This window comes from Micromys minutus, assembly GCF_963924665.1.
Source record: "Micromys minutus genome assembly, chromosome: 32".
Taxonomy (NCBI): domain Eukaryota; kingdom Metazoa; phylum Chordata; class Mammalia; order Rodentia; family Muridae; genus Micromys; species Micromys minutus.
Genome location: NC_137967.1, coordinates 15,636,055 through 15,744,547, shown reverse-complemented (window position 1 = coordinate 15,744,547; position 108,493 = coordinate 15,636,055). Strand labels below are relative to the sequence as shown.

At 49.7% G+C, this 108,493-nt stretch overlaps 3 protein-coding genes across 3 annotated transcripts; 2 read left to right on the top strand and 1 right to left on the bottom strand.

The window, feature by feature from the left end:
- Window positions 1-16,137: 16,137 nt before the first annotated feature.
- LOC308413610 (galectin-7) lies at window positions 16,138-17,826 on the top strand (the record flags this gene model as incomplete). The annotated part of the gene is made up of 4 exons (XM_080908671.1): window positions 16,138-16,143; window positions 16,500-16,588; window positions 17,166-17,367; window positions 17,713-17,826. The coding sequence occupies 4 exons, from the start codon at window positions 16,138-16,140 to the stop codon at window positions 17,824-17,826; spliced, it is 411 nt and encodes a 136-aa protein (XP_080764797.1).
- A 12,638-nt stretch (window positions 17,827-30,464) lies between these two features.
- On the top strand, window positions 30,465-41,424 carry CAPN12 (calpain 12; the record flags this gene model as incomplete). Its single annotated transcript, XM_080909103.1, has 20 exons — window positions 30,465-30,701; window positions 31,220-31,289; window positions 31,419-31,537; window positions 31,771-31,904; window positions 34,183-34,351; window positions 34,812-34,886; window positions 34,973-35,058; window positions 35,138-35,212; window positions 36,138-36,301; window positions 36,391-36,635; window positions 37,216-37,424; window positions 37,661-37,703; window positions 37,822-37,881; window positions 38,417-38,474; window positions 38,806-38,873; window positions 38,969-39,031; window positions 39,596-39,674; window positions 41,068-41,184; window positions 41,263-41,321; window positions 41,398-41,424. The coding sequence occupies 20 exons, from the start codon at window positions 30,465-30,467 to the stop codon at window positions 41,422-41,424; spliced, it is 2,157 nt and encodes a 718-aa protein (XP_080765229.1).
- Window positions 41,425-41,702: 278 nt separating this feature from the next.
- Window positions 41,703-106,479, bottom strand: ACTN4 (actinin alpha 4). Its single transcript, XM_080908293.1, has 21 exons — window positions 106,223-106,479; window positions 66,449-66,563; window positions 66,196-66,315; window positions 63,636-63,722; window positions 62,723-62,810; window positions 61,305-61,383; window positions 60,309-60,390; window positions 59,568-59,653; window positions 55,539-55,631; window positions 53,846-54,076; window positions 53,079-53,226; window positions 50,112-50,262; window positions 46,920-47,028; window positions 46,637-46,777; window positions 46,373-46,555; window positions 46,158-46,292; window positions 45,264-45,443; window positions 44,502-44,648; window positions 43,848-43,928; window positions 42,921-43,079; window positions 41,703-42,838 (listed from the first exon to the last, which is right to left on the bottom strand). Exons 1-21 carry the CDS (start codon window positions 106,382-106,384, stop codon window positions 42,680-42,682), a joined length of 2,736 nt encoding a protein of 911 aa, XP_080764419.1. The 5' UTR covers window positions 106,385-106,479; the 3' UTR covers window positions 41,703-42,679.
- Window positions 106,480-108,493: the final 2,014 nt, after the last annotated feature.

The window sequence follows — 108,493 nt, the reverse complement described above, 5'->3', positions numbered from 1 at the left end:
AAATAAGGGACAATAAACAAAAGCCTGGGTGTGGCAGTACATCCTTTTAATCCCCACTGTGAAGGTAGAAGTTCAGAAGTGGGCTGGAGAGATGGCTCAGCAGTTAAGAGCACTGACTGCTCTTGCAGAGGTCCTGAGTTCAAATCCCAGCAACCACATGGTGGCTCACAACCATCTGTAATGAGATCAGATGCCCTCTTCTGGTGTGTCTGAAGACAGCAGCAGTGTGCTCACATAAAATAAATAAAGAAATCTTCAAAAACCAACCAAACAAGAAGTTCAGAAGTTCATGATCATCCTTAGTTAGTTACATAGCATGTTAGGGGCTAGCCTTTGCTACATGAGACCCTGTTACAGAAATGGACAGGGGACAGAGGGGGGAAATGGAGGGAGGAAGAGAGAGAAGAAAAGCGTCGAATTGCCTCATTTGGCAATTTGTCTGTCTCAAAAACCAACCAACCAAATTAATGAAACAAACCACACAGTTTGAGATGGACTTTGAGACAGACTAACACTGTGGCTCAGTCTTTGGAAGACTGAAACAGAAGGAGTGAGCCTTTGAGGCTAGCCTGCTCTACACAGTGTATATAATGAGAGGCTGTCTTCAAAAAAAATCCCAGCACATAGGAGGCTAAACCAGTAGGATTACAGCCACATTGAGGCTATCCTGAGCTATCAGAGTAAATCCTATCTCAGAGAGAGGAAGAAAGGAAGGACAGGAAACGGAAAAGAAATTGTCCAAGGTTACAGAGCCTGTAAACCTCAGAATGAGGAATGTGGTCCAGTGTCCCTCCATTCCCTGTCTACCCACTCACCCAACTGTGATGCTTAGCCTTTATAACTTTATTTTTTGAGACAGACTCTGACTTTGTAGCCCCATCTTGTGGTGGCTTTAGTTATCAACCTGACACATCTAGAGTCACCTGCAAATAGAGTCTCAACAAGGGTTTGTCTAAATCGGGTTAGCTTGTGGATGGGTCTGAGGGATTACTTTGATTATCTTAACTGAGACAGCCCCCTGTAGGCAGCACCATTCCTTAGGCAGGGATTCTGGACTGCCTATGTGTACGGGGATGGAGCAGAAGTAAGCGTTCGCCTTCTCTCTGCTCTTGGCTGTGGATGTGACCAGCTGCCTCAAGATTCGGTTCCTGTCTCCGCTGTCCCACGCCTGAAGCTGTGAGCTGAAAAACCTTTCCTCCTGAGTTGTTTTGGTCAAGGTATTTTATCACCGTATCAGAAATAAAATTAAGACACCACCTGACCTTCCATCATCCACTCTGTTCGTGAGGCCAGCCATAAGTGTCTGTCCATCTGTCTACCTATCTATCTGTCCGTCCATCCGTCCTCTCAGACACCCATCTACAACAACCCATCCTCCAGTGTTAGCCCTACTCACTTCTCTGCCCATCCACGTACCCACCTACTCATCTCAAACTTTCTGAGCATCCACGCATCCATTCCCGACCTGTCCAGATAGCTCCATCTTCCATCTTTACTCTTCCGGTCCTACGTTTGCCTCCTAGCTGTCATCCTTCCCATCACCAAAACACCATAACTAAACTACACACACACACACACATACACATACACACTCGCAAAGAAAAGTGCCTATCCTAACATCTATCCGTGTAACTCTCCTTACAGCCAACTTTCATCCACCCTCTGCTCCTTCTTCCTCACTTCCTGTCTTCCTCCCTCCCTCCTCCTTCTTACTTGAGATGGGATCTTCTATGTAGTCCAGGCTAACTTAAAATTTGCTAGGTAGCCAAGGCTTACTTAGAGGTTTCAACAGTCCTGATTTTCAAGTGCTAGAATTACAGGCACACACAATACCTGGTGTGTATGTATGTTTGTGTGTATGTGTATGAATGTGTATGTGTGTGTGTATGTGTATGAGTGCGTATGTGTATGAGTGTGTATGTGTATGAGTGTGTATGTGTGTGTATGAGTGTGTATGAGTATATGTGTGTGTATGTGTATGTATGTGTATGTATGAGTGTGTATGTGTATGAGTGTGTGTACATGTGTGTACATGAATGTATATATATATATCAATGTGTGTATGTGTGGGTGTACATGTGTATGCATGTATATGTGAGTGTATATGTATGTAGATGAATGTGTATGTGTGTACATGTGTGCGTATGAGTGTGTATAGTCAGACTTTAAGCTACTTTGTGGGTTCTTCTTTCTTCCACTCTTCTCTCCTCTTTCCATCCTTTCAACCTTTTAACCCTAGACAGGACAGAAAAGGGATAGAGAGAAAGGGGGCAACGTTACCATTAGACCACTTGCTGGTGAGAGACATCACATTCCTTAGGGCAAATAGATCTTTGCCGACAGGATGTTATTTCTTCTTCTCGTCTCTTTGCACACGATGACTTGACAAACCGCAATAAACCACAACTAGCCACCAATAGGCCAACCAGCCACCTCTGTTGAGGCCCTAGTGTTTAAACATCCTCTGAAAAGTCCCCAGAATTCCAAACATCTCACACTCGCAGAAACTATCGGCAGTTGGCAAAACCAAGTTCTGGCTAGAGCATGAGATTGTAGTCAGCTGCGGCGAAGCAGCCCTGTATCCTACACCTGGGATTAAAACGAAAACATGAGGCTGGAGAGATGGCTCAGTGGTTAAGAGCATTAGATGCTCTTCCAGAGGTCCCGAGTTCATAATCCCAGCAACCACATGGTGGCTCACAACCATCTGTAACAGAATCCGATACCCTCTTCTGGTGCGTCTTAAGAGAGCAACAGTGTACTCACATATATGAAATAAAATAAATAAGTCTTTCAAAAAAATGAAAACATATTCCCATAGTATTTCTGTGGTTTTTTTTTTTAAGAAACCAAAATTCTCACTATAAGTGTGCGTATATGTATATGAGTGTGTATGTGAATTCATGTGTGCTCATATGTCTGTGTGCATGTTTGTATATGTGTGTATGAGTGTGCGTGTCTGTGTACATGTGTGTATGTGGATGAGTCTGTGTATGTGTGTATATGTGTTTTGTATATGAGTATGTGTGTGTGTGTGTGTTTGACATGGGTTTTTTCATGAAGCTTTGCTAACCTGAAACCCTTTAAAAATTAGAACAATTTACTTATGTATATGTCTATGTCTTTGTGTATATATATTTACATATGCACATGTGTGCCCTTGAAGGTCTAAAGAGGGAGTTGGATCCCTGGGAGCTGGAGTTAAAGGAATCCTAAGGTTGGTGGGTGAAAATTCCAGTACTGGGGTAAACTAAGTCCCTATGAGTTGTTGGCCAAGGAGGCTGTTTTAGTCACCGCTCTGTTATTGTGAAGAAACATCATGATCAAGGCAACTATTACGAGAGAAAACATTTAATTGGAAGCTTGCTTCCCGTTTTAGAGGTGTAATCCATTACCATCAGGACAGGAAGCTCGGGAGTATGTGAGGTGAGGAATATTAGCCGGGAGCTACAAACTGAAACTTCAAAGCCTACTCTGAGTTACACACTTCCTCCAACAAAGCCACATCTCCTTTTATTTTATTTTATTTTATTTATTTCATGTATGTGGGTACACTGTCGCTATCTTTAGACACACCAGAAGAAAGCATCAGATCCCGTTACAGACTGTTGGGAGCCTCCATTACTTCTAAACATCTCTGCTTTATACTGACAGATTACTGTTGCTGTCAGTTGTGGAGACCCAAACTGACCCAAGACTTTCTCAGAGGCCCTGATAAAAGAACAAAAGCAAATTTAGTTCTGTGTCCTTGTCTAGGGGTGGACTTGGCTAGGCCTGTCTAGTGCTGGCGCTAGGACCTTGAAAGAGCCAAGGTTGTTACTTCTGGGGATACAACTCTTCCCCTTGGGCTGTGCGCATTAGTCCTAAGGCAGTTGTGTTTGAGATATCCTGTGCTATCTTTGCCAACACTGTCTGATTTAGCTCCCTGATGACCTTGGCCATTTTCACCTAGCATAAAAACTTACGGGACTCACAAGGCCCCTCTTGAAGGGTGATGGAGTTTCCCTTAAGCAATCTGTGATCCAATAAATAACCCCTCACCCATATTCCTTCTCGAAGTTACCCCAATGAACGCATCCGTTTATTACGTTGGAGTTTTGTGGAATTGCTTCTTTGGTTGGTTGTCAATGCACCTTCCGGGGCTAATAGAAATTTGGTTACAATTCTTCAGGAAAAGTTACGTAATACGAGGGTCCTTCCAGAGTCCGGTGTGAGCCTGCAGTTTTGGCGTGATGGCATGGTATTCCAGGGAATCTCCAGTTTCAAGATGACCTGAGACAATACCAGAAAACCCACTATCTCTAGGGCACCCACACTCTCACACGGCTCGAAGTCTCAATGTCAGGAAACTCTAGGTGTCAAGGGTGTGATTCAAGAGCTCCAACAGGTTTCCAGCCTCCCGGAGGCTTGAACGCGGAGTTCTGAGGTTTAACTGGAAGTTGCCGGGAGCCTCGAATTCCCAGAGCAACTTGAGAACCCATCATGAAGTCAGAGGAATATCAGCTAGTACATCAAGATTCAGTTAGAACTAGGGAACCCAAGATGTCAATGATCAATCCCAGGGCCCCTGTGTCTGGATACGAAAGTGAGGATCTGATGACTCCGGAGACAGTGGACTCTTTCTCCTGGATCTGGAATGGTACCTGCCAGGGTGAACACCTTAAGTCCCATTCCATTGCTCATAGCTTCAGACACGGTCTACAAGATTTGGGTGGGTCAGGGCATGAAAAACAGGGAGACAAATAGGGACGCGTGGATCAGCCCTAGCTAGGAACTCCAGGGTCAGGACGACATAAAGAGGAGAGATTAAGGGAGGAAGAGACACATGGGACAGAGACAAAAGTTACCAGACAGGGAAGCTGGCAGGGAGAAGTCCATCAGACCATCGAATGAAACCTGAGATAGGCAATCAGCAGCTCTTCAAAACCCGCGCTCTATTTTGATGGAAGGCTTCAGCCAAGCTCAGCATCCTCATCTGGCCCTACCCGGATGCAGAGCGCCCAGTTCATCCCCAGAGCACAGACAGATAACAACAGGGTGACAGGGAGCTGCTGAAGGGATTTGGAGAAACGCAGGTGGGACCAAGCTTGGTGACTCATCCCACACCTTCCAACCATCACCCACACCTGGCACAGAGCCTGGCACTGAGGGGAAGCTGTCAGGGCTGGGCAGGTCTCCTCTTGCTCTACCCCCACACTCTAGGGTGTGGCTGCCCTGCCCTCTCTTAGGCTTGTAGAATAGGATCAGTCTTTAATATCAAGACTGGGGAGATTTGCCCTTCCCTCTCCCCATCCCCAGGACATAAGGCCTCCTGCCTCACACAGGCCTCTGTTAGGTTTCCTGGAGACTAGCCAACTCCAGACAGTCTCAGGAAGCCACAACCTCCACCTCCTCTCCCCAGAGGGCCTTCAGCCCAGGAGCCCAGGGATTTGCTTTGCTCAGCCAAGATCAGCCTCTGCCATTTGTCCCAGCCATGAGAGCTAGAACCGGGACTCCCAAGAACTGCATTATGTCTGCTTGTCCAGTGCTGGGTTAGTCACAGGGGTCTGGCATACGAGAAGTGCCCAGTGACAGAAGGTGAAATAAAGATGCCACTTAACAATGGCCCTTCTCGGGCCTCTGGGTGTCCAGATGTGTTAGAATCTCTGAAGCCACCGGAACAGAGAACAGTCTCCACAAAAGACAGGGAACTGAGCTGGTGGGAGCAATTTGCATAAAGATCATGCAGTAGGGCCACTAACAGGGCCACTGAGTAGGTGTCTGTCCCTAAGGTCTCCGGAGGGCTCCATCCTCTAGCTCCAACTCAGAGTCCAGGCACGCATGTCCTGTGCGACAAGCTTGATCACTTAACTCTCTAGCCCCCCTCTGAATTCCCTTCTTCCTACCCAATTTGCAGATGGGGTGAGATGAGAAACAGGCTGGAGCATTCTGGACTGTAATCACTGCCCGGTTCCAAAATGAGAGGAAACGGAAACACTGCCCATGAATCTTTGGGTCCAATACTCTTAGAAAAGACTCTTAGAAGTTGGAGAGTTGGGTACTGTATTAAAAGAAGTGGCTGTAAGGCAGACAAAGGAAGAAGGAGCTGCAACCACACCTAGCAGCCCAAAGTCCACCAGGGCCCTGCTCTTGCCCTGCCCATCAGGTTACAGAGTCCAGGGGTGAGGTGCATGCTGGGAGTGAAGAACAGAGATGGAGACTCTAAACGTAGAACCAACTCCCATCGTCCTCCCCTGTCCCAGTCTTCCCAAGGTTATAACCATATGCTCTCAAGTACCTTCACATGGATGCCCAGATACAGGACCTCAGGTGATGGAGGCATTGTGGGCTTCCTGACAGTTTCATGCTAGACTCTCTTAGAGGGCTGCAGAAATAACTCAACAGTAAAGTACTTGCCTAGCTCGGGTAGGCTCTGGGCTCCATCTTCGGTGTCATGAGAAAAGAAAAGGGAGAATGTTTAAATGTGGTGGAGGTACGTGAATGTAATTACAGAGTCTGGGAGGTGGAGGCAGGAGGATATGGAGTTCAAGGCCAGAATGTGAGTTCAAGATCACTTGAGATCCTTTCTAAAATATCTCATCCCCTACCCCTAAATTCCCAGGGAGACAGAGAAAGAGGGAGATTTTATTTTTCATTTTGTGTTTGACAGGTTCTCATGATGTAGCCCTGGATGGCCTGGAACTTGCTATGTAGAGTGGGCTAGCCTAGAACTTAGACATTCTCTTGCCTCTGCCCTGAAAGGGTGCTTTTTCCCTATGTGTCTCCTGAGTTTGCTAACTTTGTTTATGACTACTCTGAGACCATTTTAATTAATTAATTAAGACTATTTAAAATTAATCTCCAACTTTAGACAACTTTTTTTTTGCCTTATTTTTCCCCTTGCCACTTAAAGGGCAACATGAATTTTGATTTTGCAATTTATTTGAGAAAGGATCTTACTATGTAGCCCAGGCTGGCCTCCAGTTCGTGGCAATCCTCCTTCCCCAGTTTTCCATGTGCTGACATTATAAGCATTTGCTACTAGACCTCCATAATACTTTTCCGGTGGTGGGGGTGAGTGCATGTTCATACACACAAGTACTGTCTCCTTGCAACTTTTTAGTTCTGAGGGGTACAATTGTCAGTTTGGTGAAATCTGTTACATGAATCTAGCTGCAAGGGAGTCCACAAGCAAGTTCCCCATGAACCTCCTAGGGGACCCTGCCTCAACTTTTCTGTCCTGGCTTGGGAAGTCATACTGTATCCATGTGATCCAATTTTTTTTACTTATCATTGAACTAGTGAAGTTGGCTTGAATTGAAATCTCTGTTATGGTAATATAAGTATCAGTCAAGGGGAAACAAAGATGTCTCAGTAAAGTGATTGTTGAGTGAACATAAGACTTGAGTTCAATACCCAATACCCATCCAAAAGACTCAAGGTTTGGTGGCATGTGTTTTTAATCCCAGAACTTGGGAGGAAGAGGAAGGTGAATCTTTATGAGTTTGAAGAAAGCTTAGTCTTCATGCTGGTGAGTTCCAGGCCAGGCTGGGCTACATAGTGAGATTCTGTCTTAAACAACAAGTGAAAAAATGTTTTAAAAGCTAGGCATGTGATAGCATATGCTTGTAATCCCAGCCCTGGGGGGAACAGGGACAGGAGGACGAAGGGGGCTTGATGTCCAGCCAACCTAGCTTAACTTGTTGTCTTAGTTAGGGTTTTACTGCTGTGAACAGTCACCAAACCAAGGCAACTCTTATAAAGGACAACGTATAATTGGGGCTGGCTTACAGGTTCAGAAGTTCAGTCCATTATCATCAGGGCAGAAGCATGGCAGCATCCAGACAGGCATAATGTAGGAAGAGCTGAGAGTTCTACATCTTGTTCCAAAGGCAAGCAGAAGACTGGTTTCCAGGCAGCTAAGACGAAGGTCTTAAAGCCCACGCCCACACCCAGAGTGACACACTTTCTCCAACAAGGCCACGCTTACTCTAACAAAGTCACACCTCCTAATAGTGCCTCTCCCTGATCCAAGACGATTCAAACCACCACACCTGTGTACCATCTCAAACAATCAATGTTCTTGAGTAAGTACACTCAGGGTCTCTGGCCTCCCCATACTAGTTTGAAGCAGTTTGCACATCTGTGCACATACACAGTAAACTAAATTAAACTAAGGTAAACAAAACTAAATATAAAAGTGGGAATGGAATTTATAACTGCTCCATCCATCTTTCCTTATAATTACAGCATGATCTGGCTGTTCTGTATGGGACTTTCTATATTTTTTTCTGGTTGGTTTGTGAGTTTGTCTTTTGAGATAGTTTCCTGTAGCCTGGGCTGTCCTCAAACTTGTTCTGTAGCCGTATATACATATATGTGTTCATATACATGTATACACATACATAAGGTAGAAACTTCTAGTTTCTTTGGAAAGTTATGTCAAATGATGTTTTGCTGGGGCACACAGGTGAAAAGACATCCTGCTAAAGCAAACACGTGAAAAAGAGTTTGGATATAGCAAACACACAAAAGGATGCTTGAGAAAGGAGTATAAATATGACCCCACAGACAATGGGTAATGAGACTGAGCACTGGTTTGGTTGGCTCCACCTTGCCATCCTTTGCTAAAGACACACATGTATTGGTTCACCTTACATAGCGTTGTTGAGCTCAACTTGTGATACTTTGAGAGAAACTTCCACAAGAACTGCTTGTGAGGTCCCCGTGGCAGCTCGCCTTAGGCTGGTTGGCGAGCCTGGTGGTTTCTTCAGGATTGAACTATGGCTGCCTGGTGTGCGCTCGCTGACTGATTGAACTGTAGCTGCTGGTTCGTGCCTGGTGTCTGCCTGCCTAGAGGACTGGTCTGCAGCTGTTGAATGGTATTTGGTGTTTGCTACAGGACTGAACTGCTGCCCAAGAAGGTTGAGCTCACCCCCAGAGAACAGGTCCTTTATATACATGTTTATATGTAGGTGTCACAGAAGAGAGTCGGAATGGTGGTAAGAGTCAGAATACTGGGAAGTCCGCTGTGCAAACACTCTCCTAGGATGGCTGCAGACACAAGACTAGAACAATATCACTATCAGTAGATCTGCTGGTGTGAAAGGGGAAATTTGCTGAGGTCCCACCTCTAGACAAAGAACTATAGTCAAGGAATAAATGCAAGGAGGAGGATTAGCCTCTCCAAGACATGAACCCCATTATTGCCTGTCCAATCAGAGTGGTTGGTCCTGAAACTATGAAACACACGAGCCACAGAAATGGACTCAGCAGGTTGGATTTACAGATGTGTGCACACATACGCAGATGCATGGAACAATGATAATTTACATGTAGTTTACATGTAACAGTAGTTTACATGTAACAGGTATGTGCCATAGCCCAGGTATGGCAGTCGAAGGTCAACCTGTGGGAATTCGTTCTTTCTTTTTACATTGTGGTTCCAGGGAATCAAACCCAGGAGTGCAAGCTTGGTAGCAAGCATCCCTCCTCTACCTGCTGACCCATTTCCCCTGTCTTAACTTCTTGTGCTGTTTTCTGAGGCAGGATTTTACTAGGTAGCTTGGCTGTCCTAGAACTCACTATGTAGAACAGACTGCCCTTAGGTTTTTTTTTTTTTTTTTTTTAACTATTTTCAACTTTTTAAAAATTTAGCCAGGCATGGTGGTGCACTCCTTAATCTCAATACTTGATGAATGGAGGCAGGTGGATCTCTGTGAGCTAAAGGCCAGCCTGGTAAGACCCCGTCTCAAAAGAAAAGTGTGTATATATATATGTGTGTGTGTGTGTGTGTGTGTGTGTGTGTGTGCATGCATGGGTGTGTGCATGTGTGTGTGTATGTGTTGCACATGTGCATGCATGTGTGTGCACATGAGTGTATGTGTGTGTGTTGTCATGACTTGTGTGGAGGTCAGAGAACAACTTTGTGAAGCCGATTCTCTCCTTGCAACTCTCTCGGGGTCCAGGATTGAACACAGGTTGCTGAGCTTCTGTGCCATGGCTACTAAGTTATCTGCGGCCTCTTTAGGGAAAATTTTTGGTTTTTACCCAGAGTTTGCACTGAATTTTTCTGTCTCTCATCATTCTTTATTTTTGTCTTTGAGACAGTTCAGGCTGGCCTTGAACTCACAGTTCTCTGGCCTCAGTCTCCCAAGTGTTTCATTACAGAAGTGTGCCACCACACCCAGATTCCTTCCACTCTCACATAGCCAAAGATACCCATGCATAGAATCTAATACATGAAGCTGGAGAGATGGCTCAGTGGTTAGAGCACTGACTGCTCTTCCAGAAGTCCTGAGTTCAATTCCCAGCAACCACATGGTGGCTCACAACCATCTGTAATGGATCTGATGCCCTCTTCTGGTGTGTCTGAAGACAGCTACAGTGTACTTATATATAACAAACAAATCTTTAAAAAAACAAAACAAAAAGAATCTAATGCATGAAGCTGAGGATGTGATTTAGCTGACAGCCTGGGTTTGATGCCAGCATAGAACAAAATAGATAAAGTGGTGTGTGTCTGCAATGTCAGCACTTGAAAGGTAGGAGGGTCAGGGGTTTGATACCAGCCTCAGCTATGTAGGAAATTCCAGGCTAGTCAGGGCTACATAAGACTGTCTCAAATTTATTTTTGAATAAGTGGTTTTATAACAAAAAGTTTTATGCACCTGTTGGAAAACAGGAGATGTTTTGCCTTTCACCTCCCCACTGTTCTTTCCACAAAGAACAAAGACTTTTAATTGGACCTTTTAAGTCTAACGTACAATGTGGTGATTACAGAAACAATGTACTTCCTGTTTCTTTCAGAGTTCACCTACTGAAGCTTCTCTGTGGGATGGGGAGATAGCTTTCTCTTTCACTGTCCCTTGTCCCTAACTGGAGGACCTGATCACTTTGTTTATGTAGAAATTCGTTGATTGGTTGTTTTGTTTTCAAGGATTTATGTTTAGTCCCCCACCCCACCCCCGTGTGTGTGTGTGTGTGTGTGTGTGTGTGTGTGTGTGTGTGTGTGTGTGTCTGTGTTGTGTGTGTGTCTGTGTGTGGTTGTGTAGGAGCCTGAGAGCATAGCACTAGATCCCCTGGAACCAGAGTTGTAGGTGGTTGTGAGTCACCCAACAAGGATGCAAGGAACAAAACTTGGGTCCTCAGAAATAGTAAAATGCGTGCTTAGCCATTGTGTCTCTAGGCTAAAAAAGCCCCCTTTCTCCTCCCTAAAGGGACTAAGACAATGTGTGTGTGTGTGTGTGTGTGTGTGTGTGTAAGAGCCAACGGATCAGGGAATTTGCAGTGAGGTTGCATTCTCCTAGTAATATCAGAAGCTACAGGCAGAAAATCTCACCAACATGGCTGCCCAATCATGAGCTGAACAAAGAGAACTCCAATAAGCATGCCAAAGTGGACGGATAAAGGCCCATGAGCCCTCAACCCTACACAAAGAACAGCAAGCATTGGAAGAAAACTGACTGTGGGGGTGATGTTCTTCCTCTGGGGACCCTTATCCGAGATAGCTCTTCAGTGCCAAATGGTCATCCTTGAAAATATCCATATAAGTAACATTGTATAAACTGAATAGGTTATACTTAAGATACACATGTATATTAAAAATTATATATATACACATTGTGGATATACGTGTAATTATACATAAATGCACATGTATACATTGCATATGTGTATATATACATGTGATAATAATTAGCAGGGGGGGAAAAGAGGGCATGGATTTGAAAGAGATCAGGGAGTAGTATATGGCAGGGTTTGGAGGGAGGAAAGAGAAGGGGGAATATTGTAATTATAATCTCTAAACAAACAAACAACACTGGGCAAGTCACCTGTTGAGTCCTGCGTGTTAGTCACTCCATGTGGGGGTGGGTCTGTCTGGAACTAGCGGGAGCTAACTCGTGCCATCTTCTTCAGGGCTGAAGGTACAGTCACTGAGGAGGCTGGGAGAGGCTGCTGAGTTGTAAAATGCTTGTCACCCAAGCATGACCAGCCACATAAAAAGCTGGGCATGGTGGAGCATGCTCACAACGCAGGCACTGGGGATCTGGAGACAGATGGATCTCCAGGCATAGCTGACTGGATGAGCTGACCAGACGTCAACTCCAGGCTAACGAGAGATGCCGTCTCCAAGACCCAGGTGGGTTGCCGAGCGTGGTGGTACACGTCTTTGATCCCAGCCCTCAGTAGACACAGGTAGGCAGGTATCTGTGAGTTCTGAGCCAGCCTGTCTACACAGTGAGACTGGGTAGGGAAATGGGGCATGAGAGACAGGACGTCGGAGGAGAGAGTGACCCAGAGCATTTTATTATCAGGCCTTGAAATTTACAAGACCTGCTTTATGACCTAGAAATGCTTACTGCACAATTAAAACATGGAAAAATATATCCCTTGTAAAAAATCATACTGTCCGCTTAAAATAATTAGCAGGTTTTAATTTAAAAAGTTCATAGATGGAGCTGAACACTACAAGGAAAGGCTTGCCCTCATCAGAGATTGGAGTGGAGTGTTCAACTTACTATAGTCCTCATTAGAATCATTTCATACAAGCGCAGTGACTCTAACCTGTAATCCCAGCAGTGGGGAGGCTGAGAAAAGAGGTTTGCTAGTTCCTGGCTAGCCTGAGCTATAGTGGAGATCTCATCTAAAAAAAAAAAAAAAAAAAAAAAAAAATCAAGAAAGAGAGGGCTGAAGAGATGAATCAGTGGTTAAGAATACTTGAGGATACTTAATACTGCTCTTAACCTGAAAGGACTCACTCTGGTTCTGTTCCCAGGATCCACCAGTGACCGGCAACTGTCAATAACTTCAGTTCCAGAATACCTGATGCCCTCTTCTGACTTTTTCAGGTACTGCACTCACGTGGTGCACATACATATATACAGGCAAAACCACCCATATACATAAAATAAAAAGCAACAAAAATCGATGTCACAGGGCTTGCAAGCCTGTTTAATTCCAGCTTCGGGGATCTGGCGCCCTCTTTTGGTCTCCCCAAGCATTGCACTCACGTGCATATACCTCTCCACAGACGTGCATCTAAACCAAAATCAAATCAAAATCTTTGAAGTTCAGATTTTCACCAAATCATCAATGTCATTATCACTTCATTCTTTTCTTACCTTTGTTTCTGTTTTCATTGTTTTGTTTTGCTTTGCTTTGTTTCAAGACACAATTTCTCTGTTTCACCCAGGTCGAGCTAGAACTTACTGTGTAGTTCAGGCTGGTCTCAAACTCAAAGATGCACCTGTCTCTGCCTCCCTAGAGCTGGACTTAAAGGTATAATTCGCCATGCCTGGCTTCACTTCATTATTTCACAGTGTACAAAAAAATAAAATAAAATAAAAATTATAATAGTAATGGGATCCTTCTGGTATGTCTGAAGACAACAACAGTGTACACAAAATAAATTAAAAAAAAAATTAACAGACTGACATTGACGAATGGAGTCTTGGGTTTTAAGTTCCCATAGCCTAGCTGAGGATTTGGATGCTGGTGTGCCTGTCTAGCATGGACAAAGCTCTGGGCTGATCATTACCCCAACCAATATGATAACACAGCCTAGCACTTGGGAGGTAGGGGCAGTAGGACCAAGAATTCAAGGTCATCCTTGGCTACTTAGGAAGTTCAAGGCTAGCCTGAGCTACATGAAACTTTTGTCTCAAAACCAAAACAAAACAACTCCCCCTTTTACCTCCCCCAAAACCTCAATGACCTATTTGTTAGACTCTTTCTTAATCCATCGGACTTTTCCACAAAAATGAGTCTCAGGAAATAAATGCATTTACTAATGAGTTAGAAATGAAAAATAAATACATTCAAGGGAATATTATTCAGAGCCTACAGGGAAGGTAACTGAGACAGTCAAACACAACGAGACAACACATCTCAGTCCCCAGAAAGAAGGTAGCTACAGGAACTGATGCAGGAGCGAATGCACCGATTTTATCAATTACCTAAGACAAGTCCAGACCTGTGAAGAGCTCTTCGTGAACTTCCATCCAACTCTGATGAAGAAATGAGAGGCCAGCCCGTGGGAACGAGCAACCACAAAGAGGACGAGGTATAGACAAGTGTCAGACGGTGATTTATACAGAGCACGAAGCCAAAATGATGGAAGCCACAATTATCAGCCTAACTGTGATGATTGGGTGGTGATGTAACATGAAACTTGATGTCCCCTTGTTTTGTCCTCCCGTGGGTCCTTGTCCCGTGGAAACACAAGTCAGAGCCTTCAAATCCCACTCTGATTGGGTCCTCTCGAACCCAAGGTTTCTTGTTTGTACAGAGTTTTAGTGTGTGTGTGTGTGTGTGTGTGTGTGTGTGTGTATGCCCCATGTGTATGTGAACATGAAGAGGTCACAAAAGGGCATCAGATTCTCTGGACCTGGAGTTACAGGAGGTTGTAAGGTCCCTGATGTGGGTGCTGGGAACTGAACTAGGGTCCTCTTTAAGAGCAGCAGTGTTCTTTTGTTTTTATGATGTCGTTGTGTTTCATTTTTGTGTGTTATTTATTTTTATTTTTATTTATTTATTTATTTATTTTTAAGGCAGGGTTTCTCCGTGGAGCCCTGCCTAGCCTGGAACTCACTTTCCAGACCAGGAAACTCAGAGAACTGACTGCCTCTGTCTCCTGAGTGATGTGATTAAAAGCATGCCCTACCGATACCAAAAGAAGAGGAGGAGGAGGGAGAGGAGGAGGAGAAGAAGAAAAAGAAGGAGAAGGAAGAGAAGGAGAAGGAGAAGAAAGAGAAGAATACCAGTTCCTGTTGTTTGAGACAGTCTCCTGCAGTCCATGATGACTTCAAACGACCTTAAGCTGACTCTCCCCCCTTCACCTCCAAGCACCGGTTTCCAGGTGGAGTAATCTCATCCATCTCAAGCCTGTCTCCTCCCGTGCTCCTCCCTCTCTGGCATCTTCTGCGCTCCCTCTGGACCTCCACGTGGGAGTCCTTGATGTGTGTTCTAGGATCAGGAGGTGAATCTGCAGTACTGGGACAGAGGAACCGGAGAGGTAGCATGCGCCTCATCTCCTCGGCAACTTTCCACTCCCAGCATGCATCTGGCCTCGGGCTCTGCCACCTGCTGGGTGGGGCCGGAGTAGGGCGGTGAGGATAGGGATGGGAAAGATCTCCCAGGAAGGCTGCTGGGCTGTTAGGAGTGGTAACTGCTTAGCATTCCCACCCTCCCTTTGCCTGCTTTCCAGAAACTTCATTTTTCATTCTTTATGAGTCACCCCTCCACACACACACACACACTTTTCTCTAGAGACTAAAACTCAGGCTACTGGAAGTTTTCCCATTTATCTGGGTGGTGACTGGGGTCCCCCACCAATCCATATTTCATCTTCCCCTAGTTGGGGGGAAGATGGGCTCAGTTCAAGGAGGAGCTGCTAGAGACGTGAGGAAGAAAAGCAGGACAGATGTGCTCCTGGAAAGGGTACAGGGTGGGCGGGGGTGGGGGAAGGCACTTACAGACTACCTGGCCTAAGCCACACCCTACATCTCCTGGTGAGGTTCTGACACATCTGGACACCCGGAGGCTTCAGTCTGGTCACTGTTAGGGTACCTTCTTTATTTGACCCTCCATTACTGGCCACTTTAAATGTGCCGGACACACTCTGGTAACCTGGGGGTGGGGTGGGGGGGGATGCTCAGCATAGGACAAGAAAGGATAATAGGTTTCCTGGGGAACCCCAATGGATAGCCCTGAGTTATTATGCCTGTCTTCAATGGCAGAGGCAGAGCTGCCCTGGACACAGTAGTAGCCTTAGTGCTTAGAAGAGGCCCCTTCTGGGAAGAGTTGGTCCTGGTTGCAGCAGGTCTCCAAAGAAGACCTGTCTCTGGCAGGGTGGGAGAGCATAGGAGGGGAGGTGGGCTGGTGGGGGAAGCACAGGGCAAACATCCCCAGTCTTGGTATTAAAGGTTGCCCCTATCCATAAACCTAGGGAAGGGGAGAGGGAGCAGTACCACCAGCTGGTGTGGGGGGCAGGGCAGGAGGAGACTCGCCCAGCCTTGACAGCTTTGCCCTAGGGCAGGGGTCTGTGCCAGGTGTGGGCGTTGGATGGAAAGGGAGGAGCTGAACCATCACCTTGCTTTACTTAAGGTTCCCTCCCTCAGCTACTGGCCACATTGTTGCTGTATCGCTGCATCAGCCATGTCTGTAAGTGTTCTTGAGGGTGGGGGCTGACTGGGGGGATCTGGGTCTCAGGGAAGGGCCAAGTTGGGAAGCTGGGACTGGCTGACCCCTTTCCCCAAACAAAAAACCGGTATCAGGGGTTTTACCCCTGATAGCAGCTGCCTGCTATCTGTCTCTGGGTTTCACCAGCACACCCCCGATGGGCCATCCCCCTGCTGGCTTTTCTTTCTTCTAACTGCATTGTGAGACCCACATCTGTGGGTCTGTCTCTGCCTCTCCCTGAATCTGTATCCTTCTTGGTTTCTGTGGAGTTCCTGGCTGGGGCTGACCCATCTGTTTGTCTCCCTACTTCTCATCCTCACCCCACCCAAATCTTACAGGCCACCCAGCACAAGACCTCACTGCCTCGGGGTGTCTGCGAGGGTACTGTCGTGAGAATCCGAGGTGTGGTCCCTGAACAGGCTGGAAGGTGATATTCCAGGTTCCAGGGGAAAGGGTGGGTGGGGTTTCTCCTGGTTCAGTTGAGTTCTGTTTCTTAGAGCCCACATAGGATGTCCCTGGGACCTTGTTTGCCAAGTGGGGTCTTGGATTCTCTATTGCTAGATTAATTTGGATATATTTACTGATGTTCCCCAAGACTTGTGGGTGGGTGCCCAGGTCTCCCTAAAAATCTGGGGTTCCAGAACAACAGTAAGAGTCCTTAGTTAGTCCTAGGATCTCCCGGTCTAGTTTTCCAGGACACTGGAAGAGCTGTCTTGGATCTTGAAGCTACCCCAGATGCCCAGAGTACCTGCTCATTAAGTCCGTGGTCGACTAAAATTGAGACCATGGGCTTTGTGGGAGTATTGATAACCTGGAATGGTGGGGTCCCTATAATCAAGTGCAGCGGGCCGTTACACCAGAACCCTAGGACAGCTCCGGGCTCTGGAAATGAGGGGGTCCTGGCTATAAACACAAGGGAGTCTCTCTGGGTGTGGGTGTGCCGGCGGAACCACATAAACCTGCGCCCGGTGGTTGCTGATCTCCGAGGCCTACTGTCTCCGAAGGTTCCATGTAAACTTGCTATGCAGTGAGGAGCAAGGGGCAGACGCGGCCCTGCACTTTAACCCGAGGCTGGACACATCGGAGGTTGTCTTCAACACCAAAGAACAAGGCAAATGGGGCCGTGAGGAGCGGGGCTCCGGCATTCCCTTCAAGCGTGGGGAGCCCTTTGAAGTGCTCCTCATCTCCACAAAGGAAGGTTACAAGGTGGGTCTTTGAAGGAGAACAGGCCAGACTCAGGTCTAGAGCCAAATACTGGAGACTGGGCTGTCGAGAATGGCAGGAAAGTCCTTGTGGGTACTCGAACCCGGGACCAGACCTGACCAGGCCTCCGTAGACCCTCTCTCCAGGTCCGCTTCTAAGAGCGACAAAACAGTGATCAAAAGCCAAGTGCCCAGGGGTTGGGTGTCCTAGCGGTACATCAGAGGAATACATTGTGTCCTATTACAATAGACAAACGACCCTGTTCTCCTTCTGAGGACAGAGAGGGAGGCTCGGGTGTAGTTAGCATTTTCCAGGGCTGCAGACGGACCATGGGCTCTCATCCTGCAGGCTGTGGTTGGGGATGATGAGTATCTCCATTTCAAGCACCGGATATCGCCCGAAAGCGTGCGCTTGGTGGAGGTGGGCGGAGACGTGCAACTGCATTCAGTGAAGATCTTCTGAGCAAGGGCCCAAGGGCTTGGCGGGGGTGGGGGTGGAGGGATGTAGCAGGATCCTCAAGGAGGATTGTGGATGGCGAATAAACTGTAGCTGTAGTTCCTGACTGTGTCTGTGTCCTTTATGTGTGACTGAAGAAGCTGAGGCCCAGGGAAAAACATAGTAACCCAATCTCAAAGGGAGCCTGTGTCTGAGACGCCGTTCAACCTGCACAGCAAGGACTTGCTGAGCAGCGGTGCAGCCGGGTTTTCCTTTGAGGAGCAGTCAGGTTTGGGGTGACGGTGGGGATAAAAAGTCAGGCAGTGTGACCCAGGTCGGTTAACTTATGGCCATTTCCCCAAGCCTCCCAAGTACGGGCAGAAATTACAGGGAGCACTACCACATCAGTTTTTAAATAATCTGTCTGTCTATCTGTCTGTCTGTCTGTCTCTGGTACCTGCACATGAATGAAAAGGGTGGCGTTACAAGGAGTTGCGAGGTGCCGGACATGGGCACTGGGAATTGAACTCAGGTCTAACACAAAGAACATCATGTGCCTTTGCACAGCAAGCCGATGTGTTCCGGCGGCCTGCTAGCGTTTGGAGGTACCTTTATATGACACGATGTCCTCTTTAGAAAGGTCACCAAAATGCCTCCTTTTGAAAAAGGGGGAAATGCTGAGCTTGGTGGCTCACGCCTGTTATCTCAGCACCCGGGAACAATTGCCCGTAGTTCGAGGCCAGCCTGAGACACACACAGAACGTGAGTCTGTCTCAATAAACAGATGAATTAGTTAATTAAAAACACAGGGGGAGTTCCGTTTTATCTATCTCATCTGAACCTCCCAAACTCACGACTTCCCGGGGCCCCTGGAGGTTCCCAGACAAGCAGGGATGGGCATCCTGCTGGGTGGACCCAGCTGGGAGCCTCTCCCAGTTTGGGAACAGGTCGCCACTCGCACATCCCCAGGGCAGACGCAGTGTCTACAGTCGACGATCCTCTGAGCTGGGCGGGGCGCTGCGGGCTGGCTTTGGGTCCCCACCGCCGCCATGCACCCCTTGGACACAGGTCCTGCGGTCCTAACCTGAAGATCCCGATCCCCACCTCCCCCGGACCTGACATAAAGAAGTGATTTTGACTGCGGGCACAGCCTGTAAGTTGTTTTTTCAGGCTCTGCCAGACACAGCGCCCCGGAGCCAACACCGCTCCTCGCTGGAGACCAGGAAGCACTTCCTGTTGCCTCCACTTTAGGCAGCAGGTTGGAGCGCCAAGTTGTCCCTCTTTCCAGAACATTCTTACAGAGACACGCCCAAGAGGGACAAGCCACAGGTCTGGGCCCAGGTCTAGAGCACAAACCACAGTTCCCCCTGGCGGGCACCGTCTGCCTTGCCACCTAGATCATCGTGGGCGCAAGGAACTCCCCAGAATCTTTGTGGCTTCAGTAGGACCCTGGAGACCGGGTCCCAGGATCCTGCTCTTCCTCCACCAAAGATTTTCTTCCGCTGGAGACCCCTCATCTTGCCCGCACCCTAAATACCCAGAGGCTGCGCTAGGAACGGGCGCCCCCCAGTGGTAGAAGAGAATTCTAGAAACACCGAAGCTGTGTTCCGAGTTACCTCTTTTTCTTTTTGAAGTAAATTAATCTTGTTGTTATTGTGAATGGTGTGTTTGTGTGTGCATGAGTGCGTTTGCACAGGTATGAAGGCCTAATGTTGATCTCAAGAATCTTCTTCTATCCTGGTGTAGCGGCGCACACTTTTAATCCCAGCACTCAGGCGGCAGAGGCAGGTGCATCTCTAAGTTCGAAGCCAGCCTGGTCTGCAAAGTGAGTTCCAGGACAGCTGGTGCTATCTTGGGGGAAAAAATCTACCTCTATCACTTTTCAGTTTATTAATGACTAAATCTCAGAAAAATCTCCCAGATCCTTGTTCTTTCCTGAGAGGGAGGCTAGGCAGCTTACTCTGGGATCCTGTATTCACTGGCCTTTTATAGCAGCCCTGCCAAATGCACCAAACCTTTATGAAGGTTCTGGAAATCATTTCTTTTATCATCTTCATCACACAGACACTTTCAACCCTAAGCCATCCTCCATGTCCCTTAATGAGTGAATTATTCTTTATATATTGTTTTGGAGACAGGATTCACTGTAGCCTCTGGATGGCCCAGAACATACATACATACATACATACATACTTACATACATACATACATACATACATACATACTTACATACATACATTTATACATACGTGTGTGTGTGTGTGTGTGTGTGTGTGAACTCAGATCTCTGAGTTCAAGGCCAGTCTGGTCTACATATCAAGTTTCAGGATAGCCAGGGCTACCCAGATAAACCCTGCCTCAAAAATCAGAAACAGGGGCTGGAGAGATGGCTCAGTGGTTAAGAGCACCAACTACTCTTCCAAAGGTCCTGAGTTCAATTCCCAGCAACCACATGGTGGCTCACGACCATCTGTAATGGGATCCGATGCCCTCTTCTGGTGTGTCTGAAGATAGGAACAGACAGTATACTCATATACATAAAATAAGTAAATAAATCTTTAAACCAAACCAGAAACAAATCAAAGTAAACAAATAAATAAGTAATCAAATCCAGCAAAAATACGATGTCCTTTTGAGAAATATTCAAAATAAAATGTTAACTAAGAAGTGGTGTTGGCACAGTGGTGAACGGGGTCTGCCACCTTGCGTAGCCGATAGGTGGTTAGACCACTGGTGTTTCTAAGCACTGTTAGGGGTTAGAGAGATGGCTCAGCGGTTGAAAGTACATATTGCTCTTGCTGAAGACCCAAGTTCATTTTTCGGTACCCATGTTGGTGAGCTCAAAACTCCAGCCCCAGGGATCCATCTCCTTTTCCTGGCCTCCGACAGCGCATGAATATATGTGCAAACACCCACAGGCATGCATGTGTCTAAAAATAAAAATGGGCAGGGCCTGGTGGCCCATGCTGTTAACCCCAGCAGTTGGGAGGCAGAGGTAGGTGGACCCTTGTGAGCTCTAGGATTTGTAATGAGATGCTATTAAAAAGAAAAAAGGAAGTAGAAAACAAAAGAGAGAAACATATCAGCACACATGCTGTGCTCCAAGTTTTTGTATAAGGAATTTTCCCTCAAAGATGCTGTATTCACATTAGATGAGACGTATTCACATTAGCTAATTTTCCATCCCTGGTTAAGTGGCAGTGTGGTCCTGAGCTTCTCCTAACTGCACATTAGTCAGAGTTCCTACTGTGTATTAGTCCCTGGTTACGAGTGTTCTTAGAAGAAAACAAACATTGTTTAAAATCCTTCTTAAGTTATCTATTGTGGGTGGGTATTTTGCCTGCACCTATGTCTGGGCACCACAGCCAGCCCATGCCTCAGAGACCAGAGAGATCAGCAGATTCCCTGGAACAGGAGTTATAGTCAGTTCAGCTTCTAGTTACTATGTAGATGCTGGGAATCAAACCTGTGTCCTCTGGAAGAGCATTCAGTGCTCTTAACCTCTGAACCACCTCTTAACTCCCTCCCCCACCACAACAACCTCTGTTCAAAAACAAAGATGGTTTCATGTAGCCCAGGCTGGCTTCAAACACACCACGTAGTTGAAGATGATCTTGAACTTCTGATCCTCTTTCCTCTACCACCTAAGTCCTGAGTTTATAATCACCTGGGTTTATCGATGTGGACCGCCACGTCCAGTTTTAGTCCAGAGGAAGATGGAACCTAGAGTTTCTGTATGACAGGCAAGCTCTCTGCCCACTGAGCCACACTCCCCAGTCCTACGGTTATCCCTTTCAGGTTTTGGATTTGTTATTGTTGTTTTCCAAGGGACAGGATTTCTATATGTGGGTCTTGCTATTTTGGAACTTGTTATGTACACCAGGCTGGTCTCGAACTCACAGAGCTCCTCCTGCCTCTTCCTCCTGAGGATTAAAGGTGTGCTCCACCACCACCTGGCCCCTTTCAGGTTTAAAAAAAAAAACAAAAACAAAAACAAAACAGGTTTATTATTTTTATTCTACACTTGTGAGTGCTCTACCTGCATGTATGTGTGTGAATCAGGCTGGACTCAAACTCATCACGGTCTTCTCCAATCCTCCTGCCTCAGCTTTTCGAGCATTGGGATTGTGGGTATACATAATAGCTAGTGGAAAGATGTAGACAATGTATATTTTATCTTGCTTCCTCATTTTGTTTGAGGATAGATAGACCAGCTACCTATTGCTGCATAACAAGCTACCCCGAAAACTTGGTCGCACTGGTCACCTTGATATCCCTCCCAGGTCAGGAATTTGGGAGTGACTCTGTGGTGACTCAGGACTGCTCATGCCAGTGGATCTTACAATCACATAAAAGAGAGAGTGGTACACCGCGGACGGGGGCCCAGTTTGCCCCACTTCCTGTGGCTCACAGGCTAAGAATGAGTTTTCCAAGCTTAAATAGCTAGAGAGAGAGAGAGAAAAAAAATCAAAGACGACTTCTATTATGTGATACTGAAAATTATATGACTTCAAACTTTGGTGTGCACAAATAAAGTTTTATTGGCACGGAGCCACGCTCATTCTGTTGCGTTATCTAGTGGCTGGTATCTTGTTTCACCGGCGTTGCAACATTGTGGCATCGCCCACAGCGCTTTAAACGCTTGCCTCACCCATAATGCCTTGCGCTAGTGCACTCCAGCCGATCCCGGTACAGAGAAGGTGCGCAGTCCTTCCAAAGATGCTGTGGGGTCTTCCTCCAAGAAGATGCTCAGACACGGTCTTAACAGGAAGCTCAAGTGTTAAACCACTGGTATCTTTTCGTAGGAGGTACAAGAAGTGGCCGCATCCTCGGAGAGGCTTCCCAGAGCAAAAGCTGTGATGTCGTGTGTAGCCTCGCCTTAGGCATGCTGCCCGCTTTTCATCACCCTTACCAACCTTGGTCTGATGTGGGAGACGAGCACTGCCAGTTCCGCAGCTTGGGAGGTCACCATGGACCTGGTGCCACAGATAACCTCTGAGGTTTTACTGTTTGTTTGGTTTTTTTTTTTGTTGTTGTTGTTGTTTTGTTTTTTGAGAAGGGCTTTTTTCTGGGTAGCCCAAGGTGTCCTCAAATTCAGTCTTGGCACAATTTCCTACGTGTGTGTCTAAAGGCACATGCTGCCACAACCTACTTAATAGTTGTTTACAACCTGCGTGTTGGCATAGGACTTCAGCCCCAGTACTGGGGGGCGGGGGCAGACATATGCCTGTGCATTTAAGGCCAGTCTGATCTCCGAAGCCATTTCAAGGCCAACCAGGGCTATACAGAGAGACCCTGTATGCACCACCTTCATGGATCTGATTTTACTCCAGCAGCCTGGTCCTCGGGTCTTTTCATTTTACATCATCACCTACACAGATCCCAACAGTACGCGTTATTTCAAATAGAAAGAAGAAATTTCCATTTTAATTTAGTGTGTGTACGTGTCTGCCAAAATGTGCTCGTGGAAGTCAGAGGCAGTTTGTAGGAGTTGGCTCTCTCCATCTCTTAGGGATCAAACTCAAGTCAGCAAGCTTGGCAGCAAGCACCTGACCCCGTTTATAGTTTCTGAGACGTGATTGGCTGGCGGGGGAGGGGGGGCAGAGATCTGCCTGTCTACATGGCTTCTCTCCCGGTGCCGGGGCCAAGGGCACGTGTAGCTTGCACTCAGCTTGTAGGGGTGATCTTGGGATCTGAGCTCAGGCCCTCAGAAAGCGCTTTACCCAATGAGATCTCATCCACTTAGTTTGGCAAGCATCATCAGAAGAGACTGAACAGCAGGTCACAAAGTAAGGGAAGTGGCAGGTTAAAGGTTGTGGGAATCAGACAGGTTTTAGCCCCTAAAGTCCTCTCCCATTAATCTGGGCTGTCCCGAGTCACAGTGAGCTTTCTCAGTCAACGGGCTGATGGTCTGGTTTGTTCCTATCCCTGTGTAGTATGTGGTCTTGGTGTGTAAGCATCACCAGTGGTCTTGGCTGACTTCATTCTGGGAATAATTAGCTCTATCCTCATAGGCCCTTTAGCGTATGGTTCCCCCAGGTTTTCCCTGTTTCCCCAAAGCCAGAATCTTTTAAAAGACAATTTGTAGTTTTAAAACCCCAATTTTTGAAATGGAAACTCCATAGTTGTTTCTGGCAACTAAGACGTCCAGCCACAAGGGCATGCATAGGTTGTAAACTCTGTTCCTGTCTCAAAAATCGGTTCCCATGTAATAATATCTTTAGTGCACCTGATCTAAGTGTTGTCTCTGAGGGTTCTTGCCTCCCTCTGCTAACCTAGGCCTAGTCCTGGAAGCTTTGAGCCTCCGTAAAGTCTTATCTAGGCCTGGAAGGTTTTCAGCCTCCAAGACTTGCTGCTAAACAAGCTCGTCCTTTCTAGCTTCTTCTGAACTCTTACTGGCTGGTTCAGCTCAGCTGTTCTGCCTCTCCAAGCTGACTGACTCAATCTGGCTTCTCTCAGTTTCTCTTGGATTGCTCTGCTGGACCTCAAACCAACTCTGGCAATCTGTTCTAGTCTTCTGGTTCTGTCTCATTCTATCTTCACCTGGGTCTAGCTTGTTCTCTCTTTGCAACCTGTCTCAGCAACTGATGAACCACTTCTCACTGCTCCTGTTTTGATAAGAAATGGAAAGGTCAGGCATGGTTGTACACACCTGTGATCTGAGCACTTGGGAGGATCTAGAACTTAAGGGGGACCTTGGTTACAATGAGACTATGAGGCTTGTTTGCAAGTTCATAGCCAGATTGTGCTCCATAAGTCTCTTCAGAAAGAAAAGAAAGGAAAGATGAGGAGGAGGAGGGTTGGGGAGGTAGAAGGGTGGAAGGAGGAAGAGAAGGAGGAGGAAGAAAAGGAGAGAAAAAAGAGGGAAGGAATAAAAAAGGAGAGAAAGATGTTTTCTTAAAATGCTTGGGAGGGGCTGGAGAAGTGGCTTAGTGGTTAAGAGTACTGACTACTCTTCCAGAGGTCCTGAGTTCAAATCCCAGCACCCACATGGTGGCTCACAGCCATCTGTGATGGGTTCTGGTGCCTTCTTCTGGTGTGTCTGAAGACAGCTACAGTGTGCTTACATATATACAATAAATAAATCTTTAAAAAAACAAACAACAACAAATCAACAACACAACACTTGGGAGGCCAAGGCTGGGTGGCTCACAAGTTCAAGGCTAGCCTGGGCTACAAAACAAGACTATGGTCCAAACAATAAACAGAACAGAGCCAGGGGGTGACTCAGCGGCTAAGAGTGCTTAGCTGTGCAAGTTTGGAGAGGCAGGAAGGGTATCCAGGAGTGCGGATCTCCCAATCCTCCACACAAGCAAGAAATGAAAGATGCTTTCTACCAATTCAAATGTCACACTTCAGGGGTCTGGGAGCTGGTGTCCCACACAACAGTGCTTAAAACTTAAAGCTTCCAGAGTTAAGAGTTTCTAGCACCCACATAAAAAGCCAGACTTCCCCGGGTCTGCTGGTCCATCACGGTGCTGCAGAGGCTGAGGCAGGTAGATCTCCGTGAGTCTGAGGCCGGCCTGCTCTACTTGGTGAGTTCCAAGCCAGGGCTTTATAGTGAGACGCTTTAGAAAGAAAGAGAGAGAGAGAACAGAACTCAACTTAGATATGTCTGCCTGTAGCCCAGGAATGGTGGCGGGAGACAGCGGGGTAATGAGATCTCTGTGGCCAGCCGACCTAACAAAAACAGCTGGATCTCAGGTTCACTGACAGACCAAGTCAGGAAAGTGGAGAACAACAAAGAAAGACACCCCATGTCTCACTCTGGCTTCCACATATGTGAGCATGCACATGTGCACGTGTGTGTGCACGCACACATGCACACACATTCATGTGCATACACACACACACGCACTTGAACACACACTCACACACATGCACACACACACACATACACACTACGACGTAAAGGAGGCTGCCCTGGCTTCTTGGCACACTGATATTTGCCTCCAGTCTGCCACTCTAAAGATGCCATGCCTAAACCATGAAGATGTTCCCTTCTCGTTAATCATCCTTGAGATCTACAGAAGCCAGGTCCTGCACTGGCCTTGAGGAAGCATCAGAAGTCTCATGTCTCTCCCCTAGTCCTCAAGCCCCTGCATTCCACACAGTTTGTCCGGGCTGTTTAGTGGCAGAGAAGCATTTGTAACCAGAATGTCAAGGTCAGTCATGATGTTTTGGCCAAACATGGGGAGGAAAAAAAGAAGCCTTGGCTCAGCGAGATCATGCCTCCCATGTCGCAAGATGGGACTTTGAGAACAATATAACAATAATCCTTCTGTCTCCATAGGGTTTGACCTTAAATACCCTGGTTCCTTACCACCATCATTGTCTTATGGTCTTCTCCTCCTCCTTTTCTTTTTATGGCTTTTGGAGACAGAGTTTCTCTGTAGAGCCTTGGCTGTCTTTGAACTCACTCTGTAGACCAGGCTGGCCTCGAACACAGAGATCAGAGATCTGCCTTTGCCTCTCAAGTGCTGGGATTAAAGGCATGTGCTACCACTGCCCAGCAGAATCTTCTTTTCTAAGTTCTTTCCTTCTTTTGTTTTTGTTTACTTTCTGTTTTTTGACAAGGTTTTACTCTGTAGCCCAGGCTGGCTGGAACTCATGGGGCCTCTCTACCTCAGCCCCCTCACCGTGCCAACCGATCTGGGTAGAACCAGATCTGGCTCTCGAGTGGCCTGATGGGGCTTTAGTTGCCATCCTCTGCTTTGTGAATATGTGTAGTCACTCTCAGTCCATTGCAAGTTGTTTCCCGGCGCTAGAGTGCTTGGCTAGGGCGCACTGAATCCTGGGTAGATCTCTTTGTAAAGCCAGTGTGGTGCTGCGCACGCTCAGGAGGTGGAGAGAGCGGAATCAGAAGTTCAAAGTCATCTTGACTGTCTAGTGAGGCTAGCCTGATCTACCTGAGAAGAGCTTAGTCTCAAAAAAGAAAAGAAAAGAAAAAGAATCCATCCGAGGCTGGAGTTCAGTGGGCAACAGCATTCGTTGCTCTTCCAGAGGAACAAGTTCAGGGGATCGAACCCAGGGAGGGCTGCAGGCTGTGTTCTAGGAGCAACATCCCAGCCCTGTCAGCAGTGTGGACTTAGAGAGAGGGGGAGGAGCGGAACTTGGCGTTGTTGGGTTTGCTGATTGTCAGCCTAGCTCCAGGATCAGTGAGAGACCCTGTCTCAGGGGAAAAAAGCATTGTGTGACTGAGAACATCCTATATGCTCTCTCTCTCTCTCTCTCTCTCTCTCTCTCTCTCTCTCACACACACACACACACACACACATACACACACAAACTTTTTTTCCCCAACAAGGTCTCACTATATAGCTCTGGCTGAGATTAAAGGTGTATCTCACACAACCAATATTTTTTAAAATAGTATGTTTTATTAAAATTTTATGTGTATAAGTGTTCTGCAAGTGCTAAAAGAGGCCAGGAGACATCACCAGATCCCACAGATGAGCTCACAGACAGCCGCGAGCTTCCGTGTAGGTGCTAGGAACCGAATCTGGGACCCCATGGAAGGGCAACAAGTGCTTTTAACCATGGAGCCAAGTCCCCAGCCCTTCACACTAGCAATTGTTAAAAAGCTAAAAGGGCAGTTATGAAAGGGCTTCCACTAGCCAGCTGCCGGAGACACCAGCCTTACTGGGTGGGCATGATGGTGCTTCGAAATGGCTTTCTATTTGTGTATTCATTGGCTTATTAATTAGCATAGTGAATTATAAAAACGAGTTTGGATTGGTGAGTCGGTGTGCAGTGTGGGCTAGAATATCTCAGATACTTCTGCCCTTGTTTGAACAGATGACAGGGATCGAGTGTACGTACTCTGGGGACTAGATGTGTGCTGTAATGACCCTGCCTTCAGGGACTAATCTGGGGCTCTCACTTCTCGGGCTGTCGGAACATGGCCAAGTTGACCTCAAATGAACCTTGCATGAAAGGTGTGCTCATAGCACAAAGCTCTGACCTCATCAACCTACAGGACAGGTTGTGTGGCTGCTTGTGTGATCCGGGGCCTCCATCTCCATCTCAGTCCTCCTCGCCTGCATCCCAGCTTCATTTCCAAACGCATGCGGCCAGCTCCATGTGTAACCAGGAATGACCTTGCTGACCCTCCTGCTGTCACCTCCTGGGTGCACCACCAGGCCCAGGGCTTCCTCCACACCGGGGCGGGAACACTAGCAACTGAGCAATGTTTCCAGCCACCAAGCAGTGGCTTAATGCCGCGAACTAAGCCTAATTAGTCATAAGCAAGCAACAGCTCTATCTTGTGGGCTTTGGCAGCTGCCAAGAGCAGGAGTTGGCCAACGTGGATTCACTACTGGGTAATTTGTTCCGAGAAAAGTCCTCATCACAGCTGGATGTGGTGGTTGGTGCACATCTTTAATCCTAGCACACAGGAGGCAGACGCAGATGGATCTCCATGACTTGGAGGAATCGTGTCTCCCCAACCCTTGACTGCGCTAGTATGCTACCCTCATTCTCTGAAGCCATGTTCCTGTTTCCGGCTTGTGTTAAGCAACTCAGCAGCAGCAAGGAAAGAGAGAGGCTAGTCAAGATTGGAAAGATCAACATTGGGGACCTTGTTGGGCGTGGCCAGAGGCTACTGCACTGAGATTGGTGGGTCTGCGAATGAGGGGCGGGGCCAGCTCTTAGGAGAGCCAAGTAGCTAGAGAATAAGACACAGGCTCTAACATCAGACAGGCTCCTGGGTTCGGAAGGGACATTCCAGATGGCAGGGCTGAGACTTGAACCAGATATTTGTCATGTAGGCTTTGTGTGATCCTGGCAACTCCACAGGAAGAAAAATCTGTGGGGCTTTTCTTTGTTTTGTTGCTGGGTCTCTTGTAGTTTAGGCTTCCTGGTATTTGCTATGAGCTAAGACTAACCTAGAACTTCTGGTCCTCCTGCGTCAGACAACCCCTGTTGTTGGCCATGGTGCTTGGGAGGGATGGAGTTGAATGGAAGATGGTGAAGGTTTGAGTTGTCAACGGCTCAGCAATATTAAGGTGACTAGGCTCCTCTAGGGCCAGAGACACTGAAAAGCAAGTCTGCCTTGTCAAGGATCCTCCTCTGCCTGCTTTACAGAGCCTGCTCAGCTTGGAAAGGGGCCCTAGCATCCTGGGCACAGGTGAGCCCACATTCACAGCACAGAGAAAAACCTATTTTTCTGTAGACAGCCTTGCCTGGGTGACCTAGCAGTGGTCTACCTTCCTGAGAGCTAACAGAGAGAGCCTGAGGAAAGCAGGGGTTGTGTTAGAGAGAGAGAGAGAGAGAGCAAGAGAGAGCGAGAGAGAGCGAGAAAGAGAGAGAGAGAGACAGAGAGAGAGAGAGACAGAGAGAGAGAAAGAGAGAGAGAGAGAGAGAGAGAGAGAGAGAAAGGAAAGGAAGGAAGAAAGGAAGAAAGAAAAAAAGAAAGAAAGAAAGGGCAAACTAAGGACATGTTTGGTAGAGCCATGTACGGTGAGGTGGGAGGGGTACCTTGATGGGCTAAAGTATCCCTTTCCCTGAGGTACCAGCCATACAATGGGTATAGTGTAGAATAGTTTATTTAGGGCATGGGGAGGGGAGTTGGGGAGGGAGTAGAGACAGAGAGAAAGAAGAGGAGAGGCCAGCCAGGAACATGTGGAGAGAGAGGGGAGGGGAAAGGGGACAAAGGGGTCAGAGAGAAGGACAGAGAGTAAGAGTGTGAGGGACAGAGAGGAGGGAGCAAACAGCCCTTTTATAGTTGCCAGGCAACTGTGGGGCGGAGCCTAGAAGGAATGCTAGCTAACACAGGGTGCTAAGGTGAGAGGCCACATGTAGAGACATAGAGAAGCTGGATGTAGTGGTGCGCGCTGTGATTTCAAGCAAGTAGATCTCTGTAAATTCAAGGCCAGCCTGGTCCATATAGTGAAACCCTGTCTCAAATGAAACAAAGCCAAAGAAAAACTAAGTCACCCCTTAGACACTGGTGCACACCTTTAATCCCAACACTCAGGAGTCAGCGGGACGGACCCCTGAGTTAGAGGCCAGCCTGGTCTATGGAGTTCCAGGACAGCCTGGGCTACATGGAGAAACCTTGTCCGTCTCCAAAAGCCAAAACCAAACGAACAAAAGGACAAACCTCCGCCACCAACAAAACAACAATGACGCCAGCAGGTCTACCACCTGAGGTCCTGAGGCAAGAGAACATGGGGGCCCAAGGCTAACCTGGGGAACTCCGTGAGACGCCTCTCAGAATAAGAAGTTTACGGGGGGGCTTGGATACAGAGAATGCTTGCCTACCTCAGCACTGTCTCCCTGAAAGCAGCTAAGGACACAGTGGGGCTGGGTTGGGCAGAGATGTGCCAACTCGGAACTCGTATGCAGGAATACACCCCCACATTGACCTCCTTCCTGGAACTCCCAGAGGGATGGCTGGTCCTTCTAGGCCTGCCTACCTTTAAGTGTGCTGCCGGGTCATTAAGCTGCTAAACTGGCCACAACTGAAGGCTCTACGCCCCGGGGAGGAAACCACTGAAGAGGCGTCCCTGCTCCCTGGCACCCCAAACCATCAATTAACATTAACAAGAGAATGCTCCTCCATGCCTAAAGACCCCCAACGGGGGACAGATGGAGCAGAAGCCCCGCCTCATGACTCAGGAGGTTAAAGGGCTTCGGTCCATCTGTGCACCCAGAGTGTCCGGATGGCGAGTGGTAACAGGAAGGTCACCATCCAGCTGGTAGACGACGGGGCCGGGGCTGGAGCTGGGGGCCCACAGCTCTTTAAAGGCCAGAATTACGAAGCCATCCGAGCAGCTTGCCTGGATTCTGGGATCCTGTTTCGTGATCCTTGCTTCCCTGCTGGCCCTGATGCCCTTGGCTATGACAAGCTGGGACCTGATTCGGAGAAGGCCAAAGGGGTGGAATGGAAGAGGCCTCATGTAAAGTGGGACTGGGCTGGGACCTGGGTCTGAGGGAGGAAGGGTGCGGCCTGGATTCTTGATTCCTGGGTCTGAGGGAGGAGGGCCAGGGCATGGACTTATGGGTCTGAGGGAGGAGAGCCAGGGCATGGACTTATGGGTCTGAGGGAGGAGGGCCAGGGCCTGGACTCCTGGGTCTGAGGGAGGAGGGCCAGGGCCTGGGTCTGAGGGAGGAGGGCCAGGGCCTGGGTCTGAGGGAGGAGGGCCAGACTCTTGAGTCTGTGGAATCAGGGCCAGGACATGAACCCTCGGGTGTAATAGAGTCAGGCTGGGTCTAGAGCCCTGGTTCTGAGGAAGGGGAATGGGGGATATGAGCAGGTTCAGCCATGGGGCTCAGGGGGATCCGGGAAGGTGAAGTCCCACCCACAGACCTTCCCAAGTTGGAGGCCCTTATTACCTGAGACACGAGAGTCAGGGACCTGGGCCTCTGCTGCTCCGGCCGTCCCTTACCTGGCTTCACTGGAACCCGAATCTTCCAGGAGTTTTGTGATGAGCCCCAGTTCATCTGTGAAGACATGAGCAGAACAGATGTGTGCCAGGGAAGCTTGGGTGAGCCCCCTTGTGACCCTCTGGAGCCTCCAGACCCAGGACTTGAACAGCTCCCGTCCCCATCTTATAGCTTCCACTGGTCTCTGGTGCCTTCGTACCTACTCCGAGACTCTCTCCTCCTCTTCCCAGGAAACTGCTGGCTCCTGGCAGCTGCTGCTTCCCTCACGCTGTACCCCAGGCTCCTGTACCGGGTAGTCCCCCCTGGACAAGGCTTCCAAGATGGCTACGCAGGGGTCTTCCATTTTCAGGTAGAACTCAGTTCCTGGCTCCATGCCTCAGTTCCCCCCCCTCCCGCCCCGTGGCACCATGGCGACCTAGGCGTCCCTGTCTTCATTCTCTCCCTACCCCAGCTCAGGGGTACTGGAATTCCAGAGCTTGGGAAGGGGAAGGTGGAAGCGGGTTGGAGGTAGGATTCAGGCAGGGTCTGGAAGCTGAGCCCGCTCCTGCCCTGGTTTTTTTTATTTATTTATTTTTTCACCAGCTCTGGCAGTTTGGCCGCTGGGTGGATGTGGTGGTAGATGACAAGCTGCCTGTTCGTGACGGGAAGCTGATGTTCGTGCGCTCGGAACAAAGGAACGAGTTCTGGGCCCCTCTGCTGGAAAAGGCCTACGCCAAGTAAGAACTCCATTCCCTCTCAGAACCCCTCCCCCTCCCAGCTGCAGCTCCAAGAACGTGCCCAAGCCATGGAGGTCCTCCAGACACCCAACCTAGGACGAGAAGTCAAGTCATAGCTGCCTGGACCCTAGGCACTCTCCTAGAAGAACCTTCATTTTTTGGTATTTTATTGAGAAAGGGTCTAATACAGCATAGCTTGCCCAGGAATTAGCTATGTAGCCAAGGGAGACCTGGAACTGAGGGTCTTACCTCCACCTCAGAAGTGCTGGTTTACGGAGTCCTGGGGATCGAACCCAGCGTTTCGTGTATGCTAAGCCCTCTATCAACCGAGCCACATCCCCAACCTTTATTCACTCACGTATTGATTCATTATTTGACCAGGTTAGCCTCGAACTCATAATCCTCCTTTGGTGGGCTCTTGTGTACATAGAATACAGGCATGTTCCCCAACCCCTGACTAAAGTTAGGAAGGGAGTGTGTGTGCTGGAGATGGAACTCATGATCCTGCGCACGCTGAATCATACCCCAGCCCCTCACTGGGGGATTCTAGGCAGGGGCTGTACCACTGAGCCACGCCCCCAGCCCCTCCCCTGGGGGGATGCTAGGCAGGGGCTGTACCACTGAGCCACGCCCCCAGCCCCTCCCCTGGGGGATGCTAGGCAGGGGCTGTACCACTGAGCCATGCCCCCAGCCTCTCACTGGGGGATTCTAGGCAGGGGCTGTACCACTGAGCCACGCCCCCAGCCCCTCCCCTGGGGGATTCTAGGCAGGGGCTGTACCACTGAGCCACGCCCCCAGCCCCTCCCCTGGGGGATGCTAGGCAGGGGCTGTACCACTGAGCCATGCCCCCAGCCTCTCACTGGGGGATTCTAGGCAGGGGCTCTACCACTGAGCCACACCCCCAGCCCCTCACTGGAGGATTCTAGGCAGGGGCTGTACCACTGAGCCACGCCCCCAGCCCCTCCCCTGGGGGATTCTAGGCAGGGGCTGTACCACTGAGCCACGCCCCCAGCCCCTCACTGAGGGATTCTAGGCAGGAGCTCTACCACTGAGCCACGCCCCCAGCCCCTCACTGGGGGATTCTAGGCAGGATTCTAGGCTCTACCACTGAGGCCTAAGATTCTTCCAATATTATTTGTTTGTTTGTTTTTGGTTCTCCGAGACACGGTTTCTCTGTGTAGCCCCAGCTGTCCTGGAACTTGCTCTGTAGACCAAGCTGGCCTCAGACTCATAATCTGCTTGCCTCTGCCTCCTGAGTGCTGGGATTAAAGGCAAGAGCACCACTAACCAACAGAATCTTCAAATCTTAAAGGCCTTCCTCTTCTGACACTTTCCACAAACATCCCTAGAACCCCATTGATACTCATATTTCCCAAGGATCCCGAAATCCCACCCATGTATCAGGCCCTGGATCTGCCAAACCTTATTCCTCCAGGGCCTTTAACCTCACGCAGCCTCTCATGGTTCTTTGAGACATCAGCAGCCAATCCTTTCTCATCCCAGGCGCTGGAAGGCCAGACAAGTCCCCATAGGCTCCCGGAGGAGGGACGGCTGAGAATTCTGGCACACCTCCTTCCTTGACTTCCAGACTGCATAGTTTCATGGACCCTGAAGATCACAGGCCTAGCATGTCCCCCACCTCATCTCTGAATATTTCAGGGATTGAGCCAGGCATGGTAGCCTACACCTATAGTCACAGTGGTATCGAGTACACTGAGGCAGGGGGATTGCAAGTTTGAGGGCAGATTGAGATGCATAGGGTTACCATGTCCCCCCCCAAAAAAAACAAAACAAGGCAAAAGCACCCAGTTAGCTGAGCGTGGCAGAGAACATCTTTGTTTCTAGCCCTCTGAGAGCGGAGGCAGGTGGATCTTTGAGGCAAATGGGGTCTACAGAGTGGTTTCTTGGTTGGTCAAAGCTTGGTCTCAAAGCTTTGAGACCCTGTCTCCAAGACAAGAGGGAGGGCTGGGGACCGGGGGCAGGAATCTGTAGAGATGGCGCAGTGTTATGAGCACTTGTTGCTCTTCCAAGAGACCCCCGGTTTTATTCCTAGTCACAACTATGTGTAACTTCAGTACCGGGGATCTGAGGCCTCACGGGCACTGCACATATGACATGTGGCACGCACAGACATACATGCAGGCAAAACACGCACATGTACACATTAGAGATACATACACACCGTTGGGGATAGGTCCTGGGGACCCCTGCCCTGATAGAGCTCCCAGGCCTGAGATGTTCCTATGTCCCTCAGACCTACCTCTACCTGTTCCAACAGGCTCCATGGCTCCTACGAGGTTATGCGAGGAGGCCACATGAACGAGGCTTTTGTGGACTTTACAGGAGGCGTGGGCGAGGTCCTCTACTTGAGACCAAACACTCCAGGTGTCTTTGCTGCCCTGCGCCATGCATTGGCAAAGGAGTCCCTTGTGGGGGCCACTGCCCTGGTGAGAACTGAGCTCCCATGCGGACCTCCACTAGACCAGCATAGTCGGGGAGGAGGTTGGGGGAGCCTACCAGCCAGTGTCTTTCTTACCTTCTGCTGTTGCCCCCCAGATCCTCAATGGTAGATTCTAGATCAATGCTCTACACGTAAGCTACATCCCTCCATCTCCTCCATTTTTACATTTCGTTTCGAGGCAGGGTCTAAGTTACCCACATTGGCCTTGAACTTGTGATCTTTCCGAATCAGCCTTCCGTGTAGCTGGGATCCCAGGCCTGTGATGTGGAATGCGGGCTTCCTTGCCCACCTCCTTTCTGTTACTGTTCACCCCGGCGCCCTCTGAGTCCCTTGGCATTTTATGCTGCTTGGAGAGCTCCTACGTCAGAAGCATGTGGCTGGGTTAGGATGCTAGGGAGAGATGCTTCTATCTCGCACCCAACGCTCACAATCTTGGCCTCCCCCAGAGTGATCGCGGCGAGATCCGCACAGAGGAAGGGCTGGTGAAGGGACATGCTTATTCCGTCACCGGCACGCACAAGGTGAGTCCTTCCATAGGTAGACGAGGCTAGCCCTACCTTCTGTAATGATGCCGCCACACCACCCTCACTGATGATATTGTGTTCAGATGTCTCTGGGCTTCACCAAGGTGCGGCTGCTGCGGTTGAGAAACCCCTGGGGCCGCGTGGAGTGGTCCGGGCCCTGGAGTGACAGGTGGGATGGGCTTAGGGTGGGTGGGGGCAAGACCAGGGGCGTGGCCTCACGTGTCTTCCTCTCGCGTTGGTCTCCTCAGCTGCCCACGCTGGGACATGCTCCCCTCTGAGTGGCGAGATGCCCTGCTTGTGAAAAAGGAGGATGGCGAATTCTGGTGCGTTCTTAGGGACTCACTCTACCTGTGGGAGGTCCGCTGGGACAGGAGCCTCAGAACACAGGGCCAGAAAGGGCACAGAGAACCTTATGGGATGGGTGGGTCATTTGTAGAGCAGTGGTCGCTATTGGGGAAATCTAATATATATATATATATATATATATATATATATATATATATATATATATATATATATTTTTTTTTTTTTTTTTTTTTTTTTTTGCAAAGTCAGGGCAGAAGCAGTAAGATCAGGACTATAAAGGACATTGTTTTCAGAGGGAGAACTCTGAGATTAGGTTAGCCTAAAACTCACTAATGTAGACCAGGCTGGTCCCGGACTCATGACAATCTCTTGACCTCAGCCTCCCCAAGGCTGGAATTGCAGGCCTAAAGGAATTCGGAGTCAGTGATTTTGGGAGGTTCGATGGGAAGAGAGCCATATCTAGGGTGATTTGGGGAGGCTTGGTGACATCTGGGGCTTTAAATATATGTAATTTAAAACTACTTTCCTAGTTTTATATTGTTCTATTGAGCCTGTGCATGAGGCACACCACGGTGGTGAGAGGAGTCGGTTCCCTCCTTCCACTGTGGGATGCTAAGGTTGTCAGGCTTGTTCAGTGATAGCTTTCATCCCGCTCGGCCATCTTCCCGTCGGCCATCTTCCCGGCCCTATCTGAGGGTTTTCTAAAGTTAATTGGAAGATACTGAGAGGTGTTTGTGAGTCTTTCCAGAGGTAGGGAATCTGTGAGGACTCGGAGACCTTGGCAAGGCCTGAAGGTTTCGGGGTTTCCGGAGATGGGACATTATTCGACAGTATTTACGGAACTGGGGGGGGGGCTCTGTGGTGGCGAAGGGGGCACTTCTGCGGTCGCTCAAGCTGGACTCTGGGGTTGGCTGGGCACTTTTCATGGTTGGTGCTTTCTAGGATGGAGCTTCAAGACTTCCTCACGCACTTCAACACGGTCCAGATCTGTTCACTGAGCCCTGAGGTGCTGGGCCCCAGCCCTGCTGGCGGCGGCTGGCACATCCACATCTTCCAGGGCCGCTGGGTGCGAGGCTTCAACTCCGGTGGGAGTCAGCCCAGTGCTGGTGAGGCCCCGGGACCCCCCCCCCCTGAGAAGCACACTTGGGGGAGGCTTGTGGCAGGGTGGGAACTCCACCACCTTCTTTTCCGTCAGAAAACTTCTGGACCAACCCCCAGTTCCGGCTGACGCTGCTGGAGCCTGATGAGGAAGAGGATGATGACGAAGAGGGACCCTGGGGAGGCTGGGGAGCAGCAGGGGCACGGGGCCCAGCGAGAGGAGGCCGAGTCCCCAAGTGTACGGTTCTATTGTCTCTCATCCAGCGCAACCGCCGGTGTCTGAGGGCCAAGGGCCTCACTTACCTCACTGTGGGCTTCCACGTGTTCCAGGTGGGGGCCAAGGTCAAGCTGAGGGTCTGGCAGGGCCGAGGGTCACGAGGGCACTGTTAAGGGCAGGAGTGTACTGGAGGTTCAAAGAGGAGTGTCGCTTACAGAGAGAGTGGAGAGAGGGATTCGGGTACAGGGAGAGAAAAAGGTTGAGGGTCAGCGGGCAGGAGGGGACCAAAGGGGCAGAGAAGGGATGAGGGCGCAGGGGGAAAGGAAAGGGTTGGGGAAGGGGCCATAGAGGACCTAGGTCAGAGATGAGGACGTATTAAGGGTCCAGAAAGAAGGAGCGGTGTGAGAGGTGTGGAGGGGCAGGAAGGAAATCTGCGAGCTCCCCAACCTTTATTCCCTTGGCGTTTTCTTCCTGCAGATTCCGGAGGAGGTGGGTATCAGATGCGGTCCCAGGCCCACCCGAGGGTTTGGTGGACCTGTGCAGGAAGCCCGGGAACACGGGAGGGCCTGGCAGACAGTCTGGGGTGTGTGTGGGGGGGGGGAGATGTCGGGGGTAGGGGGAATGTCGTGGGGGGGGGTGGGGCGGTGTCAAAGGGTGTTGGGTGGGGAGCTCGGGTGGGTGGTGGTCATAGCGCCCCGCCCGCAGCTGCTGGGCCTCTGGGACTCCCCGCGCAGCCGCGCGCTCTTACCGGGACTGCTGCGCGCCGACCGCTCGGTTTTCTGCGCTCGCCGCGACGTGAGCCGCCGCTGCCGCCTGCCGCCTGGCCACTACCTGATAGTCCCCAGCGCCTCGCGCGTGGGCGATGAAGCCGACTTCACGCTGCGCATCTTCTCGGAGCGCAGCCACACCGCAGTGTGAGCCGGTTCCCCCATCCCCAAGCCTTACTAGGGGCACCCCGACCCCCGCCCAGGAACCTCAATCTAGAATCACAGGTCCCCGCCACTGGCACCAAGCCCTGCCCAGGGATCACAAATTCCCCACCCCTGCATTCCCAGCCCCGCCCTACCCAGGTTCAAACCCACTCCCCTTTGACTGTATCCACTTTCTCTGCTGAGACCCTGTCCGAACGCCTCCCTTCTGTAATTTGTAGGGAGATCGATGACGTGATCAGCGCAGACTTGGACGCCCTCCAGGTGAGGACTCTTGTGGGCGGGGACAGGACTTTGTGGGCGGGGACAGGACTCTTGTGGGCGGGGACAGGGCTGAGCAGAGGTGGGCCTTGGGAAGGAACTGAACTCCTCCACCCCACAGGCTCCCTACAAGCCCCTGGAGCTGGAGCTGGCTCAGCTATTTTTGGAGCTGGCTGGAGAGGTGAGAAGAGTCTGGAACTGGGGGTGCCCGGCCAAATGATACTGAGCTCCCTCTCTCCTTAGGTGTCTTAAACCCAAACGAAAACCCAACCCAACCCAAACCAAACACTGTAGATCAAGATATCCAAGAACAACTATGTATCCTTTAGTTCAGGTTACCCTTCTTCACCCAATGATGGGGTTACAAACCTAAGCCACTTTGCTGGGGTTTGGGGTGTCTTTGCCTTATTCCCACAAGGCTTTCCTCTGTGTGTTCTGGGAATGCTCAAATTGCCTTTGCTGGGTCTTCACCTCCTTTCTCTGAGGTTCACATCCCCTGCCAGACTCAAACATCTTCCCCAAGTGCCTTCCTCTGTCATCTGCCCACAGCGGACTCCCGCAGTGTGGCACCCATCACTGTCCTGGCCACTCTGGGGGACACACCTGCCTCCTCTAGCTGAGGCCTAAAAAGCCAGATCCTCAGCACTGTCCCAGAGTTAGATTGCTGACTGGATGTTTTGAGCTGGTGGCCTCACACATGGTTCTTTCCTGATTAGGAGGAGGAGCTCGATGCCTTTCAGCTGCAGACCTTAATAAGCATTGCACTGGAACCTGGTGAGTTTGGCTGGAGGTTGAGGTGGGTGGTCCCTACTGGAGCACCACACCTATAGAGAGCCTCTATGTGTGATGAAGCTAGAGGTCCAGGCACAAGAACCAGGGCTTCCTACGTGGTTATTCGTGGTTATTCGAGGGCCGTGATCACTGGCAGCCCCGCCCCACTTCCTCTAAGAGGTGGGGGCAGAGACATAGAACCCCAGCTCGGTTGGTTTTTCAGGCATGAACTCTCAGCACTTGTTTCTACAAAATGCCCACAGCAGGGAGTTAGTCTGCAAAGCTCTTGAAATGTTGGCCTCCATGCAAGAGGCGCTGGGTTTCTTTTTTGCAGCTAGGAACACCAGGACCCCTGGAGAGATTGGGCTTAGGACCTGCGAACAGCTTGTGCAGTGCTTCGGGGTATGTGACATAGTGTATGGGGAGGAGGGAGAGATGCTGGGGTTTTCCCTTGCCTTTTAAGGGACACCGATTGTAACTGGGTGTCCTCACTGCAGCGTGGGCAAAGATTGGCCCTACACCACTTCCAGGAACTCTGGGGACATCTCCTGCAATGGCAGGTATGTGAGAGTTGAGATCTGGGGCCATCTTGTCATGGCATGTAGGTGAGGGTTGAGAGCCTCCTCCAAGACACAGGTACCCTGTGGGCCACCAAGGGGGCACTGCCAACTTGGGAGTGAGGTGGATAAAAAGTCCCCCAAACCCCATGGAGGTCCTCTGATCTAGAGCTGCCTCTATTTCCTGGTGGAATTCCAGCTCCTAGCTCAGCTTCTTCCTTGCCAGGTGACCGGCCACAGGCCTGTCACCTTCACTTCCAGGAGCTCTGCTTAGCTACTAATGGGTACTCCTTCAAGAGAGGAGGAGCTGAAGGGGCCCGGAACTAGTCATAGTGATAACTCCTGCTACGGAGTCCTCTAGCCTTTATGGGTAGGTGGATTTGAACTTGTTCCCAGCAGCCGGGGAGCTTGTCACAGATAACCAGGTGGCGCCCACCCAGGAGCCAGGGCTGCTTCAGCTCGAGCCCAGCCTGTCGGGCCTCAGAGGCCGCCAGCTACTTCAGGGTGCTAGAACATCACTCTGGGGCTGGCCATGTGATACTGACTCCCATCTGCCTCCATCCTTAGGCCACATTTGACAAGTTTGATGAAGATGCCTCCGGGACAATGAACTCCTGTGAACTGAGGCTGGCTCTGACTGCAGCAGGTGTGGCTGGGGACCTGGGATGGCTGTAGGGACAGCACCCAGTCCTCAAACTCTTGTCTGCATCCCTCGGTTGTGGCTGTCCCCAGTGGGCTGTCCACAGGCTCAGTGCCAATTTCCTTCCATGGAGGCTCTGACTGCTCTTACCTGTGACATGGCTAATGTGTAGTGTGGCAAGGAGCCCATGGAATGCCACTGGACAGCCACAGAACACCCTAGACACCTGAGGCTACTGTGTTACATACAGCAGGGGAAGAAAACCCCACCCTAAACCATGGGGAAATGTATGCTAGGGTGGGATTATCGAGATCCCAAGACAAGTCATGTAAGACTTGATCCCAAGGCATCAGAAGAGTAGAAGGTGGGGGCCAGGGTGCTGACCTAAAGCAATGGGACGGCAGGAACTCACTGGGCTATCCATCCATTCATCCCGGAGTGCGTGGCACATGCCAAGGGTTGTTTTGAATAGGAGTCTGATAACATCTGCTTGGGGCTTCTCAACAATTCTAACAGGTTGACAGGGATTTTGGGTCCTTTTACTGCATCTAGCCAGGTTTCCCTGCGGCCCTGGGCCAGCACATTCCAATACTCAAGGGCACATAAACATCAGGACACCAACCTGCCTCAGGCCACCTAGCTCGGTGTGTTAGCATTTGTCGAATGAGTACACAAAGGTACAATATAAACTTGTGCAGTTTATCTTTGAGACTGTATGGGGCATAATGGAAGCTGGGAGGGACAAGTCCTTAGGCCTTGGGGTAGACTTTAGGTGTGGCCTCAGAAGTCTCAGTACCCAGGCAGGGAGATGGTTCTTCGACCTCTGAAGGAGCAACCAACCACAAAGCTGTACCTGTTGGCATCCTGAGAGGCAGCCTAAGCAACCGAAAGAGCTGCTGCCTAGAGTCTACCAGTGAGGCTGTGGGTAGTGCAGTGGAGAGAGCATTTGCTTAGCCTGTGCGAGAACCAGGGGATGCACAATCCCCCAGATCAGCTGGAGTGCTCCTCTAGCATGCTGGAGGCCGAGTTCTACATCAAGCACCACATAAACCACAGGCTAAACTCCCACCCAGGAGGGGGCAGGAGACTCAGGAGCTGGTGACCAGCTTCTTTCAAACACAGCCAAAACAGCGCACAGGGATGTGGCTTAGGTAGGGCACTTGCAACTCAAGTGTGAGGGCCAGAGTTCGTATCCCCAGCACCCACGTGAAGGCAAGTGACCTCCGGAGGAAGCTACCTAGATAGACTGGTCTGAGTTCTGGATCTCAGACTGTTTCAATATATAAAGGATTGAGGAAGATGCTTCCATATGTATATATGTCCTCACAAGTTAACATACATTAATATGAAGAACAGCATGACACATGGAATACTGTAAACACAGTAAACCTCCTCATAGGCTTCCACCTGAACAACCAGCTGACCCAGTCCCTCACTAGCCGCTACCGGGACAGCCGGCTCCGTGTGGACTTCGAGCGCTTTGTGTGCTGTGCAGCCCGGCTCACCTGCATCTTCCGTGAGTGCTGCTACCCCTGGCTGGGGTGTGGCGGGGCGCACATCTGGGCTGGTGCTCACCCTGACCTCTTATACACAGGCCACTGCTGCCAACACCTGGATGGCGGTGAGGGGGTCGTTTGCTTGACCCACAAACAGGTGAGCTGGCAGGAGGGACAGCGCAGCCCTTGCACCATCCCAAGGCCCCCGCCTCAAGGCTATCTTTTCTTTTCAGTGGTCAGAGGTGGCGACCTTCTCATAGGTTTGAAGGGGAGGAAGGCCACCCTGGAAGCTGAACACGGAGTGAGCAAGTGCCTGCTTGGGTCTGGGCCATATGGGTGATGGCTATGCTGTCTGTCTTATGGTTATGCAGCCCTTGTGGGCCTCACAAGGGCTGTGATGAGCTGGGACAACTGAAGCCTGTGCGTGTCAGTCCCTGCTTAGAGAAGCCCACAAGCCACACATGGGCACTGGGCCGGCGGGCACTGCAAGCTCCTTGGGGCATGAACAGAGGGACCCAGAGAGAAGACGACAGCAGAGTCTTTCTTAAAAATATTACATGTTTTATTCTCCCATCCCCAGAGGGTGGTTTATCCAGAAACCAAGAAAATAAAAATCAATCAGAATAAACTCAAGGGGGTGGGTGGAGAGAAACCCATTAATGACCAGGCAGGCAGGCCAGCAGCCCACCTCCACCTCAGGAGGTCCCTAGAGACCCCCGCCACCGCCACAGGGGGAAAATCAGGATGGGGCTGGGGAGGGCATCGAATCAGCTATGTCTTCATTATGAGAGAGAAAGAGAGGTGGCAGAGATATGCAGCTAGATGGATATATATTTATATAATAAATCCGTAAGTTAATAAAGTAAATAGTAATTCTCTGGAAGCTTTAAATTTTTATAGGTTTTTTTTTTTTTTAAGTTTTTCTTTCTTTCTTTTTTTTTTTTATTTAAATGATTTTTTTTGTTTGTTTGTTTGTTTCTGCTCCATTCTTTGTGTTTTGTTGGTTTTGGTCCTTAGAAAAATCTGAGACTCAGAGCCCAGGTGAAACAAGGCCAGGTGGGCTGGGGCAGATTGCTCCAGCAGCCACTCCTGAGGCAGAGAGGGGTTATGGCAGGTCGTCTGCTCCTGGTGATCTCACAGGGGCAGGGAGGTGGGAGGAGCCACTAAAATCTGGTCCAGGGGAGCTGGGTGCCCTGTGCTGGACTTCTTAGGGCAGGCGGTTCCTGAACAAGGCACGTGGGGCTTTGGCCTAGATGTGAGAGGCTTTGAAGGGGCTGGCCTCGGGAGCAGAGGGGGCTGGGGTTTAGAAATGTGTCTCTGAGGTACAGAGGGGGCCCACGGGTCTGTTGTCCCCTCCATATAGGCTAAGAACCCACAACACAGCATATATTCACCAAGCCTCCCTCCCCTACAAGACTGAGAAAGAGAGGCCTACCTAGTCCCTCCCTGCCTGGCCCCCTAGAAGGACCACAAAGAGCTCTTTGCATAGATACTGAGTCAGGGTGGCTGAGGGCCTCACAGGTCACTCTCCCCATAGAGGGCTGTGGAGAAGGACTTGTAGTCCAGGGCACCAGGAGCGGCATCAGGCCCCTGGTAGGGCGCCATACGGGCGATGCAGTACTCAGCCTGGTCGGGGGGCAGCTCTCTCCGCAGTTCCTCAGCAGTGATGAAGTTCTAGAGGCAGAAGACAGGACTCTGAGCCACCCTATCCTGCCCACTTGACCTGGCCCCCACTGCGTCTGTGGGTCTGGCTTACCTTGTCCCCGGCCAGGACCTTGAAGGAGGCGATGACCTGATCAGCTGTGTCTGTGTCTGTGGTCTCCCTCGACATGAAGTCAATGAAGGCTTGGAAGGTCACGAGGCCGCTATGGTTGGGGTCAACCACACTCATGATCCGGTTGAACTCAGCATCACCCTGCGGGGAGGGGGAAGGGCAAGGTCACAGTACTCAGTGCAGCTGCTTACAGATTCAGTTTGGAAGAATTCAAAGACAGAAAGTCTGCCAAATAGTGCCAGGCCTTGAGTTTGTACCCCCTCCCCCAAGTCTGGTCGGGTAGCAGGGGGTTGGGTTCAGTCCCAGCTCCGGCTTAAAGTATCTCTGGAGAGTGGGGGAAGAAAATGAGAAACAGGAAGACAAAGGAGAGAGTTGGAAGACTGTTTCCTGAGTACTCATAGGAAGAGGGCTGTTTTTTGTTTTTTTTTTTGGGGGGGGGGTGTCCACTGAAGGACCCCAGCCCCTCTGGTGCAGCAGAGCAGAGGAGGAGGCAAGCAAGGCTTTGCTGCACTGGAGGGCGGAGGAGGAGGCAGTGAGGGGGCTGGGGAAGGAGGAGGAGCAGAGGCAGGGGAGGCAGAGGCAGCATACCAGGCTGTATCCTGTGGAGATAAGCAGAGCCCTGAAGTCATCTGAGTCCATGCTGCCTGTCTGCTTCTGCTCCCAGGACGCAGGCATAGCAGAGGCCAGGCCCAGAGTAGGCCCCATGTGCACAGCAGACAGACAGGACAATGGAGAAGCAAGGAGACAGAAGGCCCAAAGACCAGGTAAGGGGGAAAGTGTCCAGAGACAAGAGGGAGGAGGCAAGAGAGCCAGGAGACAGCACAGGATGGCAGGGTGGGTGGTGAGAGAGGAGAAAAGAGAAAGAGAAGAGCAGTTAATGTCAGTCTGCTGGGCCCATGGTGTGCGTACCTGCCGGTCATTCTCCACGTCGTAGCCCAGGCTGATGAGGCAGGCCTTGAATTCCTCAGGCCCCAGTGCCCCGCCATGGTCCTGCCGGGGGGCCATCGAAGGCAGGCATACAGGGGTGATGCAGAGACCAGGCCACAGAAGTGGGAGAGGGACCAGGCCACATGCAGTGGGCAGGGGAGGAGGACACATGGAGGGGAAAACACACAGTTAGAGGTGATGTAGACAAGTTGGTGGCTAGGGATTGGTGGGGCACAGAGGTCTCCATGGCCTCTGTGGGGGTCGAGTGGGCTACAGGATAGAGGAAACTCTCCCTGCCTTCAGTGTTTACAGGGGCGTGTAAGAGGCTGCACATTGGTACTCACAGAAGCTGAGTGGCTGTGGTATTGGGTCAAAGGGCATCTGGAGACAAACTCAACACTCAGAATTCCTCTCAAGAAGCTACCAGTCTAGATCCAAATTTTTAAATCTCTGCACATGGGGACCAGAGTCCTTGAACCTCTCTGCCCGTCTGGCTTGTGTGTACTCTGGGGTCTTGCCCATCTTGTGGACAGTGGCTGATGTAATGGATGGATGGGTGCGATGGAGAGGGAAGGATGGGACGTAAAGATGGGGAGAGGAAAAGCCACGCTACGGCGGTAAGGGGGGTGGGGTTACCTTGTCAAAGTGGTTGAAGGATGCCCGGAACTCCTGCATCTGCTCCTGGCTGATACCCTTGGCATCTCGGGTGAGGATCTGGTTTTCCACCTCATTGATGGTGCGGGCAATGGTGGTGAGCAGCTGCTCCCAGCCCACACGGATATGCTGAGGGAGGAAGAGGGTGGCTGTCCTCAACAAATAAGGTCTGGGGGAGAGGGGGCTCCACATCTCATCAACAGGGGACAAAGGACCTTTGCCAATTATATCACTTACTCTACCTACAGATGTGGCAGATGAGCAAGGGCCAAGAGGCCTGGGACATAGCGCAACTCGTTACACTTATGCTGGCCACTGCTCAATAGCTCACCCTCTGAAGGGGTAGAACCCCATGGGGTTTGTGGCACCATGGGCTGGCACAGAGGAATGTAGATGGGACCTTCCTTACTCTGGTGGGCTGCCCCAACATGTGGCCTGGACTTGTTGCTCGGGTAAGGCTCAAAGTGCTGGGTCCACGGGTGGGGTGTGTCAGGTAATTCTAGAATGAAGCCTATGGAACCACTGATTTTCAAATGTCTATGTACATAGTCTGTAAAGACAGGGTTTCCCTCTGTATGTAGCCCAGGGTGGCCTAGTAAACTCCTCCCATTCCTCCTGCCCCTGACCCCGACTGAACTCTGGGATTTGGGCCATTTAATACTGTGTCCATTTTTGGTAATTTCCACATGGTTTCAGAAAGGTATGCAGTGTGTGGCAGCCATCTCTCCCTAGCAGTGTACGCACCTCCATTGTGTAGTTGGTGTGCTTGTTGTCGAAGATGAGGGCCTCCTGGATGAGCTGGTGTTGCTGCTCCAGCAGGTCCAGGCTGGGTTTGTAGTCCACGATGCTGCGCTCGTATTGCTTCAGGTGACTCAGCTGGTCTTCCAGAGTCCCGTTCATCTCGATGGAGATGCGCCCAATCTCCTGCACAGAGGAACGACCCCAGGAGTGACACCAGCCCAGGCCACTGTGTCATCTGGAAGGTCTGCTGGTCCCACCCCACTCTTTGGTGTTGGGGGGCTGTTTTACACATCTAACCTCCCCAGCTACTCTCTTGATCAGGCCCTGCACTGTGACAGAGAAAGGGAACTCAGGGAGGGCAGGCCCAGTGACTTGGGAAGCTGCCTTTGAGTGCACACACCTTCACCCTATGACAAACTCTCTTGCTACTTAGAAACAAGAAAAATAAAGAAAAGGAGGGCAAGGCCTCTGGGTGTTGGCAGAACCCCCATGTCTATGGCTCCCCACTCTTGGCACACTGAGCATGCGGGCCTGGTAGGATCGCTACTGGCTGCCTTACAGACTACCCCACACCCGTCAGGAGTGTCCCGAGGTTCTGTGCTACTCACTGCTACAATACAGCCCTCACAGGGGTGGTAAAAGCACAGGAGTGGAAGGTAAGTCAGTGCTGGGCTAAGATTAGATAGTCAAGGCCCGAGCCAGCTCCAGCCAACAAAGACTGCTTTCCATCACCATTTCCATCTGTGTGGTGGACCAGTAGAGATCAGATCTACCAAGGCTATGGAATCTGCTGCCAAGGCCACAGGGGTCATGCCCCCCCATCCCACCCCCCCCCCCGACCTGAGAAGCCACATGACAACTAGCCTGGGTTCATCGTTTGGGGTGGAGCAACCTTACCTCCATCTTGGTCTGGATCCAGGGCCCCACCATATTGGCTTGGCTAGCAAACTGTCGGCGAAGGTGCTCATTGGATTGCTGCTTGCTCTGCTCCTCCAGGAGTGCATGGTCCCGCTTTGGCACAAGCTGCTGCACCTGTAGGACGTGCAACAGCGGAGGTCAGGTGACAGCTCCCCCACCTGGACAGTCTACCTTTGCGTGTCAGCCTGGCCCACCTTCTCCCACTTGGAGTTGATGATCTGGGGGGTAACGGTGGTGTAGGGGTTGCTGCCCGACAACTTGATGTGATTGCTCTCAGCGATCCTTTGGGCTTCCTTGTGGATGGCCAGGATGGCCTCGCGTTCCCTGTCGGCATCTGGCAGGGTGGACTTGAACTGGTCATGGGCTGAGATCAGGCCCTAGAGGAAGAACAGGAGTGAAGAATGCTGTCTTTCTGGGGGTGGGGAGGGGTTGTCCCCTAGAGGGTGTGGTGGGCGAACCTCGATCTCCTCAATGGTGTGGACGATGAACATGTCCTGCAGGTCCTCCATGGCGCTCTCCATCCAGTTGTTGAAGGGCGCGGCCCGCTTGGCATACTCCAAGTGCAGCTGGTCGATAGTCTCTAGCTGTTTCTCTGTTTTCTGTAGGATGCACAAAGGCATTAGGGCAGGGAAGGCAGGTTAGCTGGTGAGCAGATACCTGAGAGACTCTAAAGACACCGTCCTAGAAGCCCCCAACATTCCTAAAGGGCATCAGACTCCCCGGGGACACACTCTTCCTCACCTCCAAGGCTTCCCTTCGACTGTGGGTCAGAGAGCCCAGGTTATCCCACTGGTCGCAGATCTTCTGGCACCGTGTGTTGACGTTGTGGGAGTCATAGTAGTCCAGCTCGCTGTGGAGCAGACAGAGATGAGACCCAGCAGGTGGGTGGGGTATGCACAGACCCCTGGCACCTCAGGCCCCGGTACAAGTGACAGACTGGAGCAGGTGGGTGGGAGGAGCTGAGTTTCCTTTGACTTTCAGCTGTGCCACCCTGTGTTCCCGCCTATGCACTCACGGAGGGTGGGATCAATGTCAGTGTCTGCCTCAGTGACCCCACCTTCTCTTCCCACTTAGACAGTCTCACTGAAAAGCCCTGGCTGGCCTGGAGCTCAAGAATTCCTCCTTCCCTTACACTTTGAGTACTGGGATTGAGGGTGTGCACCAACATACCCACCTCAAACTTACTTCATTATGATTAGTGTGTACATGCACACACGTCAGAATGTGTTTGTGGAGACAAGAGGACAACTTTCAGGATTTGGCCTTGCCTCCCTCCCACTGTGTTATGGTTTCTGGCTTCATACTTGAGGGCTAGCTGGCCTAAGAGCTCTTGGGAAGTTAGAGGTAACGGGGTTACAGGGGACCCAGCTTTCTGTGGGCCCAGGAGAATGAACTCACGTATGTTGTCAGGCTTATGTGCCACCCACCCTCTCCACCTTACTTCGATAAGGTCTCACGGACCCTGGAGCTCATGGGATCCTCCTGTCCCTACCTCACCTAGGCTGAGATTACAGGCATGTGCCACCATGCAGACTTTACATGTGCTCTAGGGATACAGATGCACCCTCATGTTTGTAAAACAAATACTTCACCTACTGAGCCATCTGACCACGCGTGCTCATGGAGGACAGAAGAGGACCCACTGGAACTGGAGTCCCGGGTCCTGAGACCTGAAATCTAGTCCGTGGAACAGTGCAACCTCTTGAGCACTGAACAAGTCTCCAGGACTCTTTTCTAAAATTCTTCTACATATATTTACTTATTTATTTCATGTGTGTGGCTGTAAGGAAGTCTGACAAAAATCTGGGGAGAGGGCTCTTTTCTACCTTGTGGGTCTCAGGATCCAATTTGGGTCTCCAGGCTTGGAAGGAAATGCCTGGACTCACTGACCCATTTTCCTGGCTCCAGGCTACTATGTTGATTTTAACAATATCTAACAGAGACAACATGCAGTGGCTCAAAACTGTAATTCCAGTGCTAAGGATGCTAAAACAGGAGTGAGTTTAAAGCCAGTGAGCTTTAAACTGGTCTTTATGAACTAGAGAGACCCTGGCTCAAAACAAACAAAGAGCCAAATACATCACTAATGGCAAACATTGCCTTTTTACAGTCTTGGTTACTGTAGCCTAAAAGTATTGGAGTATTAGGGTTGTTGTCTTGAAAGGTTCTATTTACAGATGCTCTGTCTGTGGTGAAAAATTGGGAATTTTGGTTTCTTAAAAAACACAAAAATGTGCTTTCAGGCTGGAGAGCTGGCACAGAGGTTAGGAACTCTTCTAGAGGTCCTGAGGTAAATTCATGGCTACCAAATGGTGGCTCATGACCATTTACAATGAGATGCAGTGCCCTCTTCTGGTTGTGCAGGTGGAACATTGAATACTGAAATGAATGACTCAATGAATGAACAAATGAATGAGCAAGCTTTCATTTTAATCCCAGGTTATAGGGATGTGGGGCTGCTTCAGATTGTCCACAGCAGCTGACTGATTTGCCTCGTGTTCTAGCAGAGGTGTGGCTTGGCCAGCTGTAGATTGTATGATATTTACACTTTCAGGAACTTTTGTTAATAGCAGTGCTCAAAAAAGAAATGAGGATTCTCCTCCTCCTCTCTTTCTCCTATATCCTTTCTCTTCTATCTAGTTATGGGGGAGAAATAAGAGCCCACAAAGTAGCAAAGACCAGCTACAATGCTTATTACGAAATCACTCTCAAGCTGAATGTGATGTCCCATGTCTCTAACCAGTACTTGGGAGGCAGAGGATCTGAGTCTGAGGTCAGCCAGATCCATACAGAGAAGCCCTCTCTGGGGAGTCTAGCTGTACTATTACTATTTTATTGATGTTGTTGATCTCCTGGTGTGGCTCATGTATAAGTTAAGCTTTATGACAGGCACAGGAAGTGATGCAGCAGACTTGGGGGTGAGGAACTAGCATGCATGCATTCTGTTTGTCTGTCCGAAGCATGCGCACTTGCTGGGCTGACGAAGATGGACAGTCTTGCCAGTCATTAAGCATGAACTCAAGTTCTGTGATACTGCTGTATACCTGGCAACAGGATGCTACCCAGGTAGCCCCCTTTCCTTCCTCTAGGGCCATGTCTAGAATGTTCTTTCTGGGGCTGCCTGACCTTGCCAAGGGAATAGGCCTCATGTGGCTGGGACCTAGTATCTAAAGAGCAGGCTAGCCCAGTCCTCTGAGTCTGTTTCATGGGTATCTCACCTAATACTCATGAAAGCGTCATTTGCATTGCTTTCCTTGGTTTGGACAAGGAGGTCTCTGGAGGGTAACCCCGTGGTACCAAACAAAGTCACTGTGAAAGCCTCTGGTATGCAAATGTGTCAACTGTGGCCAACAGAAATGGGAAATGGGAAGAAGCTAGTCCTGCTCCTGTGGTTCCACTGGCATGGGTGGGAAAGCCTTGCAGAACTGCTCAAGTTTAGGGTGAATAGTGGGCGGGGGTGTCTGCGGAAAGTGCAGCTCCAGCCAAGGATCTTATTTTGGGAGCTCCTTCAGGGCCTGTGGATTTTCTACGATGTAATGGGCCGGACCTCCCACTCCCTGGCTCCTCCTCGATGCCGGCCACTGCAGTGGCAGAATAAGGGCCCCATTCACTGGCTCTTGAGGTGCAGTGTACTAACTGTGTGCCCAAATTTATGTGACTGGGCAGGGGAAGAGAGGGACACTGGCCTCCTGGCAGCCCTTCCAGTGACTGTATTCTGAGGAGGGACAAGGGCAGCCAGAACAACAGGCTCACTATACTGCATTCCCCACACTGAGGGGGAGCTACACAGGGTGGCAGTCAGGATAAGTCTGAGGTCATCCCTGTGCTGGAGAACCAAGGTCCCCTATGCTCCCTGGTGCTGAGGCAGCAGGGACTGAGAGCTGGGGACAGAAGTCCAAGCTTGCAGGTGAGATGTCATAGGTGTGCACATACTTGAGCTCCTGGGCAATGGCAGCGATCTGCTCCACTCGGTCCTGGTGTGCGGCCAGGTCACTCTCAAAGGCCTCATGTTTTCGGATCAGAGCTTTGATGTCTGATAGCGTGGCTGTCTCATAATCCCGATGCTTCAGCATGGCCTCCTTCCCTACGGGTATGGCAGAGAAGCACCTTAGCAACAGCCACAGAGCTGTCTGAGGGGGAGAGGCGCAGCAGACACGGATCATATCTGTTACCCCAGAGGATGGAGCCTAGAAGCTCTTGGAACCTTCCTCCTTGCCCCCTGGGGAATCTCTAAGCCCATTTATGTTCTGTACAGTTCTCTGCAGACTTAGGGATACTTGGTGCTCATGGGTGTGAGACAGATCACAGGTTAACTCTGGTGCTCTAAATAGTATCTCTTACTGGTAGGGGAACAGGACAGAACAGTTGATACCAAGGCTGAAAAGTTGGACACCCATTTGTGAAGGATGGTGACTGGGAGAAACCTTGGGCTTTCAGCCAGGCCCAGCAGGATCAGGAAAGGGACGAGCCTGGAGTCTGGGCCCAGGAGCTGTGCCTGTGCCAGCTCTTTAGAGCCAGTTCTCCTGGGTGGTGGTCCTAACCCAGTCTTGTTCCCCACCCACTTTCTCAGCACTGGGTGGGGCCGTGCAAACCCTTTGAAGGAAAGGAGAAACTGTTATTAGTCCTGGAGCCGGGCTAATTACATGCCCAGAGCAAAAGCCCCAGCAGCCGGCTAGTAAGTCAAGGGATGACAGGGTACGGAGGGAAATGCTCCACTTTTGTCCTCAAGGAGCCCTGCTTCCATTGGCCTCTGGGCTCACCCTCAGATCAGCTCTAGAGCACCTGGCAAACGGATGGCACCCCATTGACCAACCTCTCATCTGTAAACCAGTGCCAGCAACAGCACCTATGTGGCCTTGCCCACTCTGAATTTTAGCAAGAGGATGGTTAAGAATGGAAACAGTTGGTGCCACCCCCGCAAGCCACTCCCAGCCTCATCTGCCTAGCAACTGCCAGCCACCCCCAGGCCAGGCAGGGCTGGCAGCAGGAGGCAAGAGGTGGACTTGGAAAACAGACTCCACAGGCCTGCCACCCCTGCCCCAGGCTGGAGGGCTTAACCACAAGGCAAGCTTGCAATTCCCTTCTCCAAACTGCTTTCTCCCAAGGGTGGGAACCAGAAATTGCAGCTGAGTAAGTTAGCCTCAGCTGTTTCAGCAGGGAACTGGCAAGTGTGTTTACACGGGTCCCCTGGATGTATGTGGGGCTTGGTAGTGTTTGGGTTTATTCCCAGGAATTCAAGTCCCTCTGGAAATCACAGGGACCCACCACTTCTGAGTCCCTGTGCTCTGGGGGTTTCACAGCCATTTACAATACAGGAAGGGGCTCAGGAGGGCCACATTCCCAGATCCCCCCAGTGCAAGCCTACCCCAGGCATTTGCACAGAAGGAGCTGTAGGGGTTCCCACACCCACAGCCCATGAAACCAGCTGCCAGAACTCTGGCAGCCCTAGGTTGGGTATTCCAGCTCATTTTGTGAGAACCACAGAATCATCTAGAAAATGAGCTGGCAAGACGCAGCAGAAAACACCTTAGCTCTGTTTGGGGCACAGGAATTACGGCATTTCTTACACACTTAGGGGCCCTCACAAGAGACGTGCAAGCCTATATGTTGTTCTTATATGAGTTCTCTCAGGGCAGGACTTACCCACTTGAAAAACTACCACACACAGGGCCAAGTACAGCCAAGTGTCTCAGATCTATAGCCGTGTGTAGTATTTTGTTTGGATTTTCAAGACAGTAGTACCTCACGCTGTACTGTAGTCTAGACTACTCTGGAACCTTCTATAGAGCCCAGGCTGATCTTGACTTTACAGCAATCCTCCTGTTTCAGTTTCCCAAGTACAGAGATTACAGACATGAATTGCCACATCTGACTAGAGATGTGTTGCAAATGAATGAGTGAGTAAATAAACCAAATAAGGCCCCCATTCCACATGGCATCACAACCAACACACCCTCCTTGAAGGGGCACCAGTTCTGAGGCAGGGGGTAGTGTCTGCACCCAGCCTAACCTGGTCAACTCACCACCTGTCTTCTGTATTCTCTCCTTGGCCTGCTCTGGACAACAGCAGGGCTGGGCTAATGTGAGAAGAGGAGCACTGTGGTGCAGTTTGTAAGCTATGCAGCTGCCAATGTCTACAGAGGGGGTGGGGGCTCAGCATCTGGCTACAGCTGGGACTATATGCCCACATAATTAAGGAAGCTCCCTGTGGAACCATGGAGTAGCAGCGGTGGCAAATTGGGCGGAAAGGGAGATGGTGCTATAGAAGGAGGTGTCTTTTGGAGGGCAAGCGATTTATGTCTCAGTAGTGACTGAGCCCAAGGCCTCCACTGAGAGACAGCTTGTCTGAGGGTGTGTCACATCATGACTTTTGCTCTCCATGGGTATTTTCTGAGGACTTTTGGTTTCCCGGGAATCTGGAATCTCATTGATGGAGTGAGTGGGTCTCAACCAAGGGCCAAGGACGTGATGGAATGCTACACCCTGAGTCACAGAGGGGCAGCTGCAGGGCTGCTGGTAAGCAGGATTTGGGCCAGGGCGGTGACTGGAGCACCATCCACAGACACGCCAGGAGCCAGAAGGTGGCTGAAGAGACACTAATGCAACCTGGCCAATGTGCCATGAAGCCCACAGTCACAGGCTGTACATTAGGGTGAACCTGGGATTGGAAGGGGCATAGCAAGTGTGAAGGCACAGGAAAAAGCCTTGCTGTGCTGTTCCTGAATAATCCAGGAGGGGGCTCTAGCCATCCTAGGCCAGAGCACAGAGGTGAAAGGGAGACCTGGCCAACAGTGCATTCTTGCCTTGCCTTCCTGACAGCTCCAAAGCTGCATCTCTGCGTCCAGGAGAGGGACCGTGTGTGGTCACGCACCAGAGAGCAAGGGGGGATGGGAAGCGTACCATCAGTCCAGGCCTCATGGATGGAAGCCTTCTGCCGGAACTTCTCTGCCAGGTGGTCAAGTCGCTCCAGCCTACGGATTTCATTCAACAGCCATTCTTCATAGCCCTTCTCAGCCTGCTCCAGGTGTTGCCACCCATTGTTGATGTCCTGTGGGGTGGAGAACACGGGTCTCACAGGATGCTGGTGGAGGCCTGCCTGAGCGATCCTGCACCTCTGTCTACATGGACCAGCATGGATAGTGCCCCCCCCCCCACTGTGTGTGTGTGTGTGTGTGTGTATGTACGCACACCCATGGGGGCCAGGAAATGGTTCTGAGATCCCCCAGGGACAGGAGTTACAGGTGGTTGGTTGTGAGTGGCCTGACATGGACGCTGGGGACTAAACTCAGGACCTTTGCATTGATTTTTTTGGTCTAACAATGAATCTCAGTGCGAGTGGGCAGGTAGGCCAACGAACGGATGGATGGATGGATGCTGCTGAGTAGACCTTGAAAGGTGTCTTGGTATCCCTCCCCTTATAGGGGGTCTTGGACACTTGCTAGCCTGGAGTCCTGGCAAATTCAAATGGCCACACAAACTGTGGTATAGCTGGGGTAGTAGTGCAGAGAATTCTGGTTTTAAGACCTCGGGGGAAATAGTCAGGAAACGAGAAGCACACCCATCACCATCGCCCCAAAGGCCGATTTACCACGATGCCAGCCGAGCTTTATGCCCTACTGTGGTTTGGCAGGTGATGCCCCTGGGCCCCAAGGTGGTGGTAAACTCACCGAGACCATCCTGCCCTCGGAGGGCATGAAGGCAGGCCGGTTGCTGAGCCGCAGCTTGGTCTGCAGGGTATTGAAGTTGATCTCCAGCTGACACTTCTCCTGCACCTTGGGGGGCTTGTGCACACGCCTATAGTCTCGGAAATCTTCCAGCTTCTGCTGCATCTCCTGGATGGTCTTCTGGGGCACGCGATCTTCCAGCCAGGGGATGGTGCGCCGGATCCACTCCAGAAGCTGTGGGCCCATAGGAAGCCATGGTAGCTACTGTGGAGGGCTCAGAGTGCGTCGGGATCACCCCCTACACCTCCTACCCCCAGCTTATAGGGAAGCAGAATGTGGAGTTACAAAGCCCTGACTTCAGGGCTGCCTTGCTCCAAAGCCTACATTCTCCATGATTTCTGTGGGTCCCAGCAGAAGGTCTATGAATACGTGCCACTCCTGGAAGCACTGTGCTGCCCCCACTTTCTGCTCATCCCTCTGCTCAGTCTTCCTTCCCAGAAGACCCCTTTTCCATACCCTCAGGGGACTTGTGACTGGACTCACAGACCATAGCTGTCTTGAGACTTGCTCAGGCTGTTTGCTGAATGGATCTGACACAATGGTAAGGACCAACAACATGTCTGCCTCACTCAGATGGCCAGTGCACACAAAAAGCCTGGTGTCTCAAAAGTGGAAAACCAGGAGAAAAGATCGCCCTACTCTGATCTTTAACAAGGCAGGCAAATACAACAACAGGCCAACAGCCTAGGCATTCCAAACTATTCCAAACAGTGAAGGCACAGAGACGGCTTCTTAACAGCAAAGACAAAGCCAGGGACAGAGGTGGCAGGCTGAGTGTGCACTGTGACTCCCACCGTGTCTCAGGGTTGGAAATGGCAGGTACAGCCTCAAGTGTCACCTTTTGCACTCTCGGCCCCACAGAAGCCAGGGCCTGTGCACGTAAGGCAAGAGCTCCAGCAACCAAGGCTCAGCCCTAGCCTCATTGGCATACAATGCATAAAATCCTCAACAGATCGCCACTTTGGGTTGGCAGCAGAACATTTCTCAAGTTTCCCCAGTCCATGTACTCATGTGGCTCAGGTGGTGGGGCTGAAGAGGGCTCAGAAGGGGGAGCCTACCGAACATTCAGGAGGCACCACGCTTCACGTCTACACCTGAAACCAGTAACCTTGAAGTCCTCAGGCCTAGGAGTCGTGGTTCTAAGAACACAGGAAGCTGAAGCTGAATGTCTTGGTACCTAAGTTCTGGACCCGGGAGCTGGCTGGCATGGTGATCACCAAGCCAAATGCTCTGCACCTCATACTTTCTAGGTCTTACTGTACGCTACCTCTACTTTCACAGTAAATAGCATTTGTTATTCTAGTACTCAGGAAGTGGAGGCAGGAGGATCAGAAGTTTAAGGCTATCCTGGGCTACGTGAGACTCCATCTATACTGCTGACTGACTCCTGTGTGTGTTGCCTCTTTCCCAAAACAAAACAAACAAGCAAAACCAAAGCCCTCTATTTTTGTACTTGATGTGTGTGGGTATTGTGCTTGCACGTGTGCTCACGTGCCACTTTGTGTGCCTGGTGGCCCCAGATGTCAGAAATCGAACTCAGGTTCCTCAAGTCCTCTCAACAGCTGAGCCACCTTTGCCTCTCCCTGCCTGCACGTCACTCTGACGGGGCACGGAGCACTCGGGAGCACACACTCACGTCACTGGCCAGGCGTTCATAATCTTCCATCAGGTGCTCATTTTCCTGGTTCACAGCCAGCACCTTGCAGATCCGGTTGGCAGCAGTCTCAGCCTGGAGTGGAGAAGCACAGTCAGGGCTGCCAGAGGCTGGGGACCCTCCCTCTAACAAGCAGGTCCCTCCCCAAGAAAGCAGAACTTCCCTAAGAGGGAAAGGAGAGGAAGCGCATCTCCAGTAAATGGCCTTGAGCAGCCACATGCTCAAGATCTTTGTTGAGAAGGGTGGCAAGACCCGATGAGCCCCTGCTACAAACCAGGCTTTAGTTCCCAGTGGTTGGTGCATGTCCCGCCCATTCTGGCTCCTACTCGAAGGCGAGGCTGACCATAAAAGCTCATATGTGCACAAGTCACAACAGAAGGGCAAAGGGAGCACGGGGAGGTAGATATACAGAGCTGGCCGCTATAGGCTAGGAGCCTGGGTGAGGGACAAATGCCACACAGGAGCAGAGAGGCAGGTACCTTTCGGGCAGCACAAAATAAAAAATCCAAGAAGAGTTGAGAACGGCCACAGAACAGGAACAGAAATAGTGAGGAGGGTCTACAGGGTGAGGAGGAGGAAAGCAGAGGCTCAGGAATCAGCTCCAGGTCCAGTGTGCTTTCCCATCCATACGTGGCACAGGACAGAGGAGGAGCTCACAAAGTAGCCCTATACACAACACAGTGTGCTGCCGGAAGCACGAAGAGTTGTTCCAGAGGTGAGACAAAGGCAAGGACCAGAGGCGCTGCTGGGGCCAGCTTCTGCCCCAACTGAGCATGCTGTTGGTACCTCAAGCTCTAACCTACTCTGCTGCTGGGGAGCTACTAGCCAGAGCAGCCCTATTACTGGGGCACGGGGCATTCTAGGTGCTCAGAACTGGTAAATTTAAATGCAGACAAGAAGAACGAATTCTTGGGTAACTAGACACAGGGAAGGTAGGGAAGATGGTACTTTCGTGCCAGGCCTGAATTTACCAGAAAACACTTTGAGGAAACGGAACTAACCTCTGGAAATGATAGCACCACTTAAGGCACCACTGGGCGTCCCAAGGGGTCCATATGAGAAAGGTGAATGTAGTGCCCTGTCTTCCTCACTACACCGACGAGGCTATTTTAGAAGACATGCTGAGAACAAGCATTCTGAGCCCAGATGCCCCTAACTTGCAACTGCTCTGCCCTGGAATTTCTTGCTAGTGACTGATCCCTTTACCAGACCTAAGTCAGCTCCAGGCACAGGACATTTTAGGTAGGAAAAAAAAAAAAAAAAGGAATCACAGCATGAGGCTAGAGAGGCCCAGTCCTGCTGTTAACTGGGGCTCATCACTACCTAGTCCCACTTAACAGGGGCATGACTTCCCTCTCTCTGCCTTCCAGCAAAAGGATGCTGAAAGCTTTCCATTTGGGGAGGGGCGGGGAAAGAACTGGGCACCCCTGCTGTGCCACAGACTGTCTTAAAAACCTGCCTAGAGCAACAGTGTTCTCATCTTGTAAATGGGGGAGTTGATGTGAAGTAACCTGTCCAAGATCATGCTGCCATGAGGGGACAAAGGAGGGCCAGGCCAGACTGCCCACGATGGGGTCCTCACTGGATCTAAGGTTCTAGGAAGGAAGTATACAGAAGACAGCAGGTGCGGTGTCTCTGAGCCTCAGTTTCCTTTTTTTCCCCAGATGGGTCTAACAGCCTCCATTTCCTGGTGTGTACAGGAGTTCTGTTGGGACCTAGGCAGGTAAAGGCCTTGGAGAGAGCCCAGGGAGTTTAATGCTCCCAAAACAAGCACCATGTGTCTCCTGGGCTGCAAACACAATGCTGTTGACCAAGCCACTTTACAAGACTAGGAGGGCACAGAAGACCTCTATGTAGAAGTGTGAGTCTCTGACAGGAGCCACGGGTGGTACGAGGTCAGCAGGGTTCAGGGAGACTCACACCAGAATAGACATGTTTACCTGACCCACCCAGGAGCCTCCGGAGCATCTGGGCAGAGGACAGTTTTCTGAAAGGAGGCTCACAGGTAGGTGGCCCTGAAGTAGAGTTCCTGACAGGTAAGGGGTCATAGACCAGCTATATCATCTACAGTGATCTGGGCTTCTATTCCTTGTGTGCGGTCAGAGCTGCCAGGCCCACCATAGGCGACTATGCAAGAAGGTCCGTGAGGCTTCGTTTTGGGAAACACTGCCCAAACAGGAGGCACTGGGATCCTATGATCACGATGCCCCTGGGCTGTTCACCGAGGCCTCCCCACAGGGAGGTGTGGACCTGTAAGGCTGACTTGAAGGTGACTGGAAGGGCAAATCTGACTCCACAATAGTGAGGTGTCTTGCAGTGATAAAGTGTTTTCATTTGAATCAGGTGTGGACCATCAGGCTGCCTAGGCCTGTCCTCAGCAGCTGACCGATTTGCCTTGTGCAGAGGCGTGGGTCTGCCAGCTGTGATTGTATGAAGTTTGGGAATCTGTGAATATTCCACGGGGTATATAAATGCCAAGGGCCCTGAGAGGCAGGGTTTGATTTGTTAGTAGTTGTGCTCAAAGAAAGAAAAAAAAAAGGAAAGAAATTAGGTTCAGGGACCTCTATCTCTCCCCATTCTATCTTTTCTCTCTTATCTAGTAATAGGGGGTGAAACTGGGGAAAAGGGTGGGGAAAAGAACTCACAAAGTAGCAAAAGACTGGCTACAGGGTCCTCCCACCCTGGCTCACCTTCTGGGCCCCCGAGAAGGCGTGGTAGAAGCAGGACACGTAAGTCATGATGGCCTTCTCATCTGGCCTCAGAGTGCCTACAATATCTGCGCAGAGAGAGAGAGAGAAAGAGAGAGACAGGAGAGAGTGAAAGATGCAGGAGGGAGGTGGCCGGCCAGCCCGAGGCTCATGCGGGAAGAATAGCGCTTGCTCTGGACTGGAAACCAGCGGAGCTCAGACCTGGGGGTCATGCCCTGCCAAGGTGCACAGAAGAGCCACCAGGCGTTGAGGAAGGAGCCTCATTTTCAAACAGGCCATTGACACTAACTACACTATATGAAAGGAGCTGCATTTGGGGCCAAAAAAATTGTAAGTGACTGTGAAACTCTAAATAGATCGTGTCACCTGAACTACCGGCCATTTCTGCGTGGCCCCTAAAGATGTTGGGCTCCATCGTGCACATCTGTAATCCTTGCGCGCTGGAGGCCATGGCAGGCGGAGCTACAGAACCAGATTCTGTGTCAAAGAGCCAAACACTGGCAACCCCAGCACCCAGAAGGAGAGACAGGAAGATCAAAGCCAGCCTGGTCTGTACACAGCAAAGCTCCAGGAGTCCAGGATAGCCAGGACTACATCGAGACTGCCCCAACCCCACCCCCGAAAAATAAAACTAAAAAGCCCCAAGTGGTAGCTCATGGAGTACCAGGATCTTAGAGGGTTGAGTTTTATGTACAAGGCATTGTCTCAAAAAAAAAAAAAAAAAAAAAAAAAAAAAAAAAGCCACGTAAAGGGTGTCCCAAATAAATTTTAAAGAAGAAAAGCCCTAAGGACAATGACCCACAGCTAGCTGCTTTTTGCACCTGTCCTTCCCTTGCCTGTCTCTTAAGTCATTGCTCCTGCAACCCGAGCTTTCGGGGCTTGCCTGTGTAGCTTTCACCTGGCAGCCCCAGTTTCGAGTGAAGCCCCTTTCCAAGGGATGGCCTCAGCTACCAGGGGACCCAGGTGCCTCTATCTACCACACCACCCTGTCCCCTGGCCTCCGCTGATTCCTCACATCACACAGCCTGAAGTATATACTGTCTCACCTACTAGGAAACAAACTTCCTTGCAGCAGGAACTTGCCTGTGTTCTCACTGCCTGAACAGAGCCTGGTGTACAGTAGGCACCCAATAGACTGAGCAAGGACTAGATGGGCGGCAATGCCCAGGACTAAGGGAGCTGGCTTCCAGTCCAAGAGAGGCCACTGCCGTCTGCAAGAGAAATGAAGTGAGCGTGGGAGGCGAAAGGCAGCGGCAGCATTGGGCAGTGGCGGCGAGAAGGGCTGCCTGGCCCTGCCTGGTACCTTCTGCGCTCCTGAAAAGGCATGGTAGAAGCTGGACACATATGTCATTATGGCCTTCTCGTCGGGCCGGGCTGTGTTCACGATGTCTGTAAGTGAACAACAAGGGTTAAATGGCCCACGCAGAGGTGAGATCACTTGCTAGGACCCACAGGCCCAAAGCCACAGCTAAGCCAGGGGAAAGACCCTCTAAGCTGATTCAACAACATCAGTTGTTCAGTTGGATGGGCTCATCCTAACCTCCCACCACGGTCTCAGGAAAGGCCAACGCTGTGGGAACTGAGCTGGAGTGAAGCCACTTCCTTTCTCTGAGAATGGCCTCAAGGGGCTATAGGACAGTGAACTCCAAAGGCCGCCAGAGGCCAGAGACATGGGTCCTGCTGGGGGGTGGTGCTGGCTGGGAAATGGAGCAAAGCCGGAAAAGGAAAAAACAACATTCCACTTTAGCAGGCTCCAGACTCCAGACCCCAGGCCTTCGGCTGATCAGGGAAGAGGCCAGGGTTGTTCACAGGAAGCCAGGAGCTGGCCTCTTCAGCCTCCTTGCTCCCTCTGTGGTACCAGAAAATTGACCCTTTAAGCACTGGCCACCCCAGGTTCACCCCGCCTTTCACCCTGGCTCAGCCAGCTAGCTCCCCATGGTTTTCTTGAGACTTTGACGAGTTGTGGAGCCCAGCCGAAGCTAGGTCCAGAGATAAGGGCCAAGGAAACATGGTATTGGCTGAACATGGGGAGGTAGGTACTCACCCTCAGCATCCAACATCTTGGGGATATCAAGGTATTTCTCAGCCACTTCAAATGCATTGTTGAGGTTGGTGACTGGATCATCCTGGGGAGGTAGAGGAAATAAACACAGAATTCCATCAGGAAGAGGGTTCAGGCGATTGTGAAAGAAAGGTAAAAGGTTGGCCTGAGATGGGGGAGTCTTGAGGAGCAGGGCTGGAAAGTATTTTAGGAATTCTTATCCCTGTGTACTGCTATACCAGGAGAAAGGTCTACCACACAGCACAATTCCAGCCGAAGCTGGACTACTCTCTCTAGAGAAATATAGGCACACTTCTCACAGGTCTCGGCTGAACCCTGTGTGCTAAACCTTTGAGGGTGTGGTCCAGGACTGAGAGACTATGTTTTCCTCCCCAGACCATCTAAGTTCCTACACTGGTTCCTACTGCGGCAGAAGCAGCTAGAGCTTGCTTAACAGACCTGACCTACCTCATTCCCTCACCAGTTTTAATTTCCTGCTTCCTTGGCACCCAGACTCTGGAGTTCTCCCCATCTCCAGGGGTCCTTCCCCTACCAGAGCAGCTTAGGAGTACCATCATTCTCCAGCTGCCTGGCCTCAACTCTGCAACCCATCGGCCTAGTATAGCACAGGCGGCTGGTTGCTTTGGACATAGTTCCCTGCCTTTCCCAAGAGGCCAGACTGTCAGCTTTGTGTAAGCAAATAAGAGCAAAACTCTGCACAGGAAATGGTGGCCGATGGGAAGGTTCAAAATTTCCTCTTTCCTCCTCTGGACAGAAGAATGCTTCTAGAATCCAGAAGGTCAAGAAAGGTCAATGGTCAAGTAAGACAGACTGTGAAACAGCCCAGCCAGTTGCTATGCTCAAGGAGGACAGGACAGTGCCCAAGGGTGTCCAGGTGAGACTTAGCCTCCAAGTCAGTGACCAGGTGAAAGCTAACTTGGGTTCAGCTGTGACGGTCAGTAATGGGAAGCTTTGGGGATGGAGACCAGAGTTACCTACCTTCCTCAGTTTGTCATACTCAATCAGCTCAGGTCTGTGCCGGTGGATGAGCGCATTGAAGGCCAGCCCATCCTTCCAGCTGTAAGAGAAGGCAGAGGTTAGGAAGTGGGTCCCTATAGTGACTTTTTTTTTTTTTTTTTTTTTTTTGATAACTCTGGAATTTTGGTTTCTTTAAAAAAAACAGAAATATTTTAAGAACGTGTTTTTGTTTTAATCCCATGAGTGGAATGGAGCTGCTTCAGACTGTCCACAGGAGCTGTGGTTTGCCTCATCCTCTAGCAGAAGCATTTTTGTTATCTGCAGATTGTATGATGTTTGAAATTTTGGAAAGTTTTCAGAGGGTATATAAGTGCTAGGGCCCCAAGAGGTGATATAGGTGTTTTTGTTGGTCTTTTAGGGTGGTTGGTTGCAGCTTTTCCGTAGGTGTGGTCAAAGAAACAAAAGGGAAAATTAGGCTCAGAGATAGATCCTCCTCAGCCTTATTTCTCTATCTAGTGTTAGGGAGAAGAAATTGGGAAATAAAGGATGGGAAGAAGAACTCATAAGGTAGCAGAGATCACCTACAGATCTTTGCTGTTTTGGGACACACACCCCCATAGTCCCTGGGGGCCTATGGCAATGCTATATATACAGTGTGGGATAGGCACTGCAGGGGACACGATACTGCACAACCTCAGAACCAAACACTTCGAATAAAGTGTTGATTTAGGGGCTGGAGAGATCACTTAGCAGTCAAGAGCACTGGCTGCTCTTCTAGAGATCCTGAGTTCAGTTCCCAGCAACTACATGGTGGCTCACAACCATCTGTCATGGATCTGATGCCCTCCTCTGGTGAGATCAATTGCAGGCAGCAGGCAAAGGAAATCCACTGAACAGAGCCACCTAGGCAAACCATGTGCTGTTAAGAACAGAACACAATCAGCATGAAGTGACACATCAGGGCTCTGTGAATCCTGTTCCATCCAGACATCACATGGTAAAGTCTTGTGTTGAACAAGTCTAAGTTCAGGGGGCATCCCAGGCAGACAGTAGCCTCCTGCTGCCCGGACTCACATGGCCCAGACCTCTCTCTCTCTTTACAGCAACATCTATCCTTGGCCTCCCTCATCCAGGGACCGTAGACCCTTGGCTGGGCTGAGTTTTGCTCTTACATTAATAGCAATCTCTGCGCTGGCCTCTCTTGGAATGTAAAAAGGAAGAGGAAGCCTGACTGTGGCTTGAGATGTGCTAGAAAGCCTACAGCTGTTTAAAGTAGCTTTGGTCTCGTCTCGGAACAGACAGGGACTTACCGATGGGCATACAGGTACTGACTTCCTGAGGTTTGCTATACATCATAGACCAGGATGAAAACATGGCAAAGAAAGCCAGGTATGAGGAAGCACTGGACCCCAGACCCAGCAGTGCTGCTGGGTGCCTACCTGATATGGAAGTTCTGCACGTTGACGTTTTTATATGGTGCTGTCTTCCTCTGGCACCAGAGGAGAAGTCCTTCCTTGGCAGAGGTCTCTGCAAAGCACACGACAGGAGAGCTCAGAATTAAACCTCAGAACATGGCCCAAGCTGAACAGGACTTTCAGTCTCAGGCCCTGGGGACAAACAAACTCCAGGGGAAGGACATCATAGCAATGGCAGCTCTGGCAGTCAGTCCCATTCTGGACGACCTTTGCCCACCCACGCACTCCAAGAAGCCTTGTCATTGGGATTGCTACCAGAAAATGGCAAGGAGGAAACCTGAACCTACTCCTCCATCCCTGTCTAGCCTGTCACTAGCCTCCTAGGCCACAAGGTGAGTAGCCCTGAGACTAGCCTTGGGCTGTTTCCAAACACCATCTTCTCGTCTGGGTAACTTGGCTGTCCCCACATTGGAAGTCCTATGGAGACAGGAGAACATCTATCTTGGTCACGACGGTGACCCAACACCCAGTAGCCCTTCCAGATACTGGCCTCGTGGTTTTTCTCATTCTGTGGTACACGCACACAGTGGCTAGGTGGAAAGGGCTTAAGCAGGCCACAACACACACCCCCAACGGGTATGTGGGGCTGAAAGAGAAAAGGCCAGGCCCAACTCCATCCTGAGTTTGCTCTGAAACTCAGGTCACCAGGATGTACAATGTTGCCAGTTGTTCTGGTCTACTTCAAGGGGAGAACAAGAGGCTGGTTTATGCAGCAGAGACCACAGAGCACTGTTGCTCTGGGGTAATCTGAGGCCAGCAAGGGCTGTGGGAAAGATGGGCTCCAAGCAAGCATGGAGGAAATGGAGACAAACCCAGAGCTCAACCTTATTTCATCCCATCCCAGGAGAGTGAAGAGATGCTGTCTGCCATGTCTTACCTTCCACAGAGATGTCTTGGATGGCGAATCTGAGGATGATGGTCCAGATCATTCCCAGGGTCATCTTTGCGTTGCCATCCACAATCTCTGCACACAGGGCAAAGGACAGGAGACAGAAGGCTGCTAGTGAGAGCCAAGCTCTTTTCCTCACCCCAAGGAGAGCCTACCTTTCTAGGAGGAGGCACTGAGCACACTCCGGTCTAGGCAGTACTATTTTAGAAGCTGCTAGCACTCTCTAAGCCTCCACACATGCTTCCTAGCCACAGAAGCCTTTTCTCCACTGACCAGCTCAGAAATGATCCAGCTCACAGAACTGCTGCTTCTGGACCTGTGGTCCTCACCTCAAACTCATCATCCACTACCACTGTGGTAATACCCATCCTTCTGTGAGCAGTCTGCACTCAGGATTAAGAAGGGCTTTGTCAGTCCCCTGGCTATCTGATCACCTGCTAAGGACTAGCCACTTCCCTTCCAATCACCTGCCACCCACCACCCACACAACTAGACAATGCTGCCTCCTAGTGACTCTGCAGTGTAGTGTGATTTATCATGTGCACCTGGCCCTTTAAAGGAGCCCCCAGCTTCTAACTTAGCTGGGCTGGGCGTGATGGCCCATACCTTTAATACCACCACTGGGGAGGCAGAGGCAGGTGGATCTCTGTGACTTTAAGGCCAGCCTGGTCTACAAAGTGAGTCTAGGAAAGCCAGGGCTATACAGAGAAGCCCTGTCTCTAAGAACAAAATAAGCTTAGCTGTTAGAACCTTTAGTGTTGGCTGTCTCTTGGACAGGATAGGTTATAAAAAAGCCAACTGCGGCAGAAAAAAAGGAATGGGGCCAGCAGAGTGAGAAGACAGTTGGTGGACAACGTGTTAGGAGACTAAGCAGAACAGACAGGCCAGACCAGTCGTTACAGTTTGGAGCTGCTAGGACTGGGGAAACTGGGAGAAGGGACTGTTTTTTAAGCACACTGTTGGGATCTGAGGGAGGTATGGTTGGGACAAATGTTTGAAACTGGGAAGAGGGCTGGCAGAGAGTTAAGAGTCTTAGTTAGTGTTCTAGCCATTTTACACTGCAGCCTGCCTCGAGACACAGAAGGTATCCCTACCTAAAAAGCTCCTTTGCAATAAACTGTATCAGGCAAGTTCTCTACCACTTGAGACCTAGGGAGGCAAAGGAATGGAATGTCTGCCCCATCTTCCCAGCTACACATTCGTTCTCAAGCAGGGCTACCAGCCTGCTACAACATGGTGCCAAGTTAGCTCTCCCACCAGAAAAGCTAAGCTAAGCTTCAAGGCTAGGCCTCCTCAGTCAAGGAACATGACCGGTCTCACAGCTGCCACAGGTATCGGCTGGCCAATGTTCCGGAAGGAAGAAGACTCTCATGAGACATCCACCAGCTGCCTCTGTGACTTGCAGCTGTGCTTCAAATCACCATCCCTCTCATAACCCTGGGGAAGAAGCCATGTTCCTCAACTGCCAAACCATGAGGGGCTGGGCAGGCAGGGCCAGCATTCTTAGTGAAGTTGCCCTTTACCCTTGTCTAGGCATGTGACAGTCATAGTTTGGGACAGGACCACTTAGAGCATGCAGAGAAAACACTGGCAGACTGAGCTGTCCTCCAAATGAAGTGGAGACTGGAACATAAGCTTGGTCCCTCCTCTTACCCCTCTGTATCTACAAACAAGCCTCTGAGCAAAACAAACGCAGCTGTGAGAGCACAGGGCTGGAGCAGAGCCCGGGGAAAGATCCATCCATGCAAGGACACAAAATCTCTGGGCCTGACTGAATTTTTTGGGTTTTGGTTTTTAAACAAACACCAGCTACCTCTACTGTGGCATGCAAGGCTTGGCACCCCTCCACAGAGGTCCGGCTGGGGCAGGGCCTTGGAACTCAGAGGCGCACATTCTGGCCGATCATCCTGCCAAATTCTCAGTCCTGTCATCAACGCAAATTAGTTTTCTTTGTTTTTCTAAAGGCTGGGACAACATGGATGTCAGGGCAAGAAACTCTGCTTTGACTAATGAGCAGAGAGGCTGTTGGCAGCCTCTGGGCTCCATGAGCCTCTTCTCATCCAAAGGCTCCTGGGAACTCAACCCCAGGGCCCCAAGGAGCTGCTGCCCCAGGAGGGGCTGGCTGAGGTTGGTGGTACAGATCTGGGAATCCATCCAAGACAGAGAGATCCTGGGTGTTCAGGGCCATGCACTCAGCCTATGTGGCTGAAGCAAAAACCTAGGGGCTGACCTTTGACCTTGCACTTCCTGTTCCAATGCCCTGCTCAGACTACTAGATTCCCCTTTCTCCTTATTCTTCCTTCTATCCATATGGGCCCAGGCAGAGGTGCTCTTGACAGACATAAATCAGGTCATGTGTACAGAGGCCAATTCACAGAGTTCCTCCTCAACCTTGGTACACACTAGCTTTTGCTTAAGGGTGTAGAGGTCACGGATCCTCCACACTATCAAGGGTAGGAGCCAGTTTGTCACTACCAGCAAAGCTTCCTGTATTCATTTAGCACACAGAAGTCCTGCCTAGGAGCCTAGCAGCTAAACCCCGGCTTACCTTCGGCCCCGATGGACACTAGCTTGACTCCCTTGCTGGCGATGAAGTCCAGGGCTTTGTTCACATTGTTGATCTTGTGAACTCGCATCTTACCCCGCTCTGGCTTAGGCAACCGCTCTCCTGAGAAGACAGGTGGTGATGGGTCTTCACAGGCAGTGAAGCCACTCCCAGACCTCCCACAGGCAAGGGGGTAGCATTAGTGACTGCTAGGACTGGGGACAGTATGGGTTGCACAGTGCTACCTGAGCCTTACCTGAAATGACCTCCAGCAGAAGCATTAGTTTGAGCCCATCCCGGAAGTCCTCATCAATGTTCTCGATCTGAGTGCCAGCCTTCCGCAGATGGGAGTTGCACCAGGCTGTGAAGGTCTAGGGAAGAGAACAGAAGAGACAGAGGTAAGCCAGCATCAGAGCTTTGCATCAAGCAGTACTGACCCTCCATTATATACCATGCCTTACAACTGCAAGCTCTCCTGTAACCCAAGCTGGACTCAAGGATGACCTTGAATTCCCTGGCTTTTGGCCTCCACCTCCCAAATGTTGAGATTATGTAAGCATGGGACCACATCCTGATCTTAAAAGTGACCCAGGAAGGCTGTTAAAGAGGCATTTCCAGGCAGACACTGATCTAAGAGGACATAGGCTTTCTTTACCTAGCATCCTGCTGAGGGAGGACCTCAGCTGTGACCATATGGACACATATGACCTGGGACAAGAGAGCTATTGGGTGAGCACTACAAACCAAGGCTCACCGGAGCTGAGTAGCCAAGCCCTCCTCTGTAAGGCAGCACTCCACACCCCAATTCTAACCCACAGTATGCAGCCTCACAGGTCAAACATTTTGGCCTCCCTACATGGTCCATTCTTCCAAATGTTGGAAACTGCATGTGCCTTAGGGGTGCCTGAAAGGTAAGTGGAAGGCAGCCATATCTGGGAAGTTTCTGAAGATCAGGTAGATGGTGAAAGCACATGCTCTGGGGTCCCAGACCCCAGCACACTGCAAATGATGGCAGAACACCCAAGTGCAGGGCCACTCAGTGCCTGCAAGCTGGAGCCTGTTACCTGTGCCTCAGAAGCGGTTCAGATCAGTTAATACCAACAAGCCCAGGCATCTTCTGGGGAAAATGGCCCTCTCCCTCCCACAGCAGGATCTGGGAAAACCCAAGCCTCTGCTCTCCTAGGAGCCCCCAGAACAGAAATGGGCAACCCGCCAGGAACATGCAAGAGCACATTCCATGCCTGGGGTGTAAGCAAAGGCCACACGGGGTGCCAAGGGCTTCCATGGAGCCTCTGGCCAAGCATCATGTGTTTTGACAACTGCCAGCAGGCCTGCTCATTCAGACTCAGCACAAGGCGCCTTCCAGACAAAGACACTGCCTAATAATACACCAATCTACATCAAGAACTCAGCAAATGAGGGCAGATGGAGTGGCCAGACCCAACTGCTCACCCATGCTGCTACGCAGAGCCCCTTGCCTGGGAGACAGAGGCCCTCCTGGTTGCACACTGCTGTTTTTCAACTAACCCTACCTCTGCCTACTTTGTTTGCAATGGAACCACCACTTTCCCATCACTCAAAATGCAGCCCATGTGGGTGTGGTGGTGCATGCTTTAACTCCAGCACTCAGGAGGCAGAGGCAGGAGGATCATAGTTTGAGGCTAACCTGAGCTAACATATGAAGAATCTGTCTAACTACAACTAAAGCAGCTCCTCCTAAAGACTGCTCCACCAGCTCTCCACAGTCTGGTTCTGACCCAGTGCCACTCAGACAGCCATTCATCTCTAACAGCTGTGTGCACCTTCAGGGGAGGGACTCCAGAGCAAGTTCTGACCTGTTTGCCAATCCCCTCTTCCTCTAGCCTCATTTCTCCCTCTTCCACCATAGGACTGAATTCAGACAAACCAAGTCTAGACTTGGCTATAATTCTGAGACAAGTTTCCTAACCTTTCCTAACATCCATTTTTAGTTCTATAACACAGCAATAAAGATGCCACTGGGGCTGTCAACATTATAGAGACCTGTGTGCTAAGGCGGTAGGGAGCACAGTAGTGCTCAATGTCTCTCTGTCCCCGTCTGTCCCTGATTTCGGGAATCCTGTCAACTGCTTCTGCAAGTGGTTGGCTACTCTGTGCTCTGCCTACCCTGAACTGCAGGTATAGACTGTGGCACACATCACACATCTGTCTCCACCCGTGTCTATCTTCTCTTTTCTTCTGGGGGGGTAGGGGCAGTAGGAGAGGCTAGCCTCCCTCTCACTATGTGAAACTTAGAAGAGGGCATCGAATCCTCTGGAACTAGAATTATACGCAGCTGTGAACTGCCATGTGGGTGCTGGGGATTGAACACAGGCTTCTGGGAGAATAGTCAGTGCTCTTTACTACTAAGTCATCTCTGCAGCGTTGGCTTTGAACTCTTAATCTGACTCCACCTCCCAAGCACTAGGATGGCTTTAACTACCACGCCTTTTTTATTGCCTTATGGATTCTAGCAGACACACAGCCCACTCTCCTGCCATGTGTGATCCCTCTTGTCTAAAACACAGTAGCAGACAGGCTCAGCAGGCCATCTCTGCTCTTCATGTGTGTGAAGGGTGCCTTTGCCTACATGGGTTGCTCTAGCACACTGCAGGAAGGGAACAGATGAGGGTCTCTGTGCCAGCTTCTTGGTAATTTGCTCTATTTCCAACTGACTTTACCCACTGAGCTTGTCTCTTGTCCTGTAAAATGGATTGATCAGAGTCCACCTCCTGTAGTTGCTCCAAGTATTAATTGTGGAGAAAGGCAGTTAAGCATCTGTCACAGGCTAGGCAGATAGTGCCAGATGAATTATGCACATTAATGGGTTTCTTCCTACCAATCCTCAGGAAGGGTAGATGTCCTCTCTGAGTGCAGGTCCTTGGCCCAGTCCTGCAGTTTCAAGGGGAATGAGACTGTAAGAGTGTCTGTGCAGATGCCCCGTCCCCACAGAGAGATGATGACTAGACCCTACTGCTCAGGGGCAGCCACCTGTCCTCACAGGGGCTGCCATACTACTTGCCCTTGAAGCACCCTCCATCTTTGCTCATGTCCTCTGGGCAGTAAATGAGGTAGTCTTGCCTCTGCCACTGAGGCAAAATGCCATAACCTTGGGCAAATGAGAAAGTAGAATGGTGACTGTAATCTCTCCTAAGAAGAGGATTAAACAGTGAAGCAAGCCAGTCATTCTATATTGAGCCTGGCACCTAAGGCTCTCAAGGTCGTGCACATGCCAAAGAAGGCCTGCTTTGATGAGGGGTGCCTGTGCCATGCACATCTGCCTTTCTCACTGCAGAACACAGAGCAGATGCCAAGACACCCAGCAAGAGGACAGAGGTGTTCCTTCCTGTCCTGAGAGGAGGACACTCAGGAAGCTGTGTAGACAACCACTGCTCCTTGCAGCAGGACTAGCGAGGGGGTTCTGGGGTTGGAAAGGACATTAGAAATTCATAGCTTTTTATACTTGTTACAAAAATAACACTGTTCAGATTCTGCCTCTCCCTCCCCAGTACATACTAGCGCTGTGGGGTGGATGACAGAGGGTGGTTTCTATAGCTGGAGACCTCACTCCATGTGCCCACCCCAACTTCCTCCGCTGTTCTGTGCGCAATCCCCAGGCCTGCTTGCAACAATCCAGTTGCCTGGAGTCAACCATCTGCCGTGTGCCTCCAGGCAGGCAAGAATCAAACCCAGACAGAAAAGATGGACATGAAAGCTTTAATCCCAGCACGCAGGATGGAAAGACAAGTGGATCTTGGTAAGTTCAAGGCCAACATGGTCTACACAAGACAACCAGGGATATGTAAAGAGACCCTGTTTCAAACCAAACAACGATGACAGAGCCCCAACACCACCTAATAGAAGCTGAGTCAGCATACCCTTCACCCTGAGCAGGGACAGTACATGAGCAATCCAGCCACATTCCACATCACACACCTTAACAGTGGAAACAACCACCGCAGCCCACACCATGACCTTGACTTGTTGGTACTGAGGCTTCAGAGACTCCTCTGAAAGGGGATGGGAGTGAGGTGGGAAGGAGAATGCACAAGTAGCAGTAGTGAGGGAACCACAAAGACAGATGGTGGCACAAACCTGTGCAAAGGCCCTGTGGCAGAGGAAGCAGAACCTGGTCAAATTTAGGAGAATAAGGAATGACAGCAAGACATCCAATGTGTTAGAGCCAGAGGAGGGAAAAAAAGAAAGATGCAGAGAACGGAGAAGCCATGTCAGGGATTTCTGGTATAAGTTAGAAATGCAGGTTCATGGTGTCAGTGTCCCTGGGGAGAAGCCAGAGTGTGAAGATGGGCCTTGCAGCTCTGAACTGGTGTTGGAGTCAGCAGATTTCATCAAGAAGGTGCTGTTCTTACTGAAGCAGGCAACGCCCTCTTGGGGCAGCCATGCTGCTGCTGCCCTCAGCTAGAGGCATGAGTGGAAAGGGCAGGAGGAGGGAAGCTTTGTGACCAGTGGTGAGCTGGGTAAAATGAGCAGCCTCCTCAGGAAGCCTAACTGGGGCTTTCTGCATTGTCACGCTTGAGGGTTGGGGGAGGGAGGAAAGGCATCACTGGTCATAAAGTCCTTCCTGTGTCACAGGCTCCCCTCCCAGTCACCAGGATGTGGGGCAGCTGGGTAAATGAATGATGGATATTGTTTGTGAGGTGACTTAAGCGGCCAGGAATGTGGCAGCAGTGGGCTTTAATGAGCCTTTCATTGATGGTGACACCTCCCCCAACCCAGAGAGGTGAACTCTTTCTGGGTTGTCCCTGAGCAAGAAAGCAAACACTCCCCAAGCCGCAGCCATGTGCCATAGCAGGCTGGGACTGCAAATACAAGGGTAGCCCTTGGCGGTATGCAGTTGGCCCAACTGGAACTGCCCCTTCCATTTTCTTTCCCATCTCCCAATACAAAAGCTGCTCTTTGCACTCAGCACAGAACAAGCCCTGTAATGTCTGTCTGGACTTAGAGACAGGCTGTGATGTGTCCCGAGGCTAAGGCACACATGCTGGCCCTGATGTGAAGGGACAAAGAGCTTGGCCTATACCCAAAGCACCACACATGTGGGCTCCATTAACCTCTCACTTAACTCAATACCTCAAGATCTACCCTACACGCATCCAAACTGCCCTCCCCCTTCCACTCAGCGAGCCAATCCACTGCATGACCCAGGGAGACTGGACTGCCACTTTCCCTGGGCCTAGGGTGAACTGCAGTTGCCCACAACAACCTTCCCCAGAGAACTCAGAGGGCCAGGGGTCCTGGGGTTTCAAACCTCATCTCTGAGATACCGTGTTGGGTGTGCTGGGTCTGCAGCTCCGCTGGGGCACCGGCTGCTCTGAGGGAGAGGGTGCCATCCCACCTCCTGAACTCCCACCTTGTCTGCTGTGGCCTCTGACAGTGCCCATGCCTCCTGCTTCCATGGGTCCTAAGACGGGACATCCAGGGCCTGGCCATGGAGAGGTGCAGTTATTTATTTCTAGGGTAAATAGCCACCTTTGTTATCACCTATCTGCCAGGCTTCTGTCAGGCTCAGGCCAAGTTGGACCCAGTGAGACAGCTTTTCACTTCCTGAAAGCAGAGACTGCCCTGGGCCCTGGGCCTTGTCACCAACTATAAAGGTGCTTTCAGGGCTCAGCCTGCTGGAATCTAGGTTACCAGCTGCCCAGGCAAAGAGGTGATCACTTTGCTAGTTTCTAAGGCCTCTGAAATGGGCTGTACGTTTGTACCTGTGAGTGACACAAAGATCCATTACCTGCACCAGATCCTTGAGGGGATGAAACCCAGAGGCCACAAGTTAGAGCAAGCAAACTGATCCCAGCGTGCTCATGGCCACACAAGAGGGTCACAGCAACACAACACAAACAGCCTTTGCAGCAGCACAGGGAGCCAGGGCTACTACTGCTGAAATGCCAGGACACTGAGCCCAGCCTAGACCAGGGGCAGAACAGGTTGCGGTATGACTGCCCCATGACAACATGGCCTAACTTGAAAGCAATTACAGTGAAAAATGGCAGCTTCTCATGTTCTGGTCTGAGGTTGCCTTATTCGGCATTTTCTCGGCCTGCATGAAAAGCTGACTTCCCTTTGGAGGAGAGGCATAAAGACTGCAGAGTGCAGTCGTGAGCATTCCAAAGGCCCTGCGTGTCTATCCAGGAACCAGCTCCCCCCACCCCTCCCGGCAGCCAGCGCTCCAGCCAGGGCCAATCTCTTTCAAGGATGTCAGAGAGCACACATGTCTCTATGGACTTTGGAGTACAATCTTTCCTCATGAGAAATGCTGGCCTTAGGCTTTCTTCTGGTTTGTCACCAGGCTGGCTGAGTGTCAGAACTCCCTTCAAATGCCACCATTTCAGGAGGCTTTCCTGAGGACAGCCTCCATGAAGATAACGCTTTGCTCTATCTACAACACCTATTGTCAGAAACTGTACTGTCTGCTCGCACGCAGTCTCCTCAGCAACTGTGACAAGAATCTAAAGAGTCTGTCTGAGGACCCTTCTGGGGGGAATGGAGTCTTACAGTGATGCTCTGTTGAGTCCTAGGATTAGATCTTTCTATATTTAGCCAGTTAGCACCTAATGGTTTCTTTTGTTTGATACAGGGCCTCACATAGCCCAGGCTGGCCTCAAACACACAATCCTCCTGCCTCAGCCTTCCAAGTGCTAGGACCACAGGCATGCACATCAGGCTGGACTTCATGGTTTTTGTTCCTATTCTACACTGAAAGTCATTATCTGAGGATAAAATTTCGAATATAAATACTCTGTAAGCAAGCCAAGGAAGACAAGGCTACTCTGTTACTCCAATGGAGGAGAGGCCAGCCTGAACTACAGAGTAAGACAGTGTCTCAAAAAAAACAAACAAAAAAAAAAAAAAAAAAAAAAAACAAAAACTCAACAGACTCCACCGCCTGGTAGAGTCAGAGATCAATAGAGGAGCTGTTCATGGCTGTAACAGTGAGGCTTCAGAGCATGCCACTCCTCAGTACCAGTGTCACAAGTGAAGCCATGCCCTTCCTGGGCTTGCCAAGTTGTTGGCTGTACTATTAAACAAATAAAGGAAACTGGCAGAGTGGTACTTGGGAGATAGAGGAAGGAGGACCAAAAGCTCCCAAGGCCAGCCTGGGCTACATGAGACACCCTCAGACAGACAGACAGACAGACAGACAGACAGACAGACAGACAGACAGGAAAAAGTAAATAAAATTAGTAAATAAAAATAAGTTAGAAGTATCTGTTTCTTATCTCCAAGGCTACAACCTGTTATGCCAGCACTTGGAATGCTGAAGCAGAAGGGTCCAAGTTCTGAGTCAGAGTAAAACATTAAGGAAGTCCATTCAAACCCAGCAGTTTTCAGTGTGTCTCTGTGTGAGAAACACCCAAGAGCTCTTCTTTCTCTTTCTCTCCAATTCAGACTATGGATATGCTATCATTTGGATGAAGAAGTTTTCTAGGCATACTTCTTAGGTTCTTCTTTCTCCCCTAACCCCCTTTTTCTCTTTAGATAGGGCCTCCCTGTGCAGATCTGACCAGCTTGGAACTCAAGGAGACAGAGCTCACTTTTGACTGCTGGCCTTCAAGGAACATGCTACCACATCTGGCCTTCTGTACCCTTTTAAAAACATACATGGTTTGTTTTCAGAGTCACTATTGTTTCTCTGGGATGTAATTTACATAATTAAAGATTAATCCTTTAAAAATTGAAGTCAGGCTAGGTGTGGTGATGCATGCCTTTAATCCCAGCACTAAGGAGGCAGAGGCAGGTGAATATGAGTTTGATTTGAGGCCAGCCTGGTCTACAGACAGGTAGGGCTGTTATCACGGAAAAACCCTGTTTTGAAAGGAAAAAAGAAATATATTTTTAATTAGGGCTGAAGAATTGGCTCATCAGCCTTTAAGAAAATGTCCTGCTCTTACAGAGGACTAAAGTTTGGTTCCCAGCATCCAGTCAAACAGCTCATGATCACCTGTAATTCCAGCTCTAGAGGGATGCCACAATTCTGGACTTTGCCAGCACCTACCCACACACAGGTATACAAATGAAAATAATACACATCTAGCTTGAAAAAAAAAAACCCACACAGGGTTTGGTTATATTTACAATGTGTGCAACTGTCTCTGCTACTTCCTTCCAGGGTATCGGTACCACTAAAAACCGTTGCTGCTCACTGCCTCTAGGCAATGACCCACTTCCCATCTCTGCGGTGGTTCCCTCTTCTGGTCATTGCATACAGAGACAGCATTTCCAGGTTAGCTTCTTCCTAGAATGTCTTCAAGAATCAGCCACACCGAGTCATGTATATACCTGAAGCCACAAGCCTTCTACCTTGTGGCTGTTATAAATGGTGGCTGTAAAGCCTTGCATAGATGGGTTTCCAATTCCTCGGGTATCTTGGATGTGGGCTTTCTAGGCTAGATGCTAACTATGATTTTCATCATCTGAGGAACTGCCCAACAGCTTCCCAAAGATGTGACATGTCACAGGCCTACCAGGAATTCCAGTTCCTTCATCTTCTTGCCTAACAGTGCTACCTGACTGTTTATTACAACTGAGTGTAAATTCACATCTCTCTGTGTGGATTTTTTTGGCGGGGGGGGGGGGCGCATGTGGTGGAAGTGGTACTAGGGAGATCACACCCAAGGCCTGGAGCATGCTGGGCAGGCACCCCCTATACCTCCTGTCCTGACTACTGACTGATGTCAAACGTCAGTATAAGGACACCCTAGCCACTTGTTTAGAGGAATGCCTGTTCAAATTCCTTATCCATTTAAAAATTTCATCTTTTCATTGCTAAGTTGCATAAGAGTTCTTTAAACCTACAGGACATTACATCTTCATCAGAAATATGATCTGTACAGTACTTTATCTAACAACCCCCCTCTGACTCTTGATTTCGTAGTTAAAGCTTGCTTTTGAGCCACAAAAGGTTGCCTCTGGCGGGTGGTGAGGTATGCAGCTCCACTTTGTGCATGTGGTGTTCAACTGTACAGGCACTGTTTGTTGAAAAGACTATTCTCCAGCCCTGCGGTGGTGGGGTACACCTTTAATCCCAGAGACACTTTATCTCACAAAACAAAACAAAAAAACCCCAAAATAAACCAAAAAAAAAAATTGAATTAAATTATCTGGCATCTAAAAATCAATTGACAATAGAGTTATAAACTTGGGGAGCTTTGCTTTTTTCCCCCTCCTCCTCCTCTCCCTCCCTTGGTTTCTCTGCATAGCCCTGGCTGCTATAGATCTTGCTCTCCAGACCAGGCTGGCTTTGAACTCAGGTTTGCCTGTTTCTGCCTCCTGAGTGCTGGCTCAGTGGGTAAAGACACTTGCCACCAAGCCTAATGATCCACATGGTGTTAGAAGAACTGACTCAAAGTTGTTCTCTGAGTTTCATGGGTACTGTACCATGTGCACACCTATTAAATAAATTTAATCTTTAAAAATGGCAGAGTTTTACCAAAGGCCAAATGACTCAGATTCCCTGGAGGTGGATACTAGACAATGACACTTGCCACAGGAAGTCAGGTTGAGACGAGGGATAGGTAGCCTGGAGTTGGAAGGTGCTTCAACTGTCCCTATCTAGCCACACAGATTTCCGGAGCCACCTCACACTCAGTGAACTAGCCAAACAACCAAAAGCTATTCAGATTACAAGCCACAGAACTGAGTCCTCCCCAAAGAGATGTGTCCAGTCTCCCAAAGCAAAGCCCACCTGTCTAGGAAGAAACTGGCCTAATTTAAAGTTAGAAGACAGAGGAGGCAGGCTCAGCCCTCCCCACTGAGGTTTTCAGCAGGAAGGAAATGAGTGAAGCCTACCTTGGCAGTTAATCTTAAAAGTCGAAACACCCACTCCCAAGAGTTTTAAAATTAGGGCTCTGCCCATTGCCCTGGCATTTGGCCAGGAAGGTCCTCAGGCTGCCCTTCTCACCTGGAGGACAGGGAGCTAGCACCAAGGACAAAAAGCCCATTCATCTTCAATGCTTACAGCTGAGCTCAGGTTTCCTGGTGAGGGCGGGGGATTGAATATCTGGTTAAACTTTGATCCTTCAAAAAGATAGACAAGGCAGCTGATTCTCCCTGGACACAGTGGCTTGCAACACTAACTGGTACCAGAGACCCAATGTTAGAATAAGGTTTTAGTATGGACCAATCTCCCTAGGGCCTTGCTCATGCAGACAAGAGGGAGTGAAATCAGACAGGCATTGATGGGCTGTGGTCTGAGCAGGCACCATATGTCTGTTCTAGGCCACCCAGGAACTCCCCACAGCTCAGTGCCAGCCACAGGCCAGGGTGTCAGGGCATGGGGACCAGAGCAAGCGTTCTGTTCCTCCTCCAGATGCCATAAGGTAGCATGTTTTTGTTGGTACAGCACCCAGATATTGGGCTCTCCAACTACAAGAGGACTGTTAACTGGACTGGTTTCACCTTTGCAACTGAAACTCAGTGACCCTTTCCTTTTTTGGAATATTTTGATTCCAGTTCACAGCACTCTCTTATGGAAGCAGACAGACCTAGAGGATGGGACCATAAAGCCCAGGGTAGAGAAAATGGTCTAGAAATCTATGGTCTCAACCCCCCTCCCCAGAGGGACACAGAAGCCAAGTACAGATGTCTTGCAAATACTGCTGCCGATGGTGTCCTGTCCTGAGCCCGGGGTTAGAGGTCCATCTCAAGAGGGCTTATAGAGCCCTGAGGGAATGGAGGGGCCCATAACTACATCACCAATCTTCTGCCTCTGAGCCCAAGGTCAATGAGCCTTGGCCTGGCCTGGCACCCAGCAGGGGCTCGGCGAGCAAGAGGTGAGAGTGAAGGGACCCAATCAACCTAGCAGAGACTTTGCCAAGAAGCATCTGGTGCAATTAGGAATTATCCAATCTTGCCCCAGCTCCTATGAATAGGTGGTGGCTGATGCTGTGAGGTACACACTAGGCTTGGGGGTCTCCCCACCGCTGCACACATTATCTGATCTAGTTCAGACCCCAAGGATGTAAAACCTACACCAACAATAGAATGGTGTCTGGGGAGAATTAAAAAAAAAAAAAAAAAAAAAAAAAACGAAATCAGATACTACAGTCAGAGAGTAATTACAGGACTAGGAGGAACCAGCAGGGAGAGACTGAAACCTCTGACTCACAGCTGGCCCCATTAAAAATGGTGAAACCGTTTGCTCTGGCCCGAGTGACAGGGCAAACTCTCACCCTCGCTTGCACTGCCCACACACTTTTTCAGCCTGGCCCCAACTAGCAATGAGCAGACCTGAGAGGAGGCTCAGGCACTCTGGGGCAGAACACACAGCTACCCTCAGAACAGTGGACAGGGCACTGGGCATGGTCAGGTGTGAATTCCATTTCAACAGGAAAGGAAAATGGAAAGGGGAGCTGTGTACCCTTTCAACCCAGCCTCAAAGCTAATGAGGGGCTGGATCTGAGCAGACCAACAGGAGGGTTGTTTTTTTCTTTTTTTTTTTTTTTTTTGATATGTGGGGGTATGACATACCTAAACATAATTATAGAAATGAATGACTCATGATTCTTGAGTCCTGCCAGTGTATGGGGCTTTCTTTGATTTTACAATAAGATTCCTAGTACTGAAGAAGCTGCCTACCGGTGGGCCTGGAAACATTGCTTCTCATCAGATCCCCAAGAAGACACTCGCCCAGTGGCAGTCTCAGCCCCTCGGGCAGATTCCCAGCCCAGGTGGATTGTGGTGCCCACTTGTGATGAGACATAGGACCTGGGCTGTAGGGTGAGTCATGGAAGAGGGAGGGCAAGTCAGGTGACCAGGTGAGACTCAGAACTCCTGAGGTAGCCTGGTTACCTTGACATTCCTGTGATTCTGCCAAGGTAAAAAGTAACCCAAGGAGTTTGCCTTATATGGGCACAATGACAGATTTCAATGCAACGTGTTAACTGACCCTACATCAAATCTAGTCCAGGTTGCTTGGGCAACACCCGATAAAGCTGCTCTGAGACTAGGAAATAACTCATGACAGGTCGTGGCCAGTGACTCACAAAACAAAGGTGCAGTACAAATGCATCTGTGACTTTTGGACAGGGGGAAGGGTGGACGGCCTGTAGACCAAGAGGTTCTATCATTCCCCACCCACACCTGGTGGGGAGACCTGGCTTAAGACAGAGAGGGGAGTGGAGGAAATCCACTCCAGGCTGTAACTGAACAGCAAGTCCTGTCTAGGTTCTCAGAGGCCTAGTGCTTTCCCCGAGAAGGGGCAGAACAAACAGGAGCCTCTGGGAGGCATGGTTCTTTAGGCTGACAGGACAAAACGGGCAAAGTACAGGGCTCCTTCATGAGAAACCCCAGCATTAAAGAGATTGAGCTAGGAGGAGTGCATATGCCAGCCTGGGCTACATAAAGGCCCTGCAGTTTTGGTTTAAAAAAAGTTACCAAAACATATGAGAACTAAAGAAACCATGGGGCTTTGCAGGAATCCTTAAAGAGAAAAGCCCCCCCCCCCCCCCGCCATGGTTGGGTGGAGCAAGGGGGGAATATCTTGGACTAGAGTTCTGAAGAGGATGGAGAATTAGAAGATCTGCGCACACTCAGTTGGAATGGACACACTTCCTGACCTTTACAGAGCCTCCTTCTATAGAACTCTCCCTACAAAAGAGATGGGGCCAATAGAAGACTTCCGTGTAACTTTGCACACACTGCACCTAGTACGTGGCCACAGTACCCACCCACCTGACCATGCTTCAGAGACACAGGCTTCACTTCCATTCAGCCAGTGACTTTAGAATGGGCCAAGAGCAACAGCGGCAGCAGAATTAAGTCATAATAGTGACTTGTAAGCACTGTTCCAACAATGGGGTAAGGGTCATGGCACGCACTCTACCAGAGGAACACCGCCAGCTTCAGCAGCTCCTGTCAAAGTTGTGGCATGGAAGACCCATATGAGACTCAATTTGGAAAGCAGTTACTTTGTTACAAGATATCTTTGCTTTAAAGCTTAAGTCCTCTATACAGAATCTATTCCAAATGGTTGTGGCCTCTATATTCCACTGGGGAGGTGAGGCCCAGGCTGAGCCAATGAAAGAGCAGAATTTGTAGTTAATATCTGGCCTGCCCATCCACCCCAGCCTCCCTGCTCCTTTGCTCCATGGGTGGCAAATACCACACAGTCTTCCATGGTCTGGTCTAGGCCACTCTCCTATGCACAGAAGTTCCTAAATTTCTCTACAGACAAATTCCAGGATGGCCCAGGGCCAAGCAAGAGATGGTACTTGACAGGAGAGGCAGGAAAGGAGCAGCCAAGTCAGGGAGCTCTTCTCAGAGGGAGAAAGCCTCTTGCTTGCTATGGCTACCTCTCCAGCCTCAACACGTCTCCTCAAAGGAGCAAAGGAAGAGAAGCACTCCTCAGTAAGTAGCTCCTGCCCAGGGGAACCCTGAGGTCAGGTGCTCCACTGCCGCTGAGATCCAGGACATGGAGGGAGATCACAGCCAGGCATCTAGAAGAGCATGGTCCAGTTGGAAAGGGACGCTGGTAAGCGAGTCATTGCAGGGCGGTGTGATACAAGGACAAAGGTGAGAGGACACACGATCTGGGTCTTGAAAGAGGAGCACTGTTCTGATGCATGGTGGCCTGGGAAGAAGGTCATTCCAGTCAGAACACTGGCAGAAAGTCACAAACCAGCAGGTGTTGAGGCCCCAGGGAGTAGTAGGATGCAGTACTAACAGGAGTCAGACATGTCTCCTGTACTACAGAAAGGCGGAGGAGAGCAAGGTCTGTTCTCTGTGCAGATGGGAGCAGAGGTTAATTCAGTGACTTAATTAGACACGCGTCTCTGAAAGATAATGTTCACCAAGGTATCAAGACTCCAGGTGAGTGGAGTCAAGCCAGGTAGGGGACCACTGCAGGAGAACATTGCAGTGTCCCATTCAACAGGTTTCCACTCGGCATTGCTACAGCTGTAAGTTCTGCACTTTCTCCTACCCACCATGTGTCCTGAGTTATTAGGACAACAGGAGGAACACTGTAGAACAAGCAGGGCAGGGTTCTAGAATAGTGATGAGTCCTCCTAATGCTGCAACCCTTTAATACAGTTCCTCATGCTTTGGTGACCCTGACCATAAAATTATTCTTGCTCCTACTATTCATTGCTGTAATTTTGCTAGTTATGAATCATAATGTAAATATCTGCGTTTTCTAATGGTCTTAAGCACTCCCTATATTGGAGTCCCCAGATGAGTCTAGACCCACAAGAGCTGCTGGTGGGACTGGAGAGATGGCTCAGCGGTTAAGAGCACTGACTATTCTTCCAGAGGTCTTGAGTTCAATTCCCAGTAACCACACGGTGGCTCACAACCATCTGTAATGAGATCCAATGCCCTCTTCTGGTGTGTCTGAAGACAACTAAGTGTACTCATATAAATAAATACACAATCTTTAAAAAAACAAAAAAACAAAAAACTGGTCAAAGACAGAAACTCAGTACCTATTACAGAGTGAGGCGTCAAGATGTTCCTAGGCTTCTGACGGGGAGGGATTCTGAAGGACATTGTAGAATGTGGGTGTGGAGAACCTAGGAACATCAACTGGAGAATGCCAAAATCAAAGTGCCACATGATCAGCAGGCATGTGGAAACTTCTGTATGAAGCTAGCAGAAGAGCATCTGTTCACGCATGCTTTCATTCCACACTCATTCAGACATATCCTGCCATGCTGCTGACTCTGGGGACACGGGAGAAAGTGAAAGCCTTCTACAGCTAATAGAGAAGACACCCAAGTCTGACAATAACTGGGTATAAGGAGTGGAGACATTCCAGATCAGATCCACAGGACCCAGGGAAGAACACCTAAGAGTTCCCTCAGCGAAAAGCACGTGGAATGTCGAATCCAAGATGAAAGTGGGAAGAGGAGGCACACAAGGGAGGGTGGGAACAGGGGTTGGACACAACTCCCCGGACAGAGAATGAACAGGGGAGCTGGGCAATGGAGCTCACACCTTTAGTTCCAGCACTCGGGAGGCGGAGGCAAGTGATCGCTGAGTTTGAAGTTAGCCTGGGCTACGGATTGAATCCAGAACAGCCAGAGAGACCCTGTCTTTAAAAAAAGAAAAGAAAAATAAATCTATGGTTGAGCATTTGGGTTTGCGTTTGACAGTCAAAAGCACCAAATAGTAACTGTGGTCTATGTTAAAGTGCACACATCCTAGGGGTTGGGGGTACAGCTCAGGGCTTGTCTACCTAATTCAGTTATCTAGCCCTGTATTATAGCCCTAGCATTACAAGAACAAAAATCAAACAAGTAGGACCCATGGTTTTTTGATCAGCATGCTATAGTGTTGTCTGGTAGGAGTGGGAGATGTAGAATCTAGCAAAACATTGGTAATCACTGATGCTGGCAATGGATACAAGACTGTTTGTCCACTTTGCTAACTATTCCAAAGATCAGCATGTGTGCACATGCATTATAGTCCTTAAGTCTCCTGTGCTGTAGAGAGATTGAGAAGGGCAAGGCTGGGACATTAGCCTGTGTCCTGGGTGCCCGCTGAAGGGCTGCAGACACTTCTGTGATGGAGCAGGCAGCCTTGGTAGACACTGGAAACTAAGAGGCACTCAGGAAGTGAAGAGATTGGTTCCATTGGCAAAGGTTTATAGTTTAAAAATACACCAAAGCCAATATCCAAGTGCAGGACCTTTTCCCAGATCTAACCCAGCTTGTGGGCCCCAGTGCACTAGAGAAAGAATCGAATGCCCCCAGGTACAAGCTGGACATTCACAGCCCACACTCCAGCTTCAAATTCACACTGAACTCCCTGTGTTCTCCTGGCATTCATTACCAGGCAAAGGATGCTAGGGTAAGGCTGTGCCCTTTGCAAAGACAGACTGGAGCACACCCACCATGGTCACAAAACAAGCCACCTCTTTCTTTCCCTCTCCTGCAGAGCAAGGTTGCATTTAAAAGGAGAAACAGTCTCAGGTTTTGTCTCCCAAACAGCAAAAGCCCCAGGGGCAAGGGCTGGGAACAGAGCAAAAGGCTGGGAACAGAGCAGCTAGTTCCTGGGGAATGGGTCACCACTGCCTGTGAAGGTGTAGAGGGACAGGAGAGACAAAGCCCCAGCCCAAACTAGACAGCAGAGAAAGAAAAGGGAGCAGCTGTGTGCCTTTGGGTCCCATGGCCCAGAGAGAGCTGAGGAGCTATCAGATTCTGCTTGGCCACACCATGTAGCCTCTATCTTTCTCTACATTTTCCACAACACCAACTTCTCTGCCAATGCCCCAAGAATAACAATGGTCAGCAAACAGACTAGCTTGCTCCTCCCGTTCAGCACGGCTGGGTGGGCCCGGAACCTGGGCACTGGAGGCCAGGTTTCAGGAAGGTGCATAGCCAGTTCACCACAGGACTATGCTCTAACTTTTTTTTTTTTTGCTGTCCCTAGAAACAAAACACTTTATTGTCTCTGTCTATGTATATTAATTTTACTTAGAGGCAGTAGTTTTAGCAACCAAAAAAAAAAAAAAAAAAAAAAAAAAAACCACCTACGTTTTTCAAAGGAACAGCAGCAGCAAAGAAAGGTCTGAGGGCAGAACCTTCTGACTCCCTCATCCAAGTATCCCTTCTTTCTGCTTGGCTCCTCAGAGAACATGTGCACCAAGAAGGACAAGATCCCCATCTCTCTCCTCTTCTGCCTACTGGGAAAGCATACTCTGCTCCTGCAGAACTCTAAGAACAGCTGGCTGTCATGCTGGGTCTAGAAGTAGTACTCTAGTACTACTAGAGAGTACTTCTTAGGACTTTTATAGCCTACAGCAGGACACGAGACTGGCTTTCAAATATATCATAGCAGGCTTGTAGGAGTGAGCTGGGGCCTGGCAGGTAGACCAATCTCCACCCTTGATACCATACAGAGTGGCCATTCTAAGGAAAGAGGTCATCAGACAGACAGTAGTCCACTCTACCTGTCTGATGGCTATTTATCTACTCAAAATTTACTTACTAAGCAAATTCCAAGACAGCCAAGGCAACAAAGATACCCTGTCTCAAAACACACAAACAAGGAAGGAAGGCAGAGGTAAGGTGCTTATAGAGATGGCTGAGCCATATTAAGGGCACTGGGTATTCTTCTATAAGACTTAGGTTCTATTCTCAGCACAAACACTGCCCTCTGACACACATGCAGGCAGAACACCAATGTACAGTGTGTGTGTGTGTGTGTGTGTGTGTGTGCGCGCGCGCGCGAGCACGCGCATGTGCACACATGAGTGCACATGTTATGACCACTCTACAAATAGAACAGTGAAAAAACTAAAGAATGAGGAGGAGAGGGCGGGGTTGAAATGAAAAGAGGCCAGGACAGAGGCGCCTGTGAAGGCACCAGGCAGGCGAGAAGATGGTAGTATCTGGGATAATGTGGATATGACAGGAAAGACTAGTGGACAGAGCACATACCACAGGGCCCCATCATCCGGAACAAGGATACCTAGGAGCAATCCAAGCAGGATGATGCCCAGCCCAATGAGAACAGCTCAGAGGGCCCAAGGCAATGCTTGGGCCAAATTACTTCCAACTGGTGCAAGGACCTGTGCGCCTGGCTGTGCTTCTTACGATGGGACAGAGAAGCTGTTTAAGAACTGATGGGCCCCTTAGGACTTCCTAGGATGAAAAGCTACAACTTTGGCTTTGATATGGTAAAGCAAAGCTGCCTGTGTACCTTCTAATATCTGGCCCACAGGCTACATACACGTAGCATTCTGCATGATGCATGCTAGCTCAGCATATTCTTAGGGAGATGTGTGAGCTAGCTCAGGGGCCACTGACTGCTACCCAGCCTCCTGTCCTCCCCTGCCTCTATTCAGCTTCTTTCACTATCACCTCTGAGGTGGCTGAGGAAGACATGCTTACCATGCAGCTGGACTGACTGTAGCTCAGTATTTCAGAAAGAGCTGGCTTCCAATGTGACACCATGGATCTCTCTTCAAAGTCCCCCCTTCTCAAACCCCACATAGATGCCATCTCTCTGAATCCTGAGCACTCTGGGGTGGAGAATCATCGCCATGATTTTGTAAATAAGAAAACTGAGGTTTCTTTGCCTTAAATCACTCCAGCTTGTAGCCTATATTCCTGACCACATGGGTCCAAGTAAAGAGGCCCAACAGCAAGGCTCACAAGTGTATGGCCCCTGTGGTCAGGACTCTAGGCGAGGGTGCAATGTGGTGCTCTCACTGGGCTCACTCGGCTGAACCTTCACCAGGAAACCTCTGCCCGACACCTCATTAGCCAAAGTGCCTGTGTTACAACATGGACTTGAGCCCTTCAGATAGCTGAAGGCTCCCAGGCCAGCTCTCAAGAACGCATGGAGATGCTCACACAGATCCTCCTTCTCCAGAGTTATTTCTGGGCTTATTAAAAAGCAACAGTCAAGAAAACCACACCCAATCTAGGTTGGCTGCACTCTCATCGAGCAAATCTCAGACCAGGATTAATTCTTTGGCTGGTTTCAAACCTTCAATTTCAAAGCCATCTAGTTTGTGCTTGTCTACAAAGGAATGTTACTGGGCACCTCCCACTAGCAGCACAGAAAACAACTCCCACTACAGTCGTCACCTGCTCCTTGAGACAAGCCATATATAGCCAGCCGACTTCAGAAGGCCTCGATCAACTCTACTTCCCACCACTTAATTCCCAGCACAAACTTTAGCCAAATGCCTCTCTCCTACCTAAGGGTCCAGGGAACCATGAAGTGAGCTATGAAACCAGATTCGCCAGCTCTCTCCTCACCACACCCCACCCTCTGGATGTGATGTCATGAGGTGCCTGAATCCCAAGCTTCACCAAGAGACCAAATGCTCCATCCTTCTGGAATAGCCAAAAAGGGGGAAAGCCCAATTTGGTTCTCAGATCTGCTATTCACAGGCTAGGTGGCCTGAGGCAAGCCAGGCCCCCTTCTCCCCAGGTTGTATGTATGTACTGAGTGCATGAGAGGCTAAACTGAAGGAAACTTTTATGAGCTGGTGTGCCATCTATACCAGCATCAAACACAGTTTTTGAGATGTCCCTCTTGCCTGGGAGCCTCCCAAGGGTAGGGCTGGTTCTGGTCTTTACGACGCTGTGTGCTCTGTGCCTAAAATGTTTGAGAACAATTTTTTTGGGTCATATTTAGACCAAAATCCAAGACCCTCACGAGGGCCTGGTTCTGGGTGTTCTATCCATCTTGCCCCTAGACATGTGGCCTATTTCTTACCTCTCACCCGCCTTCCCAGCCTCACTTCGCCTTAGAAAGAGCATACCTTAGAAGACTACATTACCTGAAAGTTGTGTGCTGGGTTGCACTGTCAGCTCCACAAGGACAGGAGGCCTAATATATTCCCACCACTTTAACAAACAAAACAACAAGAAATCGAGGCTGATAAGATGGTTTCTCCCACCCTTCTCCAGGTCACTGCTATCCTTTCTCCATTCATTCTAAATTTACCAAAAGGATACACTGGGGGAGGGTACAAGCCCTTATAAAACTGGGTGTGGTGAGTGTACATCTAGAACCCTGGCACCCAGCTAAGGCAGGATGATCTAAAACCTGAATCCAGCCTGGTCTACACAGCAAGTTCCAGGCCAGTGAGGGGTATTAAATTGAGACTCTTGTCAAAACAAATACAAACCTCTCTAAAACCTCACATAATACTGCTATGTAATCCACACGGCTGGCATCAAAGACCACTAAAGAAGCCCCTCCGCATTGGTCCCCTCTTTGTAAGAGTCTCTGGCAGGCCAGTAGCTGATGAAGTCCCTGTGTCCAGACCCTTTTCTGGATGCACAGTCCTCTCCCTAGGCAGTTTCCGTGCACACGGAAGTGGTGAGCAACGAAAAGCATTGAAACCATTTTCCCCCCCTGGCTATTTCTAGGCACACAAGGAACATTTAAGGACTCAAGGCCAGCCTGAGAAAACAATCGAATCAGGAAATACTCACCCGCTCAAAAGCAACAGAGCCCAAAAAAAGTCAAAAGTTGAGGGCTTTGCCTTGGTGGAGACATTTCCTGGCTTTTCTCAGGCAGCTTGGACAAAGTTTGATGAAGACAGTGGGGGCCAATAACAGAATTAGCACAGGATTCAATTAAGAGCTTAGAAAAAAACCTATTTCTTAGGGTTCATGTCCATTCTTCATCAAGAGTCAACCATCTGAGTGCCTACTATATCCTGCTTTCCAGAGGCTTATCAACTCAACAGTAGGAAGCATGGCGCTACAGTGTTTCTTCAACCCAGGGCTTCCCAAACGTACTGTAAACATCTTCCGGGTCAAAACTAAAGGGTCAATCCTAAACAAGTATTCTTGCCCATGTCATTTCTGTGTGGATTCTGGCAGGCTGTGTGAAGCCTGCTCTCCAGGCTACTGTGGGTGCAAACAGCTGCTTATGTGTGTGTACACGTGCATATGTGTGTACACGTGCACGTATCTCAGGCCCTCTGGACAAGCAAACGAGAATACTTCCCACAGGGTCAGAGCCTAGGAAGATGTGTTTGTATGAGAGAAGCATACACATTCTTGAGAAGCCACATCAATTACCTGAGGTAATGAACTGAGTCCACACCAGCGTAACGCTGGGCATTTCTGCCCTCACCTTTTTTTAACAGGCCAGCCACTAAGGAAGACAAGGAATGGATTCTTTCCCTCCGATAAGAGGATTCTGAAACAGCAGTTCAAAGGAAAGGTGGCAACAGGGCCAAGTGTATAAAGCATGTGGCAGGCATCGTGGTAAGCAGTCTACAGAAAGCTACTGTGGGTTTCAGTATTTGGGTTAAGACTTGAATTATGACAGCAGTGGGGGACACACACCTTTCATCTCAACATTACTTTTAAAAGTTATTATTTAATCATAGGCAGAGGAAGGCAGATCTCTGAGTTCAAGGTCAGCCTAGTCTATAGACTGAGCTCCAGAACAGCCAAAGCTGCAGAGAAAGAGATAGATAGATAGATAGATAGATAGATAGATAGATAGATAGATAGATAGATAGATAGATAGATAAACTGTCCTATAAACTAGAACTCTAGCTTCTTGGAAAATGACATCCCAGGACCTAGTCTCACCTGGCAGCAATCAGTGAGAGTTACCTGGAGATGCAAAAGCCATTCCACCTTTTTGTGGGGTGGGTCACCATTATATCCTAATATAATCCAGGACCACAGTCCCTCATCCCCCCCAAGAATGCACATCTATTCCCACAAGAGTACCCCAAAGGAGAGGCCTCCCAACTGAATGACCAGATCCAAGATGGAAACACACCTGTTCTGCCTTTGATAAGGGACTGAGGGTGGAGTAGCCTGGGCTCAGCCTCTAGTCTCCTTTGACTTCTATGACATTATGCTCCCACCTTCTACAGACTAGGGGCCCAGAAGTGTGTCTCAAACACTGCATTTCCTCAGGGATGCAAGAGATAGTCCAAGCACCCTGTTCACATAGTGGGACTCAGAGGCTGGGGTAGGGCACAAAAAGAAACCTGTGCTTAGAGAGGCTGGGATAGGGCACAAAAAGAAACATGTGCTTAGAAAAATGGTACAAACACCAGACATCTTGGCTCGGTCCCTTCCAACTTGTCCCTTATCTAGTGTCCCTTTCAACTTGTGTTAAGAGAGAACAACTATTTTCACATAGATTAGAGAAGCCCTATGTTTCCATGCATCAAAGGCTGAGTCTTGGCTGTAATGGCCTTCCCCAACCTCCTGTTTCAAGCTAACTGCCAACTCTTCCCTGCTGGGGAGACACACACACACACACACACACACACACACCCCACAGAGAGGATATGAACCACAGGAAACTTCCATGGCTTTAATCCTCACACTTCCTTCTAAGGCTGTCTGTTAGGAGGAGCATACCAACTGTATCCGGAACCTGCATTCACTTTAGAGGCCCAGCTCCATCCAGAAAGAAGACTATGCAAAGCATGAAAGGAGACACCACATTATAGCCCCACCTGGGTGACTGCCTGTGGTTTGTCTGGAATTCCAAGGCTCAGGCACTTCCCTGATCTTCTACATAAATAGCGGGCTTGCCTGTGCTGCACTAGTGTCCTGACACAGGCTGCTCTGAGTTTACGTTTGTTGCTTTCACTTCAAGGCTGTGTCTGTCCCTCTGTTAGACTTCCAGTCAGGGAGAAAATGACAAGACGCTCAGAGACAATCCAGACGGCTCCTGCAGGCGCATGGAAGATTAACAAAGTAAGGATGCCAACTCACTGGCACTGAAATGCTTTCTGCGGAAGAAGCGGATGTATCAATCTAGTTTTGTGCCGGGTTCCATCCTTCCTGATGCAGGAGGGAGAAGCTACCTCTTACTCCGCCAGCAGAACTGCCAGTTCACAAAGCACCCCAAGAGAGGGCTGTCTCTGGAAACACAGCATTCTGAGGAGAAAGACTAGTAACAGTGTTTTGGGTTTTTCTTTTTCTTTAATTAGAAAAACTGAATCTAAAACACACTTTTGGGGGGGGGGAAGTCGTCCTTCTTTCCTTTCTTTTGGGGGATGTTGACATGGTTTCTCTGTGTAGCCCTGGCTGTACTGGAACCTACTTTGTAGACTAGGCTAGTCTCAAACTCAAAGAGATCTACCCGCCTCTGCCTCCTATATTGGGATTAAAGATGTGCCTCACCATGCTAATTTAAGACCCTCTTACAGTTCTCTTCCATTTGATGTGCTTAAAAAAGAAAAGACTGGGCTGAAGAGATGGCTCAGCAGTTAAGAGCACTGACAGCTCTTCCAGAGGTCCCTGAGTTTAATCCCTAGAATCCACATGGTGGCTCACAACCATCTGTAATGGGATCTGATGTCCTCTTCTGGTGTGCCTGAAGATAGTGCACTCACATAAAATAAATAAATCTTAAAAAAAAAAAAAAAAAAGGACTGACAGATAGATATTCCCACCCTTCCCCCTCTCCCCACAACACACGCACATAGCACCCCCCCCCCCCCCGGCCAGATGTTTGGTGGTGTCAACTACAGCCATGGCTCTAAGCCTCCCAATGCTTTGAACTCTACAGTTTGTGCTGTGGTGACTCCCAAACATAAAATTACTTTGCTGCTACTTCACAACTGTAAATTTGCTGTTGTGAATCATAATGTGGATGGGTATCTCCTGTGAAAGGCAGTTGGACACCCCCCCCACACACACACAGAGGGATTGAGACCCACTGGTTGAGAACTATAGATCTAGAACAATGACATCATCTAGGTTTTGGGTCCTTGGCAAGGGTCATAAATATTGTTCACACTGAGTTTCCTGCAAAGGCTCCAAAGACAGGAAACCAGCCCCGTGCTTCAGTCCCTTGCCTGATCTGAGCCATCCTGTCAGGGCAAAACAAAGACTTTTTGTGTTTTTCTTTTACTTACACACACACACACACACACACACACACACACACACACACACACACACACACAATTTGCCTGTACTTTTAATGAGCACCTTAATTACAAGCTAAAGAATTAGATCTATTTACGGATGACCTCATGCTTGCTGTAATTAGCAATGTGAAAAGAGCTGGCACATCCCTATGCTGGTTCTTTCCTCTCCTCCCCCCAACCCCAGTTCAGGTTAATTAGGAAGCTTGACCTTCCAAAACAAGCTGCTCTGGTCAGAGAGCCCCTCACAGAGAGGATTGGTCTTCCCTCTCCTTAGTCCAAAATGGGTAGGACTTCAGGAGGGTTTGACTTGCCTGGGATAATGATGCAGGCGAGGTGACAGATTTCTGAGGGGCCCCACTCTAACACTGAAGATAATTTAACCCTGGCACAGTAGAGGGTAAGAACACCACTCAGGGGCCAGTGTTTGGATCTGCACGGTTCCCATGCTTGCTCCCGCTGACTCTGTGCTTACTGTTCTGATGTGTAAACCCCACACCAAAGGTACGGCTGACTCAGGCTGCTACTTTCCACATACTTTTTTTCGTGCTAGAGGAGTGTCAATAGCCTGATTTGGAAAGTTCGAGCCGGGTGGCCCTCCCTCAGGGTCCAGCCTGCTGCCAACAATAGGAGCTCCAGAGAGTGGCTGTGCCTGTACAGCCACCCCCCACCCCCACCCCAGTCAGTTGTCACTCTGCTGTAACATTTTCCAAATTTGCTGTGGGCCTGCGCCCTGTTAGGGGAGAGGCTGGGAGGCGGACATTCTCCTCATTCTTTTGCCTTATTAGGATGTGGATTTGATTGCTTTGGGGGGGATAGGGGCTAAGTCAAGGAATGGCATCAGGAAGTGACCCCTGGAAGGGGGGTTGGGAAGGAGTGAGATGAGCAGCAGGCATGAGAATTGGGGGGGGGGGCAGAGTTCTGCTAAGCCCCCTGGAGCCCCTTGCTCAGGGTTGACATTTGAGTATAAGCTCCAGTGTACCTTGTGGCCCTGTGTGACAGTCTTTCAGGGCAGTTACTTGGGGGTTATCAGTAGGAAACTTTCCTGCTTCTACATCCCTTAGAAAAAAATGGCTCCTGATTGCAAGTGATCATGGAGGGGGGTTGCTTCTAACATGAGGTCATAGGCTTTTTTTTTTTGCTTTGAAGAAAGGGGACTGGAGGAAAACCTGGGGAAAAGACTCTCAGTTGACAGCAAACTTGGCAAACTGTTGCACTGGTCATGGAGAAGTCTTGCTGATACTGTCTGTAGCTCATCCAGACACAACTGTTCAGGACTCAACTCTGAAACAAGAAGCCACATCCCGGATAATAAGGCCCAGATGGACTCAGAGGGTTAGGCTGTGCCACCTGCAACCCAGTGTGTGTGTCACCACTTGATAGAGGGTGCTCACTTCAAGTCACAGGCAGGGTTTAGGCTCTAGAGCTCCCAGGGGGGGGAACTAAAGAAAAGGGGGTGATGCTGGATTTTCTACTGTGCTGCCCATTTCAAGAGCCCTTTCAACCCCTTTGAAGAGGAAACCAAACAGCAAACACTGCCTGGATCCAAGATGGAGTGCTTACAACCGGCTTCTGGATCACTGTTTGTCCTGGTTAATGCTCAGAATCGCCTGTGAAATAAAGAGATGCCCTTTCCAATACAACACTGAAACTTAACCCCTGATCCCTGCCCAAGAGCAAATAGCAGAAAAGCAAGAGTGGATGTGTTGTCCAGCTCTAATTTCTCCCCAAAACAGCTCTGAAGCACCCCCTCCCACCCACATATTTCACTGCTTTCTACTTGACGAAAGGATAGCGGACAGGGGTATCAGAGGGATTCACAGTAACGCTGCCTCCCAGGGTGCAAACACTGGGGTGAAGTACCATCTGGGCTGGTGTCTAGTGAGAAACTAAGGGTGAACAACCAACTCACTTGCCCAGCAAGCATCCCTCCCCATAGAAGCCTGGGTCAAATTAATAAATACTTTCTTCTTGGGTACATATGTACACATGTGTGTATAATATGTTCATATGTAACACAGGCTAGCACTGAACTGGGGAAATCCCTGCCTCTGCCTCACAAGTGCTGGGATTACAGGCATATGCTACCACACCTGGTTCATGCAAAAATATTTTGCAACTTATATCCCAGGAACTTCTTTTCAAAATAGGGGTTAAACAATACATTCCCCAAGCACAAGCATGAATCTCAGGTCCCCATTTGATACAACAGTGGCCTTTCTAACTTCTCTGCCTTTCATGAAAGGGAGAAAGGGTACCCCATAAAGACTGTCAAGCGGCTTTAACTAGATGCCTGAATATGTAGAAAAGGAAACAGAAACTGGTTATGTTTCTCCACCCTCTGGACCTAATGGCACCAGGCCACAGTGACTACCTCAAAGCAGGTAACATGCACCACCATCCCCACCCCTACTGGATCGCCCACAACAAACCTACTAATCCCAGGTGGAGGAAGAGGAGGAGACAAAGCACTACCAGGTAAGTGCAGCCCTTTCTGCGTGAGTGGAGCTGAAGTATGAGCTTCATGCATCATCTGCATGGGAAGATGCCACTTGGACAAAGGCTCAGCTAGTGACGCTAGCCTTATCTTACAGAGGCCAGAACACTGCCCAAAGATGTCAGTTTATGAAGCTCATCAAGGGCACTACAGTGTCTGAGTCACACAGTTGGCCATGAGCAACTGAATAAGGAAGGCATTTAAAAACAAACCAGCAAACACTCAGTCAACTGATTCCTGGGAATGGGATCTCCTAGGTTCCTTAAGCCAGCTCTATTTCTGGGCACTGCAGGGGCAATACATCAACTACAGAGTGCTCCGCAGGCCAGCCCGCCAGAGGAAGCTGCACTGATCTTTGAGATCATCAGACGGAAGGCAGTAACTAGGGTTGAGTGGCAGTCTGCACCAAGAGGCAGTGTGCAGCCTTGCACAGGACGTGGAGACACTACTGGACATACAAAAGATGTGTCCCTATTATTTATGTTTGTTTTTGAGACAGGTCCTCTCTGTCTGTCCTACTGTCCTGGAGCTCACTCAGAGGGTGGGCTGGTCATGAACTCAGAGATCCAGCACACCCAGCTTCTTGTTTGAATTTGAGAGTGTCTCATTTAGTCCACTAGGAAGCTCAGGATGACCTTGAACTTCTAATATTCCCAGTCCTCCTAAGCACAGGGATCCAGGCGTTCATTAACTTATTCAGCTCTGCTGAACCCTGTGAAGGATGACTACTGAAGTCTGACGCCAGCCCCAGCTACAGAGTGAGTTCTAGAGTACAGTTAGGCTAGCTGTCTAAAAACCAAAGGCAGCCAGAGCAGATTCCTACCCGGGTTTGGCCACTTACAACATCCTACCTGTAAAAAAGAAGACCCCACATAGACTTGAATTCAGAGGCTAAGGTCCTGTCACTCAGAGGGCTCTAAACACAGCCAAGCTAAATAAAGCAAGAAAGGCCTCTACCACGTGGAGGTCCCACAGTGACAATACTCACCAGGAGAAGCACTATTTGAAAGAAGCAGCTATATATGTAGGACCTTCCTCCAACTTCACCCCCAAAACTTGCCCAAAGCTCTGGTATACACACACTCACCTCTTTTATGAAAACTTCCATGGCTGACCCCACCTGTCCTCCGTCACCCCTTTCTTCTCCCGCGACACAGCTAGAGTACTGTGGACTTGACGGTGTGCAGTTTAGTGGCCTTCTAAGGTCTCATGTAGCTTTACTTTCTACCCAGATACGCTGTGAGCTCCGAGAGTATGGGCTGGGTCTCCGGTTTCTCTCATACCCCAAAGACTCTGCATGGAGCTCCACTCAGCAGAGAGGCCCGGCGAGGGCTGTTGTTCAGCCCTGGCGGTCATGTTTCTACCTGAGTACTAGACTCCAGGGCCCATGGAGCCCCAACTCAAGTTACACAAGAAGCTGGTTGGCTATAAAATGCAAACCTACTCTGTAGCCAGTGGCCCCTCATTTTGCCACCTAAGTGACCACTTTCAAGAGACCTTCCTCCACTCTACAGTTTAATGGAAACGCAGCTTTGACACATCCCAAAAAAATAGAATTTTCTATCTACAGCAGTAACCTGGAGCAGGCTCAGTGTATAATAAAGCACCCACCACAGAAACTAGCTGCAGCCTGCATGAAGAGAGCACACAACAGACTCTGGCACGCTTGCCCTTCACTGCACCTTTGTGTACACTGAGTCAACTTCACCAAGAGGACATTTGTTTTCACACTAGAAGGGATGAAGGTGTGTTCTCTCTCCCTCTCTCCCCTACCCTGCCATACAGCTACTGAAAGATTTAATAAGTCACATGGGTCCTCTGCCAACAGCAAACACCGCACCATTTTCTTTCTGACTGAGGCACCCAGCTGTCTGGGCCACTAAGACAGAGCGGCCTCTACTGCTCCTTTACCTTCTGCTGACAGGGATGTCTGCTACAGGGTCTCTGGAGGGCAGGGTGAATCCAAGCCCATGCCCACAGTATGCAGGAACCTACCCTCTGATGCAGTGTGCACAAAGGCAAGAATGTTCACCGAGAGCCCTGGCTCTGTCTCTCTGCTCCTCCCTCCAGGGAGTAAAAGCCACACAACTAGTCTGACGAGCTGTGTCTTCAAATCCGGAGCCATGGGCCCAATGAGACTGCATTGTCCTGTCCTGCACTAGCTTCCAACAGGATACAAAAAGCAAAAATGCTGAGATGTAATCACCTGAAAACTCACCTCCTTCTTGAACTAGAGGAGCCCTAGACCCTCCTAACCAGAGCAAACAGGAAGAGGCACAGCAGAGTGGGCGGGAGAGGGTTACTACAGAGGAGAGGGCCTAGAAGAGCTGTTAAAACTGGGGCTCTACAGACTTGCAAGATGGGGAAAGCAAAGCGATCCCCAGAATCCACAGGGCGGGAAGCTAGGTCCAGGACAGCCAGGGCTATCCTACAGAGAAACCCTGTCATGAAAAACCAAAAAATAAAAAAACAACCAGACTTCTGACAGGGCATGGTGACAAGTGCCTGCCTGATTCCTAGCAGTTGAGAGGCAAAGGTGAGAGTGGGTGACACAGTGAGACCCCGTCTCAAAAGCCAACAGGAGGAACAACATACAGGCTTCAGGCTCCAAAGGGGCATTGAACACTGTAAGGCTTTAAGACACTTTGTGGTCTTGATGGAGCCTGGGATGGGAGGGGTTGGACCTGTCCTGTGGTAGACGTCAGGTGCAGTCACACTGCAAATCACGAGCACACACTGTGCTGTAAAACCCCAGGCTGCAGTCACCCAGGCTTTGATCAAACGCAGGTGCCTACTGCAGCGACCAGAGATAATTGAAGCCTTTGTTTGCTTTACTGGAGTGCCGTTTGGGGGTTCCCACTTTAGAAGTCAGTTCTGGTTTGGCTTGTCCAAGGAGCCCAGGAGGAAAAGGCTGCAATGCTCAGGTTCCTCACCACCTTATCAGCACTTCAGGAGACAGAGCTCTGAGGCTGCTGTGCCAAGTGGACTCTGGCACCCTGACCTTCCTCCACTGTAAGGAACAGCTAAACCACCTCCTTCACAGACCTTCCTTCCAGCTCCAGAGCCAGTCCCAATCTCCAGGCTATGGTAGAGCTTAGCAATGAGCATAAACCAGAGCCAAACCTTCGCTCCACTCTGGCTGTATCAGTTTACCTCATTGCTACATTGATTATTTGAGCTAAACACAACCATTTTCATTTCCTTTTTGAGACGGTCTCTTTTAGTCTAGGCTCACGTGAATTTATGATCCTTCTGTCTCAAACTCCTCAGTGCCTGGATTAAGGATGTGTTATTCAACCCAGTCCATGGTACCATTGCTGCATGTGTCCTGTGAGGATAAAATCTACCTCAGAGGATTACGTGCTGACTGTCCACAATATACTAAAATGCTAGCCACCATTAGTTTATAGCACACAATCCAACCTGAAATTATGGTGTCTACTGTGTGTGTCCACACTAACCTGTACAGGCACATGTAGAAGCCAGAGGCTGACATTGTCATGTCTTCCCCAATTGCTTCTCTGTTTTTCTGGGGTGTGTGTGTGTGTGTGTATACCTCATGTACCTGAGTGCCGGGAGGCCAGCAGAGGGTGTTGAATTTCCTGGAACTGGAGTTATAGGCCATTTTAAACTAGTGAACACTGGGACCCAACCTCTGGTCGTCTACAAGAAGTACAGGCTCTTAAACAAGGCTACATCTCTAGTCTTAGTTTTAAGACAGGGTCTCTTGCTGAAGCTGGAAGCTGCTCTGACTACACTGACTAGCCAGCAAGCCCTCCAAATCTGTCAGTCTCCCTGCGCACATGTACCTTGTGGTTCCAGACATATGTTGTTATGCCTGGCTTTTACATGTGTGCTGGGAACCCTAAACCAGGTCCTTACACATTGCTCACTGAACCATCTCCCCAGGCCCTACCTTACATGTGTAGCGTCACCCTCCCCACCAACCTCCAAGGCAACCGAAAACACAGAATGAGATAAAAGAAGGCCTGCACTTTTTGGTCCTCCAACTTCCTTAGTGGTCACACACCAATCCCAAAAAAGTCCCCAGAGGCCCTGGACTCTTGACAAAATTGAACCCATTAGACCCTGAACTGCCACTCCTCAGAAATCTCATTTTCCAATTATGCTTGGAATGTTTGATAGGAACAGAAATTTATTTTTAGGCAAGAAAAGTTGTCTCCTAAACTAACCCTACAGTCTTCGAGCAGGCCGTATTTGGCGAGGGTTGCCTTGGGCTTGTTTATCAAAAGGCTCAGAATTTTCTCAAGTCTACGGTAGCTTCTCAGGGAATTAGTGGCCTGTGAGTTTTCTATCTTTATGGTCAGAGCTTACTCCCATTGAGTCTTGGGCTACTCCTGTGTCACAGTAGAAACTAAGTGTCCCTTCCACACCTTCCCCAGTTTGGGGCCAAGGACCATTAACTAGGAATCCAGAAAGTGTTCAGAGTTCTCAGTGCACTGGGTTTTCTTCCATCAGTTGACCCCATCACTGAGTTATAAAGGCTGGGCACGCTGGTCTGTAACACCAGCTGAGACAGAAGGATTTCCAAGTATGAGCGGCCAGCCTTACCACACGGTAACTGAGCAGTCAGGGTTTTGTACTAGCCTTTCTCAGGAGAGGCTGACATGCTAAGGATGGAACACAGTGGTAGTCTGCAGAACATCCACAAGGCCCTCGATCTAATCTCCAGTATAAAAAAAAAAGTTTAAAAAAGTTACCAAGGCAGGTGTGTTTGGGGGAGAGGGAAGGGGAGAGAGTGTGTCTCCACACACCTTTAAACCCAAACACTTGAAAAGAAGGGGCAGACAGATCCAAGTTCTTTGTCAGCCTTGGTCCACATAGTGAGTTCCAAGCTAGCTAGGACTACACAGTGAGACCCTGTCTGAAAAGGGAGGAAGGGGAAAAGTGACTAAGAAGGCCCTCCCCTCACTGGTGTAGGTATTTCCTGACCACCCCACCAGGAACCATAGGACTGCATGACTAAAGCCAACATCTCTGAAAAAGACATCTTCATACAGGCCGTTCTGTTTTACAGAAAGTCAAATCTACCACAGTCTTGGCAGCACAGCTCAAATGATCCAAAAAAAAAAAAAAAAAAAAAAAAAGGAACTGCCTCACAACCGTGATGATGTTTACTGTCTGGACACCTTCCAGGACTTGAAAATCTGAATCATGACTGGTTCACAGACAGCCTGCAAGAAGGGCCAATTCATCAGACTGCCCTTGAACCAGCCCAGCAAGTCACTGCTTCCAGACATTTTCAATTTTGAAACAGGGTTTACTTCATAGGCCCAAACTAGAAGATTATGTTAAGTCTTAAAGTTAAAAAAAGAAAAGAAAGAGGGGGAAAAAAAAGAACAAAGAAAACCCAGCCTTTCCCAAAGCAAGCCATGTCGGCAACAGCCAGGGCCACGTTTCTCAGAGTATTTTAGCTCCATCAGGAGTTTAATGAGCCATGTGTCTTAGAGGAAAGGACGGGGGTGTCTCAGAGCTGGAAAGATGTGGAATTTTTTTAATAGTGCTCTTTATTTGCTCTTGGGGTCTGATGAGAACTTTAGAATTTTTAATTTGTGTTTGTAAAAACAGCAAAAGATAAAGACACATAGAGGGGCAGTTAGTGACTTAGGGGTAAAGCTGTCCCTTAACACACGTGAGGTCCTCGGTTCAACCCCCAGCCCTGAGACAACAAAAGGCCACATAGCTGAAATTCCAACTCTAAAAGCCTAAGAGAAAAAGACCCTAGAGTGGCCACAAAGCCACCAGCTGCTGCTATGCATATATCCCTTATCAATACAGTAGGCTGGTTCAACTCTTGTCAAGGAACGGAGCCACTCATATCCTTCTGGGCATGGCCACTGTGTAAGACGTGGGCATTTCCTGCAAGACCACCTGGCAGCATCTTTTCTGCCCAGGGGCCCCTGGGCTGGGTGCAACGTTTCCCCACATAGTAAGCATGCTGGGTTGCCATGGTGAGAGCAACTAAATACCTTCTATTCACACTAGAGAGTCAGACAAGAGTGCTAATGTGCTAATCTACACACACACACACACACACACACACACACACACACAGAGAGAGAGAGAGAGACAGAGAGAGAGAGAGAGAGACAGACAGACAGACAGACAGACAGACAGACAGAGCGCAAGCCCTGACTGATGACACTGACTGAAGACAGTTTCCAGGACTGCCTTAGCCTTTAGTGATCAAAGGCCTGTCATTCTGATACCTGAACAGACCCACAACTCCTCTTCCTGCCAGAGACACTCCCTCAAGCAACCCCGTCCTGTCATCCTTTCGTTGTCCCCCCACCCATGCTGAATCATATGCAAGCTTCCTTCCACGATGTTGTCTAACCTCAAACTAGTTTCCTCTACTTTGATGGGGAATGGGGGACACGACATTTTACTTGCTGCTGCCCCTCAGTCTGGAGCACTGTTAAAGAGACATTCTTAAATCTGCACTCTAGAGGGGCTGGAGACAACTCAGCAGTTAAGAGCATTGGCTACTCCTCCAGAGGTACTGAGTTCAATTCCCAGCAACCACATGGTGGCTCACAACCATCTGTGATGGGATCTGATGCCCTCTTCTGGTGTGTCTAAAGACAGCTATTATATAAAATAAACAAATCTTAAAAAAACAAAAAACAAAAAAACCCTGCACTAGAGAAATTTTCTAGAAAAACTCTGCCCTCTGAGTACGTGGGACTTGGGAGAAGCAGTAAGACGGGCTGCCTACAATCCACCCACTATCAGAAAACCCACTAGAAAGCCAGTGACAGACATCATTCAGCCCCACACCTTTGAGGGAAAAAGTTGAAAAAGGATAAGACAAACCACAGTGCCGCCTTTCTTTCTTCCGCAGCAGACACAAATGCCATTGTGCTGCTGGCATTCCAGCACCCCAGTCAGTCACTGGGACACCATCACAAGGATATTTCCCAAGCTGACTTCACAATGTTCCTCAGGGCAGTAACAGCCACTTCCAACTACTGCTGCCCCGTGTCCATGGCTCCACTACCAGACAAAGAATCTGTTCTGCTCCGATATTCAGAAGAAAAACATTTTGCTAAGTCCACAGGAGAGCACCAGTTTTCCTCTCAGACAGGAAAGCAGTATGCTTTATTCATGGCGGTGCCCAGGCTTCCAGCATGGAAGTCTAAGAAAACTGCCTTGGAGAGAAACCGTGTGGAGCAAGTGACAGCTCACGCTCTTATATTTACAATATAGTGGGAGTGGTAATGTGGACCTGTAATCCGAACACTCAGAAAGCAGATGCCCTCCTGGTTTACATATTATAAACCTGTCTCAGAAGATTGGGGAGGGGACCTACAGATGAAGTTTAGTAGTAACTAACTTGCTTAACAAGCACCATGTCCTGAGTTCCCGTCCCAGCATGGCATACATTAGGCATAGTGGCACCTGCCTAAAATACCAGCACAAGGGAGGGACGTGGAGACAGGAAGAAGGGTCTGAGTTCATCCTCAGCTACATCAGAGACTGTCCCAAAAAGAAAAACAGAAAACAAAAATGGGAAAGGGGGGATTGAGCAAGGATGAATCAAGTGTCATCCAATCCCGAGCAAATCTCATGGGGCATTCAAGGGACCGAATATTCCTGGGTGAGTCACTGCTGCCCACTTCCGGACATGTTTCTAGAGTCAGATGAGATAGTTGAGTGTGGCAGGGACGTTCTCTATTGTCCTTTACAGATCCTCTGCAGAGCCTCCAGCCACAAAGCTGTTACTCCCTTCTAGTCAGTCACCAGTTAACCTGGAGATTTCAGAGGTCTCTTGCCACATGGGTCTTCAATACCCACCACCACAAATCACCCTCTGAACAAAGGGAGTTGGCCTTAGGCCAGCACCTCTGGCTGGAAAAGGACCACATTGAAACTTAGCATTCTTTTGTTGTCCATGAATTTATTTTTACAGTTTCCTTTTATGTCAGGCCAGGGAAACCAAATCTGTCAGGCACCATACAGATTTCCCCTTTCTAAAAAAGGCTTTTAGTGTAAGCATAGTGGTGCATACCTTTAATCCCAAGACTCAGGAGGCAGAGGCAGAGGCAGAGGCAGGTGGATTTCTGGGAATTTCCAGCCCACCTGAGGCTACATAGTTAGACCCTGTCTCAAAAATTTATGTAGCCCAGGCTGGCCATAAGCTCAGCAGTAGCTGAGAATGACTTTCAACTCTTTCTCCTCCTGCCCCACCTCCCAAGTACTGGGATTACAGGCATGTGCCAAGTCATGCCCACTTTTTCATTTGTTTTTAAAACCTAAAAACTCAAATGGACCTTTCAAGGTATTTAATAAGTATTAAGATAAACATGGGCATGGAAGAGTCAAGGAGACTTACGTGCAGAGACTATCTGGGTCAGTTTCTTCATGCACACATGCATGTCACCTCACTATTGGTTGGGGGTGGGTGGTTGGGAGAGGTCATTACAAGAACAGAGGAGCAAGTACAGCAGGTGGCAAACACCAAGTCCCAGTAAGGTCAGTCTACAGCTTTTCAGGTAACATTTCAATACATCATAGCTAAGAAAATGGCCACCAGCCACCAGACTCCCCGGTAACTGTGGCTCAAACTAACTACTGAGGACTTTCTGTGGGCAGTCTGCTAGGTACACAAGAGAAGGATGTGGAGAGGAATTAAAAAAAAAACACACACACACACAACTAAGAGGCATATAGCATCAAGATAAATGTCTCAGGGACTTTATAATTCAGGCAGACTGGTCCTGGGCTAAATTCCCAAGTACTCTGGTTGGTCTGTTCATCTATACAGACAGAGATGCTACTTTCTGCCGCCCCTCCGGGTCAGATGGTTTGGGCAACTTTGTCTCTAAAAAGAGGTTACAATTGAAACTAGTTGTTTCTCTTTAATTCAATGACATTAAACTCTAGATATCTGGGCAACAAGACTAAAATGTTACTCATGAATCTTCTTTAAGTGTTAAGAGCTGTTCTGCCACTTCCAGATACTTTGTAACAAATCCTGACACCTGCATTGCAACACTTTAACTATTTTTTCTGGTAAGTCGTCTTTGATGTTCTAACCTAACTAAAAGGACTCTAATCTCGAGCTCTCAAACTACCCAGTATAAAGGCTTCTTTCACTGGTCCAGGAAAGATGTTTATTTTGTATCTGCTTTCATCTCTCCTTAATAGGTCAGTGTCTCAGTTACCTTGGCCTTTGAATTGCCAACCTGCTATATCACTAGCCTCTTATTTCCATGAGAAAGTGAGAGGGAAAAAAATCGTTAACATCGTAACAGGAGTGTTTTTGTTATTTTGTAAAACTAAACACATAAATAAAGGCAACAGAAGGAAACTGAGGGAAGAGAGCTAGCTGAATGCTGAGAACAGAGACAGAGAAAGCAAAGGAAATAAGAATAAGCAGGTGGACACTCAGCAAGAACATGCAAACAGGGCTGGGAGATCCGCATCTAGATATTTAGGCTATTCAGAAAACCTGAATGAGTGGGACCACAGCAAACAGCTGTTGGCTTACTTTCTCCCCCTCAAGATACCAGGAAGGCAATTTAAAAAAAAGAAATCTGGCCAAAGGCTTGTATAATGTCCAGCACGCTATAAATCCTAGGCAAAACCTAGTGTTCGTCTCAACAACCTCACATTCCTTGGGCATTCCCAAATTAATGTTTTTTTGGCTCCCTCCTCCTAGCTGTCATCTACTAGACAGCACTGCCAGATAACCTGTACTACACACTCACTCGACCCCGGAGAGGCTGCTGTCTGGCCAAAGTCAGCCATAGGCAGAGTGCGTGTTGAAATGGCAGAACTCTCCGTACCTTCCTGTTAGGTTTAGACTTGGAATTCAAGAGTAGGCCCTGCTCCCAGGCAGTGCGATGAAGTGAGGCTACATCGTTAACTGACCGCCCTGCTAGCCTCTCCCTCACTTCCTGGTGGGCTTTCTGTAGCTGGGTTTTTTTGTTTGTTTGTTTTTTCTTTTTCTAAATGTAAGACAGGGTAAAGACCCTATATAGCCTTAACCGGCCTTGAACTCATTTCTAATCCTCCTGGCTCTGGCTCTAGTTGAGCTGATATTACAAACATGTGCCACCATGCTCAGCTAGTCTTATTAAATAACACAGGCTTGCCTTGATTAGGTCATCCAGACTGGCTTCTAACTGTCGGGGATCCTCCTGCCTCAGATTACAAAATGCTGGGATTACAAACCGACTCCTGGGTCATTCTTTTTTATTTTTAGGGTTTTCTCCTTCTAACACTTTCACCCAACTTTCCCCACAAGGCCAGGCAATTGGCTGCCATTAAATGAAAGCCTTTAGCATGACTTTCATTCAACTGGAGAATGAGTCAGTTCCTGCTGCCACAGAAACCGCCCAGCTGGTCTCAGAACCAGAGCGGGTGTTTTAAAAGGTAAAAGGCAACCCCCTCCCCAGCACATACCCTGGACCGCCTAGGAACAGGTGGAGCAGTAGATGCCACTCCAAGGTCACAATCAGATCGCAGCTCTCAAGTGTGAAGAAACCTTACCCTTCCAGCAACTTTTCATTTCTCTTTCTTGCTTTTTGAAATAAAGGTCTCCCCGCATTTGCTCATTCTGGCAGGCCCTGAACTCAAGCTCTGCCTGACTCAAGATCTTGAGTGCTGGGCTTCCAGGAGAACACCACACATTTTCCAGGAGGGCGGGAGGAACAGGATCCTGGCAGCTGAGATGCTTCCTCCTCTCTTCTCCCAAGAGGGCACACACAGCATATACTCACCCAGCTCACATACTTAGCTTGTTTCCAGAGGACAACTCAGTTTGACTACTTTTTTTTTTTTTTTTGTAAGTATGTTATTTAATTTTGAAAGCTGCTAAGGAGCTGTTAGTCTTAGCTGGCTCCTTAGAGAGGAGCAGTTAAGAGTAATGGAGCAAACACCAGATGGCTACTTTGGGTCCTTCATCATCAGTCCAAAGAAAAATGGCGGTAGGTAGGGGGAGAAATGACTTTACAGAAAAACAAAACACTATCAGAGCTTTCAAATAATTAACTCACATTTAATACAGCCTGAGCCAAAGGTCAGGGTCTAAACTCTGAGGTCTGCAAACAATGGCGTGCCAATGAACACTCAGCCTCAGAACAAGGCATTTCCTCTTGTTGTGTGACCTTTGGGGGTAACTCTCACCCTTCCACAAGATCAGGAGATGTTCTGGAAATCACTTTAAGAGAGTGGTCTTCAGTCACATTATCCTAAGGGTTAGTCAGGTCTGATTAGCACTTGGATGGGACAAAGTAGGAAAGGGAAACGGGGACTCTTAATTGCTCCAAGAATTTGTTTACAGGCCTTAGTTAGTTCCATGCTACTCAGGAGGCTGAGGCACATGGATCACCTGAGTCCAAGATTCGGGGAAAACCTGAACATAAACCTAGACTAAAACAACAATAATGAAATATTTTTAAAAAACGAGCCCAGTCCCCTGTCCTCCCGAAATGTTCAAGGCTGCCCTGTGAAACACCTGTCACATAACCTCCTTATAGATAATACCTTGGGTATAGGGGCTCCTAGAATTCAGGGTGAAGGGTTTCGGGTAATGAGCCAACTCCTGCTTCAGCTGTTGTGGCCACAGAATTTTAGAGTGTGTGAACAGGTACATACAAGACTTCCATTCTCCCTGTGGTGGGAGAATCTACATGCCTTGGAGAGGCAGGAGAGGCCTGTCATTCACATTCACAAAAGTTGCACTGGAACATAGGAAAGGCCCAGTAATAAAACAAAAAAGGAAAGTCCTAGCCATCCTGTTGGGGGTTGGGTTGGGGGCTCTTGTTAAGGATAAAAAGCATCGACCGGTATATTCCCTTCATAACTCCTTCCCCCATGGCACCAGGGATCTTAGCCTGTGCAGGACAGGGTGTAGAGGTGAAGCAATACTTTTCCCCTAAAGAACAGCTAAGTGTAAATATTTGCTGGAGGAGGTTATAAAGCAAGCACACACTAGAGCAAGGGCCTTACAGAGCCGCTGAAGCAACTTTGGAGAACACTGTGAGCCACCCTGTTCCTCAACCGTTCCTGGCTGGGAAAAAAAGGGAACCAGGAAGGAGCAGGGGAAAGTGACAAAGGCAGCCATGAGGGTTCTGGTGAGTCCTGGTTGGTTCCTGCCCAGGGTCTGAATACATACCAGCCTCACCAAGTGTGCTTGTAAGCACACACCCTAGCTCCCCTAAAGAGTGCAATAGGAAAAAGGGGGGGGGGAGGCACCAGAGATCAGTATTTGTGAGAGGATGGCCCCTACTCCTATTATATAAAGAAAAGGGTGGGGGTGGGGTGGCACTTTCCCTAAACATTAGAAAATAAAGATCCAAGACATTCTCAAAGCCGGTGCTGTGACCCCGTTTCCTTCCAACTTTCCAAGTCTTTTGGCAACTTTCAACCTTTTCCAATCTCACATGGCCTCAGGCAATAAATAATTGTTGAGATCCAGACTAGATCTTCCCTTGCCTTTCAAAAGGCATTCACTCCTCAGCTATTTTACACTCCCACTTTAGGTTAAAAAAAAAAAAAAGGTGTAAGACACCATCCTTACACCACTGCTTCCACCCCGTTAATGACTACTGAGAACACAGACGCTGACGTGACTGAGCCAAGGTTACCCCAGGTCCCACCTCAGGCTTCCCAGGCACATCAACCCTCCAGATTGGGTGACTGGGCCCAGCCATATAGCAATTTCCTGCCCCCCCCGGGGGGGGGCGTCTGGGAAATGTAACCAAACCGGCTCTCTCCCACACCCTCAGGGGCCCGCTCCCAACTCCCAAAGTCCCAACTCCATGTGTATCCCGGCTGCAGAGTCACCAAAAGCACACTTCTGATCGCCCTCGGAGCAAGGGTCTCTTCTCCAAAAGCCACACAGCGCCCATTTTCCAAGTTACAAATCTGGAAAAATCTCAAACCTCCAGAACACATGAAACCGCTTCTGATTTCAATTTTAATTTCCCTCCCTCTTCACACACTTGTGAGCCACCCCCCTACATTCTCACCCACTCTTCCTGCATATACTCACACCCTCTCTCCCATCACTCCGAGCTTCCCTCTCAACCACCCGCAACACATCACCACCCCTGGTCTCTTACTCTGACCTCCATACTGCGGCTTCCCATTACCACTGCCTCCACACGCCTCCACACCATCAGAACATACTATTTTAGTATTCCTTTACCCACCCTCTCCATCCAAAGACCCTACTCTTCCAGGACACGCATTTCCTCCTCGCCCAACTAACCGCCCTTTCTTTCTCAGCCTCTGCATCACCCAGGGCCTTTCTAAACAGACTTCCATTTTCCCAAACTAACCTCCTCCCATTATCCTCCATTCCTGCTCCTACTGTCTCCCACTATTCTCACTCTTGCTGAACTATTCCCCCGTGGGCCTGGAATTGTTTCACCACCTGTCCCTTCTTCAAAGCACACACAAGCACTCTTTTGGGCCTCCCCATCTATTCTAATTATGCCCCTTATCCTCTTCCTTTTAACAGGACGGCACCCTCAGTAAACCTCACCCCCTTCACAAACATTTGTTCCTAGGCCCCTAACTTCTGCCCAACACACCTACCTTCTCATACCCCTAGTCCCATCAGACCACCTTAACACCTAGCCACTTCACACCCCAAGCCCATGTAGACTCCTTGGTCCTCCTTCCTGTCTCAGAATTCCACAATCCTCTCCCTTAGTGCCTGCCCCTTTACCTTCCCTGATTCTTCTAGAACCACCCCGCAATACACACACACACACGGCTTCCAACAATTCCAATCTCTTCTTCAGACTCTCTGCACTCCAGACCATCTCCTCCATTCTGGGATTCCCAAACCACCAAATATACTATCCAGGTTTAGCATTTCCCTTCCCGGATCCCACTGCTTGCCTGGGTTCTACCAACGTTTCCTCTGACCCTACAATCTCGCCTTAAAACCCGGTTCCATTTCAAACCCCCCCACCCCCGAATCATCATCTCGTTTGCCCCAGTTTCCCCGAGTCTCATACCTGGCCGCCACTTCCCCCTCCCCCTCCAGATTCCCAATTGCTTCCTTAAGCTCTGTAATCCCTCTCCGGCACTCCAACCCCGTTCCCGGTCCCGCCGATTGTTTCCCAGGACCCCCCTCCAACCCTCCCCGCCCCGCGCAGGACGCCATCCAGCCCGGCTCACGGGCCGCGCACCTTGCGCTGCTGCTTCTCCCAGGCTGGGTCCAAAAGCAGGTCCCGGTCCCAGTCATCCTCCTGGGCCATGTAGTCGCCCATGCTTCCGCCGCCGCCCGCGCCATTGCCGCCGCTGCTCGGGCCGTACTGGTACGCCTGGTTCGCCGCGTGGTAGTCCACCATCCCGCCGCCTTTCGCTAGCCCGCCAGCCGGTCCGCTACAGCCTCAGCTCCCGCCCCTGTGCCGGAGCCTCCGACTCGGCCGTCTCTTCAGCAGCTTTCAGCCCGCCCAAGACTGACGCCTGCGCAGTCCACTCGTCGCGCCTGCGCACTGCGCCGCCACCGCCGCCGCCCTCCCGCGCGCGCGCGCACCTGGGGAAGCGAGCCCGGCCCCCCCGGGCGCTCCGCGCCGGCGCAGAACGCACCTCCGGCCGCCCGCCCAGCGTGGGATCCCAGGCGCTTCTCTAGCGGGCACGCGCGCGTCACCCCCCGTGTGGGCGGGGCCCAAGTCATGAATGATTCATAAGGCGAGGCTCGTCATCCGGCTTTAACCTGTTTCGGTGTGGAATGTGCTCCCATTCAGCCATTCAGACATAATCAAGATTTATTTGGTGATCTACTGTGTACGAGACCGTGTTTTCTGTCTTGGCACCCCCACCCTTTTGAGACTCTATGCTATAAACCTTGCACGATGGTACACGGGGTCTCTGTTCACAGGCCGCTAAGATTGAAAGACTGATAACATATTGGAGCTTAGGTTACACGGGGAGACCCGTCTTAAATTAAACAAATAATCGAGCTTAAAACTGAGCATGGTGACACATACCTTAGATCCCAACTGGAGGCGTGGACAGACGGAATCAAGGCCAGACTTGGCACACAGCGAGTTTGAATCTAGTGTGGGCTACATGAAGACCCTGCCTTTAAAAAAAAGAAAAGAAGAGGAACTCTAGGATGGGCTGGATTTATAAAGTCTCCAGGGTAGGTTTCGTGGAAATGGTTAGATATTTATAGATACCGAAAGATTCACAAAATAGACTTTGAGTTAGATTATGTGCAGCCATTTTCCAACTACAGACAGCATGATAAGCCTGGTCAGTTACCAAATGACTAACTTTGTTGGAGAGACGGGCAACAATAAGAAACATGGAAACCAGGCATGGTGGTGTATTAATCCCAGCACTCAGGAGAATCAGGCAGAGTTTAAGACCAGCCTGGTCGACAGTGAGTTCTAGGACAGCCAGGAGAGAGGGGAAGAGGGAGAGCGTGCAGAGGAAGAGAAAGGGAGAAAAAGAGAAACACATAGAAAAAGAATAGCGCTTCATTAACAGCCATCTGATATCCAAAGTGCTCAACTCCATCTTGAAAGGTGACTTCCTGCTTCTAGCTGCTCTGGGAACCTTCCTCCTTTACAGGGTTTCTTAAAAGGAGGCAGTCAGCACCCACCACTCCAACAAGCCTTCTTTCCACTCCCCACCCCCTCCTTCTGTCTCCAACCTCAGTTTGTTATTGTCATTTAGGTTTGATTTCTTTTAAATTTACATGTATTTATTGTGTGGGGCCGAGGTGCACATGTCTCTCGTGGAGGTCAGAGTTGACCCTGTCTTCTACCATGGGGTCCTAGGGGTCAAACTCAGCCTGATCAGCTATGCTGTAAACTCCTTAACAAGGGAAGCTTTTGGACGTGTTGGCTTTGTTTTGTTTGAAACAGGGTCTTAGGTAGCCCAGGCTGGCCACTAACTCACTACGAAGCAGATGACCTTTGGCCACTAATCTACCTCCTGCTACCTCCTAAACTCTTGTCTCTTTTCTTTTGTTTTTTCTTCCCTTCCCTTCCCCCCTCCTGTCTTTTTTTTTTTTTTTTTTTTTTTTTCCTAACAGGATCTCACTAGCCCTGCCTAGTGTGGAACTCAGAAGAGCCATATACTTAGTAGTGTGCTATTGGTCATACACCAGAGTCAGACCACAGCCCTCCCTCCTCAACTCAGAACCTCCTGTGTCTCCACCACACTTTGAAGTCAGAAAAGCCAGGACAGGCTGCTGGGGTTTGCTTTTTCCTGGTCTAGACCCCGCCCTTCCTTAGCCATTAAAACAATTTTTATTAGTTAAAACTCAGTGTGATGGTTCACAGGTAAAGGTCCCGGTGGTCAAGGCTGACAACTCTAATTCAGTCCCTGAGACACATAAGGTAGAACCATCTCTCAGAAGTGGTCCTCCGACGTCCAAGTAGGCCTTTTTACAAAATAAAACATCATGAATTTAAATATTTAAATACGGAAAAAATAATCTCACA

Coding starts and splice junctions, on each gene's coding strand:
- ACTN4 (XM_080908293.1), bottom strand. CDS start 106,384: ATGGTGGACTACCACGCGGCGAACCAGGCGTACCAGTACGGCCCGAGC. Junction 55,632..59,567: donor CCTTTTCAGGAGCGCAGAAG/GTACCAGGCAGG, acceptor TCTCCACTCCAG/GCTGAGACTGCTGCCAACCG. Junction 53,227..53,845: donor CCGAGGGCAGGATGGTCTCG/GTGAGTTTACCA, acceptor TCCACCCCACAG/GACATCAACAATGGGTGGCA.